The sequence below is a fragment of the Onychomys torridus genome, chromosome X (assembly GCF_903995425.1).
Source record: "Onychomys torridus chromosome X, mOncTor1.1, whole genome shotgun sequence".
Lineage (NCBI taxonomy): Eukaryota > Metazoa > Chordata > Mammalia > Rodentia > Cricetidae > Onychomys > Onychomys torridus.
In genome coordinates, this window is record NC_050466.1 from 28,319,298 (window position 1) to 28,463,476 (window position 144,179).

At 37.6% G+C, this 144,179-nt stretch overlaps 2 protein-coding genes across 8 annotated transcripts in view; one reads left to right on the forward strand and one right to left on the reverse strand.

The window, feature by feature from the left end:
• Positions 1-25,811: 25,811 nt before the first annotated feature.
• Positions 25,812-99,929, reverse strand: Smarca1 (SWI/SNF related, matrix associated, actin dependent regulator of chromatin, subfamily a, member 1). Of its 6 annotated transcripts, XM_036174308.1 has the most exons (25): positions 99,534-99,878; positions 94,926-95,012; positions 92,053-92,219; positions 91,660-91,760; positions 91,451-91,551; positions 88,230-88,409; positions 84,160-84,315; positions 82,913-83,044; positions 81,925-81,993; positions 77,096-77,205; positions 76,242-76,468; positions 75,127-75,248; positions 72,591-72,626; positions 71,468-71,620; positions 69,471-69,603; positions 68,595-68,743; positions 66,528-66,647; positions 56,702-56,812; positions 56,328-56,441; positions 47,102-47,224; positions 44,719-44,851; positions 41,813-41,931; positions 41,489-41,701; positions 29,629-29,739; positions 25,812-28,548 (listed from the first exon to the last, which is right to left on the reverse strand). In XM_036174308.1, the coding sequence occupies exons 1-25, from the start codon at positions 99,705-99,707 to the stop codon at positions 28,477-28,479; spliced, it is 3,213 nt and encodes a 1,070-aa protein (XP_036030201.1). In that variant the 5' UTR covers positions 99,708-99,878; the 3' UTR covers positions 25,812-28,476. The 6 variants fall into 6 exon arrangements, with proteins under 6 accessions (XP_036030201.1, XP_036030197.1, XP_036030196.1 ...); XM_036174304.1 differs by lacking the exon at positions 72,591-72,626 and having other exon boundaries at positions 99,534-99,929; XM_036174303.1 differs by lacking the exon at positions 72,591-72,626 and having other exon boundaries at positions 94,911-95,012; positions 99,534-99,929.
• A 20,457-nt stretch (positions 99,930-120,386) lies between these two features.
• The window catches only part of Ocrl (OCRL inositol polyphosphate-5-phosphatase), a 52,259-nt gene continuing 28,466 nt past the window's right edge, over positions 120,387-144,179 (forward strand). For both annotated transcript variants that reach the window (XM_036174988.1, XM_036174987.1), the window contains exons 1-10: positions 120,387-120,607; positions 120,859-120,938; positions 124,443-124,522; positions 128,518-128,556; positions 139,210-139,320; positions 139,715-139,801; positions 140,344-140,464; positions 140,552-140,713; positions 141,897-141,998; positions 143,383-143,497. In XM_036174988.1, the coding sequence (XP_036030881.1) occupies positions 120,569-120,607; positions 120,859-120,938; positions 124,443-124,522; positions 128,518-128,556; positions 139,210-139,320; positions 139,715-139,801; positions 140,344-140,464; positions 140,552-140,713; positions 141,897-141,998; positions 143,383-143,497 (936 nt within the window). In that variant the 5' untranslated portion in view covers positions 120,387-120,568. The remainder of the gene's footprint in view (positions 120,608-120,858; positions 120,939-124,442; positions 124,523-128,517; positions 128,557-139,209; positions 139,321-139,714; positions 139,802-140,343; positions 140,465-140,551; positions 140,714-141,896; positions 141,999-143,382; positions 143,498-144,179) is intronic.

The following is a 144,179-nucleotide window of genomic DNA, read 5'->3' on the forward strand; positions in this document are numbered from 1 at the left end:
ATGCAAGAAAAAAATAAACAAACCAAAAGCATGCATGTTGGAAACAGTGGAACCATTTTCAGTTGCAAAAGTTTCTTAGATATGATATGAAGAGTGACAAAATTAAAGAAATAATTTGGACTTCATCAAAATTTAAATATGTTGTCATTTAAAAGACATGCAAAAGGTAAAAAGAGAATAACCTCGAATATGGAAAACACTGACAAATTCATTAAACACCCATTAGAACTAATAAAGAAATAAAATATTCATATGCAAAACTAACCTGATTTCTGTACAATCAAAATAAAAAGCCTCAAAACATTGCATCTGCAATAGCATCAGAAAAAAAAATACTTATGTGTTAATTTTAAAAGAAAGGTAAATTTTTACACTAAAACAGCAAGCATTGTTGAAACAACCTAAAACTCTAAATAAGTGAAAAATATCTCATGTTCATCATTTGGAAATCATAGGGGTTTTAAGATGTTTTGCAAACTGATGCGCAGATTCAACTTAATCCCTGTCAGAATCCCAGCTGACAGCTTTGGAGAAACTGACAAAATGATTCCAAAATTCACATGGAATTACAAGGTTCCTCAAATAGGGGGGGAAAAACTTTGATAAAGAAGAACAAAGTAATGACTGGAAAAAGTACAGAGACAACTAGCCAAACTAGTAGAAACGCATGAACTGTGAACCAATAGCTGAGGAGCCCCCATTGTACTGGACTAGGCCCTCTGGATAAGCCAGACAGTTGTTTAGCTTGAACTGTATAGGAGACCCCAGGAAGTGAGATCTGGACCTATCCCTAGTACATGAATCAGCTTTTTGGAGCCTAGTGCCTATGGTGAGACACTTTGCATAGCCTTGGTGCAGGGAGGAGTGGCTTGGAACTACCTCAAGTGAATGTACCACGCTCTGCTCCCCACAGGAGACCTTGCCTTGGAGGAGGTGGGAATGGAGGGTGGGTTGGGGGGAAAGGCTGGGGGCAGGAGGAGGGAGGACAGGGGAATCTGTAGATAGTATGTAAAATGAATAAAAAATCTCTTAATAAAAAATGTAAAATAAAAAAAATCCAAAAAAGAAAAGTATGTGACTCATGCTTTTTTATTTCAAGTTTTACTGACAAGCAATGACATTTGGCATAGTATATGAGTCTGGAGCCCAAAGATAAAGCTATGTGCCTTCAACCAACTGTTTTTTAACCAGAATGCCAATACTATTTAATGGAGAAACATGTTCTTTTTAATAAATGGAGTGGGGAAATGCAACAGAAATCAGTTGAACCTTTACCTCATATAACATAGAAATGCTAACTGAAAGTGGGTCAAACTCCCAAATTTAAGAGATGAAACTATGGCATTCTTAAAAGAAAATAAAAAGGTAAAATCATCAAAAACTTAGATTTGGGGGAAATTTTCACAACAAATATTCTAAAAAAAATTGGGCTTCATCAAAATTTAAAACTGATGCTATTCAAAAGACATATAAGTCCATGTATAGTGATGCACACCTATAAATGCACCACTCAGGAGACAGATGCAGGTGGATCTCTGCAAGTCCAAGGCCAGCTTCATCTCTATAAACAAGTTCTGTGCTAACCAGGGCTATGCAGTGAAAACTTGTCTTAAAAAAAAAGACATGAAAGTAGAATCAACATAATGAAAGAAAATACTTGCAAAGCATGAATCTGAAGAGAGCTATGTCCAGATAGTGTAAAGAACGGCTCAATAATACAAAGCAAGAGACTCAGTTGAAAGCATATTTGAATGACCTGGAAAGACATTTCTCCAAAGATGGGCAAATGACCAATTGCACGTAAAAAGAGGCTCCCCACCATTAGTTATTAGTAAAATGCAATCAAAACCATGAAGAAATAATACTTTATACCAACTATGATGATTATAGAAAATAAAAATAAAGAATAACAAATACTGGAATGATGTAGAGAAACTAAACCCCCCCACTCATGTCTAGTGCAAATGTAAAATTGTAGAACCTATGAAAAATTATATGGAAGTTCTTCAGATGGTTAAATAAGGACCTACAACACCACCCAGAAATTTCATTCCTAGTCATGCATAAAAGAGAAATAAAAATATATGTCCATATGAAAGTTTTCATATGAATGATCATAGTAGCAGTATCCATAATAGACATCCCTGATGTGAAAAATAGCTCAAATGTCCCTCAACTAATGAGTTGGTAGACAAAGTGTAGTATTGTCTCTAGAGTAAAATATTATTTAGCCACACAAATTAAAAGTACTCGTATAGGCTATAACATTTATTAACCTTAAAAACAATTTTCTAAGTGAAAGAGCTGTCAGAATTGATCACATACTACATGATTATATTTGTATATAACGACCATAGCAAGCATATTTGTAGAACATAAACTGGATTGATAGTTGCTTAGGGCTGAAGCAGGGAAAAGGGAAATTGGGAGGGAATGCTAACTGTATGGGATTTCTATCAGGAAGAATAAAAATTCTGAAACTACATTATTGTACAATACTGCAAATATATTAAAACTCACAGACAGATCTTGTCATTTTAACAGATGAATTATTATTAAGTGTTAAATACTTTTCCACAAAGCTATCGCTGTGAATTGAACTATGTCTCCCAAAAAAATATGTTCATTCAGAAGTAGCGAATTTAAAGCTGTACTCATGTTAAGAAAATCATTAGTTTGATCCCTACTCCAAGATGACTGCAGCCCTTACAGGAAGTAGGCAATTTGAACAATGACACTCAAAAAGAGTGCCATTTGACAAGAGAGGAAGAAAAGGGAGTGCTGCAGTGAAAATCAAGGAACCCTGGAGACCAAAGAACACTCCTAGAATCTACAAAGGTTTCAAAAAAGATTGTTCCCACAGTCCACAGGGAAATGTAGTCATGCTAAGACCTTGATTTTAGACTTCTAACCTCCCCAAATCACAGGCAGTCTCCACTATTTTAAGACACACAGTGCATGGTATTCTGCTATAGTACTCTTAAGAGAGAAATACCACATTTTCTGTTTGTATGGTGCTGGGGATCAAAACCAAGGACATATATACTAGGCTAGTACTCCACCATACTTAGACCTGAAATCACATCTTAAAAAAAATAAAATTGAACAACAGAACAAGTTTAAAGTTATATGAACTATCAGAAAGAATACTAAGCTAAGAGTTAAGATTCTGTCCCAACTCTGCTCTGACTCAACTCAAGACATCAGTTCTCGGAACCTAACTTTTCCCTTTTATATATAATGACTGCATGATCACTTATGCTCCCTTGAAGATGGTATTCTCCATCATTAACTAGACTTATTTAAAATTCTGAAACTGTAGAATGGGACCCCAAAGTGAAATATTTCATCAATGAGCTCTTTCCTTCTAGATATTCTTTTGCTGCTCTTGAATTCTCACTGGAATTAAAGTTAGTCCACTTCTTCTTAGCCCCGTAATAGCAGGATGTCACTCCCTAAGCCTTATAGGGACATAAGCTATTTGCTGAGACACACAATAATTCTGAGTTAAGTGTCATTGTCCTTCCATTCTACTCTGTAAATGTGTTTTTGTGATAAATATAGGATAGCAATTACTAAGCTTCATTTAACCAGGGAGTGGGGAGTGGGGGCGTGGAGAAAGGGCATTGTCTCAGTTCTTACTTTTACATTCAAAGATGTTTTGTGTAGTTTGTAAACTATTGATTTTAATATAAATAAAAGAAATCCCATGCTGATCTTCTTTGTTATTAAAAATGTACGGCATGTCACTGCATGACACAGCAAGTGTTCACAAATTCGGCCCTTCTATGTTTTGTAAGATCTGGTCCATAACACTACCTTTTTCTTTATGTTTAATTTCTTTTTAATCTTCCCTTTATTCTCTTGCAGTCTTCTGTTTGTAAGAAAAGTCACCTGACCCTATTGACACTGCACTGTAGCTCAAGAAATGGAGTATACATCAGTACTGCAGATGTTGTATAAATGTCTTTTCTTTAACACAGCACCATGTGAAGTTTAAATTAACTTCCCAAATCACCACAAACCAGCTGAGTGTTTTTTTCACTGACTGAATATTCAGGAAGCAGTTTTATATTTAGCTTCAAAGTAATGAACTCTTCTATCCTAAGTGCCAATCATTGGCTTTTTGGCAACTCATTATGCAGAATGCCAAAGATAAAACAGAACAAAACAAAATAGTCTTACAAAGAAATGACTATTAGATTGACAACAGAGGCTCAAATGAAATGCAATGATAGCTTCAAAGAGATGAGGAAAAAAAATACTGCTACCCTGAAGCTTATTCCTGGCTAAACAATCATTAAGAAATGAGAATAAACAAAAGGCAGTTTCTGATAAACAAGGCTCAAGAGCATTTCCCATTCACAGACCTTTGCTGAAAGACAATGAAAATATGTACTTCTGTAAGAAACAAGACATAATTTCAGGAAGAACATTTAGGGCACAAGAGATGCTGGTAAACAGAGAAAATGAAGAACATGTTTTCAAATAGAAGAGACACTTAGTTGTAAAATCAACAGTGAGAACAGTCAGGAATAGCTTGGTGATAAAATTAATATACTAGGAAATAATGTAGAAAAGGCAGCTATGACTTCCTTACATTATTCAGAAAAACAGATTTTGTGCCAAGCATGGTAGCACTTCCAGCATTTGGGAGGCTAACGCAGAAGAACATGCTGGTTGATTATGAGTTTAAGGCCAGTCTGGTCTCCATAGCAAGACACTATTGTAAAAAATATCTATTAGATTTTGTTATGTCATATTATTTCTATAATTTCCATGTTAGAAGGAACTACTCCCAAAAAAGGCATGAAATGTCTGACTTCCAAATGAATAGACAGTAGAAACAAAAAGAAAGGAAACCTGACCAATGACAAGAACCCTCACTGGCAAGTCCTCAAAAAGGCTCACAGTTGTCATGTGGTCCAGCACTCCCAGGCCCAACCACATACCCAAGAAAACTGAAAGTATGTGTCTACAGAAATATTTACATGGAACTGCTCAGAGTAGCACTAGTTACAACAACCAGAAGGGACAAACAATTGAAACACTTGTCATCAATAAGCAAATAAAAAGAGCAAAGATAAAGTGGAAAACAAAAAAAGGAGATTTATTCAATGGGGCCTCATTGGGAAAAGGAACAAAGCAATCTATCAAACCTTGCAAGTTCATCTTTGGAGTCCTAATATTAGATCAAAATTTAAACAGCAGGCAAAAGCTAGGGCTATATAAGCAGCTCCAATCACAATGCAGTCCCTCTCAACATTAATCCATCATTGTCTGTATTTCAGCTTCATCCTATGTTGTTAGACCTGTTGGAAATCTCTTTCCAGAAGACACGCTCCCCATCTGAGAAAATCACCTTTTCTTTGTGGCTTATTGTTCCCATAGTCTGGAGAACATGGTGTCTCTAGAGAATGTCTTCATTTCTGCCAGTCCAGTTACAGTGATGGCGCTATCGTTTTGTGAATATAACAAAGCCACTACCTTTCAAGTGTTAACAGTTCCAAATACTGCAGTATGTGAATTAGATAAAAATAAATGTTATTTTTTTTTGAAAGCAAATCTTGAGGTGATGTAATACATTGCATACATAAGGCTCTGGGTTTAAATCCCAAGACCACAATTAATTAATTAAGGAGTCCAAACATATCAGTAATCACAATAAATAAAAACACAGTAAATTTAGCAGTAAATGACCAAGTCCTCAAAAATGTACAATCCACATTTTATATAATATAATCCAGGAGCTGGTGAGATGGTTGAAACAAATTCATCACCTTATAGGAAATACACTTCATCAGTAATTGTGTGTGTGTGTGTGTGTGTGTGTGTGTGTGTGTGTGTGTGTGTGTGTGTGTAGAACAGGACACCATTAAGAAAGAAAGAAAGAAAGAAAGAAAGAAAACTGCCATTTCTTACCGTTTGCTTCTTAAATCCCCCAAAGACCAAGCTTGGAATCCAGTGGACAGTGCTGATGGCAGATTAAGATCTCTCTCTCTCTTCCCCCCATGTCTATCTCCACCTCTTTCCTGCTACTGAGCTGAGAAGTTTTTTTCATTTCAAATTTTTATTTCTTTATTTTCTACTCACTCCAATGCTATCCACAGACCGCCCTCCCCCATCCCTCAACCCTCTCTCCCAAGCCACCCTGCATCCTCACATCCCCCAAATTGAGGTCTCCCATGGGGAGTCAGCAGAGCCCAGTACACACTGAGCCTAGGTAGGTCCACACCCCTTCCCACTGCACCAAAGGCTGTGCAAGGTGTCACACCACAGGCACCGGATTCCAGAAGCCTGCCCATAGACCAGGGACAGATCCCAATCCCCTGCCTGGGTGCTCCCCAAACAGTTTGAGCCAAGCAACTGTCTTCCAGTATCCAGAGGGCCTAGTCCAGTTCCATGGGGGCTCCACAGCCACCAGTCCACAGTTCATGGGCTTCCACTAGTGTGGCCGGTCAGCTGAGCAGTTTTACTCCACATGCCCTTCTTGATACGGTGTTCTACCCAACCACAGGCCCAGAAACAATAGAGACTAGTAACCAGGGTCTGGAACCTCTGAGAGTGTGAGCCAAAATAAATCTTTCCTCCTGCAGATTCATTTCCTGTCATACTCTCTCAAAGCAATAAACTGCTTAACCCACCATTTGTACAAGTGGCGCAAATGACCATTTTCAGCAACATGGCAAATCCGCATACAAAATACAATGTTTCAATTATCACAAACTGTATTAATTTTGAAACAATATAGGCTAGCATTTTTCCTATAAATGATTAGACAGTTAAAAACCTTTAGGCTGTACACATCAAGGAGCAAAACTGAGAACTGAGGGTGTGGTGTGAAATTTCCATAACACAGGAGAAATGCCTGTCCTTCCCCACACTTTGTTCCAGGAGTGTGTGTATGGTCTCAGGCTTTGCACCCTCTCTTAGAAACATTCTTCAGATGAAGCACTAGTGTCCAAGGGGTAAAGTGACTATGACCAACTGTCCTAGTTCATCTGGAGGCTGCCTTTGTTTTGGTCTTAGGAATTGTCTATTTCCAAAAAATGGTCATGTCAGTCACTCTATTAAAAGGGAAGGGCTAGATGGTCTTGGCAGAAGATGAGAGAACAGTTTGACTTTGAGCTTAGTCATACCCTGACCTCATCAAACCCTTCTTTCCTTCCATAGAGCTGGCCATACTAATTTGCAAAGTCTCTCCTTCCCAGACCATGAGTGCAATGGAAGAAGACTCTACTGCTTCACACATGTAACAACCAAAAGTAAAGCCTCCAAGTGGGCAGAGACTTTGGGATCTGTAAAGCAACAAAGAATGGATCCTAGAAGGGGGCAGGGGCACTGGAAACAGAAAAGAGAATAGTCAAAACAGTATGCCTTGGCTGATTCCCTACCACTTATATTATAACCCTGCTTTGAGTGTCAGTGGATCAAATTTAGGCCTGTACATAGTTCACTAACCTCTTCTAAAACAGATCAAGGCATCAATAGAGTGCCCGGAAGCAAAGCCACATACATATGGAAACTTGATATGTAACAAATATGACATTTTTGTTCTATTTACAATAGTAAGGAAAGGAAATCAGCCTAGATGTCTACCTACTAATGAAATGTGCTGAATATACACAATGGAATTTTATTTAGCCATAAAGAAAAGTGAAATTAGGAAATCTGCATGAAAATGGATGGAACTGGAAAATACTATATCAAAGTGGCTCAGGCACAAATAGGCAAATGCCACATGTTTTTTCTTATATGAAAATTCTGGCTTCGTGGGGGGGGGGCAGGAAACTTGACAAAGAAGTATGCGAATGGAAGAAGACGCTTTGGCAGAGCAGAAGCAAGAGGGGATGATAGAACACATGTGATATTGAAGTAGAAGGAGAAATAATGGAAAGATTTAGTGGGGTAGTGATGGAATAGTGATGGAAAGGAGGAAGGGGTAGAGGAGGGTCAACCCAAACCAAGGATATATGAAAAGTTCAGAAGCAAATCTAATAATTGGTAAGATAAATAAAAAATGAGTTTGAACAGAGGTTTAGCATGTAGGTAAATTAAGCTGCCTCCAGAAGCCATAGAAGATTAAGTAAAAATCCCGCTGCCAGGTGTGGGATACGTCCTTTTGAGCTGTTGTTCAGGGAAGTCTATAGACTCTTAAAACAACGCAGGGCATTGCCACTGCTATTGGTTGCTCACTAGAACTAGACAGTAAGACCCTATTACTGAAGACAGCATGTGCTTTGGTCACAGCTTGTAGAGAAATCAAGTTGGAACTGAGCTAGAAACTTCCTCCCTACTGGCTTAACTCCCATATTCCCAGAAGGTGATATGTAGGCTGCTGGTAGAGAACTGTCATCAACATTTACTTAGTTGTGATCCTGTGATACAGCAACTGGCCAGACAAGATGTGTACACTCATGCAATAATGGTAATAAGTCTGTTAATGGGATAACCAACCATATTCTTTTTTTTTTTTTAGTGTTTTCGAGACAGGGTTTCTCTGTGTAGTTTTGGTGCCTGTCCTAGATCTCACTCTGTAGACCAGGCTGGCCTTGAACTCACAGAGATCTGTCTGGTTCTGCCTCCCAAGTGCTGGGATTAAAGGCACGCCCCCACCACCACCACGCCGCCAGGCCCAACCATATTCTGATTGAATTTGAAACTCACTCCACAGAGCAGGTTACAGCTTATCATGTACACCTAGTCAAAGCCTGTGGCTGGGAAAGTCATAGGCACTAGTGGGTAAGCTATCAATGTTGTTTTGCTAAACAGACATGGTGTGCCTGTCAAATAAACTTCTTAATATTTTTTATTATTACCATAAATCAGTACAGCTGTTGTCTTTGGTCAGACTTACTTTTGTAGTACATGGCAGTTACTCCAGATATGCACAGCCAGTTAAAGTTATAACTGATTTCTGAAAGCTATGTTCTAAATAGGATATTGATATCATTCTCTACTAAGCTAGAGAAGACTGGGGAAGAGTATATGGACATGAATGTAAGAGCTGAAGGAAGGACTAGAGTTGCTGTGGAACACTTACTTATGAGATTGTGCAACTCTGTCATGGAGGGGAATGGCATCACAAGGTCCCATTCCTCTCTCAGCATATAATTGTTTTTAATCAATGGCTTCTCAGGGAGGGAAAGAATATCTATATAATATAAAGGTTTTTAAAGTAGTATAAGCTACAGAATGGAAGTGTTTTCAATTTCTATAACTGATAATGGATTAGTATCATTTATTTATGTATACAAATAAAAGCAAAATACTAAAAAGCTTAAATGAAAAATAGGCATTATATGAATAAGCAGTTTCCAGTAAAATATCCAAATAACTAATACAGGAAATATGAACAATATATAAGGATGCTACATGAATCAAAGCAAGTTGGACTTCCAAAGACTTAACACACAAAAGTTTTCCATTCATAAAATTGTAAATAAACCCAGCTTTCCAAGCAGTTCCCCATTAGGTGACACTAGAATAAAAGGCTGGAATGGTCCTGGGACTCAATTACCTCTATAATCAACTCCCATGCCAATGAGCTAAACAAAACAAGAAAAGCAAAGACAGATACAGAATCAGAGAGGTGTAAGGGAAGAAGAGCAAATGAATAAATGAATTAATAAATGTGAATAAGAAAGAATTTTCTCTCCCTCAGCCAAGAGGTGGCTTACATTATCTATGCTTACAATTTAATCTGCCAAAACAAGTTGCATAGCCCTAGAAAGTAGAAAATATCATTTTCTGATATTCAGGAGAACTAGAATAGGATTTAACTTTAGAATTAATAGTATGAACATTAATTAGCAGTTAGAATATGAACAGATGATTCCAAAATTTTCTATGCACAGAAATATCTGTAACCAGATTTCTACCCCATATGAGGAGGTTTATTCTCTGGAGAAATTAAATAGTCCTAGAACAAAATGCCCAACTTTCTGGCCCTATTTCCTGCCAAATTACCCTAAAGTGAAACACACAGTTGACAAGCTTTATGTAAGCACAGAACTCCCAAACAGTGGCATTATTCTTATAGAAGATGACAGTCAGGCATTATCAGACATTTTTAAAAATGTAGGAATAGAAAAAAAACAACAAAAAAACACAAATGGCTCCAAGAGAAACAGCAATAACTATGTGTGGTGATATTGTGTTCCCCAAAATACTGTGCACCTTAATAAACTTATATGGGGTCAGAGAACAGAACAGCCACTAGATATAGAGGCCAGAAAATGGTGGTACACTCACCTTTAATCCTAGCATTCCAGAAGCAGAGATCCATCTGGATCTCTGTGAATTTACCGCCATACTGGAAACAGCCAGGTGTGGTAACAAGAGACTTTAATTCCAGGAAGTGATGGCAGGAAGCAGAAAGGTATTTAAGGCATGAGGTTGAGGAACTAGCCTGGTTAAGCTTTTAGGCTTTTGAGAAGCAGTTCAGCTGAGAGCCATTTGGATGAGGACACAGAGGCTTCCAGTCTGAGGCATCAGCTAAGGAATTGGCAAGGTGAGGTGGCTGTGGCTTATTCTGCTTCTCTGATCTTCCAGCATTGACCTCAGTACCTGGCTCTAGGTTTGTTCTTATCAATAAGACCTTCTAAAAATTTGTGCTACAACTAAGGAAATAAGCTTTACTAATAGTAAAAGCAAAATAGTCCTCAGAAAGATTCAAGATATTGTAGAGCCACACACAAATATAGAACATCTATATTGCACCTAATCCTCAAGCCTCAGGGACCTTCAGCAGAAGAAAGGGCAGAAAGATTGTAAGAGCCAAATGTTGAAAAGGACTGTAGTGACATTATCTTCTGAACATGACAAGACCAACCACTGCCCTCATGAACTCACGGCAGCTGTGGCTGACTACAGAAGACTTGCACAAAATCAAGACAGCCTAACACAGAGTGGGAAGGGGTTCATGAGTCACTACCACTAACCAAGGAGCTATGGGCAGTTGATAGTTTCTGAGGGATGCAGAATAAGATAACCTTAAGGGGATGTGTTGTGAAATATTAGTTGAAGATGTGTTACATTTGTTTATGCTGTGGAATATTTGTTTAATGATGCAAAGATGTGTTGCATTCTTTTATGTTGCATTTGTTTAACTCTGTAAAACTGTGTTACTGTACCTGTCCAAAACACCTGATTGCTCTAATAAAGAGCTGAATGGCCAAAAGCTAGGCAAGAGAGAGAAATAGGTGGAGCTAGCAGGCAGAGAGAATGAAGAAGAAAGAAAAGAAAAGAGAAGGGAGGAGCAAGAGAAAGAGAGAAAACAATAGTTGGTGCCAGCCACCCAGCTACACAGCAAGCCATGGAATAAGAAGTAAAGACAGGTATATAGAAAGATAAAATCCCAGAGGCAAAAAAATAAATGGAATAATTTAAGAAAAGCTGGCTAGAAAGAAGCCAAGCTAAGGCCAGGCATGTATAAGAAAGAATAAGTATCTGTGATTTATTTGGGAGCTGAGTGGCACACACCCCAAACAGTAAAATAGTGAAAAAAAATACAGCAACAACAGACATGACTTCTGGTAAGTCAACCATGCTCCAGTGAATGGCTGGACTAGGTGGATTCTATCTAAAAGTGGGGACACAAAGTTGGTAGGGGACAGAGGGGATGGAAAGAGTTAAGGGAAGGAGTGGGCAAAATGTGACTTTTTAAAAGTATTATATGTAATTCTCAATAAAAAAAATACAGCAGCCCTAAACCATGAACAAAATAAAGCAGTGAGCCATTCAGAGGACAAGAAAGAACTTGTACAAAAAAATTTTAAATGTATTTCTCAACCAAAATTTGTGACAAGGTTAAGCATAAAGTTGAAGGAATTCCCAAGAAAACAGAATGAAAAAACAAATAAATGAGAAATCCATGTAAAAATATCAGAAATACAGAGGACAAATGCTAAAAGTGAAAAGTATAGGCAAAGGAGAAATAATTACTAAAACAAATAAAATAAGAAAACTTTATGGAACCTCATGAATAATGGTTTCTTTATCAGAGGAGATCATTTAATGCCCAATACAAAGAATCAAAAATTCCTCACAGCAAGCAGTACCACCCTGGATTTCAGAACATGAAAAACAAAGCTTCTGAAATGAAGAACAAATGATGACCTAGAAAAGCCCATGCATTGTACCAATAATACCATATCTCATTGGGAACTGCTAAGAGACAATTGAGCCATGCCTTGAAGTTCTGAAAGAAACAGATTTTTCAGCCAAGAATTCCATAGTACAAACCTATCCATCAAAAATGACAAAGGAATCAAAATAGCTTCCCTTAGAAAGTTTCTATCTCACACATTATTTATCAGAAAGTTACTTGAGGCACGACTCCAGCTACATAGAACAATAAGCTAAAGTAAAAGAAGTCACTGAGATCTAAGAACCCGTGGATCCATCCAAAGACTGTGGTGAAAGAACTTGCAGGATGACTGATGAATATTAGGACTGGAGAGTAATAACGTCAGACTGAAGGGAGTGGAAAAAGAACTCTAGGAGAGAGACATCAATCAAAAACAACAGAAATCAAGAAACTGTACACTACACTTTAAAAATGAAAGAACATCGGGAGACAAATTGACAGAGAATGTCCTACAATTAAGAGAAATCATGCAATCAAAAACTTAGGTAATATAGTTTCAATAGAACCTTCTAGAAAGAACTGCTTTGATGATGAAATCACCCAAGAAAGAGATAATCAAAATTAAAATCTCAGTGAGACTCTTTAGTGAAATTCATTTGTTTTCTCAAATATAAAGCTAAAACTGAAGCAGCAATCACTGAGCATGCATGGGTTTGTTCTAGATCCTCTGCAAACATGTTATGGTTGTTAGCTTGGTGTTTTTGTGGCACTCCTAATAATGGGAGTAGTAGTGTTTCTGACTCTTTCACTTGCCTCTGGGACCCTTTTACTCCTACTGGCTTGCCTCGTCCAGCCCTGTTAGGAGGTTTTCTGCCTAGTTTTATTGTAACTTGTTATGCCATATTCAGTTGATGTCCCTGGGAGGCCTGCTCTTCTCTGAAGGGAAATGGAGGAGGGATGGATATTGGAGAGAGGGGAGATTCGGAGAACTGGGAAGTGGAGGGAGGGGAAATTGTATCAGGGATATATTGTGTGAGAGAATAATGTATATATAACTAAAACCAAGAACTGTGGAAATTGAGATTTACAAGGACTGTCCACAACAGGCAATCTCCCCTAAATGAAGCTAAGTAGTAAAACACAAAAAGTATTTGGGATTTCTGGAATGAGTTTTTATTTTTAACCTTCTCCCTCTTTGTTTCTTGTATGAACCATAGACATAAGTAAAACTTCAACAGCCATAGAATCCTTGACAATGAAAGTCACATACTAATCATGGCAAATCAGGAAGCCACAAGCATCTGGCTCTCTAATGAGTCATAGAGCCTTGAATATGAACTTCGCATGAAAGACTAAATTCTTGGCTTGCTTTTGGGTTTGTATGACATGGTCTTCTGCACAGTGCAATGGAGATCTGGTGAGGCTCAAATGCACAATTCCGAGTGCTGGGAATTAAAGGAGTGACTCACTAAGCCTGGTTCAAAACGAAATTCTTATATGTTAAGTTTCTGTAGTTTTGCCTTTATTAACAAGCAAATACAATCTATAAATGATTCCTACAATATAATATATTATTCTATAAATAAAATAGTATTGAAAGAGAAGAAGTAAATACGTGGGATTTCCTCATCTTTTATAACAGGGTATCAATCAATATTATTCACAATTGAAAAAAAGGTTGTATTTGTTCTTGGTTTTGTTTACTTGTTTGCTTACTTTGTTTTGCTTTCTTTCATGGGGAGTACGCAACAGAGATGAGGGCATTATGGGAGGACCAGGAGGTGAACAGAGTTGGGGTACATGATGTGAAACCTCCAAAGACGCAATAAAGAAGTTTTTAAAAAAGAAAAAACTTTACAGAAAAATATAAGAATGCCAACTATTTGAGTATTTTCATCACTTTTTCCTCAACCTTAAAAGGATCTGTCTGAAATTGATATCCCTACCGGGAAATGAATGTATGTCTCCATTTTATATTATTTCACATATTACACTAAATCCTAGCAAAATTACATTTTTATTAAAATATGTATAGTGTGATCCAAATTTCATAAAAAATGGTTCCTTTCACTTATCACCCGTCTACATACAAAATGATATATATGGAATTCTGATAACATTGTGTTTCATACACATAGAAAGATGGCAAAATTTAGGGAAGATTAGCTCTCAACTTTTTTTCCACTTTTTATTTTGAATTGCTAGAATTTTTATAATGAACATGTACAATTGTAGAAGAACAATAAAGTCATTTTTGAAATGAGATTAGAGCCAATGGTCTCCAAAGTTCTCAAAGCTCTATAACTGTGATTTAATGTTCTATGAAGGAAACAGAGATGCATAATTCAGAGGCAAGATGTTCAATAATCTTTTTGAATAAATGTCATCTCACTGACTCATTTATCCTCTGTTGATCACTGATCTTTGTCTAAGCTCAGGCCTGTAAGAAAATCATAGATGACCTCAAACAACATGAGAGAACTGTGTGTTCTCATCAACTGAAAGCACAGCTTTTAATTTAAATGAAAATCTAAAAAATATTAGCTAGGATTATTTTTGCATTTTCCCTAGAGAAATGAAGAAATATCCATTTATGCATAATATATTCTTAGTATTTAGAATTGTCAACTCTTTATTTAAAACAAGAGTCTAAATATATTATCTAAATGTTTCTAATTTCCCTAATCTCCCAGCTCTTCCGTAGCTCTGCCTTTGCACAAATTCCTGCATCTACATTTGGCCAAATACCATTTATTCTGTAAAACTCATAATCTTCCTCCTCCGACTTCAAGCATATGGGAAACACCTCTGTTATAACAGTTCTCAAGAACACCACGTGTAATCATCAATGAATTGAAATCCAGCCTGCTATCTGCTGCCAAACCAAGGCAGGCTGTACTTACCTAAGGTCTTTATATTAAATTTGCAAGAAATATCTTACATCTTTGTGAAGATTCCTACCGTTGTTTGGATTAAAATCAGAGACAGGCTGGGCAACTGCCTCAGTGGGCAAGATCACAAGCATGAGGATTTAAGTTCAAATCAAATCCTCAGCACCAACAGGAAAAAAAAAAAGTGTGGTTGTGTGTACCTATAAATCCAGCAGTGTTGGTGGATACAAGAAGCTTGATGAGGCTTGCTGGCTACCAGTCTTGCTCAGGTTCAGTGAGAGCCCATTTCAAAGAATTAACTTGGAGAGTGACAGAATAAGACACCCAACATCCTCTTCTTACTTCTGTACAAATGGGTGCACACACACACACACACACACACACACACACACACACACACTCAAACACACACATGCCCATACACCACACAAGTGCAGAAGAAAAGAGGGGGGGGGAGGAAGAGGGAGAGGAAAACAGAGAGGGGGAGAATTTCTCTGGAGACTGTGATATCAATACTATTCAGTGTTCATCCATTTAGTCCCAGCATGCTCTCAGTTCCTGGCATGCTGTAAAAACTCAATGTTTGTGCAATGGATGCTGAATAAATATAACATGTAACAAAGCTTGCTCAACCCACAGCCTCAGGGCGACACCCATGACAGCTATGAATGCAGCCCAACACATTTGTAGATTAGGATGTCATAATGTCAAATTGTTGGATTCTCCCAACTGTTTCCTTATCCTATTAATATCAAAATGTAAATTGTTAGAAATTTTTCTTTCCCTTTATTTAGGTTGAAATGTGTGTGTGTGTGTGTGTGTGTGTGTGTGTGTGTGTGTGTGTGTGTGTTTTATTTATGTTTTCAATTCTTGTAGGGGAGAATAAAGAGAAATATTTACAGAGTAGTAGCTATGTATCAGGAACCTCACATATACTATCTCATTTTATGTTATTAATAACCCTACCCAACAAGTCGTAGTTGTGACAGCCAAAATAGTTAATAACCAGGATACCATGGACACCCATCAGAGCAGACACTGTTCAAGTCAGAACAAAGCTCAACTATGATGAACAAATGTTCTACTCATACTGTAAGTATGAGCTAAATGTCAGCCCTAAGCATATCATGTCCACATTACAGATAGACAAGAGAATGCTTAGAAGTAAGATAATGTATCAACCCCACATACTAACAAAGCGGAAAAAGTACAATTAAAGCCCAGAGTAGTTGCATTACCCAGATCGGTACTGAGTTTATATTTGATGCCTCTCCCTTGTTTCTGACGCTTAACAGGAGTATGGCAAGTAGGAGTGTGTTTCTGGGCATCTGGTAGAGAATCTATTCACTGGTCTACTTCACCTACAGGGACAGGAATCAGCAGACTTATCACTGTAAATTAATTAATGAACCTAATTCCCCACATCACACACAAGTACATACGTTGCTTTGTAGTCATGCTTTGTTATTTTAGTAAATCTGAGTTGTAATTTTATCACTTTATGCGCTGAAAGGGTCAGCAACAAAAGACAAGCATTAAGTAATGCTCTTTGCTCCCTTTTATTTCTTAAAGTCTGTGTTCTTTAAATGGGATCTACAAAATGTAGCTCTTTTTAGTAAACATATTTCAACTTCTAGAAAATATACCCACCATGATGATGTTCTGTTGAAGTTCAGTGCAATAGTTTATGTCATATACTCCTCACCATTGGTTGATAAACTCTACATTGCTTCAAAGGATTGTGTGTCCAAGGAATCATTATATACCCATTTGGGTACATGATTATTTGTTGAATCCTTCAATCAGCCATTTTGCATACCACTGTGGCCAAACATTGCACATCATACAGAATCCCTTCTAGGAAAAAAAAAACTGTCAACAATATTTGGTTTATTCTGATGTTGTTTTTCCATTACAGCCCTGTAGAGCATTCTAATAGATTTGTTTCTGCTGTGAAATCTGTTCTTCTCTGTAAAGAATAGAAGAATTTTTTCCTTAGCTCAGTTTTGCTGAAATGTCATATTGATCGACATACAGTCTTATCAATCCAATTTAGGGCCAAATTTTATTTTTCAGGCAAAAGATAATGAACCTAAGTAAAGATTACCAGTTTAAAACAATTTCAACACATGATTGCTCCTCTTGCACTTTTTTCTTACAAAAGTAATGGTGAATGCTTAATTCAAAATATGAAATGCTAAAATTGCTTTAGAAAAAAATCAACCAAAGCATTAAATACATCGTTTATAACTATACCAAAATATCTATGCATAGAACATATTTTATGAATATGAGTATTTTTCTTTGCAATGTAGTTTTGGATCTTCTTTCTATCTAAGTCATTGGAGTGGCATTCAAAATATTTGGTAACTGGTATCACACAGAAATCAGCAAATCAAAATGGAAGCTAACCTTAGCCCTAAGGCAGAAGCTTAGAACACAAACAAATCTGTACTTTCTGGCTATTCATAAGTTATTCAGAGTTGTAGGAATGGATCAGGTCACTTGGGACTTAGATCAGTTATTAAATAATTGTCAGTATTATATTATAATTGATGTTAAGTTCAATAGTATATTATATATTAATATTATTAAAACCATAAGTATGTTGGATTCCATCTGAAAAATTAACCCTGCTAGTCAATCTAGTATTCAAAATGTCCATTACTACTTTCAAAACACCAACCCCTTGTTCCAACTACTCTTTGCACCTACTGCCTAGTCAGCTCTGTTATTTACCATATGAGTCTGATCTGTACTAGCCACTATGAAACTCTGGAAGGACTGACAATTAGAATCAAACCCTAAGTGACTGGTTCATAAAGTCTTGGGAACTTGAGTTAGGAAATATGAAGAGAGTGATGTCCATAGAGGTTAGTCCTTTCCCAGCAGAAGTGCTGACAATGGTGTCGCTAAATACATAGTGAATAACAAGAGCTGGAGATCTCCCCAAGTGGCAGCAGTTAATTATAAAAGTAGCTGCAGCTCCAACAATCAGCACATGGGGAAGAATGGCAACCAGCTGCCAAGAGCAACAGAACTCAAGGAGACCTGTTCGGGGTTTACCAAATGAAGGCTTCAGAGAAATGCAAGAAGCAGACAACCTAGGGAATTTCTTCTGGATGGAACTTACCAACAATACAGCAAAAAACTCACTTCTCCTCAGCCACCAAAGGCCTGATTCAAGGCAACATCCATTTGATTCTCAAAATGTAGTTCCTCAACAACATGATCACCACCTGGGAATTTGTCAGGAATGCAAATTCCTACTGATTTGGGAGTGCTGAGGGTGAACTTCAGCAGTCATGGTTTAAGTAAGTCATCCAGGTGTTCTGAATAAAAATCCAAATTGAGAACCAAATCTATAAGCAGGCTTTGCCCAGGGCACCAAAATTCCTAGAAGCAGACTGCTTCTTCCCTTTGAGCATCTCAGAGGCAATGCCCCTGCAAGGTATACTCTCCAGTTTCTCAGAAATGCTGATGAAGAATTCACTTCTCTGCAATACAATAATAATGCTTATTGCCTCCAGCTGATAATTATCCAGCTCTAAGTAGCTACATGATGCAATGCGTACTCTAGGAAATGGCAGGCCAGAAAACTAGAACCATGGCAATGTCCCCTAAATGATTATAGACATTGCACCTGACAGACAGTTTTTAACACGTTCTTTTGGCATTGTTTCTTAATGGAACTGACTTGTCTTTCTCCTGAAAGACAGGTTTTTGTGGTTAAGGTGCAACCGCTGAATGGGGTTAGGCAAAGACAATATTGTTATTGCACTGGGGAGATTCTTAGTGGGCAAGAAACAGACTTTAGGGAGGTGTCAATAATGGCCTGATATTATACTATTTTCCTGCAGCCTGTTACTTATAATGACATTTTATATTATATTGTTTCACCTTTCAGCCATACATTGTGGCCTCTGTAGCACATATAGCAAAGTCAGCAGAGACACTTGCCTATAGTGACCTTACATAGGAGATAATCTCTGCCTATATAATCCTCCTACTCAGAATTTGAATTCTAGTGGTTTGAAGTAGGGACAAAGGTTTACAAAAATACACCCTGAGGTCAGAAGAAACATGGCAAATCATAATAAAGTAGAAGCAAAATGTATTACCCAACATGGAATTCCAAGAAATAAAATTGTTAGGCTATCCCTTAAGGCAAAGGTCAAGATGGGTAGTTCTTTGTCAGAAGGCATACTCATGAAATGTACTAGGGAAAGAAGATAGATGTTTTAAATATTCACTCCACTAACAATTGAGTCCAACTCTTTTGCCTGGCATTTTTCTACGTAAAACATACTATTCTCTATCCACAGCTACCACCCTTGTTAGGATTGCTCTATTGGTTATCTGATGTTTAATTCAGATATTACTACCTCCACAAAGCCATCCTGACCATCATCCCTCAGGTGGATTCAGTACCCATGATGGCTTGGATGAAAATGGCCCCAAAGGCTCATATCTTTGAATACTTGGATCCCAGTTAGTGGATTTATTTGTGATAGAGTAGGGGGTATGGCATTGTTTGAGAAGGTTGATGTTGCAAAAGTCCAATACATCCTCAAATACCTCTCTCTCTTTACCTTGTGATTGTTGTCTCAACATGTAAGTGCTCATCTACTGCTTCAGGGCCATGCCTGCCTGCCTGTTGCCATGTTCTCCTCCATGATGGTCATAGACTCTAAAACCATGAGCCCCCAAATTGAATCAACTGTGGGTCGTGATCCCTTAGGGGGTTACATATCAGATATTCTGCATATCGGATATTTACATTATGATTCATAACAGTAGCAAATGTACAGTTATGAAGTAGCAACAAAATAATTTTAGGGTGGGGGTGTCTCCAAAATATGAGGAACTGTATTAAAAGGCCATAGTATTAGGAAGGTTGAGAACAACTGCCTTAAGCTAGTAGACATATATAGATAGAAAGACAAGGAGAGAAAGGCAATGACAGGGAGATATACATATATATATAGTTATATATATAGTTATATAGTTATCTATGATTACCTATCTATATTCCTGATGCCTGAGATCCTTCTAATGCCCACTCTTTTTATGTAGTCCAAGTAAGTTACTAGAATGTCTGTAGGGGCCACCATTTACTTTAAGCTTCTGCTTTAAATATACAGAGACATCCGATGAGAAACACAAGACAAACAGAAACATGAAACTGAGACAAACAGTTCCTCTCTGCAGCTTCAAAGCTTGGAAAGCATTCTGTGGGACAAGTGGTCATAGCCACAACTTCTTTTAAGAGGCCTAATCTAAGGTCAAGTTGGAAATTAATGCATGAAAGAACAAATCGATGCATGAATGACAGATGTGTAAGTCATTTGAATGAGTGACGAAAGCAGCAACATTCATCAGGGTGGACAGAGGTGACTTTGGCCAGGGCATACAGCACAGCAGAGCTTCTGATTATCAAATAACAGTAAGTAAAGGAATGGCAGGGGAGGAGTAGATCTGGAGTGGGGAGGGGAGGTGTGGTGGGAAGACTAGGAAGGGTGGAGGGAAGGGAAACTGTGGTCAGGATGTAATGTATGAGAAAAGAATAAAAGGAAAAAATCTTTTTAAAAAAAGGAAAAGAAAGGAAAGGCAGCAATGATCCAGTCCTTGCCCCAGCCCCTTTGTTGGACAGACACAGGACTGGATCTATGAGGTGGCATACTCTGAAGAGCTGACTTTGCTACAGCACCTGTGCTCAACAGTGGCCTCTGTAAGAATCTCACTTGGGAGCCAGTGAGATGAGAGGGACATCTGGCCCCAACACATCGATTTAGTTATAACGGGCGACAACGAAGCAGCAGCAATAGCAGCAATGAAATGGTAATCAAGGGATCGCAGACCTTGACAATTTGGGTGGTAGCCATGGGGATGTATGAAAGCTTGTTTTGAAGCAAACACCTTGGGTACCAGTGACAGTAGTAATAGAGTAGTAGGGCCATCTCTGGACCTGAGGGCCTGCTCAGGCCAAATAGGAGAGCCTAGTTTGACTCTGCCATTTTGACTGCAGGGGCATTTTTGTTTTCTATTTTGCATTTTCCTCCACTCAGAATACAACCCACTTGAGTTGTAATAATTCAACTTTATTTGGAGCTTCATCTAATAACCCATTTCAGCTGATAAGTATTTCTTTGGATGCATAAGCAGGGATTTGACAACTTAAGCAACTGACCACATGAGATCCTGTGTTTAACCCAAACTGCCCACCTAACCCAATTGCAAGTTAAAGAGTGTTGTTTTGAGGCACTAGGTTTTAGGGTGGTTTGCTACTCAACAAAATCGGATACAGAGTCTAACTAAAGTAAAGCCAAAGCAAACACAGCTGTTGTCAAAGCCTCGGGTTAACAATTCTCAATACAACTCAGAATATTTGCTTTCAATATAGCAAGGCCATACCCCTACCTCTTGCAACACAATCCCAGGTTCCAGTCCCACAAGCCAGACCTGGTGCAGCTCGTCATTTCATAGCACTTACCTAGCACTGTGGAGGATTACCACAGGGGAAAAGTATGTCATATACATTATGTGTGTACAGTTTAGAGTGCTTTTTAAAAATACTACAAAACAATCTATTTTAATGCCCAGGCATTTTCAAAGTGCAGCAGATGTGTTTATTGTAGCTTGTAAAAGGAGCTTGTCAAAGGATAACAGTCTACAGTCCACAGCCCCAGAGAGGCTAGGTAACAAGGAGGACCCTAAGAGGGATACAGGGAGGGCCCCAGGAAGGGGAAACAGATGAGATCTCTTGCGTAAACTGGGGGTGGGGGTAAAGGGGATGGGATGGGGAATTGAAACATGAGGAATTGGGATGGTCGAGTTGGGGGAGGGATGGAGAGACAGCAATGAAAGAGATATCTCCATAGAGGTAGCCATTATGGGGTTATGGAGAAACTTGGGAATGCCAGGGAAACTCCCAGGAATCCACAAGGATGACCCCAGATTAGACTCCTAGCAATAGTGGAGAGGATGCCTGAACTGGCCTTCTTTTGAAATCAGATGGGTGACTACCCTAATTGTCATCATAGAGCTTTCATCCAGTAACTATGGAAGCAGATGCAGAAATCCACAGCCAAACACTTGGCTGAGCTCCTGGAGTCCAGTCCAGTTGAAGAGAGGGAGGGGTAATTATATGAGCAAGGGGGGTCAAGATCATGATGGGAAAACCCAAAGAGACAGCTGACCCTAGCTTGGAGCTCAAAGACACTAGACAAATAGCTAGGGAGCCTACATGGGATCAATCTAGGCCCTCTGCATGTGGGAGAGAGTTGTGTAGCTTGGTCTGTTGTGGGGCTTAGCAGTGGTACCAGGATCTGTCCCTGGTACATGAGCTGGCTTTTTGGAACCCATTCCCCATAGTGGGATGCCTTGCTCAGCCTTGATGCAGTGGGGAGGAGCTTGGTGCTGCCTCAACTTGATGTGTCATACTTTGTTCACTCCCACGGGAGGCCTTACCCTTTCTGAAGAGTGGATGGGGGTAGAAGTAGAAAGTTGGTGGAAGAGGGAATGCAAAATAAATTTTAAAAATTAATAAAAAAGAGAACACATACACATGCCAGTAGGTAGTAAGAAATCTCATGCAGAGAACAGCGTTCTCATCACAAGTTATGAAGTTTGGGGCTGTGGGTGTAACTCTGTGGTAGAACACTTGCTCAGCATGTGAAAAGCCCTGGATTGAATCCTCAGTGTTTGGCTTATGTATCATAGCACCTCTTGTCATACTTTCTGTTACTCAATGTTCTAGTCACATGTGAACATATAATCAACCATGAGCTGTAGGAACTGACCCCATTACAGAATCTGAGCACTCTAAGCATGGTGACCATGTTGATTCCAAAGGCAGAAGTTCAAAAATCCTCTCTGATACACTCTCTAGCTACCCTCTAAGCAGCAGAAGAGTACTGAAACAATTGGCAATATTTTGAGGCACTGAAGAAGAACAATTTGTAGTGTATAGAACCTTGAGAATATAAGCAACCCTATATACATAGGACAGCTCTTTTCTGGGATGGTAGCTGTGACTACTTTTCTTGCTGGAACAGCAAATCCTGAAAGTTGAATTTTTGTTTAAAGGAAATACTCAACCACTCATCCTGTTTCAGTTTTGAGTTCCAGGTTGCCTCTCTCCTAAGCCCCCTTATGAAAAAGACTAGATCAGTAGAGTGCTGAACTATGTACAGTTTGGGGCTAATGTCCCACTTAGTAAAATACATGTGCTTCTTGTGTCACCCTTTGGGCACATGCATCCCAAATGGATAGTAGGACTAATGCAGGACTCAAATATTCCCTGGCTGGTTATTACCATGATTTATCCCTTAACAGCATCTGGAACTCATCTCCATCCATGCCACAGACTTGATCTAAGGAAGATAAGAGCAACTCTTTTTCCTGGCACTGAATTTGGAAAATAAGGTTACATAGAATAGATAGCCATCATGTGTGAATCACTGGTGCTGAAATTCTAGAATGTAATCTCCTTTGTGTAGCTGACAGGTGCTAGTTTTTGTGAAAACATGCAGTTTAGAAGTTAAGATTGGTTTGGTCATGACTTCAACCTGCAAAAGCAATAAGGTTCCATATATGCTAACCATCTCTCACATAAATAAAATAAAAGTGTCTCTCACACATTGGTGTATTATATTGTAATGTCCATGTACTCAGGCAGCCAAGTAGATGGCAAATTCAGGTTGTTCTTCTTGCTCTCCTGACAGTGTGATAAAATCCTGTGGTATCATGGACTTTTACAGTCTTCTGAATCCTTTCCCCAGAATATGTTCTCATGTTGGTTTCAATTTCAACACTTAATCTTCGAATTTCTGAAGAGAAGACAAAGTAACAACCTCTAGTGAATTGCAAAGACTATCCAGTTGACAACAGATTCCTTATAATTGCTTCTTGACCAAGGACATTGGCCAAGTATCTAATGGTTTTGGATTTCAGAGTCTAAGTGAAACCACTGAAGGCAGGTAGAGTGAGTTCAGTACCAAAATGGACGAAGCTCTGCATTTACTGCCTGGAAAAAGGAGATTGTTCATAGATTGAGATGAGGAAGAAACTTAGTGAAAGAATAAACAAAACCAAAGCACGAATTGGGTAGGCCTAGACACACTTAAAGACCCTTGATTAGCAAGCAGTAACTGCAGGACATATTAAATGAAAAAATATGTCTGTCCAGGGGAAGTTTCAGTTTTAGAAGTGATAAGAGACAAACCAGAAAAGAATTAGGAAATGGAGAAAAAGAAGAAAGCTTGAGATCTTAGAAACCAAAAAGGACATATGCAAAGAGTAGGGGATATACTCACAAAGATACACTCAGATATCAAACTTAATTGTAATTAATAGATGCCATTTACTCAGTTGTAAACAATACAGCCAACACATGCCAGGAAGCAGCAGGTAGAATGCCATGGAAATCTTAGTAAAAGAGATACCAGTGGTCATATTCTTGCAATGCTGATTGCTCATACCAAACTAAATGGCTAACACAAAACAAACAGAAATAACCAAGATGCCAAAGTCACTGATAGTGATTAGTAACATACCAAATAGTCTAGTAAAGATGGACCTTATGTAAAGACCTGTTCTGTCTTAGATATAGCAAACCAGTTTTGTCTCCACTATTGAGGGAGATTTATTAATTCAAAACTGTATTTATGATGTGAGTTAAACAGTTAGATGTCCAGGGTTTAGTAACAGCATACTATAGCTGTACAGAGACCCTCAAAAGTAGGCCACATTATTCACTAGTCTAGCATATTATTGAATTCTAAAATCTATATGACAGGAAAAAATTAAAGGTGCAAAAGGCAGGTCTTTTAGGAAATATGGAAAGCAAGGTTTAAAACCGATTTCAAAATTTAGGTTGACTCTGACTATAATAGCCTAAATAATTTTTTTCCCAACAGAAAAGCAAATTATTGATCCACCAGATCAATAGATGAAAAAGGTCAGGTGTCACAATACTTCTGTGCTGTTTATACAACATACAACAATAAGAAAGGCCAAGACCTGGTCTAATTACCTTAATGAACCACTAGCCTGGACACCAGCTTTGGCCTTACCAAACCATTGAGTATCCTGTAACCCATACCTAGTAATTTCCAATTTTATAGCTATTGGTAATATGAGAAATTTTGTCAATGGAGATAAATTAGCAGCCAATATGATATACCAGTCCCAATCCAGTCATACCACCTACTAACTTTTCTCAGAGTACAGTGCTTATAAGAACAGGTCTGTGAATTCAGTATCTAGTCATTACTTTCCGTACTCTTACACATCTTCTACGTTTTCATGGATTCACTAAGACCAAAGAAGATCAATGCATGTAAGATGTCTTATTGTGAGTTTTCTCAGAAGTGAAGCCTAAGACAGCAATTCTAATACAAGAAAATGTGTTTAAGAACCAATCCCAGAGCAAATTGTTCTGACACACATGGTGGGTAATCCTAGCCCAAAGGATGCTGAAAGAGTAGAGACATAAGTTGGAGGAATGCCTGAACTGCACAACTAAACCCAGTAAAAGAAGGGGGAATATAAACGAGCAAAAGACAAAGTTGACTTGAGAAAACATACACTGAGGAGTAGCAAAATGGTAAGTGATACAAGAAAATAGAAATCTGGTGGCAATTTGAGGGTTTGGGGAGCTGGTAAAAACATGTGGATAGAAAGCAATGTGGATTTCAGCACCAATCACAGGCCTGGACACCAGGCATGGAATCTTAACTACTGCTAAAAGGAGAAACAATTAGGCCACAATTACAAACCTTTGACAAAACTTGGGGAAATGCCATTTTATTTTGATAATAGTGCATAATTCCACCAATTGAGAAGCTTTTCAAACCAAAACATTTATCAATAGCAAGCAATGTAGCCACAAATATTCTACTCAGTAAACTGTCTTACACAGAGGGTCTCAAAGGATAAATTTTTGTGAACATTTTTCATAGAAAATTATATAATCAGACTGTGCACCAAAGAGATACAAATAGTGACAATGAGAGGGTGATGACATAGCACCATCATTTGAATATAAGGAAATTAAGGCCCAAGATTAAGATGGATACTTTATGAGGGATTCTGTAGAATCCTTGCTGTTATTCAGAAGCCAAATCACCTCTTATCTTCAACACAGATTGAATACAGTTTGAGTGAAGGCTACTCCTCAGAGTCCCAGTTTCTTTACCCCATTTCCCTGTTGCACACTTTCCAAACAGAGGATCAGGTTGGGCCAGATTTCAGTGCCATCAATTAGAATGGTGTTGCTAGAGAGCAGAGTGCAGAGTCATTATGCTCTTACAAAATTCCATACAATTATGTGGCATTCTGATCCTCTTCCTCTGGCCTTCAAGCAGCTGATGTGATAAACTGTCTATCGTTTGTTCTCTCTGCAGCATGGCAGACAGCTCTAGGGATATGATCCCATAATTCTAGATTTCTTGTTTGAAATGTTATTTCTTTCCTGGAATTTTTTAATCTTCTATGACAGTTTAATTTCTCTGTAAAAATTTGGCAACCAAAAAGAATCTCACAGTCAGACTTAGGGCATCTTGTACCCTCAAAATGACATCACTTACACTGTGCCATCATCACATGATCACTGTATAGGTGGTCTTCTTAGAAGACTAGATTTGGTAATGCAACTGCCTATCTTTCCATTCAAAAGACATGTTTCACCATCTATAGTGTGTGGTTTCCAGCTCTCACATAAAACCATTTCACAAGCTTCTAAGTATGACATCTCAATATTTAATTGACAGTCTTTGAGAGCTGGATGGTACAACTCTTTGGTCCAAGAAAGAACCTTAAGAGTCAAGCTATGCATCAAGGAAAAGAGACTCATGAAAAAGCTTGAAGAACTTACCTGCTAATTCTCTCCCACATACAGCTCAGCCATTAACCACTTCCAGTAAACAGAGAAAGGATAAGAAGTAAAGACTTGAATTTCCAACTGTGCATGCTCCCACCCTTCATCTTAACTCTTCACACACACCCCCAAAAAACCACGTGTTTCTCTAGTGAGAAAACTTGAGGGCATCAGTAAATTTCTTCCAGGTATTGTTTTTCTCCAGGTCCAGTGACTGATGGGACCTTTTCAACTCACTTGAGTAGAAAATCCCAAAATATGATTTGAAGCTTAATAGCTCTAGAGTGCAATTTGGGGGTCATAGACCAAGTTAGTGAAGGCAATAATTTAGGAATTTCCATTTGTTCCTCTACATTTGCTTATTCTCTTGGAAATACACAGAGCCATGTGGCTGGCTAGTTGGGGACAATGTAATCTAAGTAGGTGTGATATGTGTCACTTCTGGGCTAAAGCAGTAAAGAACCTGTATGAGATTCTCCATTCTCTTATCCTATTCCTATAGTGACAGATGAAAATACTTCAGGCCCTAGACGGTTAAATTATAAAACGGCAGAACTTCAGTCAGTGTAGACCCCTGAGTGACTGTATGGAGCAGATTTCCTCCCATACTATTTTTCTGACCTAGATGGGATTTGTAATGTGAGCAAGAAACAAATTGTTGGTGTTCAAAACTCCTTATGCTCTGAGGTTGCTACCTGAGCATAAATGTATTCCTAATGAAAACAGCTTGTTTTCTGCAATGCACAACACTCATTTCATCATCTTTTCATTTCGTTTTAACTAAATCTATGTGTTACACCTAGAGTCCTCTGTGTTGGCTCTATGGAACCGAAGATCGTGCACAAATCAGCAAGCAAAGTTTTAGCTTTCAACCAAAATACATAGTAGTGAGGAGTACAATTCAGTAAATACAATTGCTTTCTACTGCACAAAAAACAGGAAATAATTACATTTCTTATAGGCATTTCTTTATTATATTTTCCCACTTGGCATATTTAGAGAATAATTTAAATGTAACGCATACTGACAGCAAGCACAGTATCAAATATTAGGCTTTTTTAATATCTTTCTTTTCTCACCCTTTATTTCTTTAGGAAAAAAATATTGAGATGACCTCAAAGAAACAATTATTATGCTAATCATAGTATGCAGTAACACATACAAGCCAGACTCAATAGAAAAGAAAGCAACAAAGAAGTGAAAAGGTCTTTCTCCTCAAATCACTTTAATTCATTTTTCCACAGCCATATAAATTTAAAGTTGGAAACAACAATAATACAACTATAGAATCTAGGTTCTCTTTCAAAGCAGCGGCATATAAAACATAGAAAAGCTAAAACCTCAGCACAAGCTTTAAAAAAACAAGGACTGAGAAGAATTTGATGAAGACATGAAATGCACAAAATACAGTACACAAAATACTAGAAAGCATAAAATAGAAAGCTACACATTTTAGGTAGAAAGTATTGTAAAATATATAAAATATGCAAGAAATCAAAACCAAAGAGATTTTTTTCCTTAGAGTACCATGAATACACTGGAACTGGTAATTAGCATTTGAAGATGGGAACAAGAAAATAGCAGTTTCCCATTTAAAACTTTATTTCTAGGCTTTAGGATTTCACCTTCTTGACATCCTTCTTTCCAGAGCTCTCAGTAGCTGACTCTGCTTTTCTTTTCTGTGACTAAAATGGAAACAGATTTAATGTTCTGCTCCAATATGCACATTTTTAAATGGCCCAACAATGTTAAATCTAGGACGTAAATGCATTAAAGAAATTTTAACATGAATATTCACTTCAGTGTTACACTCACAGTTAATGTTCTACATAGCCCAACAAACTATGTAACCCAATGTAAAATAACTTTTAAAGGTGTTTCTTTTATGAAAAGACAAAATATCCATCAAAAATAGTCATCAAGTATCTACTTACACATGGCTTATAAATGTACTCTTATCTTAAAGAACTACTTAATATTTAAATTTCTGGGGAAATTTTTATGCATGAGTGTTATTTTATAACGTTAAGATAGATGTTAACACACCATATTTCATATCTTCTATGATGCACATTTTCCCCCTTTTAGCATCTCTGACATCAGGATGTATCTTACAACTGATAACAGATGATACTTGGCATCATATCTCTCAGGGACACGAAAATCCTGTGTCTCACAACAGAAAGCATCTTAGATTTGATAAAATATGGTGATCTACTTAGCACACTCAAACAGGATGATCTTCTAAAGAACATTTTGAATCATAGATATACACAGCAACCAGACAGGATTAAAATCACAATTTTATCCAGCAGTTAACTTATTGTCAAAAAAAGCTTTCTCATCTGATTAGGGTTCCCATTTACACACACAGTTCCACAAAGATCAAATGATTTATTTGATCAACTAAGAACTCCAGGTTTCAATCTCCACACCATCCCATCCCAACTCTAAATCTTCCCTACTCTCACGGCGTCCTAGTCTCAGTTCATAGGATCTCGCTTGCATTATGCTTCTGCTTAGATTTGTGAGGGATTCCTTAAACATGGAGTCTTGTAACAAGAGAGTTTCTAACCACAAGTTCTTCAAACAAAAAGGAAATATGTTGGTGGTGTGATTTTTCTTCTGTCTAAAACCAATTAGCAGTTCATAAAACCCAGCTTGGTAATGGGTATCATTGTGGCATTAAACATAGTATAAACATTTGTAAAGATGTAAAAAAAGGAAAATCTACCTAAAAGTTAGGAAAATGCTGAAAATTTTACCATTGGAGTTTTAGTTGCCCGTTTCTTCTTTTCTGCTCTCTCTCTTTCCTCAATTTCCATATTTTCTTTTTCAATCAATGAAATTAAAGTGTTACAACGTCTCTGGAATTCCTAAACAAAAGAATAAAGAACTTAATTTCTAAAATTTACTCGACCCTTTAGGATAAGATACTTCTTTAACTGTATCATTTCTGTAGAAGAGTTTCCAAAATTTGTATTTTTTTCTCCATCCCCTCACCAAACCAGTATTCTTTAGAACACCATTTGTTCTGGGGTGCAGATTATTAATAGGAGGAAGGGCTAAGTGTCATTCAATGGATGACAGGTTAAACAAGCTGCTCCATTTTACTGTGGAACATTACTCAACAATAAAAGGGAAGGAACTATTGATATACAAAACATCACGGAGTCTGGAGAATTATCCTGAGTGAAAAATCCAGTCACAAAGTTTATGCTTAGTGTGCTTCACTTACATGTTTTTGAGGCATAGTGCTAGACTGGAATTCACTGTGTAATCAGGCTGGCTTTAAATTTGCAGCAATCTTCCTGTATCAGCCTCCTTAGTTCTAGGATATCGGGCATGTGCCACCCTGTCTGGCTATAGAACACCTAACAAGTCAATGGTTGCCAAATGCTACAGAGACTAGCAGAATGGGTGTGGCTAGAGATAGTGTAAGTGACTCTTGTGGAAACAGTGGTTCTACAAATCTTGAAATTGTAACACTTCATCAGACACACACACACACACACACACACACACACACACACACACACACAATGCCTGTACAGATGATATCGCAACAAGTTCTATGAATTATACTAATATGAATTTTCATATTGTAATGTTACACTATAGCTACTCAAGTTGTTACCACTGAGAAAAACTGTGTGAAGGGTGAATTTCATCTCCCTGTACCTTACCTTATAACTTCCTGTTACTCTATAAATGCTTCAGAATAAATGTTAATGTAAATCAAATAAACAAGAAAGAATAAATGAATATGCTATGGCTAGGGTAGGTTTTGGAAACATGGAGATGGCAAAAGTTAAAACAGATTTCCTTTTTTTCTTTTTCTTTTTGAGATAAGTTTTATAATATATTTTATAGTATTATATCATTTCCCTCTCCCTTTTCCTCCCTCTAAAACCTTCCATATGCTCCTCCTTGCTCTCTTCAATTCATGATCTCTTTTTCACTGTTATTACATGCATACATGTAAATACATACATACTCTTAATTCTAACCTGCTCTATGTTTTCAAGGCTGACCATTGGCACTAGAAAGCCAATTATTGTGCTCTTCCCTGGCACCTCTCCCACTTCAGCTTTTCTTGGATGCCTGTAGTTCTTTGTGTAGGATTGAGGCCTTGTTGGCTTTTCCCTGTCCACTTTGTCATGTCCATTGCTGTTTTCCTTGTTCAGCTCATGGCTGTAACTTCCCACATTCCTAGGAGACACAATCTCACAGAAAGCTCCCTGACCCTCTGGCTCTTACAATCTTGCTGCTCCCTCTTTTGCAATGTTCCCTGAGCCTTGGGTGTGAGAATATTTTGTAGATGTAGCCATTGAGACAGGGCTCCCCAACTCTGCATTTTGGTTGTTTGCAGTTTGCTAAAACAGATTTCTTTATTATAAGGCTTTATGGAACCTTCCAGTTCCTATTGCTCACCATGAACCACTAGGCAGGGATATAAGATGCAGCTGTTCCCAAAGCTTCTTAGCCAACAGAAGTCTCTCGCCAAACATCTTATGGGATTTAAGTTCTGGGAATCAGGGCTGGATTTGCTAATTCAGAGTAAACACTATCTGGAAAGATTTTTTCATTAACCTTGCCACTACTATATTTTACTGCCAGCAAATCAATGCATTCAGCCTATAAACAAATTTTATGAATGTATGGTGAGCATTAAACATATGATTCATTAATATGGAAACTCATTTATTATTAACCCTTTATACTTTGCTGTATTTAAAGATAAATAATGGATTAATACCAAAAGATAAATAATGTTTAAATATATGATTTCTTTTCTGTGTAAGAAGAAATGCCTGACAAAACTTGAAAGAGTTAAACATTCAAATCAAAATATATCGTTCTGGCAATTAAAAACAAACTCAAGAAAAAGAAAAATGATCAAAGTATGAGAATAGAAAACTCAGCATACTTCCAAAAAAAATTTAAGGATTTATTTTTATTTTATGTCTATGAGTGTTTGCTTGCATGTATGTTTGTACACCACATGTGTGCCTGATCCATACAGAAGCCAGAAGAGAGCACCAAATTCTTTGGAACAGGAATTATAGACAGTTATGAACCACCCTACCATGTGGGTTCTGAGAAGTGAATCCAACTCCCCTGTAAGAACAGCCAGTGCTCTTATCTACTGCTTCAACTCTCCATCCCTGGCACAAGAATTACTTTTTTTAAGTTTCAAGAGCTGATCATGTAGTTCAGTGGTAAAGCACTTGTCCAACCTGTCTACAAGATGTATGCGTGCATACACACATACAAAACCAATTTGTTCTCTGAAACCAAGACTTAAAGAACTAGGAGAAAAACAATGCCATTTCTACTATTTTCATAGTGTCCATGCTCTGTGCTTATATAGGTGTAGCATGCATACTTAGTTGCAGTAAGATTAAATGAGAACTATCATTCATTGATGTTGAATGGCGGTTACTCATTATAAACTAAGCTTTCTCCCCAAAATCCATCTGTTAAATCCCTAACTCTCATATTTAGGGGATCCAAGATGTTCAATGCCATCTTCTGATTTTATTTAGAGAGGGGGGATTTATGGCAATAATTAAAGTTAAATAAGTCCAAAGAGGGTAGGCTACTAATTCTCCCATCACCTCATCATATGTAAAAGGTTGCCATCTATCCAACAGACTACCCTTGCTGGCACTTTAATCTTGGATTCCAGTCTACAGAACAAGACAACAAAAAAGAAGTGTTGTCTATCCTATCAAGTCTGTGATATTATGTTACAGCATTGAGCAGCAAACTAATGTACTACCTTTCAAGAAAATGAATTGGAAATAGCAAAGAAATACTTTTTTTAAATTTCACATCCTTTGTCTTAACAATCCCATTCTTAGACACTTACTATTATAGATACATAAAATATTTCAAGAAAAGTATTTAGAACACTGAAAGCAGGGAAATCCTAGAAACTTAATTTTGGGTACTTGGTAATAAAAGATATAGACACTAGAAGCAGCTGAAGGAATGCTAACTAGTAGTTACTACCAGCTAGCTCTGAAAGTAGGATCAGTGGTGATTTTTTCTTTTAAAAATGGGGTCTGATTATTCCGTATAGGATGCATTTGTACCAAAGTGCGAAAGAGCTTTTACCACAGCAACTCATGTAGCTAAACTAGTACCTTATATTTTCTTCTTTATACATATCTGTGTTTCCCAATTTTCCAAATAAGCATTTAGGTCTTGAGAAATTTATAAAATTGTAAGAAATGCCAAGCGTTTTTGTTTTGTTTTTTTAAACACAGTTTTATCTTTGTAAGTAAGACCTAGAAAACTGACACACAACACAGGAAATGTTAAAATTGAATATATTATCAACTATCCAAACATTTTCTACTCTCTAATTCAAGGCACCAAAGAAACAGAAAATAAAAGAGAGCCTAGTTAGAAAGATATTGCACATTAACAAATTTGTGTTTTCCAATTAAAAACAATCTTATATAGCACCAGAATGTTCAAGTTTCTTGGACGTCCATAATTACCCAAGGTTAAATAAACTGATAACAATAACACTATAATTTTCATTACTTACCAAAGTAGTGGTGATATGTTTAATATGCAGGCCAAATATTCTTCATAGTTTTATTTAATAATACATACACATACAAATTAAACAGCATGTTATTCAATTTATCTATTATAGAAAGGGCTAAGTTGACCCTGATGAGATCTGATCCTTGGTTTCTAGGGAGACTACATAGATTCTTTCTTTAAAGCTGATTCTTGAATCATTAAGCTGTACCCTCTGGCTATTATCATTCTCAATAAGTAATAGCTGCCTGTGACTGCAGATATCCTTAGATGCATGTTCATGGTTCATATGAATGATTCTGGGACAAATACTAATACTTTAGACAGTCTTATATATAAGGAGATAGAATATCTCAAAATGATTCAAAATAAACTACAATAATAAACTCTTACCTTCATTCCTTTGAACCTATCACTAACTATTCCAAACACAGAAAAACAAACTCTACAGAAAGGCGTCAAAGAAAGGACAAGCACTTTTGTTCTCTTAAATTTCTCTGTTTCTTATTTTCCAATGTAGCTTCCTATTTTTCTGAGGTGTAGGGAATGGTTCATGGAGTGTCAAACAACTTCTATAATTCTGTAGTCTAATTACCTCTTTCACCAATTCCCCACTCTTGATTTAGGAATGAATTTAGAAAAAGAAAAAATAACACAAGAGAGTCAGAAAAAAGAGATGCCAAAACAATTAAGGGCAACAGAAGACAATAAAAGAGGACAAATTGAGAAACTGCTCTGCTGTATTGAAAGCTGTGGGAAATGTTTTAAGCATTCTGTGTTCACACATGTGGGAAATTCAAAGGGGCAAACAAACTTATCCATGGCAGGACTTCTCAGAGCTGTTAGCATTCTAATGTAGATTGGAAGTCTTAGTGGCAAGATTCAATGTCAGCATGACCCAAATCTATTTCAGCACAAAACATTTTTCTAGTTCTGAAATACAGTTTAATATAAGCCAATCTGGCAATCATACACAAGGTAACAGCAATGGCTAAGACTAAGTTACAAACAGTTCAGAAAAAATAAAACATAAAGGTTTTCATGTAATTTAACTTACAAAAGGACCTCCTTAGACAATTTTTGAGCAGGACCCAATTAATTGTGCATTTTGTGCTCGGAAACTCCTTTATACAGATTGTCACTTCATTAAAATCTTACACTCAAAATTAGAAAGGGGTTAACATTAAAAGTTTTTTAAGTTGATCATGAATCCCCAGTACTAGATCCTTGCTAATGAGTCATGCAGCCTGGCCATCTATGTGGTTTCCTCCAATGTCAGAGTACTTGCTACCTTCTAAGCCTTGCTATTCCAACTCTAAACAACTTGAACACCTTTCCTTGTACAACACTGCTATTTGTTACCTTATGTTATCTAACAACTGGTTCCCTACCTAACTTGTGTAGTCAAAGAGAACAAGCCAATCTCCTCCCCCACCTAACAATCCAATGTTTCAAGGCAGCCTCCATGCCTCAACCAGAATCATATGCTGAACCACAAACCCTTCGTGTTTAGAGTAAATATCCTCTCTTTTACCCATTCTTCATGTAAAATGTTTCTTGAAAGACTGTATTAACACATAAATCTACTTGTGATGGTTCATTTTGACTGTCAACTTGATTGAGATGAGAACTACACAGATTAGTAAAGCAGAGCCCTCGGTCTGCCTGGGAGGGGGTTTCCAGAGAGGATTAAACAGGAAAACCTAGCCTGAATGTGCACACAACTATTCCATAAGCTGGGTGTCCAGATGGAATGACAGTGGGAAAGGGAGAAAGTCCACTAATTATCTCTGCTTCCTGCCCAGAATAAAGGAAGATACTCTGCTCCACCACATAAACATACACCTTCCTACCTTGATTGGATGAAACCTATGAAACCCTGCTCATCAATGTATCTTTCCTGCCTTGTTTTTCTAACATATTTGTCATCGCAATGAAAATTATAAACAAGAAAACCGGTACCACAAAAATGTAGTACTGCTATGACTACCAGATGTTGTGGCTCAGATGCCTTTGGAAATAGCTTATTGGTGGGATTTGGAAAAGTTGGAAGTTGGGTAGAAAAAAATGCTGTAAGGAGAAATTAATGAATGATTCCTGTGGGAGCCCCAAAGACCAGAATGCCATTAGGTATAAAGAACATAGACTATGCTCATTGGGGTTTCAAGTGAGAATGAGGATTCTATTAAAACTTGGACTAGAGGTCATGTGTATACCACAGCAAAGACCTTAATACACTTTGTTCTTTCCCTAAAACTTCTAGTAAAGGTTAATTCATGGACTAATTTATCTATGAAGAAAATTCCAAGGCAACATAACATTTAGTCAATACAATGTGGCTATTGCTGCCCCTGTTTTGCAAAACTAACATTAAGATTGTGAACAAAAAGGAGAGGAACAGTATCCTGGTGGGTTTTTTGCCAACTTGACAAAAATTGTAGTTATCTGGGAAGAGGAGCCCCAATTAAGGAAATGCCTTTATCAGATTGCCTGTAGGCAAGTCTGTAGGACATTAATGATTGATAGAAAGGCCCAGCACACCATAGGTGATACCCTGGGAATGTGGTCCTGGGTTATACAGTAAAGCACGGTGAGCAACCCATGAAGAACAAGCCAGTACACAATGTTGCTCTATGGTCTGTGCTTCAGTCCCTGCCTCCAGGTTCATGTTTTGAGTTTCTGCCTTGGCATCTCTCAATGGACTATGAATCAGGATGTGTAAGCTAAAGACATAAACCTTTTCCTTCCCAAGTTGTTTTTGGTCATGGCATCGTACCACAACAATAGAAACTTAACTAGACAGAATAGGTGCCAAATACTTTCAGTTTTGCAAATGATACAGTCTCTGTCACACTATTAATCTCTCCCATTGTAGTGTGTAATTAGTCGCTGAACATATGTAACTGAGCATGAACCTAGGTTCAAATAAAACCCTAGTTACAAATACTAACCCTGGAATTTTATACTATAATTTTCACATGTCAAAATACTGTTCTTTAATTTCATTATAAAATGTAAAAAATAATTCTTAGCCCATATGCCATATGAAACAAGAATGGGATACAGTTTGACTGTTAGGGTTGAAAGTCAAAAGTGAATGAATGAGTAAGGAACAAAAAAGGAAAGTAAAGGAAACAGCTACAGTCCATATGTGCGTCTTTGAATTTGTAGATGAAATTCTGTAAGGTCAGAATTTTGTACTAGAATTTTCAGTATCACAAAATGGCTATATTTTCTCCTTTGTCCTTTTATAAATTCCATATATATTATCCCCTCAAAACCTATTTACTTGAAATCAATATCTTCATCTGCAAAGCCTGCAATGTATCCCAGATTTGGAATCACTTTTGAATCTCTATAATACTAACTAAAAACAACAGCAGGTTATACTAGACTCTCATAGCCCAATGATATTGGCAGCTGAATGGAAATTCATGTTCAAATAAAAGTAATCTACATTTCCCAAACAAGTTTTGAATGTTATGATGCTTTTACATAAGTATTGTCACTTAAAACTTATTTCATAAAATATTATGTTACCTTTTCACATAATGATGCGCTAGTATAAACACCCCAAATGGATCCCTATTAGGGTACTAACTGTATTTCTAATTGTTCCAAGAGTTTAGGATTACAAATGAAACACTGTAGCTACATTTGTAATACACATGGCATTTACAACTGATACACAAACTTACCAATAAACAAAAGCTGCAAGAATTACAATCAAATGTCTAGAAGAAAGGATCAGAAAGAAACTGCAGCATATTGGTGCAGTTTCTCAAATTCCATTCAAACCTTGTCCAATTGTAGGGGTTGAAACGAACTGGAGTTCAAAAACTTCTTTGTTGATTTCCTGACCTATTGCCTCCTCTGGGGAAGATCCTATGCTGATCTCCTTGAATATAACCAACTTCATTTCAAGGTTCAAACTATGGTAGGAAAACTGACTCCAGGACAGACAGTGACATGTTAGTCAAAGGAAGCAAAATAAGATGGGAAACAAGATAGAGATTAAAGAGTTTTTACTACAGCTGCTAAGTGAGGTATACATCTATCTCCTTCCACCAGAGCAGTGTTTAAAATACATACATCTGATCATACCATTGCTCTGCTGAAATCTGTCTTTGACTCCCCTGCTTCCTACACACTAATGACCTAAATGCAGCAGTTTCCTTCATCACTCAGCTGCCAGTTACCTCCTCTTCTACCACTCCCCCATGCACATATCACTACTTTAGGAATATACTGGGCTTATTTATCCCTTTTGCATAATCCTGCTTCCACAACTGCAAATGTGCTTTCTCTGTGAAAGCTATTTCCTTGATTCCTTTGCCATATAGCAAAGTTAACCACTACCTCCTCTATTATAGGGTGTTTTCAAAATTAAGACAGAGAGGGAACATTTTATTCTTTCAAGCACAGGGGAAGAAACAGGTTCCTATGAGTTAAAATGTACTTGACTTTATTGACTTACAAAGAATTAGGTTTAATTGTATTTTTTCTTTCAAACAAAATTTGTCTTTGCCATTTGTCTCTGCCCCCACGTCTCCCCCATATGCTCTTCTTTTCTTCTGCCCTCCCACTCCTAGAAGCTTTCTTTCCTTGTTCAGGTCACATAAAATGCCATTCTCAAGAAGAACCAGTCAGAACATTTTACTGGTTATCAGTGTTGCCAATGTATTATTAATCTTTCTTATATTTAATTAAGAGTGTAATGTCCTAAAATATCAATGTTAGCTGTCAACATGCAGTTAAGTACTAACCTGAAATATTAAGTCATTAGCAACACAGCATCATTGTGGTTATACAACAACCAAGAAATTTTCTATTTCCCTCTTATTCTTCTAAAGCATCTAAAAAGAAACAACTTTTCCGACTAGATTGAATATTTATAAAATACTCTGTGTGGAACCAGTAACCTAATTAGCATTTACTAGCCACTGTGATAACCATATAAAGTGGGAAGCAAGTTCATAAAAAGCTATAGCAATATTTTCTAGGAAGTAGTTTTTTTCTCCTACAGTTCTAATGAGAAATGTCATTTTATTACTTTTAAATAAGGCACAATTTCATTAATAATAAAGTTGTGATTTGAAAACAAACAAACTAATAACATGAAATTTTTATCACCCACTATTCAACAGTATGTGATTCTCTGAGATGCTATCGCCAAAACTCATTTAAACTACTACAAAAGACAGGGTAATTGTAATGACGAACTACTAATACTCAGTTTCAACTGTAATGTTCTTGGCCACTGGCAAAGCAACTCACAGCTTCCTGAGTTGGCTAAAGAGAAAAACAATGCTATTCAGCAATTGACAGGTAAGATTTTTTTCACTAAAATTAAGAACCAAAGCCATCCTATAGAGGAAACGATTTGATCAATGAATGTTTATTTCTGAGAATTAAATTTTACTTTTTCTTCTTTAAGTACTTAAAAGGAAACTAAGAAGAATAAAGGCAGAACTGATTGGAGGCTAGGTACTTGCCCCATGTGTATTGTCCAATGAACTGACTAATGTGTTACTGCCTTTGGAACTCTCAGATTCTTCTCAAATTACTATGTCACCTCAGTCACTAATAAATGAACAGAGATGGCAAGAAACTTAATGAGCTAATGTTGATAAGGGGACAAGTCAGCATCATATAAGAGATACTAAATATAAATACAGTATAACATCATTTCTTCTCATAGTCATTTCATAAAGAGCCTTTTATTTGGAATAGTTTGAGAATGACTAAACACTAGGCCCTATTCTAAGATCCCCCAGCCCCAGGACAAATGTGGTAAGGCAATTCATGTGCTCTGTGCTTAAAACCCCAAGTTCAGCATATGCTTCCTACTTGTTTATGAAGTTCAATAGAGGCTGATTACTTACTTAAAGACCATACAATTTCTCCAAGAAAAATTCACAATCTTTTTAGCACAGAGAGATGGAACTGAATCTTATTTTCTCTTTTGTACAGCCAGCAGTTTTAAATGGAGAAGAGCCTCGAAATCTTCAACCTTTAGCTGAAGCCTTTCAAAGTAAGGCATATATGAAAGTGGAGATTCATTCCTTTAAGCATTTTGTGGATGTTACTTAAGTCAGATGTCATGAATTCAGTACTTTGAGATTTGTGCATAAAATATAACCATTAGGGTTCTTACATTTTTTTTCTAAGAAAGATTTCACACTATTTGTTGATGTGTCTGGGAAAGAAGAATCTTTTAGTAAGCCAAGTTCAATCATTAGAAAGATTTTAATTTAAACACAGCTACAGTCACAAAATGAATCAAATTGCATCCTCTATTTCAAAGATAGGATTTTTTCAATGAAACTAATGATTTTTTATTACAGAAATCACAGCTGCTTCTCTCGAGAGGGTAGTTTCTCTCCCTAGACTATGAAAATGATTCACTAAAAAGGAAGTTATTTTAGAAACAAAAGGATGAAGATGATCTATAAATACTAATAATCCATTTCTATAGCTCCATAATTATCGATATTAACATAATCTTAAAAGATTACATAAATATCTACATATTTTTAATATATAACTCACACTCTAATTCAAGAAATATAAGTAAAATTTATCTACTAGCTAGAAGGGAAATCAAACTTTAGCATAATAGAAAACTTTACCTAAAAAATACCCTTAAATTAACATATTGAAGTATAAAATAAATGACTATGTTTTTAAAGGATTCTGTAAAAATTAGAAATTTTACTTTCTAAATGCTAATAAAAGGATGTATCCAATTTTAATATACAAAATATGGTTCCAATTTGTGATTACGTATATAATTAATATGTGCCTTTTGGCAAACATGCTCTGAAGATTTAAATATCTAGGGAAAGAATGAGCATGGAGGTAAACGTTTCAAAAAAAATAAATAAGAAGATGGAGGAAAAATACAAATCTTTACAAGGGAGTTCAGAGACATCTAGTGGTTGTTAATATAGTGGAGTTTTTTCCTTGGTAACTGAGTAAGAAAGCTATAGAGTTCTGCAATCATCTTATTGCAAACAGCTTAAGTCTTTTCTTTCACTTTAAATCCCTTTCATCCTACTGCCTTAGTTTAATAACTGCAGAAACTAGACCCAACATCAAGCTCTCAACCTTTTAAAAATTAGTAAAATATCACTGAAATATCACAGAATTCAATAAATGTTTCATCACATAAAAGGGCACATATGTTCCAAAATGTGATTTCCAGGAAAATGCAGTTAAGCATTTTTCTTTTACAAACTATTGATGCTGCCCTAAATTATATCTTTATATGCATAAAAACCCAAGTGGCTAGAAATCTAAATGCATTGCTTTGAAAGGAGTTATCTATTAAATGTGGTCATGGATACCCTTAGCAAGATGACAAACCAACTCACTGCCAAAGTCTGATGACAGTCAAAATGAAATCTCATTTCCAAAAGACAATAAAAAAAAGCAAGCCTACATTGCTCTTCAACAATATACTTCAATGATCTGTTCTGTCCCTACATCTAATTGTGGAATAATCTTTTTGTACACTGTGAAGAAGTGTCACTCTGATTGGTTAAATGAAAAGCTAAACAGCCAATAGCTAGGCATGATTTCCTGGCAGAGAGAACCCTAGGAAGAAGAAGGGTGGAGATGAAGGAGACATGGAGGAAGCAGGAAAGCAAGATGGACAGTATATGGATGAGGTAAATGAGCCTCGGGGCAGCACATAGATTAATAGAAATGGGTTAAATTAAGTTTTTTTTTTTTTAAAAAAAGCTAGGTGGAAATAAGTCTAAGCTAATGCTGAACATAATTAATTATAATTAATTAATTAAATAATTAATATAATTAATTCATAATTAAAAATAAGTCTCCATGTCATGATTTGGGAGCTAGCTGGCAGGACATTCTCAAAATTCAGTTGGTTAATTACAAAGGGAATATGTACCACAAAGTGGTAAGCCCTGGGAATCATAGCAGAAACCAAGTTACAAAACTTAGCATCACAAGTAGTGTTAACAATTGGAAGAGCTAAGTGAAGGAGAAGACTAGAAATGGGACTTTTTCAAAATAAGCAACAAAAGGAATACATACCATGGCAGTTCTAGACTTGATAAACCAGTCAAATCTAAACTGGGGAGCATTCCGTACACACTGTCTTAATTCTTCATACACGTTTTCTCTGTCAAAGCCCATTTTGTGTAACATGCAGATCAAGAATCTGTCTTCTTCCTCAGTATAGTTCTTTCCTTTACTAGTTCCATACTGAATACGCAACTGATGAAATGGAGCCTTGTATCTTGCAATCTGTAAGTTTCAATAAAATGGCACTTTTTAACTGAATGTGCAATAACAAGTCAAAACTAATCACTACAGCAAATAAATAATCTACTAATAAACTGAAATAGAATATAATACTTTGGCATCCAATGCTTTCTTAATACTGATCCTTCGCTGAATTCTTGCTTCTCCACGTTCAATTTGAGCCATAATTTTCTCAATGTCTTGTAATTCATTGCAGCGTTCCCAAAACACAGCTGAAAAAGAAAGTTATTACTTGAAATTACTATCATTTAAGCAAATAAATATAAGGAATTATAGAATAACAAATTAACAGACAGATATGGTGTCATCTGTTTGTATATTATATGATCAATTGTTAAATGCTCTTAAGTTATCATTTACCCAAATGTGATACAAAAGAAACCAAATGCATACAATGAAATAGTAGCGGTAAGCATATAAATGTAAATATGGCTTTCTAGTAAGCAAAAATGAAAATAAACCCATTACCAGATCATTCACCTTTTTCCTATGAAGTGGTGATTTCTACAGAAACTTCTGGTAATTAGTCATTCACTAATCTTATACTTCCAGTCACCTATAGTTTCTTTAAAGATGAGGGATTTTTAACTGGATACATACAGAAGAATATTTAAATTACTGAGCCACCCCATCAAATTTTATAGATGAGCCAAATAATCTGATGCATTAATAAGCCACATCTTATAACTTCAGTGAAAAGCCTTCTAATGACATTATCTACCTTCTTGAATTCTTCATTTTTATAGAATAGCAAGAAAGGTATGTTAGCATTTTATGGTTGTATATAAGTACTTATGTTCATTTATGAATTCCCCCACTTATTACACACACACACACACACACACACACACACACCTTCTTATGTTAAGATACAGTATACTCCTGAACATCCAATTGTGTACAATTCTTCTCCAACTAGTCGAATAAGCACACTCAAATCTCCCCACCCTCTGACATGGCCTCCAATCTGATGAACAATAGTTAAAGAGTCCTACCATCTCCCTGTATTCTGAAGAAAATTCTTTAGAAAGGCTAATAGTATATGTAGAGCCATGGTAGAGCACTTGCCTGGACTTAAAGGCCCTGGGCTTACTCCACAGAACTTCAGAAAACAAGAAAGAAAATTCTTCAGAAAAGCTTGCTGTACGTGTCTTTGACACTCATTTCATGGTACTTGGTTTAGTGACAAACTTAAGGAAAATCTGAGAAAAAGTCATTTTTGTTTTCATGGTGTGGGGAATCAGACCTAGGACCTTCAGTTCTACCATTGAAGTAAAACCCCAGCTCAGCATATTTTTTTCTTTCTTTCTTCTTACTTTTTCTCTTTCTTCCTCTATTTCCTCCCTTCTTTATTTCAGTGCAGTGAGTGGAACCTAGGGCCCTAGCCATGCTTACCTCAGTTATTGTATTTTTGAAACATGCTCTCATTCCACCCAGGCTGCCCTCAAACATGCCATCCAGATGAGGCTGCCCTCAAACTCCTGATTCTCCTACCTCAGACTCTGACTGCTGGGATTGCAGGCATGAATCATCATGCCTGGCTGCATGATGTCTTCTGGAAACACTGTTATGACTTGCACCAATGCTCCGTCCCTTGGTGTGCATGTCCTTTACATTGTTTTCATTCAACTTTCATGAAATTAGACCTCTCCCATCTATTGCCCCCCAAATGCCCTAGAGCTATGTTTAACACTAAGATAAATAATAAGGTCATGCTAATAATGTTCAAAGGGAAAAAAACTCATGAATCCAATGTTATATGAAATAATGTCCAGACACAATTAACTTCAAAATTCCCTTTTAGATTTCCAGAAGGAAAAACAAAGTAGGTGTTCTCTAATTACAAATAATTTTCTTCCAGTACTAACTAATACTCTAGATAAATTAAAACCTACCCCTAGTAATGATTAAACTTGGATTTATTTATGAGTTTTGTAATCTTTTTTCCTAGTAAACACAGAATTTCAGTAGTTGTTTCAAATAACGGGGGCGGGGGGTGGCAAAGAAATCATACAACTACTTTTTAACATTGCTTCCTTGTGCTAAACGCTCTCAACTCTAAATACTTGCTATTCAGACTAAATTTGAAAGTTCAGCCTATTTGAAATTTAAGCACACATAGAAAACAGATAGATTAAGCGATTTTAATATGATTTCTTTTCAGAAGCCTGAGTTTAGATATGCACTGACACAGGAATTAATATTAACTCCACATGCTTCTGTGCAGCTATTCTGATTCCGATTGAGGCTAAAGACACAGCTGAGTAGGAAAGGGAAATGATTCAAGGACCACTGAACAGATTTTGCCAAGAAATCTTTTTAGATCTATTCTAAATTGCCTTAAGTTAATAGGGCCCGTCACTACCTGATTGAATTCCTTGAGGGCAGTTGGGTCTCTAAATGGGCCTGATAAGAACTCTCTACTTCAAGGATGACCTACAATGACTATTTCATACCACTAAACCAGAAACCTCAGGACTAGACCTTAAAAGGACCAAACCCGAGAAGTGAAAGAATAAAAAACTCATGCAGAGTTTTTCCCTTTTGTTTATGCAGAGCTTTACCCAGCTTCCTTAGTTGTCTCCTAGAGACAGCAGTGTACAAATGCAGTCATATCTTATATCTTTACTTATAGCTCATTCACAAAAGTTTCAACATCTCTGAACAAAGACACAACTCAGTTAATAACGAAGAAACAGGGGCTAGACAGATGGCTCAGTGGTTAAGAGCACTTGCTGCTCTTCCAGAGGACCCAGGTTTGATTCCCAGCACCCACACCAGGCAGCTCACAGCCACCTATAACTCCAGCTCCAGGGCATGTGATGTATTCTTCTGTCCTCCATAGGCACCTGCATGTACATAGCATATATCCATCCACATGGACCTACATACATACATGCACATACACAAACACACACACAATTAAAAATGAATAAATCTTTTTTCAAAAAAATGCATACATTGAAAATAAAGTATCATGTTTGAAATGACATACAAACCTGAATACTCCATGACCTCCTCAGGGGATTTGCCCTCTACCTCTCGAGCTATATTATCAATGTCATCTCTCCCATACTTCTCATTTGCTTTAATAAACTGGTTAAAATCTCGTTTAGTCCAGTTTGTGAAGCCCTATAGATAAAAAGTTAAGTTAAGCATCATCAGCAGATGTTAAATTAATAAAGTCAGTTACTATCCTACTTACATCTGTACAAGGCTGTAATAGAAGCAGTTTAAAACACTTAACATGTGCCCCTTTATAAAGTTCATTTCTTTAATGTAGAATCAAAAGCTGAGTTTGAATTGTTAGAGAAATAACTGCTTTTCTATTTTAAAAGAAATGAGCTTTTCAAGTACTTTAAGTTGATTTATAATTCTAAAACATTGCATAGCCTTAATTCCATATTTTTCAGATGCCTATAACATTAAAATACAATTCTAATATAAATTCTAATGTAAATGCTTAAGTTCTGATATCTCAGTGTCTCAATGACTTTCTTCAACAGATCTGTTCTCATGTAAATTAAGAGAGAGTGATGTGGATGTATTGAATTGAAAGAACACTGAAAGAAAATGCAGAAAGAATGCAATAAAACTTTTGTAGTTTTCTAGATAATTCCAAACTACAGAGAATAAGTAGTTTCGGTTCAAAATTGTACTCATTATAAGAGGTTGCAAGATGGAACAGCAGTTGCAAATGCTTACCATACAAGCCTAGTACCCTGAGGTCCACCCTTGTATCCCACTGTGGAAGCAGAGACCTGAGTCTCAAAAGTTGTCCTATGACCTCTACATACATGCCTCAACATGCATGTGCCTCTCCCAATAATAACAAAATGACTTTTAAAAGATCGTATTACTAATTAAAATGAATATAGTCTTTATAAATAAATAAAATTTCTGTAAACAGAACATTACTCGGGCATCTGAATTTTTTTTACCAAAATGTACAACAACCACTGCTTTAAGTCATTCCATCAATGGTAATGTAGCTCAGTTGACGGAGACCTTGCAGAGCATGGGGAAAGCCCTGAGTTCAATTCCCTACTACACATAAACCAAACAGGGTAGCATATGCCTGTAATTCTAACACTCAGGAGATGAAGGCAGGAGGATCAGAAATTCAAGGTCATCCTCTCACCTACAGAGTGAATTCAAGGCCATCACGGAAAACATAAAACACTAAAAAAATTAAGCAGTAAATTTATAGCATCAGAAAAAGATGGCTTGAATTCAACTCTTAGTGACAAAAAAACTTGATTATGCTTCTAATTATAAACTCAATTATCTCGATTGAGATTACATATTCACATTATACTGTATATTCAGAATATATTATAAGCAGTGTAGTATTCAAAGGGCATAACTTTATTTTTGTGCTCAGGAAATAAGTTTTGAAATTAAAATAAAAGCAAACATGAATATTTAAATGTTTTATTCTGTGGTACTTCTTAAAACTCTGCCAACCGCAATTATACTTTCAAGCTAAACTTGGTGACTTCCAGGCATTTGTTCAAGAACTTATGAAAGTATTTCATTCAGCAAAATTATATGCTATTAAAAGGAAAAGGCCTGTATCAACATATAAGTATAAAACTCTTATTTGACTTTTATTAACACATATTCCTGGGACACCGTGTGATATTATAAAGCACATTTTACAACTCGCATATACATCACCTCAAGCAGGAATCCTTCCCTTGTTCAGGAAACATCCCAAACTAGCAGTTCACAATCACACCGCTGAGCCAGGCACACTCTTCCAGAAAGTGTGGAAGAAAGAAATGTAGCTGGCTAAGGCAGTGTCATAACTTCACAATTGGTTTATTTTGCCAAAATGAATTTCAGAGGTGTGATACAAAATTTATGAAAGCAACAATAACTTGAAAGCTTTAAGTTAGAAACCTTGCCTATTTAATGTTAGCTTTTCATTACACAATGATCACATTAAAATGCTTCAGGCATTTCTCATTGTATTCAAGTTCTTTCCTGAGAACTCTAATTTCTTTCAAAAGGAATTTTTCATAAACAAAACATTGGTTTCAGGGGTCAAGTCAATCAAATTAATTTTCAGGTATATGTTGGAAATTATTATTTATCAAAATTCAAATCTGGACTCACTGGCCTTAATATAATTGATAAAAATGTATCTTAATTTTAATAATTGACACTTTTATTTTCCATGTATATGTTGCCCCAATGTTTCCAAAAGAGCATGTTCTACAAAGGGCATTTTCTAAAAAATAAAGATATGTGGTCAAAATGTGTGTTTATGGGTATGTCAAATCAGGACAACTGGACCTATACACTAAAAGGCAGGTATTACTTGCACTTTTGTCTATTTGTTGCTTAGAAGTAGTTCATTCACTTAAAATAGTTTACTTGTGTAAGAAGTTTATCCTTCTCTTCAGTCTCTTGTGGAGTAAGAGGTTCAGCTCCGTCGATCTTTTTTTGCTCTTCTCTTTGAGCTACAGCTGGATTAGGGATCTCAGGATTTCTTGGAACCTAAGATCAAGAGAGAAATGGTGAATAAACTGATGAGAAAAGAATGATCAAGAAGAGTGTTCATATAATATCAATCAGGAGAGTCATTTCTACAGTAAACAGTGGAACCTCAGAAGCAGGTGACACACAGTCCTCTCCACATTTTCACCAGTATGGTATCACCCTAATACAAATCATTCTTATACTGCATGGCTGCTGTGGATATCGCTCTGTGTAAATAAAGTTCTGATTGGCCAGTGGCCAGGCAGGAAGTATAGGAGGGACAAGAGAGAAGAAAATTCTGGGAGGTGGAAGGCTGGGGCAAAAGAGACGCTGCCAGCCACCGCCATGACAATGAAGATGTAAAGGTACAGGTAAGCCACGAACCAAGTGGCAAAGTATAGATTAATAAAAATGGGTTAATTTAAGATAGAAGAAGTAGATAACAAGAAGCCTGGCACGGCCATACAGTTTGTAAACAATATAAGTTTCTGTGTGTTTATTTGGTTGGGTCTGAGCATCAATGGGCCTGGCCGGTGAGAGAGATTTGTCCTGACTGTGGGCCAGGCAGGAAAACTCTAACTACGCATGGGATAATATTTTAAGATTACAGTCCATTGGTAAATGAATGCCACATTGTATTCTAAGTCTCACTATGCTATAGAACAAAATAAATCCTTATAATATGATATTATGTAGAATAAGCACACAGTTTGGAGTCTAAAGCCTCCTAGTAGTATACAGCAGGGTAGCAGCACTGCACCTAAAGATAATATCTGATGTTCTGGGCATCTTAAGGTGTGAAAACAATAAAGTGCTTGTATTCCCTGCTATAGGTTTGTAAAGGCGGAGTATTTGGTTTAAAATGGATAATCTAGAGAGAGTGGCACGAAAAAGATACAAAGCAACATAGAATTTAAGAAGTGTGTGTAAAGAGAGTGTATGGTAGAGCACACAAACAGCTGTGATGGAATCACTATTCATGGGAGAAAACTTATGCACTGGCAATGATGAGCAGAGATAACAGTGATGCTCTTTAAAGCACAGAACTGTAAAACCACTGACAACTGAGAAGAAAGCATGAACTGGAACCACTGAGGACAGAAGCTCAGATCTCTGAGGAAGCCAGTGGTCATGTGCATCTCAGAACAGTAGCTCAGAAGGCTTCAGTGCATCACAGTGTGCACATAGTCCACTGTGGTTCAGCAGCATTAGACAGCTTTCTTTGTATGAAAGGACAAATCCAGTTTCCAGCCTTGGAGTCTTCTGTCATCAACTACAAACATCTGGAGCCATGACACAGCTCAGTGATTCCAGAGAGCAAGAATAGAACATGTGTAGTACATTTTATAGCATTCCATTAAACATGAAAATGAAAGGCTAGGCAGCGAGTCTTCTACTCTTTGGAATGCACGCATGATATAAATGACTCATTCCCTAGAAATGTCAAATAGACATACCACAATAAAATTCTAACATTTATTAGAGGGTATTTTTCTTTCTCATTCTTATATATATTTTATAGCATTTCAAACTGTATCATAGCCGGCATGGTGGTGCACACCTTTAATCCCATATCTCTGTGAGTTCAAGGTCAGTCTGGTTTACAAAGAGAGTTGTAGGACAGCCAGGGCTGTTACACACAGGAACCCTTTCTCCTCTCAGAAAAAGAAAAAACTTGTATCGTTACAACTTAAAGGTTAACATTTTAAAAGTGTTGTATCCAACAGTTCTTTAGATAAAAACTTACCAAATATATATTTAATATTGTATATTAAAAAGCAGATTAATTTGTAACCATCAGTATCAGATAACCAAATCAGAATGTATTGTCTATTATATTATTAATACTAAAATAAGAATGGACTGGGTTACTGGACACAGTCCTTGCACACAAGAAATTCTCAAATCAATTCTGTGATTGTGACCTTTATCTTAAGGATCCTAGTTTCACCAGAGTGATGACACACCGATATGATCTTAACACTTAGAGGCCAAAGTAGGAAGATTGCAAGTTTGAGGCCAACTTGGCCTACCTTGTGAGTTCAAGAAGACTTGGGTTGCATGACAAGAGTTATCGCATAAACAGAAAGGAAGGACTGTGGTAGCACACTTCCTCTTATCTTACCAGCTGGGGGTGCTGAAGCAGGAAAATGGCTCACGCGTAAAACAGACAGACAGATGAGAGACAGAGACAGGAGACAGTGGCAGGAAGAGGAAGAAAAGGGGGAAGGAAATGAAATGAAAAGACTGGACAATGATCAAACCCTGAAAGTTCTGAGGAGATGAGAGGCAATGACTATCTAAAATGGAGCAGTGTAAGCAAAGGCATGAAGGCAGAAACGCACTGGGATACACAGATGTTACAGTAGGCACGGGGTATGCTAAGTGGTAGGACACCTTGTATGTGTGAAAGCTTGCATTCTATCACAAGCACGGGGTGGGGGGGTGGGAATGTTAGGACTAATATTGAGAAAAGGACCAAAAAACAAAATCAGGTAGACAGATTGAGAGAGCCCCAAACTCCACAGGAGACTTTTGATCAAGGAAATAAAGTATCAAAATGCAGTATTTTCACTGTAATTCTTCCAATAGATGGAACTTTCTGAAGTATGGTGATAAAAAATAGAAAAAGTATAACCTAAAAATGAAATGTAGAGGCCAATGAGATGATAGTCTCCTTCCAAATGGCTGAGCAGATAAAGGCACTTGCAAAAGGCTGGGTTCAATCCCGGTAACTCAGATAGGGACGGAAAGAAATGACTCACAAGTTGTCCTAAGACTCCACACGGTAGTGTTCTCATCCTCTCTCTCCTTCTCTCTCTCTCTCTCAATGAATGAATTAATGAATGAATGAATGAAAAAAGAGCTAGATTCCATTAGGTAGTAAAAAAACTTTTATTGCTTAGGAGTTCAGCAAGATTTCATAGAAATATGGCTTGCAAAATTAAACGTGGCAGCACAAAAAATGAGAGCAGTCGCCTGACATCAGCTCCCCCTAGTTTAACAGGCAGCCCAGAATGACACATTACCAAAGCTCACAAAGTGTATGGAACCTTGTCCATTTGTCAAATGTTTATATTTGTCCCTACAGGAATCATTTTTTGGAGATAGATATTGGAATGTTCTAAAGCTTCCTTCAGCTTCAATGTGGCAAAAATTCTTTCACTCAAACTCTTAGATCAACTGCAACTTCCAGGTAACCTGGACTTTTTTATTCTGCAGTTAAAATTTCAGGTGTCACCCCTGCCTGCTGATAAGACTTTGGTGAACAAGAAAGTATATTAAATATCAACTCTTTTCATTTTAGAAAGTAAGAAAACCTCTGAAGATGTCTCATTCATAGCAAGGTCAAAGCTTAGGAAGAATTGACACTGCCAGCCACAAATGGATTACAGGAAAGCAAACAAATGCTTCTCCCAGCTCCAAGTGAAATAAAATCTTTTAACTACAAATCCTACTAGCTACACTACTGCCGTGACCTTGGTGTACTGAATATGGAAGGAGAGACAAACAGAAAATAAAAATGCTAATAGCTAATAATAAGCAGGTGCTCACAAACGTGTGTTACCAAATGTTTCAGAACTAGTGAACCCAGGTGTGGTAGTGCACACTTTTAATCCAAGGACTCAAGAGGCAAAGGCAGACAGATCTCTCTGAGTCTGAGGCTAGTCTGATTTACATAAAGAGTTCCAGGCCAGCTAGCATTGCAAAGTTCGAGCCTGTGTCAAAACAAAAACATAAACTAGTGATCCCTCACTAACCCTCTCCTCAATTATTGTAGGCTAAGACTTAGGAGCCTCAAAAGAGAAATCATCTCCAATAGCTACAGCATGCCCAGCTATGGACAATACCTATTTCCTTTTAGCCCACAGTCTAACCTGTAGTTATGTACCATATGTGGGCAAGAGGAACTATGAATACAGCCCAACACAAAATCATAAACTTACTTAAAACACAGATTATATGTTATTTTTTACAACTCAATTGTATGGGTCTTGAGAGTAAACTTTGTAGATGACAGAGTCATGTTGCAATGTCAAAACATTAGACACCTTTGAATGATTATTAATTTAAACAGAAAAAGAGAAAGGAGTTCCATTTTTTGAGAACCTGTATGTAGAAAACATCAGGTAATCCACTATATCAGCTTTGCTCATGTAAAAATAAACTATTGCTCCACTCATCTTGTAGCTTTGATGCATTTTTTAGATGCATAGGTTAGAAACCAATACTAAATAATTATTATTTTTAATTTTATATACATTGATTTTGTTTGTGTTCATGGGAGGGTGAGTACATGCCATGGCAAGTGTGTGGGTTTCAGGGACAACTTGAGAAAGTCCGTTCTCTCCTTCCACCATGTGAGTTCCAGAGATTAAACTCGGGTCATTAGGCTTGGCAGCAAGAGCCTTTACCAGCTGATCCATCTATCCAACCCAATATCCTAGGTATTTCTTGAGAAGGCACACCATATGACATTATCCTTGAAATCCTACAGATGATTAACATGCCATGTGATCTATCTGTACTCTGAACTCAAACATGAGACCCTTCCAATCAGATAATCTACCTTAGCTCAGACCCATAGTTCTTAGGAAAGAATGGAAGAAACAAAGTTTAGAGTCAGCCTCCAGAATGTGGTGTTTGTCTGCTAAATCCTCAGCTAGGAATTCCTAAGGAGACTCACAGTAAACCTTTAGATAGCTCGGTGGCAACCCAAGGTGAGGCTGAAGAGAGCCCAAAGCTAGGAAGAGAGCGGCAGGGAAATGAATCTTCTGTCATCACCAACACCATGCCCACAACAGCTGTATGCCCACCACAGCTGTAGTCTGTGTTCTCACCACCATCTCTTGTTTTCATATTTCAACAGTTTTCTGGGAGGTTTTCCTAATAAATGTCCCCAGTTTCACATTGAGGGTAATAATTTGAAAATATAAATCAAGCATCAATGAGATGGCTTATCAATGTAAAGGTGCTTGCCATAGAAGTCTGACAATGTAAGTTCAGTTCTTGGATCCCACATGGAGAGAACCAACTCCAGAAAGCCATGCTCTGGCTTCTTCCTGTGTGCACAAGCATGCACAAGAACACATACACACAAGTTTAAATCATTCTGCAAAATGTAAATCTGATCATCCTTTACCACTTATGAATTCTACAACTCTGAGAAAAGTAACTATGCCTCAGTTCTTCACATGTAAAATAAAGATGCAGTTCCTATAATGAGGACGCCAAGCTAATATTTATACAGAACATGGAAAATCATGAAACACAAGGAAAGCTTAGATCAATATCATTTTGTCACCCACACACATCCCTGATTTAAAGGCATCTGAGTGGGTTCCTTTACTCTGAAGCCAAATTTCAGCCTCTTTATGACCAATACACATCTTTACCTGATCACACTCCATCTCTGGGAAAGTGCCTCCTCTTTCCTACCTCAAGGATCTGCTTGACACAGAAAATATAGTGGCTCAATCAAAACATGCAGGCTCAATCCTATCATCTTTTATATCTCAGCTTAAGTGACACTTCTTTAGGGAGCATGCCTTCATCTTCCAGACTACTTTGTATGACAATTATACTTCCTGGCAGCACCCTTTGGGAGCATAAATAATACCTCTTCATTGTGGTATCTGTTTAATGAAATGTCTCTGGCATTATAATCTAAATTTTCAGAGTCTTGTCATTTTCTTTATTATCATTATTATTAGTTACAATGACTACTACTACTAGTAGTAGTAGTAGTAGTACAATGATTTTACCCACTTGAGTACATAGATGAGCTTAAGCCACTAGGGTAGAGGTTGTGAATTAATTATATTTCTAATGGATACTTGTGGTCTTGATAATATCATGTTAGTGAGTGAATTTCGTCTATCAGAATCAGATGGAATTTAGTACTCTTATCCTTTCAGTAACTATTTCCTTAGTTAAATAATAATGATCTTCAGGAAGATCGGGAGTAAGTCCTTTAGACGTACGGATTCCCATGATTTTAATTACCCATCCCAACAGGTACTGTGTGACACCATGTGAGCCTCTAAAGATCATTCTGAGTTGAAGGAGTCAGGCCCTTCCCCATCAGTTTGCTGCTTCACATGGGCAGATGTCGACTTCATTCAGTAGAGACACCGTAGCAAAGGGACAGTTAACAAGAACAGGCTTTTTCCAGGAGCATGCTTGTCTGGGTCCCATCATAGAAGCAGTCCAGCAGCCAAGTGTGTTTATCATTTTCTCCCAAGTGCCTATCACAGCACCGAACACAAATCAGTGCTCAGTGAACAGGTACTAAAAGGAGTCCTTCCCTACACCCTTCCTCTTTCTCTAACACTGTGTGGGAGGTGAGGGAAATAAAATAGTAAAGTGCAAGAATGTGAACTCCATAGCATCTTTCCTCTTCCTGCTCACTCGTCTCCTCTCTTCTTACACCTCCTCCCTCTTCCTCCCTCTTACCCTTGCAGCTGTTCATTCATGACCCTATCTTATAAGGTTTCTTTCCTCCTCCATGTTCTTCCAGCTGAGGCCTCACTCCTAACCACAAACTGCCTGTAATGAAAGGCACTGTTTACATTCGAACTGAAATTGTAGCCCGAATGGAGTGGGCACTGGAATTCTCATAGGGAACAAAATCACACTATCTCCAAAGAAGGGAAATAAACAGTTCCATCATCTGAGATGATTTTTTATTGCTGCTACTTGACTAGTACTTGGCCCACCCCCCAAATGACATGTCACACCACTAATAAACACAGTCCTTATTGCAGAAACAAATGGGGTTATAGCATATGCAGAAATAGCCGAGAATGTCTGCATAGAAAGAGCACAGTATTAAAGTCTAATAAGTAGGTCTGAGACAGCAGGGCAACCTCATTATCTCCGTGACCTTCCACAAAGTAACTGAACCTTTCTGAACTGCAGTTCCCTTACCAATTACAAGCAGACAACCAAACCTATATAATGAGGTTGTTAGGATCAAATGAAATATATGGTAAAGCACTGTATAAAATATAAAATGTCCTACACTACTATTTCTTTTAGTGCTCAAGATCTAGTATTTCAATTAATTCTCCTTTCAAGTCTTACTGATAACAGTTGATAAAAGAAGCTGAAAATATAATGTTCTATGACCAAGAATGACTATAAACCTCAATGAAGTGCTATATGTGTGTTTACCCCACAAAATTAACTATTTAATAACTAACAGCTTGAATTTTGTATTTTATTTCTACATTGTGTTCACTTTCTTATGTATAATCTGAGTAGTCAAACATGGTTACTTTATTCTGCACACTTTCTTAAAAATGATTCTTTTTACGTGCAGAGATGACCAGCCACACTAGTGGAAGCCCATGAACTGTGGACTGGTGGCTGTGGAACCCCCGTGGGACTGGAGTAGGCCCTCTGGATATAGACGGTTGTTTGGCTCGAACTGTTTGAGGGGCACCCAGGCAGGAGGATCAGGATCTGTCCCTGGTCTATGGCCAGGCTTCTGGAATCTGGTGCCTGTGGTGTGACACCTTGCACAGCCTTGGTGCAGTAGGAAGGGGCTTGGACCTGCCTAGGGTCAGTGTTCTGGGCTCTGCTGACTCCCCATGGGAGACCTCGATTTGGGGGATGTGGGGATGCGGGGTGGCTTGGGAAAGAGGGCTGGGGGGTGGGAGGAGAGAGGAGGGAGGATATGTGGATAGTATGTGGAGTAAGTAGAAAATTTCTAAATAAAGAAAAATGAAAAAAATGATTCTTTCTGGTCTTGATAGTTTAATTATGCCCAAATCTAGCCATATTTCTCTATCAATATTTTAACTAGCCCATGTACATTCTGAAATACAAATTAATTATCACAAATACATAGAGTTTCTCTAGGTACATTCTAGCTACTAATCAATATAATTGACCTAAGTTCCAACTCTAATAAAGCTGCAACAAAATAAATTTTGAAATATAACTTGCAATTCATAAAACAGAAAATTTCATAAGATTGCAATTCTGCTGATACTTTTCTAATTTACTTTATGTTAGTGATTCTTTTTCTTTTTTTTTTCTTTTTTTTTTCTTGGTTTTTTGAGACACGGTTTCTCTGTGTAGTTTTGGTCCCTTTTCTCTGTAGACCAGTCTGGCCTTGAACTCACAGAGATCCACCTGGCTCTGCCTCCCAAGTGCTGGGATTAAAGGCATGTGCTATCACCACCTGGCTATTTTAGGGATTCTTATACCTTTAGTCAACCATGTCCATTGACTAGGAAGTCAATTCCCACATATAGAAATAACTTTGTATTCTTAATATCTTAATATAGATGTACTATTACAACCACTAAATTTTAATTACTAAAATTTGTATCTACATATACAAAAAAGAATTTTGAATTCCAAAGATCATTATATTTTAAAATTATATGACTAATTATCATGTGTATTATTATCTTTAACATCTAAGTGAACATTAACCACCAACAAGGCCTTTATTAACCTATGAGCAATAAACACAAACTGTTTCTTAGTTCTACTAAGAAAAATTATTTAAAATCATATCATATGTCAAAATTCATTTCCAACTCATACTTATTTTTTTACATGTTTTTTGATGATCCAAACGCTAAATCTGTTGAAATAACATTATTACAGATGTTACTGTTTTGAAATATTGGAGACCAACTGTTTCATTGATGACACTTTTTAGTAACTCAATAGTTTCATAATTACTACCAGTTTAAAACATTGTTATATACTCTTATATTCTTTAATATTAAATAGAGGACATCCTATTTTAACTAGTGCTTACTTTACAGTTATATTTTAGAAACTATGATTTGGCAATAATATAAGATAATTGGAATAACGAACAATGTTATAAGAGAATTCTACAATACATAAAATATTACTGAAACTAGAAGAGATGATTCAGTAGTTGAGAGAATTTAATGCTATTCCAGAGGACCCAGGTTCAATCCCTAACACAAACATGGTGGCTCACAACCACCCATAACTTTAGTTCCAGGGGATCTAACACCCTCTTCTCGCCTCTGAGGAAACCAGGCACTCACAGACATATATGCCGGAAAAACACCCATACAAATAAAACAATTGTTAAAAGATTATATCACACTAATTTGAAAATTACCTTATAACCTATAGTCTTCCGATAATAAAGAATTTCCTTTTCCAGGAGTTCAAATAAGCGTGGTGGAAAAAACTGAAAATCCTGAACATTTGGCTGTTTTGGAGGCCGAGGAGCCTATGAGGAAAAAATACGTTACATACATACATACATACTTGTTTTTGTGAAGCACAAAACTGATACACATAACTCTACTGATTTCTACATATGGAAAAATAAACAGAATCCATTCATGTAGCTGGCCCATAGCAAGTGCTTACTGTATTGTTATATTTTAGGAATTATGATTTGGCAATATATAAGAAAATCTGAACCACAAACTAGGTTATAAGAGAATTCTAGAACAGCATGTAAAACCTGGCCCTGTACAGTTTTACCTTTGGGATCTTTGGCTCACTGACACGCAGAGCCTCTCTAAAGTAGGCATCCACTGCATAGTTGGCCTTGCGTTCTCGTTTAGGAGGCTCAATCCATTCCACCACACCAAGCTACACACAAGAAAGACCAAGAGGTTTAATTACTCTGAACTATTTTCTCAGTACCACATGCAATAAGGTAGTAATTAGAAGCAATTTAAACTTGCTTCATGAATCCTACTTCTACCTACAAAGTTCTGTAACATTGCTATAAATCAAGTTTAGGAGCAAAGATTTTTTTTTTCACATTTTAGAAAATAATTTTAAAATTAGTTCTTCCTTAATTGAGAATAATTTGCACTAACTGTTTAGAATCTAATGGCAATTTGAGTAAATAAGGAGGAATTGTTATAAAAGAAGTGTTGATTCTGGTAACTTTATACATATAATAGGTCAGAGGAGTAAATGATAAGCAGCAGCATGACAATACACCTCCTTCAAATCAAAGGGAACTTTCTAGAAAGGTAAGCTGTAGCGGAGTGGGCAAAAGTCACTGGAATCAGAAAGATTCAGATTTGAATCTGAATCCTATCATTTCTCTGGTTATACATCTTTGAGGATTATTTCTGCTTTCTATAAAATGACAACAATTAATACTTACCTTGAAGATTAAAGACAAGCACAAAGGATCAGGAAATCTAGCTCAGTAGTACCCTGTATGATTAACTTGTACAAAGCCCTAGGTTGGAGCCGCAACATCAAACATAGTGATTTATATCTGAAAGCATTAGCTAATTAGCCAACAGTTAAATGTTAAGGTATTATCACACATAGAAATTAATATTACCATTGGCTTGTTGCATTGTAAAACTTACCCCATTATGAGCTAGGAAATACATTTTAATAGTCAACAAGCAAAATTAACAACATAAAGTTCTGGAGTCCAAGGAAATTTTTTTTCATATTCCTGTTTTTCTCCATTTTGTGGTGTTTCTCCATTTCACTAGTGACTTTAAATGAGCCATGAGGGCCATGGTCCCAGTCTTTTATCATCTTAAGGTTATTTCAATATTTCATCATAGGCAAAAAGTAGATGTCAAGGATGCATGTGTAGCTCAGTGATAGAATAAATGTTTAACATGCACAAGGCCCCTGGTTCAACTCCCAAAACCACTTAAGAAAAACATGAATAATAAACTAAGATAATGAGGGTGGTTAGAGATCTACAAGTACTCACAATGTCTAGAGAAATCAATCCCGAAGTTAAGGCTCATAAGTCAAAGTCTACACAATAACAAAAAATAGTCGTTTTGTTGATTCATAAGATTCAAACCAATGTGCAAAGTTATAAGAAACAATACCATTATGCAATATAATTTAACAGGGCTGGGGGTGTAGCTCAGTGGTAGACTGTTTGCGTAGAATACACAAGGGCAAGATGGCAGACAGTGAAAGGAACTACCCTGAGAGAGGTAGGATTCCCAGCACTTCAGAATTCAAACACAAGCTATCATTTGTTGTAGATGCTGTAAATGAGATTTCTTTTTTAATCACATTTATTTATTTATTTATTTGTGTGTGCATATGTGTGTATGTGTGCATGCATGTTCATGCCATGTCGCACCTGCAAAGATCAGAGAACAACTTTTAGGAGTCGGTTCTCTCCACCATATGAATTCCAAGGACTGAACTCAGGTTGTCAGGCTTGGTGGCAAGCACCTTTCACTGAGTCATCTTGCTCACCCTATAAAGTGAGATTTCTTAATTACAAGAAAGGTTAGAATAAATGACCTTTAATGTCTTCTAATTCTAAGAAGTTATAAGAAATTAAAATGGGATACTTAAATAAAATAAATATCCACATCTAGGGCTAGAGATGTATGTCAGTGGTAGAGATCGTGCCTGGTATGTAAGAAGCCCAAGGTTCAATACCAAACAAAGAAAGAAAAGAACAGTGGGAGAGAGGGAGGGAGGGAAGGAATACAGTAAAGAGGGAGATGAATTGTGTTTTTTTTATATCAAATGAGTTAGTGTGTGAGTTAACAGTAATAGGGGGGAAGGTTTCATAAATAGCTCAGGAGGTGGCACCAGATGATTCCCCAGAGGATGCTGGCTAGCTAGGCTAGCCCAATCAGTGAACTCTGGGTTCAAGTGAGAAACCCTGCCTCAATATATAAGACAGACATCAGATATCAACCTCTGGCCTCCATACACATGTGAATATACATGCGCACCCACATTAATGTGAACGTACATACACACATATACACACTCACAAAAAAGAATTTTTAAAGTAACATGTAATTTAACCTTTCTAAATTGAAGTAAAAATGTATACTTGAAACTAACTTTTTAAAGGTAATGTATTTGGCCATCCAATCTATATGTGTTGGAAAGTCTAGATGTTGAAATTTGAAGTAAGTGTTAAAGGACAATTCTTGAACTTACAAAAACAGAATTAATTACACTGAATTGGCTTGTTTTAGACAAAAGCATATTAATACTAACTTATTCAAGTTAATTTATCAAAGATTAATGTCAGCTACAATGATTAAATTTACTAGGCTTGCTAGTAAAATAATGTAACTGATTCAACAAATCATATGTGAAAATCTACCTTAACATATAATTTCTAACATTTATGAACAATATACCTTCAGATTTTCAATTCTATTCAGAAACAATATGAGCCTAATTTATGACCCTATGTAGAAAACATGAATGCACAGAAATAAAATATAATCTCAACTGAGAATACTAAAAATTCTGATTTTAGATATTACTGTCAATAGTAGACATTCAATTATAGGAATCATCATAATCATTCAAATATTTCTTGTCTGTAAATTATCATTTCTGCTAGAAATCAAAGCATAGGAAAGCCGTACACATACAAGTGTTTAACTAACACTGATCTTACTCTGTGAATGGGGCTAGGAATGTAGTTCAGTAGTATAGGATGTGCTGAGCATGAGGGAGTCCCAGCACCGAAGAAAAGAAATTCCAATGATAGTTAGGTTCTATTAATATTTTTCCACTTCATAAAACACTCTTAGTACCAACAACCCATAGGAATAATTGGAAAGTAAATAAAATTCGTATCATATAATTAGATCTAAAAAGCATATTAGGCAAGCAATTTCTACCCTGTGCAGAAAGGCCATCACCTCCATCTAAGCAGGATAAGACACAAAGCGTCTGAGTTAAGATTGCAAATAAAACAGACAAATATAAGTCAAGGAACAAAACCCATAAAAAGCAAATGACGGCAAGAAAGCATTGTCAGTATAGTGGGTACAATGTGATTTAAAATGGTTCAGCTCTCATAAGTAAAACCAAGATCTAAAAAAAGCGTTTCACTCTAATAAGACATCATTTCTATCAGATCAAAAATACATTTTATGGAACAATTTGAGCAATAATACTAATAAAACTATATTGTAAGGCAAAAATAAACAGACATGAGTCTATAGTGATAAAAATAAATAAGGACAGAAATAATTGATAAAGAAGGGGCAGCTTCTTCTTACAGAAATTCCCAAGTAGGAATTATAAATGGAATGAGGAAATTGCCCTCAGGCACACATCATAACAATAACTCCCCCAACAGATACTAAGATCATCACATACAAGTTTGAAAACAGCCTCCCCAAGATAGTTATCAATTACAAAAATCAAAATATTAAATTCATAGGAGAGAAACTTGGCAGATGCCATCCCCATCCACTAAGTGAAAAAGGTTAATATCACCCATAAAAAGATTGGTTAGAATCATTGATGCTCTGATACTATACAGGACACAACATCCCTTCTGGGATATTCTTGCCAAAAATGCATAATCTCACTAAAATCATGAAAAACTGTCCAAAAAAACACAAAGCAAGAGACAAGTTACAAATAAATAATGAATGCTTTCCCAAAGTATCCATGTCATGAAAGAAAAACAAAACCTGGAGAATTCACACAGACTAGAAGAGACTAAGAACATGAACTGCAAAAAAAGTAATGTGGGCTAAGAGAATGAAAAGTAAACTACAAATGGGGAGAAAATATTAGCAAAAGACAAAATTGATTAAAGGACCATTATCAAAAATAAAGTAAGTACCCAAATAGTAACAGCATAAAAATAAACAAAACAATTCAGTTGAAAATATAAAATGGACGAAAGACTTAAAAAAGACAAAGAGATGGTGGTTAAGTATGTGGAAAATATGTTCAATGTGTCATCAAGAAATTTCAGATTAAAATATACCTGTTAGAATTAGAGAAGGAAATAGCAGGATACAAGTGATGGGAAGAAAGAAGTGGAAAAAATGGAAAGGTCTCTAATTATGGAGGGGGAGGGAGGAGGATAAAATAACTGTAAGGATGTCTACCAAAAATACCTATTATATATGGTACATCTCTGTATAAATATACATAGATAGTTTAATAGATTCCCATCTCAGCTGGCAATGTTCCCCCAAAGAGGCATAGGCTATCTAATAAAATCCCCAACATCAGGCATGAGAATCCTTCCTTTGAGTTGCTGCTCAGAGGGGCCCAAAAGATTCCCAAAACATTGCAGCGTATTGTTATTAACCTTGGTTGCTCCCCAAAAGTGAAAGGTAAGCCCCTATTGCTGAAGATACCATGCACTTTCAGACACAAGGCCCAAAGATTCTTGAGTTGCAACTGACTTGAATGTCTCTTGCCAGAGGACTAACTTTCATGGTACCAGAAGGTGCCATGCAAACTTCCAAAGGAGGGAAGCAATCAACATTCCTACCCTGCTATGACACTTACGAACTACAATGATGACCAGCATGGCCCAATAACCCTAAGGGTACAGTAGTGGTACGCATACCTTGGCAGTAACTAACATCTCTTTAATTGGAACTAAGACACACTCAAAAGAGAAAAATCATGCCTGGTATTAGAAACTTAGCCAACTACCCAGGGCTAGTGAAGTCATTGATCTTTGCAGAGACCCTACAAACACCACTTTACTAAACCAGCATAAGTCTTAACTGCATTCTGAATATTTATCCTTATACCCACAGATAAAAGTGTAGGTATTTGTCAAGAGCCATGCAGCCTAGTCTTGGTTCAGCATATGACTACCCATCAAATGGATTTCCTCAGGCAAGGCACCCATGGAAATGGACTCTCACTTGGCCTGGACCAGCAGACCACGGAACAGCACAGGAATTTGCAAAATCCGTGCAGCTCACAGGCACTTTTCTCTCTCATTATATTGTTGATTCTTTGGGCGGTTTTTTGTTTTACTTTGTCAGTCACACACACAATAGCTGTAATTTTCCCTGGAAATTCTGTTCTTTCTCAAATGTTTACCCCTAAGATTCAGCAGGCTATTGCTTCTTAAATCTCTTATCTGTAGTTACTAACTACAACTCCTAATCCTGGGAACTTTACTGACTCACTGGAGACCATTAGGTACATATAAAACATGTAAGAAAAAAAAAAGGAACATTAACCGTGTCTCAAAGTTCTGGAAAGGAGTGTAAGGCATGCATATACAGAATGGGGAAAGAGCCTCGGGAATATACATAGCGCCAACTGTTGAGAGTAAGTTCCCTGGACACCAAGCAAATAGAATCAGTGGTAGGATCTATAGTGGAATTTTATTTGTACTGAAATGTGATTTTATTTGTGTATTAATAAAGTTGCCTTGGGGTCAGAGCAAGCATAGCAGAAGCTGGGCGGTGCTGGTGCACGCCTTTAATCCCAGCACTTGGTAGGCAGAGCTAGGCAGGATCTCTGTGTGTTCAAGGATACAGCCAGCATGGAGACACACACCTTTAATCTCAATACCAACCATAGAAGACCTGGAGGTCTGTACAGACAGGCAGTGACGAGGAGGTCATGTGGCTGGGTTTACAATCAATGAGAAGGCAGAACAGAAAGTCTATATAAAAGACAGGACACAGGAAGTAGTCTCTTGTGGAGAGGAAAGACAGAGCAGCAGTCAATGGTAAGGTTTTCAGCTCTCAGCTATTGCTCTGATCTCTTGGCTTTTAATTCTGCAATTGGCTCTGTGTTTCTTATTTAACAAGATGGTTACATCTACAAGGATCTGATATGCTCCAAGAAATAAAAATACAATGCAAACCCAAACCAAGGCTGGACCACAGCAGCTGTCACCCTGCATCGAGGAAATTTCTCAACAGACATAGACTATCACAGAAAATCAAAACCACTCAAATTGAAGAGTTGTGGGACCTAGTCCCAACTGATATATGTAGTACAAATCCTGCACCTAAGGCTCAGGGATCATTTCAGAAGAGAGAAAAAATATTCTAAGAGCCAGAGGAGTAAAAATTGTGTTGTGAGATTGGGTCTCCTAGAAATGTCAGAGAAGCTACATCCATGAAGATTCACTAACATGACTGCCTAAATACAAGCTAAACAATGATAACACCAATAAGCATGCTATGCAGGCAGGGGGAAAGCTCATGTGGCCTCAACCCTACACAAAGAACTACAAGCAATTAAGGAATGCTGACAGCAGGAAAAACAGTCTTGCCTAGGCACATGGATTGATTATCCAATACCAAATGGTCAACCCTGAAACATACATACAAGTTACTTTATATAGACTGAGTAGGTTGTATTTATATATTTAATAAATTAATATTAAAGAGGGCAAGGTGGAGTATATTGGGGGTAGGAAAGGGAGGGAAAATGACATAAGTATACTATAATTTCAAAAATTTTTAAATTAAAATTGCAAATTAGGTGGAGCTCCATGTGTCCAGTTGTCAAGAAGGAGGAGGGACTGTGGGAGCGTGAATTGTTGAGCCCAGGATTGGAAAAAGCACGGGGACGAAAGGCCAGACGAATGGAAGCACATGAATTGTGAACCGGGGGCTGTGGAGCCCCCAGCTGGATCAGGCCCTCTGGATAAGTGAGACAGTTGAGTGGCTTGGACTGTTTGGGAGGCACCCAGTCTGTGGGACCTGGACCTGTCCTTAGTGCATGAGCTGGCTGTTTGGAACCTTGGGCTTACACAGGGACACTTTGCTCAGCCTGGGGGGTGGGAGGGACTGGACCTGCCTGTACTGAATCCACCAGGTTTGAATAAATCTCCAGGGGAGTCTTGGCCCTGGAGGAGATGGGAATGGAGGGGAGGGGGTGGGGAGAAGGTAGGAGTGGGAGAGGGAGGGGGAGGACAGGGGAACCCATGGCTGATGTGTGAAATTAAAACACAAATATAATTTTAAAAATTGCAAATTAAAACAACAAGAAGCCATTATACACCTATTAGAAAAGTGAAAACCCAATATTTCAACACCACCAAGTACTGGCAAAGATGTGGACCAAGTTTTCATTCACTGCATGGAGAATATTAAATGGCATAGCCACTTTGGAAGAAAATCTGGCAGTTTCCTATAAATCTAAACATACTTTTATCTTAGGACTCAACAGGCATATTCCCTGGTATTTCCAAAGGAATTTAAAAAAAAAAAAAAACTTTGTTGTTAAAACATTCTACAAACAGATGTATATGGTAGATTTATTCATAATCACAAACACTTGGAAACAATCAAGATAGTCCTTAGCGGGTGAACAGCAGTGCATTCAGAATGTGGACTATCTCCCAGTGCTAAAAAACAAAATGAGCTATTGACCCATGAAGAAAGACAGAGGAAACTGAAACACATATTACTAAATCAAGGACGTCAATCTAAAAAGACTTCATTTAATGGTATGACATTCTGAAAAATGCAAAAACTGTGAAAAAGTAAAAAAAAGATGAATCCTTACAAGACGCCGAGAAGAAAACGGCAGGGAGGTTGTAAGGCAGTGAAAAGACTTTATATTATAGTGGTAGATATCTATGCATTTATTAAAAACCATAGAATGTGCCACCCTAAGAAAAAGAACCCTGTTGCAAATGATGGGTTTGGGATGGCAATGATGTGTTAATGTACATTCATGATTGTAACCCATTTACCACTTTGGCTCATGATGCTGATTGTAGAGGAGGGGTGTATGTCAGACAAGGGGTATATGTTCTTTCCATTTGATTTTGTTGAGAACCTAAAATTTCTCTTAAAAGTAAGGTCTAGTTTGTTTTTTGGCTTGGTTTGGTTTAGTTTGGAGTTTTTGAGACAGAGTCTGTCTATTATGTAGCCTTGGCTGTCCTAGAACTCACTGTATAGAACAGGCTGGCCTCACAGAGATCCATCTGCCTCTGTGAGGGATCCAACTGCCTGCCTCTGCCTCTCCCTCTCCCTCTCCCTCTCCCTCTCCCTCTCCCTCTCCCTCTCCCTCTCCCTCTCCCTCTCCCTCTCCCTCTCCCTCTCCCTCTCCCTCTCCCTCTCCTTCTACGTCTGCCTCTGCATATATTATTAGCATTAAACTCTGTACTATTTTTGCTGTTGTTCTATTCATCTAAAGTCATTTCAAAATAAAAATTAAAAATTACTGCCTAAATTCCAGTTTAAGCATACATAACATAAGGCCTTCACTTCTTCAACAATAATATCTATGCACTCTATCACAAGGCATTCCTTTTCAAGAGACCACATATAATAAAGCCCTTGGGGCAATTAACTGCTAATATGACATTATTCCTTATATTTTGTTAATATTAACTGTGATCACTAGTCTCAGTTTTTATCTGGATGAGATCTAGAATGACTTGGGGACAGGCCTCTGGATAGGCTTGGAGATGTAGTATGTTGGTGAGAAGATCAACCTTTGGGGGTGCAGTATGTTGGTGAGAAGGCCTGTTGTGGGTGGTATCATTCCCTGGGATGGGATCCTGGACTGCATAAAAAGGAGGAAAGGAAGCAGTGAGAAGGTTCAGCCCATAAAATCACATGCCTCCAAACCTGACAATCTGAGTCCAGTAGCAGGGAACCACATAGCAGAAAGAGAGAACCAACTCCCACACATACACACAGAATTCTCCTTTAAAAATACTTATTTAAAGGAAAAGGTTTGCTGACCAAAGCATTTAAAATTGTCTTCTTCCTGACTGTAAATGCAATGTGAGCAATGGCTTCAAGTTCCTACTACCTTGATCCACCTGCCATGATGTACTTACTGCACCTTGTACTGTAAGCCAAAATAAACAACTATCCCTTATTTAAGTTTCTTTTTGTAGACATTTATTATTAAAATTAGGAGTATACAGATGACAGAGGTGACAAATGCCTAGAGCTAGAGTTATAAGAGATTGTGAGCCACCAGACACAGGTGCTGGGAATCAAAGTCCACGCTCTTATCCATTGAGCTGTTCCTTCAGCCCCGCTTAAGTTGCTTTCGTTGGTGTATTTTATAACAGCAACAGGAAAAGCAACTAAGACACTTGCTGCCAGGTATTTTTCTAATTACTTTAAAGTATTAACCCATTTCCTTATGAAAAATCAATCTGTATACTTACTACATTCTCCTTTTGGTACATGAACAAGCTGAGAACCCAAAGTCATTTACCTAACAATAGAGATGAGATTTCCGGGTGAGTTTCCGGACTCAACCACATTCCTGTACCTACCTTCACTAACAAAGTAGTAGTACAGCTTGAGCATATCAATCTAAAAATAATCTGAAATCCAAAGTGCGCCAAAATTCCAAATTGTAAGATAAGTTTTGTAATATTTCTAATTTCAAATTGGCAGATGTGTAATGTCTCTGCAAATATTCAAAAACCTAAAAAATCCCAAAACATGAAACACTTCTGATGCGAACTTTGGGAAAAAAAGTATTCACCTGCATTGACAACAGCAAAAATATATTAAAGATTGTCCTTGCACTGCATAAATTCTTGTGTTATTTTATAGATTTTACCAGGAAAAATGAAAATTCGACCATTTAATGACTACAAATACAAAGTTACCTTCTGTTTTTCTCTATAATCTTCTCCTTCAAACTTGTACAAACTTTGTTCAAGGTCCATTCTAAAATTTCTTAGAGATGATTCTCCCATTTTCTGCATGCGTTCATTCATTTCTGCAGTCTAAAATTGAACATATTGAAATAAAATTATCAATGAATCGAGTTGCAAAAAATGTGAATTTTCTATTTTTTTCTGGAAACCAGGTTTGCCATGAAGTGTCTACTCCACTAAGTTACAACGGCAGAGTACAATATTAGGACTAGAGTCCTTCTTGCTCTTGTAGAGGACTAGGGTTCAATTCCCAGCACCGACATGGTGCCTCACGACCATTCATAACTCCAGTTCAAGTTTACTAGACACCTTCTTCTCTCCTCCAGGGACACATGCAGGAAAACACCCATACACATAAAATAATAATACTAATTCTAAAAAATGCATTGCTGAGAGAGGAAAGGAGAGAGAAAATACTTTTCTTGAAATGGTGGTGACAGTACTTACATACAATATGCAAGGCCCTACATTCTGTCTTCAGTCACACACACACACACACACACACATCCTGAAATTTAAACTTGTCTTGACTATTTAAAAAAAAATAAAATGTTTTATTCCCAAATATTTTCACTTGGGGCTTCTTTAAAGGACATTTATCACTGAAGGTGTAGCCATATCAATTTCTACTGTATAATATTAATGAGAGAAATAGCTAATACTATCATAAAGCCAAAGCTAAACTAAAATACTTTTTACATATTGATATAAAACATAGTAACATAAGATTGTTCTATAACCTTTAAAACAAAAGCATTTTGAGAATCAAATAAAAAATTCAGTAGTTTTTTATTCCCCAAAGGTTCATTTGGTCCCCATTTTGCAATGGTATTAAAATGGTGGAATGTCAAGAGATGTTTATTATGTCTTTAAGAGAGATTAAGAGTTTTCCCTCAGGAGTAACTTAGGTCTCATAGGCTTGCTCTCTAGCTCTTGTGAGACTGGACTAATTGCCATAACAGTGGGTTGTTGTAAAATCATGAAAACTGCTTCTGAAGTTCTCTTGCTTCTTCTCTCTTGCATACACATGTTCCCACCATACACTGCTATCCTCCATAATAAGGTCCTCACTAGAAGCCAAAGCTAGTAGCACCAGGCTCTTGGACTTACAAAAAAAATCTATTTTCCCTGTCTCAGGTATTTTGTTGTAGAAAGATCAAAAGAACTGACACAACCCTGAACATGTTTTAAAAGGACCAAAGATCTGCAATCCACAAAATCTATACAATGATTAAGTCAAAAGGCAAGCAAACTAGTTTTTTTTTTTTTTACCACATAAATTAAGGGCAAAATACACATACAGAGGGTGAGTACATGGACAACATACCCATCAACTGTAATGTACAGACTTTATATGTACTTTTTAAAAAAGGGAAAATATTTCTTTAAGTACAACTACCTAGCTATGAAACATAAGTTTGAGTAGTTACTGGATATCAAATATCTTGTGTTATTAAAAATACTAAGGTAGTTTCAGGTGAGACAAAGCTGTGGTGTTATTTTTTTTTATGTTTAGTGTAAATGTTGATAAGCACGTGGAAACTCACTATACCATTCTATCTACCTTTTCTTACGTTTGAAACTATAATTTGTGAGGAAAGGGGCACATTAGACACAAAATTGCAATACTGTAAAACTACTTAGGGTGATTTGACAAAGAATGATTTAATGCTTCACACAATGTTTATAAAGCACTTTCAATTAGTGTACTGTATCTTAATCAATGCAAAAAAATCACAAAATGCAGTCCTTCCATATGTAATTACATACAAAATGTGGAGTGTTCAAGTACAGTATTTTCAAGAAGACATGAATTGCTTAATTTTAAATGATGTGCCCAGTGTTGCTGAGCTAACAAAAGTAAAAGCCTACCCTATGCCTGCAAACATAATTTTACAAGTTCTTAGGAAGAACTTCAGTTATCTGAAACACGCAGTTCAGCACAAATACATGTATGTGGAAATGTGTGGATTGTAAATAAGCCATCTTAAAAATGCAATGCTCTTTTGAACTAACCTTCTTTTCTCCTCTTTCCAGAATAGTTGTAATATCTTCATCTGTCAGCTCACTTTCTTTACAGGCAAAAACATGGGTGGCCCCATGGCGTATCATCTGTACCATTTCCTCTTTTGCCAGTTTGTTAGACTGTTGGTCAATGAGTCTTCCTAATAACAGTTAAAAGGAAATACAGTCAATTATATTTCAAAGAAAGTGCAATATAATGGTTCTGATCAGACACTATTGAATTAAATCATACATAGAGTAGCTTATGAGAAACATTGGTGAGTTTAATGTTATTTGTTTAATAAATGACTGCCAGTTTTTCTATCACATTTTCTAGTTCATTATTTCAGTTAAAAATCCAAGTCAGAAATACTTTTTTATGTTCCAATTTAATTTTTCAGATAACTTCTCCTTATGAAAATGATTCTCTGGTGTATATTTGTTGAAAATTTTCAGAAGCCACTATTTATCTGCTAAATAGTATAAGGCATTGCAAAAGTCATGTCATTGGCATTCAACTAACCTAGTGTGAGTTTATTTCATATGCTAAAGGCATAGGCTTAAATAAGAAAGATTGTAAACATCTTTTCAAAGATCATTTACATACAAGTAACATTATACAGACTGAGCAGATTATATTTAGGAATATACACATACATATATGCATATAATAACAATCAATTTTAAAAGAGGTTATTAATTCAAAAGAGCAGGATGGGTGTATATATATGGGAGGATTTGGAGGGAGAAAGGGGAAGGAAGAAATGATGGAATTATGTTATAAGCTAAAAAATAAAAGGGAGAAAAGATTATTGAAAAGTGATCTCCTTTGAAGGAAACAATGTGTTTGGCCCCTCTCCCAATTAATGAAGTTTTCCATAGAAATACCTTGCTGTATAACAATTGAATCAAGTCTTAGTTTGATCTCAGCTCTCTCTACAATCCGTTCTTCCACTGTGTTGTCAGTAATGAGACGGAAGACGCGTACTGGCTTCTTCTGACCAATGCGATGCGCCCGATCCTAGCAGAAAGAGTCCAACTGTAAGATGCCAGAGACTGTAGACAAGACTCAGATTACAATAGCCACAATGCTATAAATACCCGAAAGTAAAATTCACACTTCAATCTCTCTGTACCTGTCACTTGTGAAAGGTGGATGGTGGATGTTAAAAATGTCCAAAGACTTCCGGGAACAAAGAAATCTCAAAGTGTGCTGTGCTACTACTGGGAAACTTCGAGAATTTCATAAGGCAAATCCCCTTTAAGATGAGGACAAATAAAGCTACTAACGTTAACTCACTAAACACAAACATCTCTAGAACAAGCAAGGAGTTTTTGAAGTAAGGAACAGAGTAGTTAGCAAGAGATGTTATATTGACAAAAGTCTGCTTTATCTCGTCATCCATCAAGCAGTTCTTTCTGCTTACCCAGGCAATTCTGGGATACATAGTAAAGGCTCATAAATATTAATAAGATATTCATAATCTTACTATACTAGAATTGCTCCAATGGTTTATAATTAGCAAAGGTGGCAGGTGGCAAATTCTGGTAAAATGTAAGCATGTGAGGAGAGTTTAAAATGCAGAGACCAACAGAGCAAATGGGAAGAGCGAGAGGTAGGGAGGAACAAAGAAACAAGGTTAAAAACAGTCCTTGTCATAAATATAAAACTCTACAACCCAATAACCAATTTTTAAATAAAGCACACTCAAAGAGAATTTAATGCTCTACAAATATCTAAAAAATTTAAACTCCAAACAGTAATCCCTGAATGATCAGACTGTGATAAATGGTAAGAGAAACAGGTTTTGTGTGTGTGTGTGTGTGTGTGTGTGTGTGTGTGTGTGTGTGTGTGTGCGCGCGCGCGCGCAGGTTTGGAAATATGCTCGGTGATTAAAATGTTTATTGCTCAAGCATAAGGACCTAAGTTTGAATCTCTATCACCCACATAGAAGCCAGGCATGGTGCTGCACTCTAGCAGCTCTATAACTGGGAAGCTGAAACAAGTGGATTCGGGCAGAAGGGGCAGGCTCACTGACCAACTGTCAATCCAAAGTGGCAAGCTGCAGGCTCAGTAAGAGAAGCTGTCTCAAAAATAAGAAGAAGCAATTGAGGAAGAAATCCTCATGTCAGTCTCTGGCTTTCAAATACACCCTCTCAGGAACACACATACACACAAATGAACACACACACACACACACACACACACACACACACACACACACACATTTTCATTTGATGTCCTCAAACAGCACATTTTCCTGACATTTTTACCTTCTCTTCCCAATTATTTTATCACAAAAGTTACAGTCTGACCTTTTCTAATTTCAGTCCTAAAGATTTTTTAACAGGGTGAAACCATGCAGACCCACCTGGCCTGGAACTCATTATGTAGATCAGGTTCACCTCAAACTCAGATTACCCCGCCTCTGTTTCCTGAGTGCTAAGATTAAAGGCACATGCCACCACACCTGGCCTAATTTTAATATGTAATTGTTACACAAATAATGAGATTGATTGTTAATCCTTCTCATTAAAACAAACTCAGGAAGTCTCCTCAGTATTCAAGAATAGGAAAAAGCTGGCATTTCTATTCTATGATGAAAGTAAATATATCATAGAATAGAAATAAATATATACATATTTACATATATATGTGTGTGTGTATATACATATATATACATATATGTGTGTGTTACACTTATATTTGAAGTATATATGTTAGTTTTCATTTCTTTTCTTTTTGCAATTAACTCGGCAACTTTAATTCTAACTTCTACAAAGTCACCCCAAAATTATTACCCTTTAATCATTCAACTTTGTGCTATATGAACAATAACATTCTGAGCTTCAATAATTTCCTGATATTGTTAAACGTTACTAACCATAGCTTGTAGATCAACCTGTGGATTCCAGTCTGAATCATATAAGATAACCACATCAGCACTTGCCAAGTTAATTCCAAGACCTCCAGCCCTTGTACTCAGCATAAAGATGAATTTGCTGCTATTAGGAGCATTGAAGGCTTCTATTGCTCCCTTTTTTAATTAACAAAGGAATATAAAAAGAGAAAAACTGGATTATATTACAAATCTTAAGAAATAGAAAAGATAACATGCTCACAGAAAATATTTTTATACTTTATATATAATATTCTCCATAACTTAATACTTTATAATATTCTTCAAAGCTATATACTGCATTTGTGTAAGTAGCTGGAGAAAAGATGTTTTTATAAATGAAGTTTGTAAATGTTAACCAATAGAGACAAATATTGAACAATCATACAAACAAGTTTAAATAAACAAGTAATAATTCATTTGCATTCTTTGAAAACAATAGTAAAACTGTTCTAATTGATTAGGAGCTGAAATATATCTTCGAGAAAAATGACAGAAACATCAATATCATTCTGAGGACAGATAAACAAGACGTGGCAAAGATCAATCAAGAGAGAGAAAAGTTGAGAAATACAAATGAGAATAAGATGATCAATATCACTATAATGATAGGGAAAATGAGTAAATAATCAGGAAAGTCAGAATGACATGTCCAGAGATATTTAGTAAAGAAACTTAAAAATTAATATATTGTTAATATCCTCTATACAAAGATATGATAGAAATTAATTAGGAAAATGCTGACTCCAATAGAAAAAGGAACCTGAAAAGTGAACAACTTCAACTCAGAATAAATGCATATATATATATATATATATATATATATATATATATATATATATATATATGTATACATATATATATATATGTATGTATGTATACATATATATGAATATATATGAATATATTTAAGAATAATGTTCATTTCTCACTAGTAATCAAATAGATGCAAACAAATAATATAATGACATTTTTAATGATAAAAAAATGATAATACTCAATGTTGATGAGGGAGCAGAGGGATATTGCTTCTGGGGGTGTAAATTGGAACAATCTTTCTGGAAAGCAATTTGGCAACATGCACCAAGAGCCTTAATAATGTTCATACCCTTTGACCCAGTAATTCCACTTCCAGGAACTTATCCTAAGGAAATAATCAGAGATGTGCACAAAATTTATGTATAAGAACTTTCACTGTAGCATTACTTACAACAGTGAAAAACTGGAAACAACCTGAATCATCCACAATAAGGGGACACATTACATAGACTACATCGTTAAGGTTAAATATTTTCCTAAAACTATTTATAATGATATTCTTACTGACAAAGCACAATATATCCTGATTAAAAGTACCAGGATACTGAACTTTATATATGGCATACATATATATAGTATGGTATCAATTTCTTACATATTACTTCTCATAATAATTTCCCAGAGAAAATTGATTTTTCAAATCTCCCTCAGTATTCATATATTACTTATATAGTCACAAAATGCACATATATTTTTAATGCAATAGACAAATATAATCTAAGTCCTAGACAGACAGGGTGACCAGCATTACCACAATCAGTAGAGCATGAAACCGTGTAGTATTAATAAGGTTGGTGACAGGCACCCTGGTGTAGAGGAAATAGCAAAAACCTGGGAGTGAAGCACAACTTAGCCATGTGTATACATCTGAGACACAAGCCTTTAACTTCTCTGAGACGCAGTTTCATGTGACAAAAATCCTTTCAGTCAGTACTTTACCCGGACTACTGGGAGAATCATTTGGAACCTCAAGGTGCCTGGCTTATAATAGTTGCTTATAAATGTTAACACCTTTCCCTATAAAAATGAGGCCGATTAAGTAAGAGGATGACTAGAGGCCTAGATACCTTAGTTTATCCATAGGGAGAAGATGAATCCAGAACTATTAATGGTGGAGGTGGGGAATCTCTACTGCTGGTACACAGAGTAAAGAATAAAATGTATTAGGAAAGACTTGAAATTATTATATGAATGAAAACATAAACAGGACATCTCCCAGGGAAAAGAGAATGGCTCTGACTTCTCTGGATTTAAATTTGATGCACATAATTCAAAATCTTTATATGGAGAACAATTTGGAGAGAAGGAGGAGGAGGAGGAGGAGGAGGAGGAGGAGGAGGAGGAGGAGGAGGAGGAGGAGGAGGAAAAGAGGAAGTTGCTGTTGTTCCACATCACTAGGTAATGAACAGGGAGACAGGTCAGAAGTGACAACTGGCATTTTGTGGTCAGATAATACCTACTAAATTCTGCCTTGGTATCCTCTTCATTCTAGCAAGAAGAGTCAATCATCTTGAACTGTACTAGAGGTGCTATGCTTAATGAAGGAATAGGTTCTCAGGACTAAGTCAACGAACATTTCAAGTAACTGTCTAAGAGGACTTAAAACTATAAAGTGGGAAATAATTGAAGCATGTAAACATTCTTTTATGGGTAAAGGTTCTCACAACTGTTTCCTTTCAACAGGTAGCAGAAAACCCTTAACACAGAGGTCTGTGTGCTGTTGGCAACACTAAACTGTGTGATGCCCAGGCTTCAATAAGAGCGTTCATAAGAGGCAAAGGAAGCAGCTGTAGAAGGAGAGGGACATGGGCTGAGATTCCTACAGCCTGAGAAGGTACCCTGAACAGATACAGAGACCTGTGTGCAATTTCATGGCACGCAGTATATAGTGTATTTTTACTGTTTGTACCTATTATATCCACCAGTCTTCACAGTGTCGTCAGGAATAAGCATTTAGTATTAATTTTATTTTATGATATTAAAGATATTGAGGCTCACAGAATTAAATGACCTTATACACAAGAAAGTGGTGGTGTTCGTGCTAAAAGTCAGGTCTTCAAGCCAAGTTCTGTGTATTTTCCACTGTATCATAAAATCTTGTTCTCTGGGCCAGAGCATGAGTATTGACGTAAAAAAAGAAAGCAAAGACAGAGACCTTAAGGATTGCAGAAAAAAAAGAAAAAGAATTAGCAAAGCCATCAACAACGTGATGTGATGGGTTTTAAATGCCTTCAAATCATGTTATTTGTGATGGATAATAAAGACTTAAAAGAATTTCCAAGTCTGAAGAAGACATTGGGTGATAGGTAGGTGAGTTTATTCATGCTTACAAACCAACATTTTAGTGTCCTAAAATGCCAAACTCATAAGCACCTACACCTATTTTTGTCATTCTTCATTTTTACAAAAGCCCACCAAAGCCAAGACTGTTCCTTAATTCAGTATTAAAGTTAGTTAATCATAAATTAGCAAAATGTCCACCATTAAACTCCATAAATGGCAAGGGTCTACAGTGGGAGACAAGAAAAGAAAATAACAAAGTTAGAATTTGGCAGGTAAGTTGACAAACAGTAATCAATGGGGCAGTGGCTGAAAGAGATGAAGATGGAATCAGATAGTGTTCTTAGAAAAGAGTATCTTTGAAGAGCTCGGGATGATTTGAAAAAAATTGGTGGAATGGAAGATAAATATGGAAGAAAGATGATGTCAGTGAGAAATTCAGTACCACCTAGAAGTAGACCAGACCAAAGCTTAAAACAACCTGCTGAAGTATTATGTAATTGAACTCTGATTTTCAAATTCTTGCTTCATTTTCTTGTCCTCACCTCTCTTTCTTCATGTGGAGTTTGTCCATCCAGTCGACAATACTCATAACCACGCCACATACAATAATCCTCCAAAATGTCTAGCAGACGAGTCATTTGGCTAAAAATGAGAACTCTTGACCCTAAAATGTTTCACCAGAAAACTGAGTTACATGACTTGTGTAAAGTGTGAAATGCCATAATGAAACACACTATTTTTGTGCAAATAATATATGCTCACTTGAAAGTCAAAAACAAAATAAAGCATCATAAACAATCTAAATAATATGACACATGAATACAGAAGCACACACAGAAAAACAAAGAATGTTACACATAATTGTGTATTTGTTGAACTACAAGGTTTTCATTCAGTCTTCAAAAATCTTCCACACACACCACCGTGACTAAGAGTCTTGCCTTGTCTTCATCCCAAGGATCTACAATGGTCCATATAATCTCTCACTGGACTACTACTGCAACTGTCTTCCATCTTGTCTCCCGGTTTTACTCTCTCATTTCCAGTAAATTTCCCACAAAATGCTGCCATCATTATCTTCCTGACATACAATTCTGCTCATGTTACTTTCTGCCACTAAGTATTCTGTAACTCCTCTGCATCCAAAATAGAAGTCTACACAATTTTTGAAGTATGGTTTTAAAGACTTTCCATAATTTGGCACCATCTATCCTCACCAAATTCACCAAATGCCATTCTACCTCACATACCATAAACTCCCCTGCTGTGTTCCCTTCTTTCACACCTGTTGCATTGCCCTAGACAAGCACTCCCCTCCCATTATCAATGGCTCACACCTACCTACATTCCCCAGTCTTCACTTCAAACATCATCCCTGTGAAGACATTCCCAACCCCTTGTTTCTCAACAGCATAATGAAGTACACTTAGGACAATGAATTGCAGCTCCTCTTCCCCACTACACTGTGAGCCTCTTCAAAGCAAGGCCATCATCATATTCATCTTTGTATGTCTAGCCTGTAGGACCATTCCTGACAAACAGCAAGTAATCAACAATGTCTACTAACCAAGCAGATGAATGAATATATGACATTTTATTCACACACAAACTATTATTGTTCATTTATTCCATGCTAATGAAAAAATCCCTCACTCACCTTGTTCTTTAATTCTTGCCAATAGCTTATCCAGAGCTACCATTTTACCACTATTGCTGACAATGTGTTCATCTGTCGTATAAGGTGGACCAGGCTCTGCACCATCGAATAGATAAGGGTGATTACAACACTTTCGGAGCTGCATTAGAATATTCAAGAGTCGCATCTTGTCCATCTTGCCAGAAGAGTTTAAAACATCAATATCTTTCATCAGAATTTTTGTATACCTAAAATATTAAACCATAATTAATCAATTTTAAGAACATTTAATGCCATAAATAAATGTTCTACTAGCATTGTGGTTAGATTCTATAAAATAGGAATAGAGTACATAAATCAGATTTGGTTTGAGGGCTGGAGATATGGTTCAATGGTAAAATGCATGCCTAATTTGCACAGTGTCCCAGGTTCAATCCCAAAAGATTAAAAAAAAAAAAAGTTTTGTATTTGAAAGAAAATATGATCTGAAAAAACAAGAAATTAAAGATTTGAACATTGTTTTGTATGTTACTTACTTATATGTTGCTTATGGATGTATGTCCCTATACTACATCCATTATTAGAAATTGTCATCAACTATTAATGGTTCCAGTAACTACATCTGACAATTATCCACTAACTACAATATTTGCTGAAAGTTTACAGCAGACTTGTTTGAGCTATATTATTTTGAAGCTAAAAGCAATCTCAACTTAAGTTTTAAATAAAACACAACAGTTTTCTAATAGAATATGTCAACAGCATAACTTAACCATTTCAGTATAAAATGTAATTATCATGTTGAACAATCAACAAATGTGATTTTAATAAATTCTTATATATAAATCAATGATAATAGATATAAAATATCTCACCATTCTCGTTGCATTTTACTCAGTCCCAAGTAAATCTTTATTTCCTTTTTGGGAGGCAGACTCTTCTCTACATCAGTTTTTATACGGCGTAACAAAAATGGCTTTAAAACCTAAAAAGCACATAAAGCGTTCACAATTTCAAATTGTGTATTTCACTAATAATAACCAGCTGTTAAAACTTTCATCCTAATATGTAATCTAATAAACACCAACAATAACAAAAACCAGCAGTAGCCTAATTTCTCAGTTAAAAAAAAAAAACACGAAAAAATGACTCCTTAGAAAATAGGAATGGCACACCTTTAATCCCAGCACTTGGGAGGCAGAGGCAGGTGGATCTCTGTGAGTTTGAGGCCAGCCTGGGCTACAGAGCAGGTTCGAAGACAGCCAAGGCTATACAAAGAAACCCTGTCTTGGAAGAAAAATCATCAAAATGGAGGTTGGGGTTGCTCAAAAAAAAGTAGTAAATGTTCAGCATTCACAAGACTCTGGGCTCAATTCCCAGACCCTCTAAAGATGAGGGAGGAAAATTAAACGTTCATTAGTTGACAGGAGAAATTAAGCTAAAAATTAAGACAAGACCATTGTCTATTGAATAATCAATGAAGAATTCTTGCTTTAAATACTGCTTTTAATACAAGACTTTTTAACATAGGGAAAATAGAAAATGAGAGTTTCAGTTTCCCTCAAAATAAAATTAAAATTTAGGTCATTTAAAATAATTAAATGAAGAAGAAAAGAATTCGATGTTTTTTTTTTTTTTTTTTTTTTTAAAGACACAAATGAATACAGATAAAAGGTAACTAATGTATACCAGAAACACAGATTTTTGTCACAAGAAAATAATGGTGTTGCAATTCATGGAGTACCTACTAGCAATGTGCCACATACTGCACCATTAACTTTATAGATAGTAGTTAAACCCTTATAGTAAATCATTGAAGGGAATATGATTATTTCTTTTCTCAATTTTTTTCAGATTTATTTATCTTATTTAATATGCATGTTTTGTCTTTATGTATATATGTGCAACATGTGTGTACCCAGTGCCCTTTCAAGACAGGGTTTCTCTGTCATGGAACTCATTCTGTAGACCAGGCTGGCCTCTAACTCAGAGATCCTCCTGCTTCTGCTTCCCAGGTGCTGAGATTAAAGGTGTGTGCCATCACCACCTGGCCAAATATGATTATTTCTTTATTAGTAAGTTCACCAAACTCACTATGCTAACAAGTAGAAGCAGAATTAAACACTCAGACTTTAATTTTTTCCAAGTTTATTTCTTATTTTATCTAAAAATTATTTCAGCATGTATATTTTAATGTATTTTGCATTAAAAATAATATCTATTTCCAAGGCTGCTATAGAAATTTGTGGTAGTTCATGTACAGAGATTATTTGTGATTGACATGCAATAAGCTGTAGCCATTATTATTAGATATCTATATATAAGACTGTTGGTTTCTGATTTGAGCATCTTAGGCTATCTAAAAGTTTATTAAGCATTTAAGCTGTCTGTAATATTTTGAGGCAAAAAAAGAAACAGAATGCAGTAGAAAGTTAAAGGTCAATAGTCTCCTGTTGTCCCATTGGAAACAGAGTCCAAGATCCCTAGAAGATTCTCAAAATAGCAAGTTATATAAAATCATATATATCCACATATATATATACTATGATGTCTCATACATGTATATCTATGATAAATTTAATTTATAAATACAGCACAGAAATATGGAAATAATAATAGAACAAATATAATACAGCAATGTAAGTCACATGACTATGTTCTCTTTCAATAGCAGAAAGTATTTTGTATTAAGGATAATAATACTCACTTCCAAGATTGGTATAGAAACTAGTGGTAGTTCACGCATAGAGATTAATCATTGTTTTCATTTCTATGGTTTTCTATATTTTTGGACTATGATTGACTATGGATAACTGAAATGTAGAATACAAAATGGTAGCTAAAGGAGAGGTACTATATACATTTTACAAGATAGTTGGGAGAAGTGAACTTGACACTTGGAAGCTAAGGTAGGGGAAACCATGGGAGTGGATCTCCAGAGAAACCAAGTAGTTTCCAATATTGATTAGTAGCACTAATTACTACCAGTACATCCTGAATTTAGCAACTGAAAATTCATTGAAAACAATGTAAAATAGGTTTCACTCATATGGAATGGAGAGACATCAATAATCAATGAATTTATCAGCAAATAGGTTAGGCAGTGAAGATGTAGAGGTAAACTACTCTTTCAAGAAAGTTGGCTGTCAAGAAAAGAAAATCATAGTTAAGAACCCAAAGTTGAGGGAGCATTGATAGATGGATGGATGGATGGATGGATGGATGGATGGATGGATGGATGGATGGATGGATGGGGCAAAAAGTGTTTGTGTACACAGATAAACACTGAAGAAGCCAGGAAGCTAAACTCATAGGCATCCTTTAAAGGAAAGAGATGCTTAGCCTCTCCTCCTCCTCCTAGAATGCTGGGAATGAATGCAGTTTACAATCTGGTAATCCTTTGCTGTCTGATGAGTCAGGCTCTGCCCATATCTTCTAGAATTATGTTTTACTTATCTCAGACCCTTAAAACCTTGAGCATTCCTTCTAGGTCATAAAATTCATCCTCGTGAGAGATGTCATTTGTACTTTACAACAGCCTAAGTGATTTCTGTGTTATCTCAGGGCCAGACAAAATCCTGATTCCCACAGGGATTGTGTTTACATCAGTCATTCTCCCTAGACCCTTTTCTTGAGCACTGTTTCTGAGTCAAAAGTACACACCTTACAGGCAAAGCCATATGTACTTTGTAAAGAGCTTCAATGTAAATGTGTCTTAAGCTTTGTTGTACTCATGGGGCTGAGTTAATTGTTATCAAAAATTTTTTTCCAAAATTGTGTTATGCTTAAATATGGTAAAAATAAACAAGCTGATGTCAGACTCTAAGAATTCTTGACCTAGCACCAGTTACCTAAATCAGCCTGAACCAAGTTTCATTCTTCCCTCATCTAGATCATTTTCCCTGACAGCTGTAAATCCTGCAGGGACCTCCCATAGATAGATAGAAGATAGATAGATAGATAGATAGATAGATAGATAGATAGATAGATAGATAGGATAGATAGATGATATCGATGATATCTCTGTGTGTGTGTGCACGTGTGCATTAGGTCAGATAAGTATGGGTTTGGAAAATCAGAGCCCTTGCACAATGGGCTGTAACCCTTTATTATCTTTTTTTTTTCTCTGTGTAGCTTTGCGCCTTTCCTGGAACTCACTTGGTAGACCAGGCTGGCCTCGAACTCACAGAGATCCGCCTGGCTCTGTCCCCCCCCCCCCCCCCCCCGCTCTCCCGAGTGCTGGGATTAAAGGCATGTGCCACTACCGCCCAGCTCCTTTTATTATCTTTTATAACTCAAAAACATCTCAAGAACCTCAAGGTAGCTACCTAGGCATGTTTATGTATTGAGGGAAAGGAGACAATACAGAGGGAGAAGTAGAAAATTTGATCAGTTATAAGAATAAAACCATGGGGTAAAGTCCATAAAGAAATAAAAAAAATAGGGGGCTGGAGAGATGGCTCAGAGGTTAAGAGCACTGACTGCTCTTCCAAAGGTCCTGAGTTCAATTCTCAGCAACCACATGGTGGCTCACAACCATCTGTAACGAGATCTGGTGCCCTCTTCTGGCCTGCAGTCATACACGCTGTATACATAATAAAATATAAATAAGTCTTAATTTAAAAATTTTCTTTTTAAAAAAGAGGGGGTTGGGATTTAGCTCAGTGGTAGAATGCTTTCCTAGCAAGCACAAGGCCCTGGGTTTGATTCTCAGCTCCAAAAAAAAAGAAAAAAAGAAATAAGAAATAATGATATTCAGAGTTCACTTGGAAGAATTTGCCATTGAGCAGAGAAAAGATAATGCTTCACTCAGGCAGCTGATAATGTGCATAGCTTTGGAAGACAGACCTACATGAATGAATTCCTACCTAATGACTTCCATTTTGCCATTCAGAAAAGAATAGAGTTACCTACTGAGAGAGGTGGAGGGCAAGAGATACCTGAGATAGAAATCTCGAAGTTGGAGAAATCTGAATCAGCTGTTAGAAGAAAGCGGAAAGAAAGCCGGATAAGGTCATATTGAAGGAGTCAGTATCATGAATTTCCAGCTTATCCTAGGTAACATGAAATCATAATAGTTCCTACCTGTAGAGTTGTAGAGTACAACAAAAACACTGACTATGCTCATACAGGGCAACAGCAAAACTGAAATGCAGGAGACAGAGAGCATTACTTTATTACAGTTTGGAGTTGTCAGGACAGATGTAGCAAAGGAGTAAGGGTGCAAAAAGGCCTGACAGTACTAACAAAAGTGTGATCGAGTGATAGAAAATGGTTTTTCAGATTGATACACTGGAGAAGGAGGGATCTGGGGACAGGAGGTCTGTCATGCTACAGAAGAAATGGGATGAAGAAATAAGGACTCTAGAGCAGAGGTTGATACATACAGTGGAGCAAGGGTGGCTCAGAAGGGTCACTGGGAAACAAGAAGAATACTGATGCCTTCTGGAGGATTTGAGGATGAGAGAGTAAAGAGGTCCCACAAGGAAGGGCCACAGGATCATGGAGACCAAAAGAAAAAGTTATTCTGGATAGGCCTAAGAGATCTTTGCTGACCACAGGGCTCTTAAAAAGGCCACACAGGAGATTCAAGGAGACTGAAGCAAGCAGGAAGCCCACAAGCTCAGATTCTATGAAGGTTTATTTTCTTGATCAATTATATTCCATTAAATTTATTATTGACTTTTTGACTACTATTACTTACTGCATGGAGTCTTTCCACAAGTTTTTGATCACCAAGGCAATTTTTAGTGTCAAACCAAGAATCAAAGTCCTGTGGAGGAGTGAAAAGTCTACAATAAGTACATACATTTTTTAAAATAACTCAATACTCTATATATTTGTATACAACCAACGTAGAAGTAATCCACTTTAAAAGTACTTTCAAAAGATGTCATTGTGAGAGTTGTATGTTTTACTTTATCATTGGTGGAAATACTGCAACTGTTGACAAAATTTTAATGACAATACAAAGGCTCACTATCACCTTAGAAAATAGTGCTCTTCACTATATTACACAACATTACATCTAGTTAAGAAGAATAGGATATAAAAATTAAGCCTTAAAACCCTTGAATAAGTCGTTTCAAATTTAATGAAAAGGTTGAACATACTACTCTAGATTCAGTCTGTCTTATAAGTGTTGTAACAACATGATATAGGCAAAAATGACAGAATAATTAGAATAGAAATACACTATTTAATACTATTTTATACTCTAAAATTTTGGGGCTTTCTTATTCTTTCTTGAGAAAACTAAAACATACAAATGAAGAATCACAAGTGAAAAAAGTGTAAATTTTAACCTATTTTCTACACTTTGAAAACAGATGTCTCAGGCCAGCAAGATGGCTCACAGGGTCAGCATAATAATATGAATTCGATATGAGAACACACATAAAGGTACAAAGAGAGAAGTGACTTGATCAAGTTATCTTCTCATATCCACACATATACACATTATGCACACACAACAATAATAATAAAGAGAGAAGGAGGGAGGGAGGGAGGGGCAAAGGAGGGAGGGAGAGAGGGAAGAGGTGAGCATAAATGACTCTGAACATTAGGAAAATATATTAAGATGTATGATTTGGAGCTGGGATTGGAGATCAGTAGTAAAGTATCAGCTAAGCACCCTGGGTACAACCCTGAGCACAACTACACCTCACACAAATTCTCTGTTTTAAACTTACGTCTGCAGAATTAAAGACATCTGGCAATAGAAAGTTAAGTAAAGCCCAGAGTTCATGCAGGTTATTCTGCAAAGGTGTCCCAGTTAGAAGTAAGCGATTAGTGGACTTGAACTCACGAACAATCTCTGAAAGCTAAAAAAAAAAAAAGAAAGAAAAAAGTATATATATATATATCATAGTTATATAAGCATTGTTCTGGTTCTTAGTATGCTCAACATTCTAAACGCATTTGTGATACACTAAGCCTTGAAAATTAACTTCCTATGGAAAAAATATCCTAGTTCAGGTGGCATTACACACTAATATCCTAGACATTTTCATACCTGAAAGAATACAAATCATATTTATATCTGAGATCCCTCCCCCATCATGAAACATTTTAGTTTCTCCGTTTGGGGTCTCAGAAAATCAAACTTCTTTCATGGAATCCAAGGTACCACTTTATATAACAAAATCTCCCCCACCAACCATGTTCATCTACATGCATAGCTAAGCTCCAACTCGACATGGCCACAATTATTCAGCACCAGAACTGAGCTTATTTTCCCTGGTACTATGTATTAACACTTCAAGTAAAAGACCACAAAACAATGACAAAAACATAAAATCAGTAATTTTAGAAAATTCCTATTTTGATAATGCTGTTAATGAAGCAATTATGCTTTAACATGAGTCCTCGTATCAAGTATTAGTTCCAATGTGAAATTAGTATGCTCCACCTGGTGGTTTTGCTCCAGTTCTGTCCCTGTTTCTCCCAAAGTAGCCCAGTGATCCAAAGATAGGTTCATCATTATAAGTGAGGTTTTTCCTACTGTCGATGAAGTTGAATGGCAACAAATAATTGATACTTTTCAACATTAACACCAGACTCTAATTCACACAAATCAGATAATTCTACGAAATTGTTTTTTCTGATCCATAGGAATACACATAAGATAAGTAATTCCGCAATAAAAAAATAAGTCAATGCAAATGATATTTGTATATCAAATACTCTCAGCAATATTAAAATAATGTAGCATGACAGTGTTAGGCTGCAACAGGGGAGATTGCAAATAAATAACTAATTTGCATTAAAATAGGTACTCAACTTTTAGCCTTTATGGGCTTTACAAAATGATTGTCATTCACATTCTGTGAATAAAACCACAATCTTCTAGTGCTTTGTTTTTATTTTAAACACAGAAAAGTGAAAAAACAAGCCTACTAAGTAAATAAAAACTTGAATAAAGATATTAAGAACTTACCTTAGATTTTTCATTTTTTATTCTGTGAGCTTCATCAATGACTAAATATCTCCAATGAAACTTTTTAAACACAGATTTTTCTTTAATTACCATCTCATAAGAAGTCACACAAACATCCCACTCTCCTGGCATCATTTCATCACGAATAAAAGCAGCCTAATACAAAATAAAGTTTGCTACATTACATTATGTTGACAAGTTGATCACCAAATTAAACTGTCTGGAGAATATTAAGAGTTGTATGGGACATCACAGAACACATTTTGTCTTGTTCATTTGAGAGATAGAAAAATCAGGGCCCAAAATAACTTTGTGGTCAATAATCTGGCTATGCTGAGAACATATTTATCAACAAAAGAAAAGCAAAAGCTCACGTGTTACATGAACCAGATCATTTCATAACATGAGAAGTCCAAAGGACATGGATGAAATAACTGAACACCCCTGGGTGGTGGTGGTGGCACACACCTTTAATCCCAGCACTCGGGAGGCAGAGCCAGGTGGATCTCTGTGAGTTCGAGGCCAGCCTGGTCTACCAAGTGAGTTCCAGGAAAGGCACAAAGCTACACTGAGAAACCCTGTCTCGAAAAACCAAAAAGAAAGAAAGAAGGAAAAGAAATAACTGAACACCTTGGTGTTACAAAGATTCAAGCACTACTAACATAATCTAATTTACCAAACAGAAAGTACTTAACATATAGTAACAGCTCCGACCTTTGGCAACATCTTATAAATTCTGTCATTTCCCAGTAGAAAAGAATTGTGTATTTTAGTAAGGAGTCCCAGAAGCTCCTTAATATTTTTGTGAAGTCCCAAATGTTATTATAAGGCTACGGATATGTTTCATAAAGGGAATCTTCTCAATGTGTAGTAAAGGAAGCAGTAAAAACAGTGACACTACAACAATTTTTAAATATTCGCAGGCAGTGACCAACATGGTAGCCAAATTGGCTGAAAGCATCTTTAACTAGTACAAACTTCATTCCAGATGTTATAGGCCAAAGGAAAATGACAAAATGTTAAATGAAGCAGAAAAAAAAAATCTGTGTAAAAAGGAATGATTTGGTACTGTAACTTCAGAGTTACAGTGCCTAAATTAAAATCAATGGGTTATGGCAAAGTCTCTACTTCTTAATTCATAAATATGCACCAAACACATTTTTTATTCATTCAACAATATTTACAAGTGTTCAGTATGTATTAAAAGGTTTCCTAGACTAACATAGAGGACAGAAAAATAGCTTTGTAGCCACCTCAGTGTTATGCTGAGAAGCTGTCACATTTTAAAAGGCAATTAAAATATTAGAACATTGGTGGGGGCAGGCTGGATACCAAATGTCATTGATCCCTACTAATACCTTATCGATGTAGCAGGGAACTTAAATGGTCTTATTAATAAAATCAAACCCAGAGCCAGGTATTGGGGTGAATGATGGAAGATCAGAGAAGCAGAACAAGCCACAGCAACCTCACCTTGCCAATTCCTCAGCTGATCCTGTTTCCTCAGACTGGAAGCCTCTGTGTCCTCATCCCAATGGCTCTCAGCTGAACTGCTGCTCAAAAGCCTAAAAGCTTAACTAGCCTAAGTTCCTGACCCTCACGCCCTATATACCTTTCTGCTTTCTGCCATCACTCCCTGAGATTAAAGGCTCACTTCCTGGGATTAAAGGCTCTTGTTACTACGCTTGGCTGTTTCTAGTGTGGCCTTGAACTCACAGAGGTCCAGGAGGATCTGTGCCTCTGGAATGCTAGGATTAAAGGTGTGTGTGCCACCATTTTCTGACCTTGATATCTAGTGGCTGTTCTGTTCTCTGACCCCAGATAAGTTTATTAGGATGAACAGTATTTTGAGGAACACAATATCACCACATATCCTTGTTTCATTGACTGAAAGATTCCATTTCATGGTTTCTCAAGAGTTCTGTCAAATTGGGATTTATTTTTATTTAGCTTAACTCGTGTTTAGATCTTATGAAATTATTGAGCACATTAAGAATTAGATATCTCGATAAAATATTAAAAGCCACATGACCCAAAAGCTCTCCTTTTGTTGGTATTAAAATAATGTACATTGAAACTCATTCATAACTTCACAATCTGTAGTGATGTTGGAATTAGGACCACATCTGTTTCCATGTCCACTAGATATGGATTCCTCTGTGATAGACAAAGAAAAGGCAATAGACTTCAAGATATCTTTATATCAGTCAGGATCAAGAGCATCTCTTTTTGTATAGACAGGATCAAGGATATCTCTAACAACTTCACAATTCAAATACCTTTATAGAAATTAAATTTTCATTATTAAATAATGGCCTTCTAAGTTATTTACAGAAAGCCACAAAAATAGGAGGGTCAATACAGTTATCCCACATGATTCCAAGGTTCAAATGGGTCTACAAATGATCATCTGGAATTTTAGATACATCCACATCAACCTCTAAGAACTAAACTTAGTACATTAATTACTTATGTGATTCATAATTCCTGGTTTTGAAAATTTTAATGATGAACCATAATAAACTGCATTTAACTTGTGACCCAGCATGTGGATAGATGTTTGAGTGTGTGTATCCAAAAAGCAACTTAAACAATCTATTAAAGCAACACTTTTGTTTGCTGTGGTATGAAACTCTGCTTGCTTGCTCTGCTATTCCCTCCTGGTGTTTTAGAAATTGTTGACACTAGCAACTAAGATGAAACCACAACCAATTCATGGATGATGATTCACAATCTGTAAAATATTGACTTTATAGACTGGCTTTCAAGACTAAGAGATTGTTCAAGTTAGCACAATCCCAGCCTCCCAAGACGTAGAGAAGTTATAATTATAGTACCACCCCCCCCATCTCTTTAAAACTCCCAGTGGTATTTTATGAAACATTTAGATTCTGTGTATCATATTAAAAGCCATTGATTTATATTTTTATATACTGGGCATGATGGCTCACAGTTTTAATCTCAGTACTCTGGAGGCTGAGGTAGGTGGAGGTGAAGTTGAGGCCAGCCTAATCTACATAGTGAATTCCAGGCCAACCAGGCCTAAATAGTGAGAGCCTATCTCAAAAAAAAAATACAATTTTACTATTGTACTGTGAAAATCCAAGCCTGGATGTTGCTCTTTTACTTATAATATTCAAGAAATAATTTTGATAAAGTATCAATATCTTAGAAATGCAATTTTGTAAGCAATAGCACTACATTAAGTAATAGCAATAATCAGAAAAGTGTTCTAAGTGACCAATTTTCTATGGAGAAATAGTAGATTTAGGGAGGAATCAACCTTGTGATTCTGAATTTATGAAGCCAGTATTTCAATATTTAAATTATTTATAAGTTCAATTTAAATAAATTGAAGTAAATTTTCTTCAAGCAAAATGATAATGATAAAATTACATAATTCATATGGTACTGTTCCACTGAGAGTGTCTCTTGATAATCCATATATCTAAATATGTAAAATAGTATAAACTTTTCTTTTTCAACTATGTTCTCTGGGGGCAAAATAAAGACAAAGTTCAGTAATATGCTTTCTAAGCAAATTATTCTTTTTGTGTTTTTGCATAATTTATTACTTTTTGATTGATTCTACAGTCCTAAAATAATTGTTGCCTACTAACTGGACAAATAGCTAATTTAAATAACCTCTCCCTCCCCTGACAAAATCCAAATGTGTGGTATTATCTGAGAATATATATAGACGTGTTACAAAGTCTTGATTAAACAGAGGTCCTGTGCAGCCACAGAAGATTTCTGTGTATGGATGAGTGTGTGAATGCACCAAGCAAGCCAAAACTTCAGCAAGATTTAATTCATTCCAATTTCTGCCTCCAAAACAGCACAAATGATGGGGTTGCTAATAGTACACACTATCTAAAAATAAACACGGTCCACATGTGTGGAAACTAAGTAAGTTAATATGTGCACAATACAACAGAACCTAGCTCAAAGTCAGTACAAGCAGAGTGTTATTTAGCAGCTGACTTAAGTGTCTTTAACAGACATATTATGCAACTGCTGTCTAGAAATGGTATTCTTGACAGCCTTTTGAAAGCTGTTTCTCAACTTACTCTTACATCTTTGTCTCCAACAAAACAAATAACACGGAGAGATGGAACCCATCGTTTAAATTCGTTCATCCAGTTGTGTAACGTAGACTTTGGAACTAAAACCATGTGGGGTCCAGGAATGTTTCTATAGTGCTTCAGGTAACCAAGCAAAGCAATGGTTTGTAAAGTCTTCCCAAGACCCTGCATCATCGTCACAAGGGGAAAAGACACACAAATACACATTGTTAATGAAATCATTTGTTAGAAACAACATTAGAAAAATAGTTACCAACTACCTCACATTGGGAATTAGGTTTCCACCAACAAAAAGTAAGAAGGGACTTTTTTTAAAAAAGAAGAAAGACAGAAAACCATTTCAATTCAGTATTTGTCGTGAGCAGGGAGGAAAAGAACCAACAACCTGTAGTCAAATTATTGCGTAATAAATTACCTTTCCATTTGGGATATATTGACTCTGTTTAGGAGCAAGTAAACTGATTATGTAATCTCTTCTAGTAGGTGCAAAACTCGGAATTTTGAGGTGTATGTTTCACAAAAATAAACTTCTTTCTAGAACCTGCTGAGATAGTGACCTTTCTTTCCTATTGTCCTCAACATTACTCCAACCCAGGTATTAAATATTCAGACTGTGTATCTCAAGAGGCTCACAGCTGTCTACTCACACCTCACACCCTTAATGACCTCAAGAATCAAAAAGGAACAGAGCACTGTAGTGAGAAAAAACCTTAGAGATCACCTAGCACAGTGTGCTTTTTTAAAGTAATATATCAAACAACCGTGAACCTGCCATCTAGCCCATGGGAAAGGTAACTCTGCAGTATGCTGTCCGGCCTTTTAAAGTCAGCTTTTTAAAATAAGAGTTGGGGTGTGGCTCAGCAGGGAGCCCTTGCTTAGTATGAAGTCCTGGGTTTGATCCCAGCCTCATGAGTATAAGTAAACAATAAATAATTAAGCAGCTTGTTGCCTTTACCTCTAAGCAAAGCACAGAACTTCACTCTATAAATCTAAGCTAAATGTCACTTTTATGGGCTATATCTTATCTGGTAAGTCACTTAAGATGGATTGTTATGGGCAATATCCACCAAAACCTTAAAATGTTTAAGAAAATAATGCTACTTCCAGGAGTCCTATAAGAACAATGTGAGAGGAACAGAAAAACTAAGGACAAGATTGTCACAGTAGCTCTATTTCTACTGCTCAGCTAACCATCCAAATGGGCAGCAGCAGCAAGAGAAGAGTGGGTAGAAACAATTGTACCTCCTGGAGACTATTATTAGACAGTAAAAACTTACTTTGACAAAATGTTTTAATGATATGAAAAATACATATGAATGTGAAGAAGTCAGAATGTCAAATTATACATATAATATGATCTCAACTATACATCTAGAAAAAAAAGTTTAAAAAGAAGCATGCCAAAATGTCAACTGTAGTTATTTCTCAATGGCAGAATTACTATTACTTGATAATAACTTAATTCTTAAAAATATTTTTTTATTTTCTAAATTGCATATATTCTCAAAAATGCCTTCCTCTCTTTTGTTAATTAAAATAAGTTGGACATGAGGGTATATATACAGTTGTAATCTCAGCTACTAGGGAGATAGAAGCAGGAGAATCACAAGTTCAAAATCTGAGCCACATAGTGGGATCTTATCTCAAAACAAAACATATAAAAGGGATTGGTATGTAACATGGTGATAGACTGCTTGCCTAGTACACACAAGATCCTAGGTCTAAGTTCCAGTACTAGAAAGGAAAAGGAAAAGGAAATTTAAAAAGACAATAAAATATAAGATAGAATTAAAGCAAATCTGGTATCAGCAGAATCTTGAAGGATCTTTACATCATTTGTCTTAGATAGGTTGTAGCCAAGAAATTCTTGGGGTGAATAATCCTGGTCCTTCTGGTGAGAGACAAACCAAGGTCCTCTTCCTCTGAACTGAATATGGCCCTCAACAGAATAATGTAAATGTCAGGAGCTACTGACCCTTCTTTAAAAAAAATATGCTCTGCCATACAAGTAATATCTACTCAGCCAATGATGAGTGCCTATGGAATTGACTTAATGTCATAAAATGCGTTTCGTCACTTGGCCTTCTGGAGAATAATGATTGAAAAGATGGCTCCTGAGTCTCATAAATACTGTATTATTGAGTTAAATAGGTCTATAATGCCCTCTGTCCTCTCTTTAATTTTATTAATTTTATCTTAAAATACAAATCTGGGCCTTCATATAATCCCCTCATCTACTCAATTAGCATCCTGTATGATCTTACTTTTTCTTCAATTATTTTACATGCATGACCATGATTCATTAGAACTTGGCACTCTGCTCTTATGGAGACTCCACAATGGAGCTGAACATCGTGGCTATGCCTATAATCCCAACACTCAGAAGGCTAAGGCAAAAGAATTGAAACCCCATTAGTCTGTGGCCATATAATAGTGGCCCATCATAGTGAGTTACAAGACAACATTCATTCATGTATGAATTCCTTCCTTCATTCATTTACTTATTGCTTCATTTATATATCCTGCCTCATCCCCAAGAAGATGCCAGGTTGCCTATTATAAAACATGGAACATATATTAATGGCAAAACAAAAATGAAACGTTATCAAGGAAAATTATACTAGAAGGTAAAGCATAAGAAAAGAAGAAGAAACCACTAAGGGCAGACCTCAAAGGGTGAAGAGATGCTCCTTTTGACATTGCACTTTTCTCTGGGCTTCCTGGAAGCCAAAGTGCAAACAAAAGCAAAAGCAAAAGGAGGTGTTGTACCACATCAGGAAATCTCCGTTGATCTTTGTGCTGTGCAAAGGGCTAGATTCTAGAGGCTATTTGAACAGTTGTAGACTACAAACATTCTTTTGCAGGCTGGAGACATAGTTCAGAGGTTAAGAGCACTTGTCGCTCTGACAGAGGACCTGGGTTTCATTCCTGGCACTCATGTGGTGGCTCACAACCATCCGTAACTCCAGTTCCAGGGGATCTTATGCCTCTTCTCACCTCCCCTGGCACTGCAAACACATGGTATACATACAGGCAGGCATACTTCACTCACATAAAGTAAAATAAATAACTCTAAAAGGTAAATCATTTTGCCACTAAATGTAGTTTCTAGACATAAGGTTTGAGCGAACTCCGGCACAGGTAATTCAAATTTACATTAAAAACTTCTAGTAACTCAGAACATACTTTAAATACCAGCACCTTACCATTTCATCAGCTAAAATACCATTGACTCCATTTTCATACAAAGAGATCAACCAGTTTAGTCCTCGAATCTGATAATCTCTCAGGGGTCCTCCTTTCACATCTGAAAACAGAAATGAAGAACCTCTCATACTTCCACTAGTATACTCAAGGAAATTTGTTTTTCTCAAACTGAACTGTAAAAGCAACATGACTGTGATAAAGTACTCACAGGAAGGTGAAACCTCAAATCTAACACACACATTAGATGTTTTCCTACTCTCTGACAGCAGTTCTTCATCTTCCTCTTGTTCTGTGCGCCTGTGGCGATAGCTAAAGTGGAAAAAAAACTTTTACATTAAACGTCAATGCTGAGGCACCAACTAAGTTAGATTTGTTAACATCTTTTATGAAAAAGGAATGTGTTATCTAGTGTCTGGCATAGAATGTGCTAGAAGCAGTCTGCATTTTTAACTAATTAAGTTCTGGTAAGAAAAAGCAAATATTGTTGTCTCCAAGACATATTTATATTGCCAATAATCATATATATAAAGTTATACTGAGCAAATGGAAGGAGAAGGGGAAGGCAGAAAGAGGGGAAGTAAGCAGGGAGAAGGATGCATACTCTCCAGCAGAAATCAAGCTCTGCTTGTCATCTTTCTTTACTCGAGGACGCCCCAATTTCATGGTGAGAGGAGATGTTGGAGACTTCTGTGCTGAAGGTTGAATAAAATGTGCAAAAAGTTCTGTCTGCTTCAGTAAAAACTCAAATCTCTTTGCTCGGTCTGCTTTCTAATTTACAAAAGAGGAGGAAAAAGAAAGACATTCGTTTTATACTCATGCAAGGTTATTTAGCAAACATTCCACTTAATTTATGCAATATCCTCAGTGCTTTTAACATACTAATCTACCAAATTCCCTTCAGAAACCCATGAGGTAGCCACTAGGGTCATATCCATTTTACAGTTGACAAAATGGAGGCACAGAATGGTCAAGGATCATTCCCAAGCTTCCACAGCTTATAAGTAACCAAATTTCAAAATGCTGTTTCAAATAGTTTGAACAGAAGAAAAATGACCTGAAAGATTTATTAAAAGCTCTCCAAATAATTATACTCTTGGGATTGGAGGTGTAATGCAGTGGTAGAGCATGTGCCAAGGCCCAGAGTTCAATTCCCAGTGCCCAATATGACAAAAAAAAAGCACCAAAAATCAAAATTGGAAAACATTATTCATTCATCTTTCCCAAATATTATTCTCTTTTCCCTAATAATAGAAAATTAATGAACATAGAAATACATATAAATTGGGACCAGGTGTGGCACACACAGTTAATTCCAGCACTCACAAGGCAGAGACAGGAGAGTTTGTATGAGGTCAAAGTCATACTGGTCCACATAGTAAGCTTCAGTACAACCAGGATTACACAGAGAGACTTTTTCTCAAAAACCAATAATAAATAAATCAAAGAAACATATATAAGTTGTGATACAAATATCTATAAACTTAACTTTGAGGATTACCAAGCTGCACCTAAAAATAACTGAAATCTAAGAATACAAATATCAGCTATTCTCAAAACTATTTTCAATGTCATGGTACAATAATGCCATGAACATTGCTTTGAATTATGGTGATCTGGAAAATTATATTTTATGCTATTAGTATGTAAAGTTCCTACCCAAAAGAATAGAACTCAGACAAAAAATATAGGCACACACATATGTGACGCAGTTAATCTATATTAAGTATTGAATGTTGATCTGTAGTCTATAATTTCAATAAGCTCTAAAGCATTATATACAACTTGTACCATCAAAATAAATGGGTTATCTTATTTTATTTATTATTATTTTTTAGATGCCTGTTTGTCTTCTAATAAGAGAGAGAAAAAAGGGGTATGGGTTTGGATGGGAGGTGAGCTGGGGATAATCTAAGGAATAAAGGAAAGAGAAACCACATTCAGAATATAGTAAAAAAAAAATCTATTTTCAATAAAAAAATTAGGAAAAACTTAAAATATAAACATGTTCACTACAAAACCTTAAAAGAGCAAAAGACTTATTTATACCTTATCCTAGGTAAAGGAAGAAATTGTTAGGGTGTTGGGTTTTTTTTGTTTTTTTTTTTTAATCGCTTTCTGACCATTCAGCAGAGAATCATTGATTAATGGTGAAAAATTAATAACAACACTAGAAACTTACAGGAACATTCATTAGCACAGATACAAGACTTAGAAAAAAAATACATTCAGATGACAGGCTGGAAGGAGGCCAAAGGTTTTCCACTTCATGTTATCCTCTCTGGAATGTTGTTTTTAGAACTGTTACAACATTAACTGTCTCCTTAGATGTGGTCTTAAACATCAAGGCACAGTCTCTTGTAAAATAGCTATCAGCAACTAAAACATGTATTTCCTCTCTCCTTATTTTTAAAACTGCAAAAATAGTCCTTCAGGGGGAAAAAATCAGTTTCAACTGCCTGTCCAGTTCTCAGTTATTGAAAATTGAACAAATCATAAAGCAATATATGATGCTCAACTAAGATTACACTACTTGAGTATGTAATACTTGCATGCATTGGGCAAATAAACCTGAATATGCCTCAAAAGATGTATTACCATATTATATATTTCCTTAATATATAGCATTCATTTATATACAAATTAAGAAGGCTAAATACTGATCTGGCATCATGACTGCATTTCCCTCAAGGTACAAAGCCATAAAGACACTGCCACTGATACCTTCATCACTGAGTACACAAAGTATTTTTGCCTTACATCATCTTAGTATCAGTTAAAGAACACTGAGCAAAAGTGAGATGTAGCTTCTCATCTCAACTATTCCACATAGTTTCCATGATCCTTAAATTTCTCCTTTGAAAATGACATTAATTTATGCAATAAAAAGTAATTGTTGGCTCAGTGGTTAAAGTGCTTGTCACAACAGTACAACATCCTGAGTTCAGATCCCTAGCACCACATAAAATGTCGGGTACAACAGCACACACATATACTCCCAGCATTGACAGGTAGGAGGGGTGGATCTCTAGAGTTCACTGACCATTCAGCCTCACCAAATTTGTGAGCTCTTTGTTAAGCCAGTGGGGAAAAAAATCAAGTAAGATGGAAAGTGATTAAGGAAGAAACCCACCCCAAACCCTTTCTCAAGTTAAGGAAGCCAGAATTTTTTAAAAAAATAATAATAAGGTGGGCAGTGATTGAGGAAGATAACTGACACCCACTTCTGGCCTACACACACACACACACACACACACACACACACACACACACACACACTCATACATACGTACTTACATAAACATACATATACACACACACACTTGTGACAATTTAATGTATTAAATTACATTTGTATTCTGAAATCTGATTATGTGTCACAAACAGACAAATCTATAACCTGACCTGTCTACAAACAAACAAACAAACAAACAAAGAGAATCACAGTGTTCACTACCTTACCAAGGGTATATTTACCATTTTCTCTTCATATTCTGGGTCCATTTCCTTTTCAGACTTGGAAGCTTTAGCAGCAAGTTTGAGTTGAAATGGAGAAGTGATTTTCTAGAATTTCAAAGGAAATAAATATCAGCCAATTGCAAAGCAAGGTTTTTAAGTTGGTCAATGTTCTCCCTTAAAGAAAGCCAAAGTAATTAAATAACTTGATAAATAAATCACTGAGGGACATGCACGGAGCAATGATGAGAGCATGTTATAAAGCAGGGCTTATGATTAATCCAATTCTGTGCACCTGAGGTCCAATAAAAAAAAAACCCTGAAATATCAGAGAGATGGCATTAATTAGAATAAAAACCAAAAATAAAACACTAAGCCCTTTTGTCTATTTTTAATTAAAGCAGAAGAAATGTGCAACCATAAAATAGCAGATCCTGAACAGGCCAGTGCTCAACCACAACCCAAAGAATTCAAGAAATGTAAATAATAGTCCTCCCAAACACTTCTTTATGTACTGGAAACCAGCCAGACTTTCAGAAGAAAAGACTCTGGCTTCTGTTCCTGAAACGACACTTTTGAAATTTGTTTTCCTAGACTAATTAAAGCATGTACATTTTTATGCAGTGTGACATGATCTCACACACTTAAAATAATCCAATAGTACAGCTTCAAACTGGTCACTTTATTTCCTCTGGAAAAAAAAAACTGTTCTATTCGTGTTACAAAAAAATTTTATACAAGTGATTCGTCAGAGCTATTCTCTATTAACTGTTGATGTTTTTAAAGTTGTAATTTAGTGAACACTAACATCAATTAGTAATGAGGAGTCTAAAATAACTTGCCAATACATGGTTAACGTCTTACATAAAAACAAGCCTATTGATTTAAATATCAGAACATACATAGAGTAAATATCCTTCTCTGGGAGAAATCAAGAGATAAAATAACAAAACAAGAATGTATTCACTTTTTTTTCTTTTCTTTTTTTTTTTTTTTTGCTTCTCAGAGTTTTGCTTTCCACGTTGCTTTATGTAATTAAACATTTTAATAAAAGTGTTAAGTTTTATCTTTAAAAAAGAATGTATTCACTAAGATAAATACCAAGAATATTTGAATTTGAATACAGACTTTGCAGAAATTAAAACACAAATCTTTTCTGTGAAAACAAAAGAAATGAGGTCACTTTTATCACAGCTTTTGTCAACCTGTCTCTGAAATCTTCCATAATAATTCAGCACCAGAATGGGACCTTAAACAAGAAAACAAAATGCCTCCGATAATTAATGACTGTCTTCCAACATTTGCTAAATGTTTTATTTTGAGGAAATTCAAACAAAAAGTATGGAACTTGACCTTGGTCAGATTCCTACTATGAAGCACTGATAGCATAACAACTATGTTGATTTATAGCATTTCAGGTATAGTGATCTGATCAACTATGTGAGATGTCTTGAATGTAATTCTGGATGGAATGGAATAGAAACTGAGAAAGACACTTTGAAGAACATTTTCAACATGTAGCATATGCTGGGAGTCATGGCACACACTTTCATCCCAGCTTTCAGGAGGCAGAGACAGACAGAACTCTGAATTTGAGGCCAGCCTGGTCTACAGAGTGAGTTCTAGGAAAGTCAGGGATACACAGAGAAGCCCTGTTTCAGAAAAAAATAAGTCACATATACTACAAGTCTCATTTCAAAGCAACAAAATATTAGATATCAAAATATACATAAAGTACATGAATAAATCTTTAAAAAAATCACTTTCATCTTAAAAGGTTAATGAGGTGGAGTTTTCAAGTTTTAAAACAGTAACAATTACCTCATCAAATATATATATATATATATATATATATATATATGGAAATAAACTTCACTATCAGAAGATTAGATCTCAGAAAAAAAATTATTCATTACTTCTGTGCTTAAAAATCTGATCACACACTACTTGAATCCCTCATCCTGAGCAGTACTATTAAAAGATATGAGTAATCACTTCATTGACACCACTATCCACAACAAATTTTTTAATTCTTTCAAGAAAAAATACTCCTGTGTAGGCTAACTGTCACAATCCGTCCACTAATAGCGCTGTCCAATTCTATCTCATTTGATAGTCCAGCTTTGCACACCCAAGGGAATGAAAGCATTACTAAATGACATAGCAACGACTACTAAAACACGGTGTTATCGTGACACCAGGAAGAGATGGCAGAACTCCATAACTGACATCCTGTTCTCTGTAGTAGCATCCTTTATTCTTGGGCTGAGCATCACTGATATTTTTCTATTTCACAGAGGCTTTAAACGATCATATGCCTTTGTTATATCTATGTCCTGTATGATAGATACATTCTTTCTGATGAAAGTAAATGAGCTCTTTTAAGAGTGAAAGTAAATACCCTGCTATTGAGGAGACAAGAATTATTAGAAGCAGAAATAATTTGTATACATGTGTGTGTGTGTGTGTGTGTGTGTGTGTGTGTGTGTGTGTGTGTGTTTCTATACATTTGTTTGGGTGTATGCACATACAAGTGTTTAGGTTCCATGCATCAAGTGTAGGGGACAAAAGACAGCATCAAGTGTCCTCCTCTATTGCTTTCTACTTATTCCTCTGAGGCAGTGTCTCTCCCTCAACCAAGGGCTGCCATTTTCCCACTAGACTCAGAGCCACCAAGCCCGAGCAATCCTCCTAGTTCTGCCATGCTCAAAAATGAGGCTGTCAGGTGTGTGCAGGCCTAGTGTGTTACCTGGTTAGTGGAACCCAAATTCTAGTTCTCATGATTGTGTATCAAGGGCTCTTAACCCTTTCTCCCATCCCATCCCAAACTAAGCTTTTAAGGACAAGTGAAAATTTAAATAAAAAAAAAAATTGACCAAAATAGGAAACGTTGGCAACCCAGGAAATGCAGCTTCTATCCTGGGTGGATAAATGAGGTTCCACCAGAGCAGTATATAGAGTTCCTGGACATACAACAATACACTTCATGTTTGTTAAATATATTTGTATTGATCCCCAGTCTTTACACAATGGAAACCCAAAAACTTACACAATTTCAAAATGCAACAATGACTACCTTGCCAAAGAAGAAGGAGAATTATTTAACACTTACATTTGCCCAGTCCAGGGAATAAAAAGCACTAGATACATTGCTGAATTTCTCAACCAGTTTATACTGATACTTGATATTTGGCCCAGCTTTAATCATCAATGTTGTCTTACTGATGCAATTATTAATCACATCTTACACGCAGTGTTTTCCATGGTTTTCACTTAGCACTACAGTTGTCTTCTGTTTAGTCAACTTTGGAACAGTTAACCACATGGCTTAAGTAACTGCTGGATTTAGCACCACTCTTGTAATACAAAGCAAAGGGTGTTAATCCCTCCAAAAGCTGTCCATTTAGTCATATAGCATTGCATAATGATTCCTACAAACCCACTTGAGATCTCTAAAGCATAATTGCAATTACCCACCATTTTTAAAATCATCATGTGTGTCATAAACGGAAAAAAATACACCTATAAACTATCTGTTCTGCAATTTTATTGGACATCTAAACTTCTAACATTCTACCCTATCCTTTAATATCAATTTTCAAAGCATTGTACAGTTTCACTTGCATATTCATGTGAAATAATACCTACTTCCTGGATTTGTCTGTAATGGGTGTGACAGTGATTCCTTCTTATGTATCAGAAGTAGTTCATCCTACAGACTATGACCTTACAACATTGACAAAAAAATTGCCTGTGTCAAGGAGTGAATGGTGCCCCAGTAGGCAAGGGAAGTGAAAAGCTAGAAGACCAGAGACGAGATGAGGGAGGGGGGGCGGGGGGGGGGGCGGGTGAATCATCTGGGTGGCCTGGAGTGAAACACTATACCATCAGGGGCAGGGCAGGAGAGGGTGAGGGTGCAAAGATTGGACATTTTCCTAAGACAGCAAGCATGGTTCCTCAGTGTGAGGATTGTAAGGTAAACCGCGGAGAGGTTTTTTTCTTGACATGACACCCCCTCCTTACCATGAGGCGGGGATCAAAGGAACAAGGAAGATTTTTTATTTCTGTAATCCCAAAGACAGACACTGCCAATCAAAGCAAGCATTATCTTCCAACCATTCTTCCTCTTCCCCATCTTGCTCCCCCTATCACCAGCACCTTGAAATTTAAATTACAAAAATAAGCCCCAATCAAACCCCCTTCAGCGATGGTGGGACTGAAGGGCCCAGATTTCCCAGGCAGAGGCCCACGGGAAGAGGGGGGTAGGAGAACAAGCAAGGAAAGGGAGAGGCGGAGGCTTTTTCCTGCACAGCCCCATCCCCCATACTGTTCCCCCAGTTCCGGGAAGGTGGGGGGCCCGAGGCTAGAAGAGACTTGGGGCTCCCGATCGGACACCCCGCCACCCTGCCGCGCCCTCACCCTGCCCCGCCCCCGCCCAGCAGGCGGCCAGCAGGAAAGGGGGAGGGGAGGGAATGCTAGCTGGTTCTGCCGCCCCGCTGCCCCCATCCCTGCAGTGATCGCCGGTACCTGTCGGCGCCAAAAGGTCAGGATTTGGGCCCCTATGAGGGGCCAGGCACAGGATGTGACCAGCACACACAGAGCGCGCGCACACACCCCTTTCCTATTTACCTCCTTCTTCTTCTCGCCCTTCTCAGTGGCGGTGGTGGCTTCCGTGGCGGCGGCAGCCGCTCCCTCCTCCTTAAAGGTGGACGGCCCGGGCTGCTCATCCTCTATGACCACGATTGTGGCTCTGGTCTCCGAGGCTGCCACGGTGGCTGCCTCTGTGGCCGTGTCCGGCTCCATGGCGTTGGAGCGGGAAAGATGAGGGGGGACGAAGAAGGGGAGAAGGGAGGCTCCTGGGCGGCAGCAGTGGCTGCACTGGAAAGAGCTAGATAGAGCAGGGGTAGGGAATACTAGCTTCCAACCCCTTCGCTCGCCCCCCACCTTCTTTAAATAACCCTCAACCCTGCCTGCCCCACTTCCGTCCACCCACCCTACGTCATGGCCTCCCCCCTATCACCCTCCCCCCCTCCGCCCCCCCTCACCAATCGCGAGACTCCCCCTCCCCATCCAGAGCCCGGGCTGGTCCCACACGACCAACTGTTGCCTGAATGTGGGGTGAACTCAGGGGTGGAGGATGAAACCCACACAGCTCATGGCCCCTTAAAAATTCTACTTCTCCATATGCCCCCAACAGAGAGCTGAGTTCCCCCTCACAGATGTGTGCAGAAGAAATTCTCTTTCCCTCAAATCTGCTCTACCTATTCTGCACCTCTGTGCCTCGGGGTGTTCTCCCCTTCTTGCACAAAGAACTCTTCTGCTTATGAGTGCACTATAAAAGGTCTTTCTCAGTATAGTTTTTCTTTGGAAAGCCCAGAATCCCTCTGGGGATTGCCCTTTTGCAGGCTTCTGAAAGAATTAGATTGACAGTATACACTCACCTTCAGAAACTCTGCTGAAATAGAACTTGAATCACTTGATGACAAATATTCCCTTAGAAGGCAAAACCTGACTCAGATTTTAAGAATATGTGTTCTGCTTTCCACTCTGGTTTTCTCAGATGGCCAATACTCAGGAGTCCTTATTTTGACTGCACCCCTGAATTTTAAAATTCAAAGGGGACAATGCCAAAGTCTTCCACAAAACCTTGGGCAAGTTGTGATAGGTTATCTAATATTGGTCATTGAATTAAACAGTTATGATTTTTTGCTTGTGATCTGTCCATACCCTTCTTATTAATCAATGATCACTGAATGAATTTTGTAAAAGGGGCAAGTATGTATACACACAACTATTAATTATTGCTTCTATGTCCCCTCAGTATTTATCAACAACGGAAAGATTGATAGCCTACCCTTTCAAGTTCAGTCATTAGAGATGACAGACAACAAGACATGTAAGAAACAGTATACCAAACAATCACAAAGCGTACTGTTTCCAAAATGAAGCAACTGTTTTCCAAATTAATTGTCACATGGTTACTCCCATCAGCATACCTTCCTAAATAACCCTTCTTTAAAAAAGTGTGGTTTGTGCAAATAGTGCCATAGCAGTCGGGTGACTCCAAATAGTATCTCCTACTGATCACCCATGCCTTAGTGTGAATGGATGTGGGTGTAAGATCCTTCCCCTAAACTAGGTCTTGTTTCTCTGTCTCTCACACTATGTCTCTGTCTCTCTCTGTCTCTCTGTCTCTGTTTCTGTCTCTCTCTCTCTCTCACTGTGTGTGTGTGTGTGTGTGTGTGTGTGTGTGTGTGTGTGTGTGTGTGTTTCTCTGTGCCTCTTTCTCTCTCTCCCTCTTACCCTTCCTTTCTCCCACCTCTCTCTTTTGAGGGAGGGTCTTGCTCTGTAGCTCAAGCTGACCTTTACTTAGCAGCAATTCTCCTGCCTCAGCCTCTCAGTCCCTAGGATTACAGGCATAAGCAACCATGCTCCATTCCATGGTCTAATTTTAAACACAGGAAAAAAGGCAGAGAAGCTAGTGACTGAATGGGTGTGCCAAAGAAATGGAAGAACAATCTAATGATTTACCTTCATTATGTTTGGATCCCACCACTCAAGTCCACTGTTCATGTTTCTTACTGAAGTACAGACATGCACTACCCAATGGACATGGTGTGTCTCAGTATAAAAACAGCTGGTATTCCCAAAGCATCAGATTTCATTAAAGGAGAAGGGGATTAATGGACTGACCACTAAAATATGAATTTTCCATTAAAATATATAGAAACATTAAGGAATGTGAATTCTTACCCCCTTCCCCACTTCTGGTACAATCTCTTCAATCAATCAATAAGGTCCCTTGTTAGACAAATTACAGAAGACCTGAAAGGGGAAAGTAAGATATATACACATACTTGCCAAACAGAGGTAGTAGAGGATTTTTCTATTTTTTCTCTCTCTTTTTTCATTCAAACTACAACTGAGAAAAAATAGAATCCCCCTTTTTGCTGCCTGCAGCTTGTAGTAACAGTAGAAAGGCCCAAGAAGTATTTGCTATCTTTTGCTGTGTCCCTGCTTTTAAGGTATCATATTGCTTATTGCTACCACCCAATGTTTCTGGTACACCATGTATTAAAGGTATTTTCATGGGGACATTTTTTTTATGTGTGAATATGCATTCCACATTCCAAGGGAAGAACTTGGGAATTGATTTGGGGTTGAGAGGTAGAATGTATTTGTACTTTGGCAATTTCTCACATATGTATAAGGTGATCCTTCCTTTTAAAGACAGTGTGGCTGAAATGCATTCAAGTATACAAATTTGGCTGGAAAGGTCGATGCTTAGTAAATAGACTTTGCCACAGGATTCATGTAAATATTAGCCTTTGGCTTATGGCAACAGCTGGTATTTACAGAGCATGTACCCTCCTATTTGTGAATCTGCCTAGAATTCATGACCTGTAGACTTTGTTCAAGTCCCCTCACTTATGGGTCTCTGCTCTATCAGCTTCTACTCCACCCTAATGTGAATGTGTCTTCTGAAATGGTCTTTAATTGCATGACTCCATTGGGGTTGGAGAACAAGGCAATTGTTTATAAAAATGGAAGCCATGTGAATGTAGAAATCTCAAAATGAATCTCACCTCCTGTGCTAAATGTCTATTTTGGCAGATATGAACATTGTAGAAGTTGTGCAGTTGTTGCTTCAACAAAGTGATACTTGTCCAGTAACTACCAGAATGCATGATCACATATGCTACTCAACTGTTTAACTAAGTCCCTAAAGGCTACTTCAAGGGTGTTCCTTCTCTTATCCTGTGTCTGAAATTTTTCATGGGACCCACATGGTAGCTTCAAACCACATCATTACTTTTAGGAGCTAGTACACAGAATTCTGGTCATAGTATCTTGATTGCAACTATGATAACAGTCTGCTTAAACCAACAGTCTTTCTCATCTATTTTTTTTAATTTATGATAGTGGCATTTTTAAAGCCATATGTTCTTGGTGCTGACAATGTTAAGGAAAAGCTAATGGTCCTATTGAATAGAGATACTTCTTAATTACCTAATACTATAAGAGGTAGTGTACACCATTCTTTTTACTATTTAAAGTTTTTCTACAGTAAATTTGTTTTCTTTTTTAATTGTTTAACAGTGTCATATATTTATATAATGAATTTGAGTCATGTTCACCTCCATTCTCCTGTCGTATATCCCTCCTCCGACTAGAACCCTTCCTCTCAGCAAGTCACGTTTTACTTTCCCTTTTGTGTGTGACCCACTGAGTTGAATTAGAAATTTTACCCACACATAAGTAGGAGGCTATTTACTGAAGCAAGGGTGACTTATCAGTAGCTTACCTCACTAAAGAAAATGACACTCCTACCCCAAACAACTTTTATCAGCCAAAAGAGGGGACCTGGTGGACCCATCTTCCATCCATGATGAAAGGTTAATGGGCTCAGTCTTGCACAGGTCTTGTGCAAGTAGCCATAGCCTTGGTGCAATGGCTATGACATGTCCTGGAGACATCTTTCTGCTGCACATCTCCCTATCCTTTGGCTCTTCCATCCTTTTTCTCCTCTTCTCTACTGAGCCTTGGTATGCTACATTTTTACTATCTGATATTGCTTATGCTCCTAATAATTTCATCAAATAAAAATCAGCACATCTGTTTTACAGATGAGGTCATGGAAATTTAAGGAGGTTAAATAATTCATCTAAGATTCCATAGCTAGTAAGTGTCATAAGCCAGATTCAAATTCCAAACTCATTTAACATCTCATTTTTTCCCATTTCATCTTTATCAAGTTCCCTCTTCTTCATGGGGCTTCCTCCTTGATAATGTAAATTATATTGAGGGCTGGAGAGATGGCTCAGCAGTTAAGAGCACTAGCTGTTCTTCCAGAGGACCTGTGTTCAATTCCCAGCACCCACATGGCAGCTCACAGCTGTCTGTAACTCCAGTTACAGGGGACCCAACACACTCATGCAGGCAAAACACTAATGCACATACATTTTTTAAAAAAAGATTTATGTAAATTATATTGAGAAGACGACTGAAAATATTTCTGTCACCTATCTCCCTAGTGTTTCCTCTAAATTAACCAAACAGTAATGATTCTTAGGACAGTTACTGCTGAGAGGGGAAACCCTAAGGGAAACAACTTAGATATTCAAGAAGGAATTGGAAAACAATTGTAAAGCACATTCATAAATGGGATACTAAACAAACATTAAGAATGATTGTGTGGGGCCTGGAGAGATGGTTCAGCGCTTAAGAGCACTGGTGGGTGTTCAGATGACCCAGTTCAACTCCCAGAATTCACATGGTGACTCACAACCATCTGTCACTACAGTTCTAAGGGATCTGGTACCCCTTCTGGCCTCCATGGGCAATGCATTCATATGGTGCACAAACTTATATGCAGGCAAAGCACTCATAAATATAAAATATGAATAAATAAATAACAATTTTTAAAGAATGGTTATGTAAATAGGTATTTGTTGACACAAAAAATATGCCCTTAATATTCAGTTGAATATAAAGGAAAGTCAAGAATAGAATGTTCTTATTTTAGAGGGAAAAAAAAGCAAAGAAAGAATTTATGTAAATAGTGAAAAGTCCTGCTCCAAATGTTAGCAGTAGTTGCAGCAATTGGTGGGATTATGTGAGACAGGTTTTTCTATTATATTTAGGTTTGTTAAATTTTCTATTTTATCAGTTTTCCTTGATGAAGTTGCTTCTTTAGGTAAGGAATAAAGAAAATGATAAAGGATGAAAATCAAAATATTCCTAAAAGCTAGAAGTATGAGCTAGTAGAATGACTCAAAAACTGGAAAGGAAAACAAGAGTGTGGTAGCATACCCCAACAATCACACAGGAGGATGAGGCTAAAAGTTGTAGAGATTAGGGCCAACCTGGGCTATATAATGAGAACAATAGCATTTTAATCTAGAGAAACAATGTGGCCATGGTGGGTAAAGTAGCAGAAGCAGTAGACGTTCTTTTACTGGTTGCAGTAATGTGAGCTAGATGCGGAACTACTTTTCACTGTAACCATTTTAAGCTGTATGTATATAAAGATTGTTCTACTTTTAGAAATTATCATGTAAAACACAGGCCAAGAAAAAACTATAGCAAATTCTTCAGGTGCTTTCTAATCCTGAAATTCAGTCCATCCATAATACCCTAAAACACAAAACATGATAAATTATACAAATTATTAAATGCATAATATCATGCATGGTTAAAATTATTTCTGGCAGAATAGTAATTGGCTTTAACACTGTAGTCCAAAAGCTTGGATTTCAAACTCTGCCCTCAGATTTGCATCTGTAAAATATATCGGATAATATGCAAATTAAAGTGGTTAATGAAGATGCAACATGAAAATGGATGAAAAAATATTTTTTAAAATCTTAATGAAAACCATTTTCGATGTTTCTGGTGTGTAAAATGCAGTCAGTGAATGCTAATTAACAAAAGGACAAAACTCAAGGTAACACTTCAAGCTTCAGACTGAGCCAAAGATATATATATATATATATATATATATATATATATATATATATATATATATATATATATATATATAAAACAACGCTGGCTGGAAGTCAGCCCTAAACAGTTGCCAAGTTAATTGAGTCTATTATCATTTTAAGGGTCAGCAATTTAGTGCAATTGCATTTTTCCAAAGGCAAGTTCCAAAGAAAGGCAGTAAATTAGGCAAAAGAGAATCAAGACACTTCCCAACTTAGACTGACACCTACCTGAAAGCAGGAAATATCTGATAAAGAATATACTTTGTGTGTGACAGTACAATTTACACATCAAATACTATAATGAAATGATTCACGTTTTGAAAATGGCATAGGAGTGTTCAGTTCAAGAACTAACTGAACCGCTACAGGTCCTTCGCCCTCTACACATATCTTTGGACTTCTAGGTTGGCTCCTCCTGTTTCTCCCATTTCCCTTCTTCTATCTTATCCTAGGTGTCCAGTTTTACCAGATGTCACATGCATAGCAAACAATACATGATTTAATTACTCAGGCATCATCTTTAGTTTCTATTACTTGTAACACATTGAAATACAGTTTGAGTTCAATTTATATCTTCACCTTGGATGAATGCTCTCATTGGTTGACGTGTTGCTATCTGTAATGACAAATTACCACAACCATTTGTCTCAGATTTCATGGTAATGTTGGCCGTTCATTTTCTAGACATGTGGGACACTATGAATATCTTCAACCATCTACCAGTACGATTCTTGCTTGTTTGAAGATCACTTCAGATCTAGTACCATTTCCCATAAATACAGTATGCTATAGATTTCTCTGTGACATCATGTCCCTGCACAGTCTTTTGAATATTTATCCAGGCCATGCCATTTGTCCCAGGGAATATTCACATTCATATCCACAGGTGACAATGACTCCACAGATGATGGATTCATTCTCTTTATTATTGAAAAAAAAAGCATACAAATTGGGAATTACAGCTTCTGGGACACAGAATCCAAACTCAGAGCCTAGGAGCAGCAAAGAGAAAGAACCATGCATATAACATTTTCAAGGCTCCTTTACACTATGTATCAGGTAACTTTTAGAAGGAAGAGTTTTAATGTGGCTTATAGTTCTAGAGTGATAAGAGTCCATCATGGTGGGGAGGCATGGCAGCAAGTGTCAGACTCGGTAGCTGGAAAGGGAAGCTAAGAGCTCATATCTTTAAACCCAAGCACAAAGCAAAGAAAGTAAATTGGAAATGCTATGAGAATGAAAATATCAAAGCCTTCCCCCTCCCCACATTGACACACTTTCTCCAGCAAGGCCATGCCTCCCAAACCATCCAAAGCAGTGCCACCAACTGGGAATCAAATGTTCAAATACCTGAGCCTATGTGGGACATTTCTCATTCAAATCACCATATTCCAATCCTAGGCTCCCATAGATTTATGGCAAAATGTACTCAGACTAACATTAAAAGTGGCCATAGTCTTTCTTAGTCTAAACACTATTTAAAGGTCCAAAATCTCTTCTGAGACTAAAGGCAATCTCTTAATTGTAACACCCTGTAAAATCCCCAAAAGCAAATTACATACTTCTAATATGTCTTAGTAATTGTTTATTGCTGTGAGAAGACACCATAACCATGGCAACTCTTACAAAGAAAAACATTTAATTGGGGCTGGATTACAGTTCAGAGGTTTAATCCATTGTTATCATTGTGGGAAGCATGGTAGCATGCAGGCAGACATGGTACTGGAGAAGTAGCTGAGAGTTCTACATCTGGATCAGTAGATAACAGAAAGAGAAAGAGAGAGAGGGATTGGGCCTGGGTTGAGCATTTAAAACCTCAAGCCCACCCCCAGTTACACACTTCCTCTAACAAGGCCACACCTACTCCAATAAGGCCATACCTCCTAATAGTGCCACTCCCTGGTGACCAAGCATTCAAATCTATGAGCTTATGGTGGCCATTTCTATTCAAACCACATATAACATATGATGGTACAGAATATATATCACTGTTCCAAAAGAGAAGAATGGGAATATAGTGAAGAAATTCTGGACCAAAACAGTACTAGACCCTATCAGGGCAAACAGCAAATCCTGTAACCTCATATCCATTGTCAAAAAGACTTAGATGGCTCCTGCCCTCTTATCTCTCTCTCTCTCTCTCTCTCTCTCTCTCTCTCTCTCTCTCTCTCTCTCTCTCTCTCGATGGCTTCACTCTCTGCCTATAGCTATCATTGGTAGATATCCCACAGCTTCGGCATTTCTGTAATCTTGGGATCTCTACTGCAACCTAGGCTTCACTTTAACAGCTTCACCCAATGGTCTACTGCAGTCTCAGAGCCTTAACACAGGGACTATCCTGCTACGTACAGTCTGGCCTCAGTGGCCCTTTGAAAACCAAGAAGGAAGAATCCATGAGCCCACTACTCTTGCATCCTCCATCCCTCTAAAGTTAGCATCAGATAAACACTGCCAAGTTTGACTGCCATCTTAGAATGGTCTGTGGCCTTTTTGAATCACATTAGCAATAGCCTCTTTATTCAGTTACTTTCTAGGAGCAAAAACTCTGTAGGCAGTCTTTGACAAAATGGAAGCTTAGCTGGATGAGGTGTTAATCTGAGGGAACCCATCTCTTTGTTCCAGTATAGAGCAGGAAGCTTCTTCTTAATGGTGCTAATCCTAACAATTACAGCCTCTCTTCTATCACATGCCTGGAGTGGAATATTGGGTTTCTTGATGTTGTTTTTCTCTCTACATATACATTTCGTATTTTCCTCTGCCCTGCTTGCTGGTTTTCATTGTATACCAACATAAACGTTATCAATAACAACCAGGCCACAGATTCAACATTAGGTTGTCTTGAAATTTTCTCTACCAACAAAATTATTGTTACTTTTTAATATAGCCTCAGGAAAGTTCCTAGGGCAGGAAGGCAACCAGATTATTTGCCAAAATACCACAGTAGTGGTCTCTAGCTGTGATTCAACATTCAACCATTCTTCTAGGCAAAAGTTCCATTTACTCCCACATTCCTCCAATAATCAACATGGTTAGATTCTTCTCCACAGCAGTCCACTCTCTGGTGCCAATTTTTATATTTGTTACTTTCTTTGTTGCTGTAATAAAATACCATGGACAATGGAACTTGCTAGAAAGAAGACTTTATTTTGACATATGGTTCCACAGGAGTAAGATTCCATTATGGTAGGGAGGCACAGCAGCAAGAGGCAGGAAAGGCAACCAGAACAGGAAGCTAAGAGCTCACATCTCCCACAATAAGCATAAAACAGAGAGAGCAAAATGGAAGTATGGCCAGGGTATATAATCTCAAAGCCCACCCCACCCCTCAGTGACATACACCACCTAAAACTCCCCCAAATAGCAAGCACCAGCAACTGGGAAGCAAGTGTTCAAACACCAGAGCTTATGGGAGACATTTCTCATTCAAACTACTGCACAGTACATATATGCCAAATACCATAATGTGTTATTAAGAAAATGGATAAGGTCCTTGTCCAAGAATAGACTAGTGATTCTCATGCTTGCAAATCAGTATCACCTGAAGGAATTATTTAAAAATTAAAAAAAAAACAGATAAATAATCAGGTGTGGCAGCACACAACTGTAATCCCAGCACTTGAGAGGAGGAAGATTGTGAGTTGAAAGTTCCAGGACAACCTGGTCTACACAGCAAGATCCTGTCTCAAACAAACAAACAAAGAACAAATGAACAAATCAAGAGTGGCCTTTAGCCTTTGAGCAGGGTTTGCAGACCATGCCTGAACAGTATCCATTTAGGATTTAAGGAAGGCAAAGCAAGTACAACTGGAAAAACAAAAGATGTAACAAAGCAAAAGTCATGTAAGGTGTTTAACCTCTATAGTCACTGAGAGAAAGGCAAACTAAAAACAACATAGATTTGCTATACATCAACTAGAATGGCGGAAATCCTTCAAGACTAACAATAGAGAAAGTCGAAAAGGATAAAGAGCAGGGCAGCAGCTACTTTAGAAATTAGTCTAGCATTACATTGCGTTACTAGAATTGAAGACATATATTGTGGTAGAGACAGATTTGCCACCTAGATTCTCCTTCAAGTAAGTGCATTCTGTTCAGATTTGGAAAACAAAGTAAAGTGATAGCCTTCAATTAATAGATTCCTGAGTCTGTCCCAGCTTCAGAGAGATTATTAGGCCAAGGTCTTGCACATCTAAGGTGAATAAGTAAGGAAGGGATGAAAAGGATCATTTCAGCCACACAGAAAACATACCAGTGGGCTTCACTCGTTCCAAAGATTGCTTCAAGTTTCACTCTTATATTGCTTTTCATCTTGCCTTCCCAAACCTCCTCCTTCCTTCCTTCCTTCCTTCCTTCCTTCCTTCCTTCCTCCCTCCCTCCCTCCCTCCCTCCCTCCCTCCCTCCCTCCCTCCCTCCCTCCCTTCCTTCCTTCCTTCCTTCCTTCCTCCCTCCCTCCCTCCCTCCCTTCCTTCCTTCCTTCCTTCCTTCCTTCCTTCCTTCCTTCCTCCCTTCCTTCCTTCCTTCTTTCTTTCCTTCCTTCCTTCCTTCCTTTCCTTCCTTCCTTCCTTCCTCCCTCCCTCCCTTCTTTCCTTCCTTCCTTCCTCCCTCCCTCCCTCCCTCCCTCCCTCCCTCCCTTCTTTCTTTCTTTCTTTCTTTCTTTCTTTCTTTCTTTCTTTCTTTCACAGGTATTGATCTCTAACGAAAATGTTGCACATAATACACCATCTATGCATCTTTGTTTCTTATTGACCACTAAATCCACAGGGATAATATACCCTAGAAAAAAATCATTTATCCTTCCTATGTGCATCAGAAAAAATAACTGTGCAAGAATATCCTTAACAGCATTGGCTTGAAAAAGACAGCTACAAGACACCATTTAATGTCTTTCATCAGAGAGAATGAATTGTGATATAGTCACTATACAATACAATATCCTGTACATCAATGAAAAGGTACAACATCTATATACATCCACCTTCATGACATAATATTAGATGGATTAACAAAACATAAAGTATATACTGTATAATCCCAAACAGGCAAATATAACCATATGAATACTGTATCACATATTTATATGTTATAAAGTAGAAATAAAAACAAGGAAATGATTATCACAAAAGTCAAGACAGTGGTTTATGTAAAGAGGTGATATGAACATTTTTGATATGCTGGGCATCAAATCTGCAGCCCTGAATATGCTAAGAAAGCCTGTTACCACTAAGGTACTCTCATAGCCCAATCTTCAGTTTTTTGTTTTTTTGTTTTTTTTTTTTTGTGCTGAGGATCAAACCCAGGGCCTTGCGCTTGCTAGGCAAGCACTCTACCACTAATCGAAATCCCCAACCCCAGATTTTTTTAACAAACAGTATGGCACAAACTTTGACAAATGAAAATAAACAGAAATTTAATACTTCAAAGAATTCTATCTCAGCAACTGGCCCAGATTTAATCCTGTCTTGGGGGGGTGGGGGCGGAATGATAAGAGAAAGATCCTTATTCTAGAGGTATTGTCCCAAGTGTTAATTGTGTTTGATTTCCTGTTTCTACCAGGTAGAATTTACATGGGCATTTACTTTATAATTACAGTTAGGTGTGCTTGTCTATTTTATGAACATTAAAGGAAGGAAAACGCAGACACACCATAGAAAAATATAAACAGAAATCCTATAAGCATTTACTTTAAAAAGTGTGACTATAAAGTGCTGAGAAAATGGTGACTAGAGATAAGAATGAATAGAGGCCATCATGTGCTCCTTCGTTCTGCAACAATATGATACAAAACAGACCTTGAAGAGTTCCAAGAAGTTCTATAAAAGGTACAAAGAGGCACTGTTGATCAGAAGAGGGAGCATTCCTTTCCAGCTGAGCGGTAATGGAGGAAGAGCTTCAAAGAGGAAGGCCCTAAGGTAAGCATTGAAGAATTGAGGGTTCGTTCCATGGGGTAAACTAACAGAGGAGATGGAGGATAGATAAAGCTAAATTAATACTGACATTGAAGTCAGGAGTATGTGCTCAAGAAATGAGACAGCATTTTGCCATTTGTTTTGATGTTTAACACCCAAAGGAAAATTCTAAGTCATTCATCTTTTTCTGTAAGAAACATTGAACAGATCCCTATGAAAATACTGTATGTTTTATAGATGCCAGTGGAAGTGCTACTGTGTAGGGTATTTAGTCCTGAGTATACGTCCATAGCAAGAGATACTAAATTCTGGACTCCACACTGCCTGTATCTGGGGCATGAGTTCTTCCTGGAGGCACCATTCTTCCTGAGAGCAATGATGAGGTTATCCATATAAAACTCAGTCAATTCATTATTTGGGGACTCTTTCAGTCACTTCCTACTTAGACTCAATCAAATTTAGGATTTATCTTCTCCTTCCTTCAGGACAATCATATTGATTTTAAACTCCAGTATTTATTTTAAAAAAATAAACTGAAATATCAGTTGGAGGGGAGGGGATGGGATGAGCCCATTTCTTGAGTTCTGGCTGTAGTTTCCACAGGTCTTCCCAGAGGTCTACCATTATCCCCCACATACTGCCATCCATAGAGGGAGCCGTCTTTCTACTAGGCCTCTAAGGGCAGGGCCTCTCCTGTTCCCCAACACAGTTTCATTCCCACAAGACCTCCACTCCTAATTTCTCTTCTCTTCCTACTCATGTTCTTACCACTTTCTTGGCTTTTGTTTGTTGGAGCTAAAAAGATAGAAGTGAGGGATGCAGCATGTATTTATCAGCAAGAACTCTTCCCAAATCTGTTTCTTAAACCCTGGACTGAGACTTAAAATGAAAACCAAGAATACATTGTTCTCTCCCTCCATGACACCTACATTGGACGTGAGACCAGTCTCATAGCACACAGTGGCCTGCATCAATAAGGGTCATGAGGGTGAGGGTAGGTGCACTCAGGCAATCTTCATAGATCATCTTACTGTATCTACCACAGTGTTGATTAAATATTACTTGACCTTGCAGCATTCACAAACAGAAACTGCTTTCAAAATATAATGTTTTGTTATAACAAAACAGAAGGGAGGACTGAGCTGGAAAAAGAAGAGAATCAGCTAGTGAGGATAAAAGGGAGGGTAGCAAGGTAAGACAGTAACTAAGAACAAAGTACAATAATGACACATAGGCATGAAAATGCCATGATGAAACCCATTATTTTACATACTAACATTAAAAATGAATAATAAAAATATCTGATGTTTATAACTCATTACTAATGCCCTTCAGTGGTGACTTTGCCTGGTATATGACCTTATATACTTTACTTTTGTGGGTACTTACCCAGTCATTGGGTTAAATTCCTGGCTCAAGTATCTACTGTACTATTACTAAAGGATAAAAATATAAAATAACAATAATAATAATAATAATAATAATAATAATATTATTATTATTATTATTATTAGATGAATAAAAATGTCTCCCCCCCCTAAAAAATCTGCCTGGAATTATTTAATTCTGTGGTTTAAAAAAATACCAACTTCCTCACTTTATAATTTTTTTGTTTATACATGAAATTAGAGATCTTCACTTTGCAAAAGTAGATGATTTTATTACCAATAAATGAGGTACCAATTTGGAATGTAGCCATAACTCTGTTTTTTCCTTAGGTTTTTCAAAGTTCTCAAGAAAATTTTATATGCAATCTAAGAATTTTGATCAGCTTATGGATTTGATGAGTATCATCTTGACAAATTGCAGAAGCCTTTATTGATTTTATGCTCTGTATTTCAATATCGCCATCTCTCATATTCTTTGGAAAGATAATGAGTATTTTAAAATCATTTTTATAATTTAACCTTCTATAAAGGGCAAAACCAAGATGGAAAGCTAGCAGTGTTCAAGTGGATAAACAACTAAAGACTGACACCATCTTCCTATCTTGTTGAGTCAAACTACTGCACATGTTCAATTCAAAAGGCACGATGGCTACAACATAAAGTCTGTAAAGAGGAACCTTAAGCAATAACCCTGAAAAGACATATTCAGGGACTGTGGATGAAGCTCAGTGGTACAACACTAAGCTAGCATGTGCAAGATCCAAGGTTCTTCCTTATATAAGTGAAGAAAAAATACATTCAGAGCCAGATGTAGTGATGCACATTTGTAATCCTAGCAAGTGTTGTTGTTGTGAGTTTGAGGGAGGAGGGTTATGATTTTGAGACCAGCCTGCTCTTATATAGTGAGTTTGAAGACAGCCTGACCTGTAGAATAAGAGATCCTGTCTCAAAAAACAAAACAAAAGTCATGGCCAAGGAGGTGGCTTAAAGTGTAAAGGCATCTACCGTCAAGCTTGACAACCTAAATTCAATTCCTGGGACCCACATGCTGGAAGGAAAGAACTGACTTCTGCAAATTGTCCTCTGCTCGCGACTCATGTCACACACACACACACACACACACACACACACACACACACACACACACACACAGAGAGAGAGAGAGAGACAGAGACAGAGACAGAGAGAGAGAGACAGAGACAGACAGACACACACACACACACACACACACACACAAATACAATTTAAAAAATAAAGGAAAATTTTAATCAACCAACAAACAAAAACGCAACATAAACAGATCATTGGATTCTAGAAAGACAAGTTGATTCCATATTGTTTCAGTTGGATCTCTCTAGCTTCCGAGAGGAGGCAAGTGGGTCTGGGTAATGCCTGGCTTTGGGATTCATTATGTGGGAAAGAAAGGCCAAAGACAAGAACTGTGTATGCAGAAAATGGAGAACTTAGCCAGGAAAGGAGGAAATAGCAAATGGGAGGTGAGGCTTAGTGAGAAAGGAGAGTCTGGAGGGCATTATGTGCCAAAGAAAGTTACTTGTTTCTGTGACCCCAGGTAATAAACCTTTCTCGGTGCAAATTCTACCCAGAAGGAAAAATATATGTAAACAAAATATCGAAATGCCTAACTGGAAATACATCACAAAAATGTAAAACAGAAATATGTAAATAAGAATGAGCTCTTCATGCAGTGCTGTATGAAAAGCAATACCAGTAGTTGGACTTCTGTGTGTGAAAAGCAAGGCTTTTTAACTAGTGGTAATTTAAAAATCAATGAATCATTTATGCCTCAGTTCTGCCTGCCTTCCAGCCTCTGGCTGCTGACTCACCTACAAGCAATCTTTCCTCCTGGCCCCATCTGTGCCAGGCAGGCCTGTTTCTGCCTTCACAGACCCTAAGCACTCTCACTGGTGGAGGCCCCAGCCAGCATCAAATTAAACATATTAAAATGCATCCCCTCCTACATTAAACATTGATATTTTACTATAAATTTTTGAAAGGACTTTTGCAATTTTGCTTTTGAAATTGTCTGTGCATAACTAATTTAATTTATGATGGCTGTGATTTCTCCATAATAATTAAGCAGACTTGGGAAGCAGGGAGATCCAACCTAAAAACAAGTTTCAGATAACATGGGCTTCGGGGCTAGGAGCATATCAAGCACAGATTAGACACTCTGGGGGAGAGCATTAAACTAGCACACAGAAGCCCTAACAGAGCAAGAACAAAATATAATGAGTTTTGGAAAAAAAATAACAATTGATGTCCTTGATAGAACATACTGTATTGTAACTACTCAATTACAAATTATTTTATTTTTGTTTACTGCTTTCATTTCGTATTTTATAGCCTTAAGATTTCAATTTTCTTTTTTCAGTATAAGGGACGAAATCCTGGGTGTTTCACATGCTAGCCAAGAGCTCTCCCCAAGATCTCAAGTTTTCATTTTGTCTCTGAAAATCCCGTGAGTTCTAATTGACACTGTGTGATAGATCAGAGATACACACTGAGAAGTCAGTTATACTGGGATGCTGGTGAGATTTGTGTTTCCTTAAAGCTAAAAATACATTTGCTTGAACTTTGTTCCATGACCATTTAACTCTTTATGCGACTCTCACACCTTCCTAGGCAAGCACTCCACCACTAAACTCTATCTCCAGCCCTTGAACGTCTTTTCTATACAGCTATCATTACCTTTATGGAAGACTTAGCTTTTAGAGTCCTTACATCAACATCTATGCAATCCCTTAACGTTTTATCCAACAAAGAGTTACCTCAAAAACCACTCTCTGGTAGGCACTATTTTAAGGTTCAGAGGTGTCTATAAACTGGGAAGAAAGAGAATCTTGCCTTTTCTCCAAAGTTGATTCCTCCACCTCCAGCTTGGATCTTTGTCCTTCCCAGTTACTGAGGGAATTTGCATGCGATCTTGCAGCCTACTTAATTGAACATGTGCTGCCTCCTTTCCATTGACTTTAAAGTGCCTTTGGGTGCTGTCAAAAGCCTATTTTATACTTCCACCTAAAGTAATTTCTTTTCTCCTTTTTATTTTCAAAGTTCTTCAATTTGTGATCTCTTGTCTCCACTTTCTCAAGACAGAGCTCCCTCCTTGCATTCTCTGTAATCTTGTTTCTATCCTCACCTCTAATTGAAACCACACATTTGATATTCTCTAGTGAATTCCTTGCAACATTCAAAGAAAGTCTCATGGCCTTCATTTTCCTTGGCTTAATTTTAGCACTTGACATTGCTCACCCTCTCTTACAGATTGTTCCCTTTTCATTTTCATTGATTGCAAATGATTGCCAATGCAGGAAAACATGAACAATAGAACAAATATACACACCCACCACCCAGTTTTAACTAATCTTGCAGCAGCAACTTTCATTTTGTGTTTTAAGAAATAAATATTAAAAACTGAGTATGAGAGCATATACCTGTGATCCCAGTACTTGAGAGGAGGCAAGATCATCACAAGTTCAAGGACAGCCTGGTTTACATACTATGTTCTAAACCAGCCAGAGCTATACATGCCCTGTGTTAAAAAAGAGAAGAAGAAGAAGAAGAAGAAGAAGAAGAAGAAGAAGAAGAAGAAGAAGAAGAAGAAGAAGAAGAAGAAGGAGAAGAAGGAGAAGATAAGAAAGAAAGGGAGGGAGGAAGAAAGGAAGGAAGGAAAGAAAGAAAGAAAAAGATAGAGAAAAGGATAATAACATTCACACTTGCCACATGATCCTCTTCAGAGCTCTTCCTCCCTTATAATTTTGTGATCATGCCCCTTTGTGACTTATACATTATACTTTTGCTATGTACTATGTCTATGTACTCACACACAGCAATTTTCAGGCTTTGCATAAATATTATATGACACATTTTTTGCTTAACTTCATAGTTCTGAAATTTAATTCTGTTACTACTTAAAGCTCAAATTCATTCATTTTAATTTCAAATAGTATTACCTTCATGAAAACAATAATTTTGCCATTCACCTTCCAACAGGCATTTGATTTGCTCCCATCTGTTACAAAGAATAGAAAATAATTTATTTATTTATTTATTTATTTGTTCTGAAAGTTTAGTTTTGCCAGGGTCTGTACCTAGAAATGAATTTCTAGGTTTGAGGGTGTGTCTTAGTTAGGGTTTCTTCTATTGCTGTGAAGAGACACCATGACCATGGCAACTCTTATAAGGAAAACATTTAATTGAGGGGGCTGGCTTACAGTCTCAGAGGTTTAGTCCATTACCATCATGGCGGGCTATGGTGGCGTGCAGGCAGACATGGTGCTGGAGGAATGGCTGAGAGTTCTACATCTTGCAGACCACAGGAAGTCAACTGAGACACTGGGTGGTATCCTGCACTTGGAAACCTTTCAAAGCCCTCGCCCACAGTGACGCACTTCCTCCAACAAGGCCATACCCACTCCAACAAAGCCACACCTCCTTAATAGTGTCACTTCCTATGAAATTAGGGGGACCAATTACAATCAAACTACCACAGGGTGTGTTCTCGTTTTTATTAAATATTATCAATTGTTCTTTACCAACTTAGAATTCTAGTATAAATTCTATCCAAGTTCTCTGTGTTCTGCATTCTCAAAAACACATGGTGCTGCATCCAAGGGAATGCAGTAAAGAAATTGCCAACAGGACAGCTTCATGAGGGGGAAGGTTTTTATTGTAAGGAAAACAAAGGAAATATCCAGAGGCATCTGGAAGAGAGAAAAGAAAGCAGACTGGGCATGGCCAGGGCTAGGTAAGCAGGGGAGCAGGAAAGAGAGGAGAAGAGATAGGGCACAGTGGGAGAGTGGGAGAGAACAGAGAATAGAGAGTAGCATGGGGTGGAGAAACCTTGCAGATTGTAAGGTAGCTGGAGAGAGAGATTCATTTGGGGAATGGAAAACGTTTCACAAGTTCCTGAGGAACGCTGGCTTCTATCTAACCACAGAAAATCCTTCTATAGTCCATCTTGAGATTATTCCTAGACATATGGAGGGCCTGAGACTGAACAGATGCTACCCAACTTTTCGGTGTTTTGTCAAACAAATGATTGTGAAGTATTATTTCATGGTTTTATATTTTAGTTTCTCTGAATAGTAATAAAGTTGTGCATCCTTTTATATTTTATCAGTCACTAAAGTAAACTTGATAATTAATTAGTTATTCATATATTTTGTCATTTTCTACTAGATGGTGTGTGTGTGCGTTCATGCACGTGTGCATGTGTGCATATGTACGTGTATATGTGTGTGCACCTGTGTATTGTTAGGTATTAAACCCAGAGCCTGGCACATGGCAAAGAAGCATTTTACCACTAAGATGAGTTCCATCTCCTTATTTTCCTTGGAATAAGCTCTCATTATATAACTTCAACTAGCCTTAAACTTGTTGTGTTACACAGGCTAGCCTCAAACTCACAATCTACATGCTTCAGCTGCTGAGTATTGAATGTCAGGCATATATCATCATGCCTCACTCTATTGTCTTAAAGTATATACATTGTGAAAAATAGTGTAACTAAAGGTATCATTCTCATTCTATTTTAAGGTAATAATTTTGGTGCTGGGGGTTTCAGTGACTTGTGAATGCTAAATGTATGTGCTACCACTGACCCATAGCCCCTCACCCCTACTCTCCCACTTTCTTCTGAAAGTTGCAAAGTTTTGCTTATCATGGTTTGATTTTTAATCTACCTGTCTTAGTTTGTTCTCTGTTGCAGAGATGAAACACTGACCAAAACCAATTTGAGGAGGGAAGGGGCTTATTTCATCTTACAGGTTAGAATACACCATCAACAGAAGCTAGAGCAGGAATCATAGAAGAATACTGCCTACTGGCTCATTTCCCTTGGCTTGCTTAGCTATCTTTAGTATACAGCATAGGCCTACGTGCTCAATGGACTGGGCTCTACCACATCAATCAGTAATCATAACAATGACTCCATAGGCCGATCTAATAAAAGGGCAATTGCCAGCTGAGATTCTTTCCTCCTAGGTATGTCTAATTGTGTTGAGCTTACAAAATCTACAACATTCCACCCTTTGTCAATTTTGACACATAAACAATTTTAAACAATTCCGTTTTTATTTCTTTTCTCTGGGATCTCATGTTAATCTCAATACAACTTTTTAAAAAGTTTCAGTCTTAGCTGAGCAGTGATGGTGCACACCTTTAATCCCGTTACTCAGGAGGCAGAGGCAGTGGGATCTTTGTAAGTTCAAGGCCAGCCTGGTCTACAGAGTGAGTTTCAGGACAGCCAGGACTGTTACACAAAGAAACCTGGTCTTGAAAAACAAAAAGTTTCAGTCTTTTAAAAACAACCAATTATTTTAAAAGCCTACATTCTTTTTAAATATCTAATATCTCTTAACTATAGGCTCTTCTAAAATTGAAAATAAGTTACATATCTACTTATTCCAGAGAGAAGAATCTGGACACAGTTAAAGTCAGGTCAAGGAAAAGCAAAACTCTAACACTGTAAAAAGCTTAGTATCAGCTATCTGTGACTCATTTGTGATCCTCTGGGCTCTAAAGTGTTTGGTTAACCTCCCCAGCTCTGCTCTCCAGAGCATGCCCAGCTTGTCTGGTGGGCTCAGGCTGTCTACTAACAATAATACCTCCTGAAATCAATTGTTTTCATCCATAGTGAGAAAAGGATCTAATTGTATAATTTTCCTCGTGGAAAAATCAATATCCCCAGTGGTATTTAGTGAAGAATCTATTTTTTCTTCACTTATATGAAATGGCATATACACTGAGTATCAATCTTCTATATGTGTATGGGTCTATTTGAGAGCTGTATATTTTGTTCCATTGGTCTGTGTTCATACTATAGTCTTAACTAGCATACCTTTAAAGTAAGTCTTGATATCTAGTCAAATATAGATTCTGGAGTAAATGAATAACACAACTGTAGTGGTAGTATTTTTTGGTGACTATCAACAGACTGGAAAAGTTAAAGGAGAGATCGAAACTAACAGAATTTCTTTGGTGGTGGTGGGGCGGGGAAGATTCAGTAACCCAGATCGGATATCACAAAAGCTTACAGGGCTGTGTGAAAGGAGAGAAAAAAAGGAATTGAAAAGGTCATTCCAAAGAAATATAAATAAGTTTTGTTTGGATAAAAAGATAAGGAGAGAGGAAGAAAGCATGCAGCTTTAAGTTTTCAGGGCTGATGGCTGAGTGTAATGATGAGCTAGTTTTGTCAGTGAGTAGTATTTTCACAACGGGCTATATTAAGTAAGAAGCCTAGACTAGGCATGTGTGCTTGAAGTTCACATACTTAGAAGTCACCTGAGGAGCACGAAATACGGGGATAGGGGGTGGGCCAGATAATTTCTCAATTTAGGGAATGGAAGAAAAATACAGAAAAAGAAAAAAACCTTAGAGTTGACCAACAGAAGGTTTCATAACCTTAAGGATTTTTTTTTTTTTTCAGCATGCTGTGGGTCCCATCGGCCCAGTTCATCTGGTATGACTGTTTCTTTTCTCTGACAGTCTTTAAAGTCCTCTGAACCCTTCTGGTGTGTTGCAGATAAGCATTTTGAAACCCGCCTTCTGCTGCCCTGCTATAGTCCTTCGGGTGTCTGGCTGCAGTTCCCCAGGTTGGTCACAGGGGGCGAAATCTGCGGCGGCCTGGCAGGCGGGCGGGGGCGGGAGGCGCCGCTCTCTCTCGGGTCAGACTCTCTCTTCCCAGCTCCCCCGCTGGCTCCCGGGCTCCCGGGCTCCTGGGCTCCCAGGCTCGCAGCGCCCGGTGGCGCCGGAGCCCTTTCTGTCCGCCTAGCCGAGGCGGGTGGGCGGCAGGCCGCAGAAGGCGGTGTCGTGGAATCCGCTGGCAGTCCGCAACCCCGCAGAGCCTGGAGGCCGCCCTGATGGAGCCACAGCTCCCGATCGGAGCTCAGCCCCTGGCAGTATCCGTCTGAGGAAAGGGGGAAGGGGAAGGGAGGCCACACGGGCGGGGGGGGGGCGCGGGCCGGGGTGCCGCACGTCCTGGGGCGAGTGGAGCAGGGGAATGGGGTTGGCTCGGGAGGGGACACTGGGGGAACCAAGGAGGGCGGCTGGTATGCGCCTGGCCCCGTGTCACCCCTCCTTGGCCGAGTTTGCAAAAAAAAAAAAGAGAGAGAGACAGAGAAAGAGAGAGACCCTTGACCAGTGCCTGCATATGGTGGAGGGTTTGGAGATAAAGGGTCCCTTCCGGGAGCCCTGCGCCCTGACCCTAGCCCAGAGGAATGGGCAATATGAGTAAGTAACCACCTGACTCCCACGGAGGAGAAAGCCTTCTCCCATAAACCTTGAGTCCAAAACCACAAGGAGCCACCCACCTTGGCCAATTGGGCAACAGGTTCACAGCCAGGTGTGAAGAGTGAGCTCTTCCTGAGCAGAGGCCTCCCACCACCAACTTCTAAGCTGCTAGATAACTCCAGGCCCTGTGGCTCAGTGGAAGGGCACAATGGACAGGGAAGCAGGAAGACTGGATTCTTAGTTCCTACACTCTGTAACTGACATGTGTAACCAAGTTAATAAGGCTTTCTGAGCCTTGGTTTCTTTCTTCTTAAGTTGAATAAAAGCATAAACTGACTTGTGGCTTTTGGAGGTATGACTGGGGAATCATAAATGAAAAGATGGCTTACAAAGTAAAAGTGCTATGGAAATGTTGTATTGTTAATGTTCCAGACTTGTCTTTTCCCCCATTCGACTGGCCCTTCCAGTTCCTGGATCCTCTTTTTCCATTTGCTTGAAGGCATATTCATTAATCCACTAATGTGTTGGCGTAGGGCAGTAGCTGTCTCACTGGACTGGACTGTTGGAAAGAAAAGCTAAAAAATGAAATGTATAGAAATAAAGCGACATTTGACATTTTATCAGTGCATGTCTCCTCCTTGGATAATAGGAGCTCAGAAAATACTGTTGACTGAGCAAAAGATTATTTTGATAAGCTGTCGAACAGCTGCTAACCTTGCCCCCTTGCTACTAATGATTCATCTTAAGTTTCCATGGTTACCATTATATATCACAACACCCTGTCACTGTGTATGTACAAGCTGCTTCCCTTGGTTCACTGGTTTCTGGGAATCAATTTTCCTCCCCATTTAACAATTGTTGATCACGTAAGTTCTACCATCTCTTAACATTGGATTCTGCATGAAAAACTGTTTGTGTCAGGCCCTATGTTTAAATCCTCTGTCTCAAGCTGTCTAATTCACACAGAAAAAAAATATCACTATCATGGTCTGAAACTTAGCTGAGGCTAAGGGAGCCATTGTTACACCGCATGTAACTATGGGTGCTGATTGTCACCTAGCTCTGCAAAGTAGCTATTTCCTAGATCCTGCTTGCTTGGTTGTGTTGATATGAGACATTCATGTTATTTTCCCTAGACTTTATAAAATCCAGGAAGACTAGTTTAATAAGAGTACATTCAATGGAACAGGGAATTGAAAGGTGCAATTCCACTCCCATGTGGAGAGGTGGAAATGGTGTGTAGAAGTGTAACCAGTAGTGCACAAACCAGTAGGTTCTATGTATCTTGGTTTTCTCTTCTATATAAAAAAAGTTATAAGAATGAGTGGAATAGCTACATTGTTGAAATAACCACAGCACAGGAATTGAGCACCCCTGTTTAGTGGGTTTAGAGCTCTAGTAAGAGAGCAGGTCTGGGGATAAGGAATTTGTTCTGTCTCGTCTCTTGTACTAGAAGAACTTTTAAACTTGGCAAGGGGAGCACTCTTGACTATTTCCCCACAGAGAAATCAAATCCTTGTGCTCTGAGTCTATATAAATGATAAGGGTATAGCAAGAGCTACTGTGTCATGGCTTGATGATGGCTCTAAGTAATTGTCATGCCCCTTTATAGATATAGAAATTGAGATTAAGGTACGTATTGAGTTACAACATTGCATAGCTAAGATCTAAACCTATGCAATATCATTCAGAATTCCACTGAGAAATTTCATGTTTTGTTTTGTTTTCTATACAGGATTTCTCAGTGTAGCGCTGGCTGTCCTGGAGCTCATTCTGTAGACCAGGCTGGCCTCAAACTCAGAGATCTGTCTGCCTCTGCCTCCAGAGTACTGGGATTAAAGATGCAGCCATGAAATTTCTTTTAAAAACATTCGCTGGGGGCACCATACAATACCATCTATAAGCCTCAAAAGTTTTTTTCTCTTAATGTCTTCTCTGACCTAGATGTCTAGAAGTTTTTTCTTTTGGCCTTTTTGTCTTAGAACTTGAAGCCTATCTCCATATTTAGCTCTGTGGTTCTGACTATAGAAGAAGAGCTTTGCTTGAGAGACCAAAATGAAAAATAAAATTATGGAGGTTTTGGGAGAAACAATCAAATGTTTAAAAATACTTACTTCTGGCCAGGCAGTGGTGGTGCATGTCTTTAATCCCAGCACTCGGGAAGCAGAGCCAGGTGGATCTCTGTGAGTTCAAGGCCAGCCTGATCAACAAAATGAGATCCAGGACAGGCACCAAAACTACACAGAGAAACCCTTTCTTGAAAAAACAAAAAAATACTTATTTCTTCAGGGAGTTTCGTTTAAAAGTTTACTTCTGCTTATAGTCTAATTAAAGTTGTTCACTTTTTAACCAGTAGTCATTGAGTATCTATAGACTGTAGACAAGACCAAATAGGTTCTTTGCTCTCAAGGAGCTCCAATCAATGAGGGAAAATAGAAATAACTGCTGTTGAAGTGTTCTATTGGAGAGCCAGGCTAAGGGGTTCTGCTTGGAAGTACTTAGAAAAGGCTTCACAGAGGAGGTCATATTTGAACTGGGGCTCAAGAAGAAAAGAAGTATTCTTGAAAAAAAACTGGAGTACTTGATGTGGAAGAGCCAGTTGATGTTTAGAATGGCTGTTTACCAATTAGGTTATACCTTGGTTCTGTACTGCTAAGAAGTTTTTAAAAAAAAAGCCCAACATGGTGGTATTCATCTGTAATCCCTGTTCTTTGGAGTCTGGGCAGGAAGATGATGTTTGAGATCAGCCTGAGCTATATACTGAGTTATAGGCCAGCCAGAACTATATTCACTATAGTGAATTCCTGTCTCAACAATGTAAAGAGTGAGTATACGTGAATTTAGAAGTCTTGTACTTCATACTTGTGGGTCAAATTCATTTGTGTTTTCATAAAAATACCAGCCTGAAGTTAGAAACCAGAGGACATACATACACAAAGGGTGTGAAGACAACCCACTCATGGTTTTGGCTACCTTTTTGGTTGCTGGTGTTATTTTGACAGGTCCAGGAATGACTGTTCTTATTCCTCCGGCAATCTACATTTATGTGTGAAAGAGACAGAGCCCTTCTTTGGTCAAATACATGAAAGCAAATGTGAAAAGCTAATGAACAAGTTGTCTAATTCATTGATTCAATGCACATTAAGTGTCTGTGATATGCCAGGCTCTGGGCCATCAACAAGTTCCCTTAAAGCAGTAAGTTCTTCAGCCTGATGTTTATACAGTGAAGGTGTGCAACATGCTCTTAAGACTGACTTTAGGAGATAGACTAGTATACATTCTTTAGGCCTGTAAGCTAGTTTGGATGTTCAGATGTTGATCACCACCTTTATCCTTTTAGCCCGTGAGCATCATCTACCAACCATGACGCTCAGATTGAGTGGACTAAATGCGGCAAGTCTAATAAACACAGATTATATTTGCGTAGCAAGACAACAGGTGTTTTGTTGCTAAAGATTTGGCATTTTCAGTAGCTATTCGTTAATACGTTCTTCTGTGTTCTAGGTTAATAATCCAGTTGCATGGGAAGGAACAGCATGTTCAAGATATCATCCCTATAAATAGCCACTTCAGATGTGTTCAAGGTACTCACTTTAATGACTTAGCTAGTTTTATAAGACTTTGCCTCAGTCATTAATGCAGTGTATAATGTCATACATATTCAAATTTGTCACTGCATGTAAAATGAAATATATTGCTCTTCACAGAAAAAGTTAACACTTCTAACCTGCCATTGCAAAGATAAGTGCTATGTTTAAAATGCTGAAGAATTATATTTTAACATACATATATAACCTGCTTCCCTGAGTAGGGTTGGAGATATGTGTAAGTAATCTTTTATGCTGACTGACGTATATGTGGATTTAAATGACTACCTTGGGCTTAACCAACATTCTGTCCATTGTAAAGGATTCACACATTTGGCACTTTGTTTCCAAAGTACTGGATTTAAGTTGCCTTGGCAACATGAAGTATCAGATTGTATTGTCTCATACTCAGTTATGTTGGTTCTTAAGCCTTGACATTGGTGAATCATAACTCTGGGGAGGGAATACTTGGCTTTCTGCCCTCACATTTGAGGACTGAGCATAGAAAAGTCTTATTTCATTTGCTACAATGAAACTCAAAACCTGGGAGAGCTGTGTAGGAGGTATTGCTTCTGCAACTTCATGTTGCTCTAGAAAGGAAACTGATTACTAGAGAACAGATGTATTATGTCTCCCAAAGGTCCAGGTCCAGTGTTTCTTTCAGGGAGAAGCATTCTATATTCAGTGTAGAGTCCTTAGAACTTGAGTCCCGCCTTGCATGGGTGCTTTCTGCACTGAGCTTTTGTCTTTTCACACCAGTAACATGCATACTGTAAAAGGATTAGAAAGAGCAGCAATGGACAAAGAAAACAAGTCACCTACGTTCTCATCCTTTAGAGACACCTAGCATTTATTCTTCTCTGTGCACATAACACATCATTTAAGCAGGACTCATCCTGTTCAGCATTTTTTTCTCATCCACTTGGTACTGTATTATGAGTGTTGTCCATGCTGTTGATAGCTATATGCTGTTCCATTTTATGAATAGCTCCTAATCTAAGTATTCCCTCTGGTTGACATTTAGATTACTGTTCACTGGTATACATAGTAATAGAGTGAACATCTCTGTACATAAATCTTCCTACATATTTATTATTTGCTCAGGGATGTAGTAGGAATCTTAAAAGGTCTTATTAATCAAATCAAACCTGAGGCCAGTTATTGGGGTGAATGCTGGAAGATCAGAGAAGCAGAACAAGCCACAGCTATCTCACCTTGCTAGTTCCTCAGGTGATCCTGTTTCCTCAGACTGGAAGCTTCTGAGTCCTCATCCAGATTGAATCTCAGCTGAACTGTGTGGTTCCAAAACCTGACCGCTTAACCAACCAAATGCTTAACTAACTACATGCTTTATTTTCTCCCCTAATTCCTGGTCCTCACGCCTTATATACTTTTCTCTTTCTGCCCCCACTCCTTGGGATTAAAGGTTGGGTTTCTGGGATTAAAGGCGTGGGTCACCATGCTTAGCTGTTTCTAAAGTGGCCTTGAACTCAGAGATCCACCTGGCTCTGCCTCCCAAGTGCTGGGATTAAAGGTGTGTACCACCACCGCCCAACTTCTGTAAGGGCTTACTCTTCCTATTTTCTAGCCACCATTTTTGGCTTTGTTCTAGTGGCTGTCTGTTCTCTGACCCGAGATATGTTTATTTCAGGGAACACACAATATTTCAGGGAACACAATACCCACCACACAGGATTTATCCCTGTAAGTGAATATAGTCAGTGTGTATGACTTTTAAGACAGTATGCTGAAAAGAAAACACAGTATGTATTGAGAACTAAAAAATACTGAGCTGGCCGTAGTGGTTCACACTTATTATCCCAGAGGAAGGCTGAAGCAGGGTTGTAAATTAGAGGCCAAGCAAGAGTTCCAGGCTAGAGTCGACCATGTAGTGAGACCCTCCCTCCAATAACAACAAAAAGGAACAAGGAGAGGAAAGGAAAGGGGGAAGGAGGAAGAGAAAAAGGAGGAGGTAAATTGAAATACCTACAGGAGTAGTGTCTACAGTGTGACAAAAAGCAATTCAGCTGTTGAGTCTGCCCCATGTGGGAGACATTGTAAACAAGGCACCTGCATGCTATAATAGGTTACTGCACTCACCTTTCTTTGTAAGTGGCAGCCTAACACAAAAGAGCCAAAGGTTTTGGTGTCCTAGCATGATTTTGGCCTTTCCTACTACTTCTAGGGTCTCCTTTCTATTATTATTATTATTATTATTATTATTATTATTATTATTATTATTGGTTTTTCGAGACAGGGTTCTCTGTGTAGTTTTAGTAGCTGTCCTGGATCTCACTTTGTAGACCAGGCAGGCCTCAAACTCATAGAGATCCACCTGGCTCTGCCTCCCAAGTACTGGGATTAAAGGCATGCACCACCACCGCCCGGCTCGTTTCTATTATTTTTAATAAGAAGTAGATGGCCAGTTGCTATATTGCAGTGGAAAACATGCATGCCATTGTTTCCCCCCATGACAAATAGAAAGGTTATGCCCTTGAGTTTTCACTTCCTTTCCATTGCCTGACTTGTGTTTCTATTTGGAAAACTAATCACTCAAAAGAGTTTTGTGGAACTAAAGGGTGCTACAGAACAATGGTGAATATAGACTAGGTCTTCATTTCCTACTTACATCAGTCACCCTGCACAGATAGTAGTGCTATTAGACAGCTAGTTCCTTACTAATTGCTTTTTTGCACTTGAATAGTAGAACCTGGTGTTGAATCTAGTGTAGTGAAGGAGGTCCTGGTTGAATCCAACTCTCAGAACCAAGGGTCAGCTCTGAAGCAATAGCCTGTGCTCAAATCTAGAGAAGTCTGAGAGGAAAAGATAGGTTGAGTTCAGATACTTGGGCAAAAAAAAGGAAGTCCAGGAAAACCAATGAGAGAAAAGAGAACTCTAAACTTGCAAACAGCTTGTGCTGTCTTCTTTTCTTCCCCTCATTGACACATAACTTCTCTGCATATTATAGGGAGTACAGTGTAACAATTGGAAACATGTTATGATCAAATTGAAGTAATAACGTTTCTTTCTGTTGGGGACCCTCAAAGTCATCTAGTTATTCTAAGATCTGTAACGATGTGTGATACACTGTAGGTATCCTGCTCCACCGTGGAACACTAGAACAGTCCTCCTGTCTAACTGTACTTTGATATACATTATTCACTCTCGTGATCCCTTCACCCACTACTCGATCCTAGTCTCCGGTACTTCTACTCTGTGCTTCTGTGAAATCTTTTTTTTTTTTTTTAAACTTCCATGTGTAAGTGAGAACATGCAATATTTGTCCTTCTGTGACTGGTTTATTTCCCTTAGCATAATGTCCTTCAGTTCCATCCAATGGCCCAAAGGACTGTATTTCCCTCTTTTTGTCCTTAAATAGTATTCCACTGTGAGTTAAGCACTATATCTTCTTTATTCATCTGTGATCACTTCAGTAGATGGCTCTTGTGAATAGTGCTCCAATTAAGATGGTACTGTAAAGTATCTGAAACTTGTTATTGGGTATAATAGCTTTTACCCACAGACATTCACTGAAGCTTGAGAGAAAAGAACTCGTATACTGTACACTTAGGGCAAAAGTAGAGATAATGAGATCATTGACAACTTTTCAGAGAATATGTCTGAGTTGAGAGAATCATTCTGAGAATAATTCTGTTCTGGGGCATCTAGTCACTTCCCTGGCTTTTTATAAGATCTAAAGAACACAGAGAGCTAGACGATTGAGTCCCTGTCCCTTACTGTTCTTTGAGGAGCTCCAGTTGGGTCCTTTATCACAATTTTTTAAGTTGAATTGTACACAGTCTTTCTAACCTGGGCCTGTTAAAATTCCTTTTCAAAATATGCCAAACAAAAACAAAGAATTCTTTTATGTGTTCTAAGACTCAGGAGAGGTGATGAGCAATGCTCTTATTTAGTTAGGAAATAGTGCTTTGGTAGTAATGAGTAGTTTTCTTCTCCTCTGTGATTCTGTTGTGTTTTGTTCCTCCCCTTAGAAGCAGAAGAAACTCTTTTGATTGATATTGCTTCAAACAGTGAGTATCTTTCTGAATGGAGTTGATTTTCATTCTATATATACTGACTTTATTACTCTATATTTAAGAAACTTTCGGGGGTATATCTTGTGTTTTGCCATCTCACTCTGTAGTCGCCATTTTCTTAAGGCTACCCTACAAATTATCCTCATCCCTCAAAACCATTCCATCTGAGCCCGAGGAAACACAGGTAGCTGCTAAGAATCCTTACAAACCTGAAATGTGATCAGCTCTTCTGCTGCTGAAGAGCTTTAAGCCACTTGAAGCTGCAAGTGTTGTCGCATCCCTGCTGAAGGACTGACTAATTATAAAGGAGAGCCAAAAAATGCTTAAAGCACTTAAGGTTTACAGGTCTTTTTTTTTTCTTTTTATTGGTGTGTGTGTGTGTGTGTGTGTGTGTGTGTGTGTGTGTGTGTGTGTGTGTGTGTTTGAGTGTGTGTGTGCGCGCACGAGCATGCATTTTATATTTGTGTGTATGCAGATGAGCATGAATGTGCTTGTACATGTACATGTGTGTGCACTTGTTTGTGTTGAAACCTTGGATCAGCGACAATAAGTAGCATTTTTTTTATGTTGTCCACCTTTGTTTTTGAGACAGGGATTCACCAGCTTGGAGGTCACCAATTAACCTAGGCTGGCTGGCCAGGAAGTGCCAGGAATCTACCTAGTTCTGCTTCCCCAACACAGATTACAAGTGTCCACCACCATTTTGAGCTTTTTCATGTAGGTTCTGAAGATCAAACTCAGGTCCACATGCTTAAATGCCAGACCCTTTATTGACTAGCTATCTACCCAGCCATATTAGTTGGTTTTTTTAAATATGATTATGTTCTTATCCTTCTTCTCTATCCTCCCCCTAGCCCCTCTGAAGTTCTTTCCTTCCAATTTCTTCCATGCCCCCCTACTCTCAAATTGATAGCCTCTTTTTTATTATTATTGTTAGATATGTATATGCATGCATGTGTGCATAAATATATAAATACAACCTGCTGGATATGTTTCTGTTGCTTGTGTGTATATGGTTTCAGAGGTGACCTTTGTATTGGATAACCAATTAGGGGCTCATCCCTGGGTGAGGCTAATTCTCCCCCTCTCCATAGCCATTAGTTGCCTTTGCTTTTGTTGTTGTTGTTAGCATACAACGTAATAGATTTTACTGTAGCATTTTCAAACATACTTTGGTTTTATTGATTTTCCTCGCACACCAACCTGCCTCCTTCCTCCTGACCCCTTTCTTCACTTCACTGATCCTCCTTCTGCCTGTATGTCACATATATTCTTTTACCGTGTTTTCCTCTCCCCCACCTTTCCTAAGATCTCTCTCATCATCCCCTTTCCAGTCTCATAACCTGTACCCCCCCACACATACAGATGCACCTGTATACATACTACAATTTAGGCTCTGCATATGAAGGAAAACATGCAGCTTTGTCTTTCTGAGTCTGAGATACTTGTTAAGGCTGTTATTGTAATTTGGTTACACCCATTTTCCTGCAAATGTCACGATTCTATTTTTCTTTGTGGCTGAATAAATGTTCATCTTCGACTACTATTATACTGTAGACTTTTCTCCCACCTTCTTTTTATGTTTTTGTGTAAATTCACAATATTTTCCCCTGTTCCTTATATTATGTTGAAAGGCACAGAGTCCATTAAATTACTTGTTTGAGCATTCTCTTTTCTTTGTTGATATAATTTGTGTCCTACTTAAAGCCCTGTTCCCTCAAGGCCTCCATTCATCAAAGGGAACATGGTCTTCTTTTTGCTGTTTCTGTGCTTTCATTTTTATCAGTTTGATGCAAATCACTGACTTTCTGTGCAAGATGTTCTTTGTTTATCATCTAATTGTCCTGTGCTCTGGAGAGGAGAAAATGGGCACTTGATTGCTACTGTGACTACTGTGTGGTTGCTATGGAAAGTGTATCTGACCACATAAATCTAAACCAAATGGTTTGCCTTATCTCTCGCTTGAGTCCTTGGATAAGTAGAACTTGCCATTTAGCTTGGGGCTACAGGTTGCACAGAATTTTGTTTTTGGAGGCAGTCTGTGCCCTTGGCGCTATTAATTTGTACTGAATGGTTTTCTAGTTTGGGTTCATTATTCCTTTCTTTAATCATAGAATATGGATATCTTAAAGACTATTCCTAACATGCTATGTAAACCTAGGTATCCTAAAGAGAAAATAACTCGGAATCTGTGTTTCATTGTAACTAGACAAGAGAAGGCGAAAACAGCACCAGGTTGGAGATGTAGCTCAGTTGATAGAATGTTTGCCTAGCATCCAAAAAAAAAAAAAAACCCTGCTTCCATCTCCAGCACGACATAAACCGGGTATGGTGGCACACATCTGTAACCTCAGTGCTTGAAGTGCAGGCAGGAGGATCAGGATTTCAAGTATCCTTAGTTACATAGTGAGTTCCGAGGTAGCCTCGGCTACATGAAACCCTTCCTGTCTTCAAAACAGGTTTTTTTTTCCTTATTGTTGTCTTTGTTATTGTTGTTGTTGTTAAGGGAGAAAGTCTCAGTGAGTAAAAGCACTTTCTGCACAGGACTGACAATCTGAGCTCAAGGCCTGTGTTAATGGGCAAGACTGATTTTAGTGTAAATATATATTGTCTAGATACTACTAGTCAACGTCTTGAAAATAGTCCTTCTGGTTATAAAGTTAATCCATCTTAATTATGTATAGTTTGTGACTATCCAAAGGTTCTGAAGAATCAAATTAAAATCATTAGGTAGCGTGAGAGCGATGGCTCAGCATTTAAGAGTAAGTGGTGCACTTGCAGAGACCAAGTTCAGTTCCCAGCACCCACTAAGGTGCCTCACAACCGCCTGTAAGTCCAACTCCAAGGGATCCACAGACACCTGCACTCTGTGTGCACACATGTACACACATAATTAAATATAAAATCTTCGAAAATTATCGGATAATCTTGAAGTTATACTGTAGCTAACATTTATATGTATTTCCTACTGTTTTAGAGTTTATTTCCATACAATTGGAATCCTTCCACATAGTTTTTGTGGAGGGTTCTAATGCTGAGCTTTGACCCCAGAGGAACCTACTCCTTTATTGACAGTTTTTATTGTGGATTTTCACTGAACACTTTACCATGACATTTCCGCTATGTTATTTCAAATCATTTGAAACGTAAATTTTGTTGTTGCTGCTGTTGCTGCTGCTGTTGTTCTTTGTTTGAGACAGAGTTCTATATATGCTAGGATAGCCTCAAACTCTAATCAAAGATGACACTGACCCTCTAACCCAGTGCTGGGATTAATGTCTTACTCCATATGCCTGGTTGTTTAAACATTATTTTAATAACCAATAGTTCACTATAGCTATTTTGTCATAGTTTTATTAATTAGTTTCTATATAAAGTTAAATCATCTTGAGGGGACATAATGCACCTCTGTGTTTGGGTCCTCTTTTATAGCTCTCTGTAAAACCATGTAGTTTCTTTATGTACATCAGATTTTTAGGTTAAGAATTTCATGGTGATTTGATTTGCTGATATTGTGGGGTTTTTTCTGTGACCTTCTGATTGCTTATTACTAACATATAGAGCAACTAGTAAGTCATGGATATTTTATCCAGCCACTTCACTTAATTTATTTTTAGGGTTTGTTTTTGTTTTGTTTTGTTTTGTTTTTTGCTGTTTTTTTTTCCATTTTGGTAGATAGATACCCCTAATTATCTTCAAATAACTACTCTTCCCTATTTCTAATTGCTGCAGCCATTGCTGTCTTTCATGTCTTATGGACCAATGAGAATTTAGGAACCAATGTTAAATAATGGTGTTAATCCTTGTGTGGCTCTGGGTTTCAGTGAAGATGCCTCAAGTGTCATTTCCCAGTAAAAGACATTTTTGCTCAATGACTTGCTGGTTCTTTTTTCAAAAATTAAGAAATTGCATTTAAACCAGACATGGCATGTTCCAGTAGTCAGAATACTTGGAAGACTTAAGCAAGATGGTGATGAATTCAAGGTTAGGGCTATATAGCAAGTTCAAGAGCAGCCTGAGCCACCTAGCAAAACTCTTGTCACCTACCAAAAAAAAAAAAAAAAAAAAAAAAAACCAAAACCAACAGCAAAAAAAGGCATTTAGTTTTTGCTGTTCTTTAATATTGTGAATATATGCTGAATTTTATTAAATTTTCTCCCTGTTCAGAGATGAATATATTTCCCCCTTTCTTTCCTTTATATCTTTATGATCTTTAGATGAACTCTATTATGCTAATTTTTAAATATTACCCTACCTAGACTATTCATTATTCCACAAATATTTGTTGAGTGCCTTTTATTTGTCAAACCTGGTTGTAAATCCCACAAAATCATCCAAGCACAACAGAGATAATAGTCCTGCTGTTGCTTTGGTTTTCCCTTCTGTGATTTTTGTTGCTAGAGCCACAGAGATGCCTATAATTCACAAATTTATTCAATAAACATCTGAGTACATTTTGGGTGTATGCACTATGCTATGCTCTAAAAACACAAGAAAAAGCAACACACTCTTGGTAGTTCATGTATTGTAATATAGAAAAATGACTTTCAGCAGGTTAGATGCTTACATGCTTGTGGATTTGATAAATACTAACAAGAAAAACCACAAAGAGTTTACAACAAGAGTTACTAAGTTGGGCAGTGTAGTCGGGCAAGGAATTTACAAAGAAGAGACATTTTGATTGGGAACAGCGGGACTAAGAGACAGGTAACAACTGGAGGGGGGAAAGAATATTCCAGATAAAGGGGGTCAAGAGACTCCAAATTTAGAAGTACCCTGACATTTTCTGGGAAATAAAAGCTAGGGTGCCTGGAATAGGGCTTGAGCACCAGTAGAATCTTGTAAGCCACAATGTTGAATCTGCACTTTTAGATTTTAAAATGAGAAGTTAAGGATTTTATGCTGATATAGCATCATTTGCCTGGAAGCAGAAAGACCTCTTCAGAGGCTGCTTTGGTTGCATATGCTGGAGAGTATGGTGGTGATAGAAATGGAGAGAAGTGAGCAGATCCAATAGATGAATTTGGAGGTGAGATCAAGAAGAATTGGCTTGGGTGGGGGGAGTGGGAGGGAAAGAAGTGTCAAGGATGAATACAGAGTTCTAACCTGAACCTAGATGATGATGCCCATTCACATAACTAAATTGAAGATAGAATGAGTTTTTCTTTGAGAGACCATCAAGAATTCATCTTTTAAAATATATTTTATTTGTTTGAGAATTTTACATAATACATTTTGATTGTTTTTACCTACTCCTGGGCACGGAGTCATCCGCTACAGGGTGTTTAACCTATCAGGAGCCACACTCTTAAAGAACACTGACTCTCCTTCCCCTTGAAGCCATCACCTGTCCATAGCTCTTCAGTTAGGAGTAAGGGCCCATGAACTCCTTTACACTTGATGCGAGAATGTTGATTGGCTGATTTTGTGCAGGTGCTATGCACATAATCACAGCTGCTGTTAGCTCGAGTGCAGTGTGGTCCTGTCATGTCAGGAAGACAGTTTTGTTTCTGTCCTCCTCAGCCTCTGGCTCTTACTGTCCTTCTATCCTCTCCTTCAGATGGTTCCTGAGCCTCAGGAAAGGCATGTGATATAGAAGTCCCATTTGTGACCAAGCATGCCACTGACACTTACCCTTTGCACTTTGACAAGTTCTGAGTTTCTTCCTTAACCACTATCCACTGCACAAACTTTTGGACAAAGACTGAGTGAGAGCTTTGAGGGAGGTTGATGCTGTGTCCATTTAGTGGAGTAATAGCAGTAGGTTTACCCCTAGGGCTTTTGCGTGCCCCCACCATAGGTTTGTGGCTAGATTTACAGAAACAGTGAATTCAATGTTTGCCATGTTTAATTGAGATTTCTTTGAGACACTTGTGCATGGATGACAAATTGGCAGCCAAACTGATGTCACTCAGAAGTGAAGTCTAAACCACTAGCACGTGAATGATATACAAACCATGGGAAATGATGTGATTGTGTCAAGAGCTGTGCTGTTTCTTCACACAGTGGAGTCTAATGCATATACTTTACATGAATTAGAAGTAAAATTTAAAGTTCAGTGTTCCATTTCAGTAAAAACTTCACAAGCGCTCACTAGCCATATGTGTCATTACTGGATAGCTCAGCTATACAACATGCACATCATTACAGAAAATTTGGGACAGTGATATATAGAATGAGAAAATAATTTGGGCTAGTTCAAATAATTCTGTTTCTTCAAAGTTACATATAGGAGGAGCCACTTCAAAAAAGTAGAAACAACTAATGTCCATAGTAGACAAACTAGATGAGTATTTTTTGTAAATTTGGAATGGAGAACATCTACCCAAAGAATATTAGTAAGTACAGTTCCTGAGAGGACTGGGGGATATGTGAGGAGTGATCGGGATCTTAGTGGAAGGGATCTTCTTTGGATCAGATAGGAGAAGAGTACAAACAGGTAGGTTCTCGTTCTTTGAAGTCTAGGTTAAGCAACCTGCTGAGGTGGAGGACATGAGAAAGAGTTGGTCCACAGTCTGAAAATACATGGGAAGATGTGAAATAGTTATTCCAGATAATATTAGGAAACTAGTTAACTATGGGAAACAATTGCTTTCTAGGCTAGAGGGTCCCTTTGAGGTTGGTGATCAAAATTTTATTGTGATAGCAAATCAGAATGTATATGTGTCTTAGTTCAGGTTCTTATTGCTTTAATGGACCACCATAATCAAAAAGAAAGTTTGTCGGGAAAAAGGTTTACTTGGCTTATGTTTTCATATTACTGTTCATCATCAAAGGAAGTCAGGACAGGAACCCAAACAGGGCAGGAACTTGGAGGCAGGCACTGATGCAGAGGCCATTGAGGGGTGCTGCCAAATGGCTTTGCTCATCATGGCTTTCTCCCCCTTCAATCACTAATTAAGAAAATGCTCTACTGGCTGGCTCACAGCCAGATCTTATGGAGGCGTTCTCTCATTGGAGGTTTCCTCCTCTCAGATGACTATAATTTGTGTCAAATTGACATAAATCTAGCCAGCACAATATGTATGTGTACTTGTATGCTGATTTCCTCTGGTTGCTCTGGTAGAAGTACAGAGAAGGCAATTAATTGGACTTTTGTGGGTTGGAATTTAGCTAGATAGGTGCTGTGGGAGACCAGAGGTAAGGCAATTGTGGATTTTTGCAACAGACTGTGATGGTGACATCTGTTTGAGAAATGGGGAAGTGAAAGCTAGAAGGCTTCCATGGATAGAAAGGGATTAATGGGCTGAGTTCTGGGAGGTCCAAAACAACTACAGTCAAAAGAGAATAAGCAAGTTATTGGGAGGAATAATAGGTCACAGCAAGATGCTTGATTTGATGTGTTGTTGGTGATAGTATTTCCAGGATGAAAACTCTAGGATATTATTGAGGGAGTCCCTGTAGGGAAGGAGGAAATGGTGGCTGAGGTGGAATGGGAAGGTCATTGGGTGAAGAAATTAAAGGTGTTCACTGGATTTTCTGCACCAATTTTGAAACAAGACTGAATAACGACAGGAATTTGAGTGGAAGTCTTATGTATGAGACATTGGATCCTGAATTCTGAGGTTTGTGGAGAGTGGTGCTCTCATAGAGGAAGAGAACGAGGTATAGCCCAATGGATAAGGCTCAGGAGGGAGGAGTTTTCTGAAAGAGATGGAGAGGGAGTAGTCGACAGGTGGTATTGAATTGCATATGTTTAAGCCAGGCATGATAGTACCTGTCTGTAGTGTCAGCTACATGAAAAAGTGAAGGAGGATCACTTGAGACCAGGAATTCAAGGCCAGGCTGGGGAAGAGTAACCCACCTGGAAACCAATCAGTTTGCATTTGCCTCTGATTTTTAATGTAGTTCTATGTTGGAATCTCTAGCAAGTATTTCACTTAAAACTCTCAGTGGAGTCAGATGTAGTGGTAGGTGCCTATAATTCCAGCACTTGGGAGCTTGAGGCAGGGTTGCGGGTTTGAAACCACCCGGGCTACACAGTGAAACATTTCTGGGATTCCTCCCTAGATAGTCTCTTTTTATTGTCCTGGGGTGGAGCCCACATGTCTGAGTGTTCTAAAAACCACCTCTACAGCTGGGGAGATGACTTGATTGGTAAACTGCTTTCTATGCAAGCATGAAGACACAAGTTTGATCCCCAGAACCCATGTTTTTAAATTTTTTTTAAAAAACAGGTGTGATGGCAAATGTGTGGAGGCAGAGACAGGTAGATCCCTGAGGCTCCCTGGTCAACTAGCCTATACTACCCTACAAGTCCAAGGTCAATGAAAGACCCTGTGTATTTTTCAAAAACAAAGTGAATGATTCCTGAGACATAATACCAGAGTTTAACCTCTATCCTCCACCTGTATGTGAACACATGTGTAGGTACACACCTATATGTGCACACATGTGTAGGTACACACCTGTATGTGCACACATGTATAGTACACACACATGCACACAAATAAATAAAGCTCTGGTAATGTAATGCAGCCATGGTTGAGAACTACCAAGTGATACAAAGACTGTTCAGATGAAGCAAAAGATATAGGAATGTTTGTTGCCCACAGAAGGCTGAGAGTTGGGGCAGGGTGGGAAAAAAGAGAACAGAAGGTTGGGTCTTGAAATAATTGGTTGGATTTTCTAAGCAATATGGTAAGAGAACATCCAATGATAATTTGTGAACAGTTTCTGGAATCTTCTGGCCATCAAATAGATCTATTTTATATTTGCTAAATTCTATCTTTCAAGAGTTGTAGGAAAGAGATAAAATGTTCTTGTACTAAATGTGTGTCAGATAGAGATTACTTTGTTTTACCTATTCTGATTATAACTGACATGAGAAAGGGAGGTCTCGGCTCCTGAAGCTTTTCCCAGGAGCTTTAAGGCTGCTCCTAATCGGCATATGTCTCCCTGCCTTTGTTCTCCTCTGTACAGTGGATCCCCAATTGAGTATCTTATCTGAGGCCCTCTTGGTTGTCTTTCATTTTCTCCATTTTCATCCTTTTTATTCTTCTGACCAGCAATTTTATTTAAAAAAAATTACTGTCTTCTATGAAGATGTGAAAAAATTTTTTAAAAAAGACAAAAACAGAACCAAAGGTGAGAAGTGGGATATGAATTCCATTTTCCCCTTTCTTTATTATTTATAAGTGTAGAAAAATCCTGTTCCACAGCCATTTGTTAAATGCCTTCTAGCTCTGAAGTCTGCCATCATTGTCACCAAGAGAATGGCCAGTAACTAGCTCAGGACTTTCTCCATCCTAATATCTGAAAAGTCTTGAAGCACACATGGGAAGCCCTTAAGTTTCAGACAACTCTAAAACTGTTGGTTACCCTCGACTGTGGAGAGCACTGGGTGATGTGTATATATGTCCTGCCTCCTCACTATGGAGTGTAGAGCTTTAGGAACATAAGAAAGCAATGTATGCAATCAACCAATTAGAAGAAGAATATAAACAAGTACATAGGCTCCCTGGATCACAAAATCTGAAGAGTTGAGTCAGACAGTAATTTTAGGGCATCCAAAAACAGGACAGAGTATGTTTTTGTGCCCTTAAAAAGTCTAAGCTTGGGGCTGGATAGATGGCTCAACTGCTCATCCTGATGACCTGGGTTCAATTTCCAGAACCTTCATGGTAGCTCACAACTGCCTGTAACTCCAGTTCTGCCGGGACCCAATGCCTCTTCTGGCCTCCAAGAGCACTAGACACACATGTAGTACACAGACATATATGTAAGCAAAAACACTCATAAAATAAAAATAGTATTTTTAATAATTAAAGCTAAGCCATTTGTAAATTTTCTTTTTTAAGTATTACTATTTTTAATGTGTATAAGTGTTTTGCATGCATGTATGTATGTGCATGCTTGGTGCCTGCTGAGGCCAGAAAGGGGCATTGGATCCCCTAGAACTGGATTTCCAGAAGGTTGTGATTTAACATGTGGGTGTTGAGAATTGAACCCAAATCATCTGCAAGAGCATCAAGTGCCCTCAGCTGCTAAGCCGTCTCTCCAGCCCCAGTAAATTTGCTTCTAATTCTACTCTTTCTCAATTGACTATTCTTGAACCAACCCACTCTTGGAATAAATCATTATGTTACATTTTCAAGATTCTTCATTTTTACTTGTGGTATTTTTCACTGGTGTTAATGAGACATAGGTACATCTTTTCAGAACACTTCAAACCAATCTTGCTATTTTAGTTGACTCTGAACCTAATCATGTTATTTCCTATATTACCTTCATGCTTTAGAATACTATATGATCTGGATTTTAAATGGTAGTAATTTCCAATATGGAAATAGGAAGAGGGTGATTGATGAATTTATCTTTTGATAGAACTTAGAAATCCCTGCACTGATAGCTGAGAGATCGGGACATAGGAAGCTATGGTTTAGTGTGCCTATTGCTAGATCAGTCTGCTCATTGATACAGTTCATCAGCACTGTGAGTACTGTCTTCCTGTAGGGTTTCTTCTCTGCTTCATCCCATACACCACTGCAATACCAGAGCCCTTGCTCTTAGACATGTGCTCCTTATTAAGTGTCTAGAATATTTGTAATCTGGACCTCCTACTGAACAACAAAAAAATAAGGATGTTATCTCAATAAAGCAGTATATCCCAAAGCTAGGTATCTGTGGATTCAATTCTTTTTAAAGGTGGCTGCAAAATTCGGGTGCAGGGAGACTGGACCAGAGAGCGCCACTTTGAAATTCCTGATGAAGAACACTGCTTAAAGTTCCTCTCAGAAGTCCTTGCGGCTCAGGAAGGTAACTCAAGACTAGGCGATTTTCTTTCCACCATTTCAATGGGAGTAAATTACTGACATGCTGTTTCAGAGGAATGTAGCTATTAACAAAGCCCCTTGATCCCTGATAACTGATGTTTTTTTTTCCTTCGGGAATGAACCCAGGATAGATTAAGGAACAAGTCTACCCAGCTCTAAAAAGAAAGTCAGTAGCATGGCATGCAGTTTACTGCGGCCTGTAATCCTCCTCCTTCTGCCCCCAGATGACTCAGAGCTGTCGGTATTTCCTTAGTCTCTTCCATTCCTTTCCAGAATTGTGCTGACCATGCATTCAAGGACTTTGAATAAATGAATAGCTTTAGGTTGTAGTTTAGTGATGGTCTTCCTAGTTTCTGACCTAATTCTTGTCTTTCCAGCTCAGGCACAGCTTCTCGTTCCAGAACAAAAAGACTCATCTAGCTGGTACCAGAAATTAGACACTAAGGAAAAACCTGCTTATTCCGGTATTGGAAAGACTCTTTTACCTCTGGTTGCTATGATCATCTTAGAGTCAGTAGATTGTATTAGTTCAGATTAATTGATTGTGTGGTGCTTCCCTCTGTGGTATAGTAGCTCTTTACAAGCCAACTGGGAAAAAAAAGTTAAAAAGTACAAATTCCACAGCCAGACAGCCTAGGTTTGAAAGTCAAGTCAGTAAAATACTGACATGAAACTTACTAATTTACATCATCATCTTTGAGTGACTCAACAACTCTGAACTTCTGTTTCCTTCTCGACAATGCGGGAAGATTCTTAATGGTACATACCTTATGAGGTTATTGAAATGTAAGGAAGACAAATGATATATAATCCCTTCTGAAAATGTCGGCTTGTATTATCCAGGGTCCAGATTGGTATAAATTTCTATCATTACAGTTTGTGTTAGTGCAGACCCCTGAGGGACCCTTCTGTTTAGCAGTCATAAGCAAATAAAAGTCTTGCCTTTCCTGGCTATGTTGGAGGATCTCTGTATCTTCACTTTGACTTTGGATCTTGTGTCCTTCAGGGCTGCTTGGATTTGAGGATAATTTTTCATCTATGAATTTAGATAAAAAAATGAACACACCAAACCACCCCACAGCGATTCATCGGGAACCACCCCCTCCACCTCCTTCAGTGAATAGAATGTAAGTCCTATGTTGTAACATACTTGCCCCCATAAGAGGCTTACATTTTAGCCAGTTTTCCTCTTGAATCCCTGCTTGATTTGCTAGGCCTCCTCGTGAAAAGGAAGCTTCAAACAAGGAACAGCCCAAGGTGACCAACACCATGCGGAAGCTATTTGTACCAAATACCCAATCTGGGCAGCGAGAGGGTCTCATCAAACATCTCCTTGCAAAGCGAGAAAAAGAATATGTCAACCTCCAGTCTTTCAGGTCTGTCTGTCTTCTACTTACTGAGTCTAAAAATTTAGGTATAATAGTATAAATTTTCTTTATAAAAATATTAGCTTCATTAAGAGTCAAAGCACACTAATAAGGCGATGATCATCTGTCTCAGGTTCCTGTCTCTGCCAAAGCATATATATCTAAAATTCTGCAGAAGCTACACTTTCAATTTTCTACCTGGTAATGATGCCATGCCTACTAATATTTCTATGCCCACTTAGAGGAACAAATCAAACTCACATATAATACAAAATTGTCCTCTCCCACCTTCTATGAACAAGTATGTGTCCCATCTGGCCTGCTGAATCTTTGTCCAGCCAGTACTGAAATATTAAAATCCACCATTATTACCATATATTAATTTACTGCTTTGATAAATTAACTAAAGTTTCACCTAGTCCCCTTGATTGGAAGATCTATCCTGAATGCTTTCCTATTAGTTTTCATTTCACCTTGGCTCAGTAACATCCCCTTTTCTGGACCCTGGTATATGTGGTACAAAGGAGAGGTGATGAGGTGTGCCATGTATCCCCAGTGTGTTACTCATGGGCAGAATATGCCTTTCTAATCCAAGACTCCAGTCCCATCTGCTGTCCTAACATGCATCATTTCCTCGAATTCAGTCACACTGCAGTTCCTCATATTCTACACAGTGCTTACATGTGAACAATTAAGACAGTCATATGAGTCATCCCTTCTGCCTTCCCACTTAGTGTACTATCTGCTCATCAAAATTTCCCAAACAGATGTCCTCATGAGCCTCGAGAAGTAAGTTGGTTTTTTCATTTTAGCTATAGCTCTTTACAGAGCACTTGTCTATAATAGACTGTGTCCAGCACAAAGATACCTCTTTCCTATCCTAACCTAAAGCTCTCCCTTAATGAATTTGGATGGACTTCAATTGAGTGGAAATTTGGCAAAACAGTTAAGTGTGTTTGTTTAAAATACAGACCTAACTTCCTTTTTGTTGATTCACTTAATGTAAAATGTAGAGAAAGTAAACCCATGCCTTTGTATTTTACGAGCAAAATTTTTTTCTTATATATCTGGGAAAACACTTTGAAGAGTTATGTTAATCAAGTTACCCTTTCATAGAAGTGTTAAAAGCAGTATTATGTTTGTTCATACATTACCTTTGTTTTCACATTTTTTTTTTGTTGTACTATATTAGATTTTTTGTTGGAACTTGGAATGTGAATGGCCAGTCTCCAGATAGCAGCTTAGAACCTTGGCTGAACTGTGATCCAAATCCTCCTGATATTTACTGCATTGGGTAAAGACCACTTGTGGACCTTCCTTTTCCTATATTTGGTATTAATGTGCCATGACTTTAGCCTCTCTCTCACCTTTGTTTGTGTATGTGTTTGTGTATATAAATGTGTTAACGTGTACATGTGAGCACCGGATCTTTAGGTGATTCCATAATCACTCTCCATTTTACTTTCTGTCCATTTTTTCCTCTTTAACCATTTAATTATACATATACATATATATATATATATATATAAATGAATTTTAGTTGTTTCTAGTCCCTATTACCTTCTTTCTTTCCTGCTGAAACCTTCCTTCCCAACAAGTCTCCCTCCTACATTCATATCTTCTTTATGTACATGACCCATTGCATTTAGTTGGAGTTTCTCATGTGAGCATGGGTCGGAGGTTATGTACTAGAGCATGAGCAACTTATCAGTGGCTATTCCACCAAAGAAAGTTTCCTTTCCACCAGCAACCATTACCTGCCCATGGCCCCTCCCCTATCCATGATGAAATGTTGATGGGACCAATCGTGTACAGGTCTTATGCAGATAACCACAGCTGTAGTGAGTTCAAGAGGAGCAATGACTGTATCATTCAGAAGATGTCCTTTTGCTGTACATGTCCCCATCTTCTGGCTCTTACATTCTTTCCAGACCCTCTTTCACATGTTCCCTGAGCCTTGGAATGTGTGACATAGCTGTCCCATAGTAGCAGAGCACTCCACCATCACTAGTTCTCAGCACTTTGGCCAGTTATGAGCTCCTACATTAACTGCCACCAACTTCTACGATAAAGTCTTATATACCTTTTTTTTTTGAGACAGGGTCTCTCCAATGAACCAGGAGTTTGCCTAGAGATCCTGCTCTCTCTTTCTCCCCAGTGTGGGGATTTCAGACATACGCCTACACACCCAGATTTTTTTACATGGATGCTGAGGATTGACCTCACACTTATACAGCAAGCACTTTACTGACTGATCCATTTACCTAGCCTTCATCTTCCTGTTTTTTCTAAAACTTGTTTGGTAAAAACTTGATGTGGACTATATGTGAGGGCTAATTTGTGGGTCAAAAGAAAATATGAAACCCATAGGAAACTGCTCATCATAGAAACAGATGAGATCTGTTCTCACAGTGATTATTCAAAGGTTATAAAAGAGAAGTTTCACTACTGTCCCTATGAGAGTTTTGACTGTTATTGTTTAGTTTTTGTATAGCCCATGACTATAATGGTGGGGATTCTTTAAAAAAAAAAAAAAAAAAAAAAAACCTATGTCTTTTATAAAATTTATCTTGCATTCTTTTTTTCCCTTTACTCTAATGTCTTAGCAAATGGGAAAGGAGGTAGCCAAAAACAGTTGTGGGCTGTGTATAGCTCCTGCATCCATTTTTTTCCCTCAGATTCCAAGAGCTGGATTTGAGCACAGAAGCGTTTTTCTACTTTGAGTCTGTAAAGGAGCAAGAATGGTCCATGGCCGTGGAGAGGGGTCTGCCTTCAAAGGCCAAGTATAAAAAAGTAAGCTGCACTGGATTCTCCTTTTCAATTATTCCATTATCTGAACCTCTTCCAAAAGGTTTGTTAAATAATTGAATGCTTGCCCATGTAAAATACTGTACTAAGGGGGCCTAATCTACCATAGTTACTTCTTAGGACAAAAAAAGCTTAAGTTTTCTGTTAATAATTTTTTATCACTTAGGTAGCTTTTAGAAGAAAACAGTTTATTGTTTTTGCATTAATAATTAGGTCAAAATAATTACATATAAGTTAACTGATCTGTCTGTGTAATAAAAGTTTTAAGATTGTCTTCCAACATGGCCAGAACTAAATGTCTACAAGAAAAGCAGAGTGAAGCTTATGGAGTGCATAAAGTATGCCTTAGATTCAGGACAAGAATAGCAGTATTATGGGATTTAAACAAATTCTATACTTTTTTGTAGGTCAAGAATAAAGTAGAGGGGTGGAGAGATGGCTCAGCAGTTAAGAGCACTGGCTGCTCTTCCAGAGGATCTGGGTTCAATTCCCAGCACCCACATGGTGCTCACAACTGTCTGTAGCTCTAAGATTTGACACCTCACACAGACATACGTGCAGGCAAAACATCAATAAACACAAAATAAAAAAAATTATTTTTTAAAAAGGTGTGTGCCAGGGTTGGGGATTTAGCTCAGTGATAGAATACTTGCCTAGCAAGCACAAG

Bases quoted from the DNA above. Each gene is read 5' to 3' on its own strand.
- Smarca1 (XM_036174308.1), bottom strand. From the start codon at position 99,707: ATGGAGCCGGACACGGCCACAGAGGCAGCCACCGTGGCAGCCTCGGAG. The intron at 47,225-56,327 runs GTAATTTTCAAA...TCTTGATCTTAG, and splicing joins GGAAGACTATAGGTTATAAG to GTTCCAAGAAATCCTGAGAT. The intron at 29,740-41,488 runs GTATGTATTCCT...TCTTTTGTTTAG, and splicing joins TCAAGTCTAGAACTGCCATG to GAATTCCAGAGACGTTGTAA.